Genomic DNA, 144179 nt, shown 5'->3' with positions numbered 1-144179 from the left:
AATTGTCATGTCCTGGTGTAAAGGTGAAACTCAATGCATGATGATTGACAATTACAATCAACCCATGACTGATGAATATGGACTCACCAGTATATGAGTGACAGTAACAACAACCAATGGTTGAAGGTAGCTGACCTTTTGTCCTTTTTTATGTTTCACCAGAATAAGTTCCTGTGAGAGAGCCAAAGGTAAAAAAAGAGTTAGGAGAGAAGAAAAAGAGCATATACAATAAAACAAATATTTACAAACACAATAGTTCTGGCATTTTATATGTTATAGATTTAGGTGGCCGATTGCAAGTCGGGCAGAGTAATATGTCCAAGGTAGATATACCTTATAGCTCCACTTGTGTTTTTACACAGAGCCTTCTCTGGATGAAAGCAGGAGGGATATCTGTGCACAAGCTGGCCCTGAGACAAAACATGCAGAAAAGGGCCTGTTAATTCGGGGACTTGCAGGTTAGTCCTCCATATGGGCCCAGAACAGTGTGGTATTGCAATGCAGCGGTGACAATACTTACAGCCAGATGCATAAACAGATGGAATTGCGATTTCTAAATAGTGATTTTTAAGGAATCGCTATTTAGGAATCGCAAAAGCCAATGCATGTAGGAATCTCTAAAAAAATAGCGATTCCTACACATTCCTTAATTGCGACTTGCAAATTGCGATTCGCAATTAAGGAATACCTCCCCATTCATTCCTATGGGCCTAGAGGCCCATAGGAATGAATGAGAAGACATTCTCAATTTGTGATTCTCAAATAGAGAATCGCAAATTGAGAATGCAATTTCAAGGGTGCCAGGGTGTCAAAAGTTTATAATAGAAAATGGCCAGCAAGGGGTTTTGTTTGTTCTGTAAATTTTCAGCACTGTTAGGACTTGTTTAAGAGCAATCAAAGTACCTAAGCCTGAAATAAATCAGTGGCTGTTCCATTTAATTCAAAAGAAAGAAGTTCCTAGAAAAAGGAACACAAGATGTTACCACACTAACATCATATATACAATGAATGATTAATAAAACATGAAACCAGGATTTTTGTTTGTCTGAAAATTATTATTTAAGTTCAAGGCAAAAGATATATGTTTCTGTACAAAAAAGTGAACATTCACATAGGGTAGGGTGCATACATAGATATAATATGGATATTCAAGGTGTTGGTTGCTTTTCCTTTGACATATCCAAAAATTGAGTCCAGACTGCTGGGTCACAGTAATTAATTGATTTCAACTAAAAATCAGAAGAAAATCAAAAGATGACATGAGACAAAATATTCAGAATTGGACTAAACAAGTCGACGTTTCGGTCTTTTTTGGAATTTTCTTAAGACCATCATCAGGACAACATAGTGGTATATACAATTGATGACCCTTTTTTAAATCAAAAGCACGTCAGTTTGAAATTCTTGACGGCACCAGCACCTTCAATTATGGCGTAGAAATCGGGCAAAGAAATAAATCAATTGTGCGTAGGATACACTCGTAATGAGTACAGTGATGTAGTAGACAGATTCTGGCGGTTAATCCAATTTAAGTCGCTTTTCAAATCGCTCGAAAATGTTTGAAGTCTTTGGCCACGGAACGTCAATTGAGTACGATCGCCAGAATCTGTCTACTCAGTCTCAGGCTGTGCAGGGGTGAGGAAGCCTGAACCCGGTATGGATTGTTTCTTTTACCTCTTAGTCACAGACTGTGCAGGGGCAGGGAAGCCTGCACTCAGTTTAGATTGGTTCTTCTATCTCTCAGTCACAGGCTGTGCATGGGCGGGGAAGCCTGAACCCGGTCTGGATTGGTTCTTCTACCTCAGTCACAGACCGTGCAGGGGCGGGAAAACCTGAACTCAGTTTGGATTGGTTCTTTTACCTCTCAGTCACAGACTGTGCAGGGGCAGGGAAGCCTGAGTTGGTTTGGATTGGTTCTTCGACCTCTAAGTCACAGACTGTGCAGGGGCGGGGAAGCCTGAACCAGATTTGGGTTGGTTATTCTACCTCTCAGTCACAGACTGTGCAGGGCAAGGAAACCTGAGCCCAGTTTGGATTGGTTCTCAATTTTGTTTTAGAGGCGGGACTTGATGGATGAATCTTTAGTTGCACATCTCCCATTTCTCCTCAGATCCTTCTGCTCTTTTACTCTGTCGCTGATCATTAGGCTGGAAACCATAACAGTCTCATCAGCACAAAAAGAGGCAGTTGGGACTGCTGGGAATAAAGAGAACACCTGCTACACAGTGAAGTAAGCACCGCTCACAAGCGAACCTGCACAAAAGAGAGAAATATGCTAGTGAATGAGCTGTAATTAGTTAATCTAAAATCAAATGCCAGTGGATTACCAATGAATTATTCTTTCATATTTATTCTAAGGCAGCAGTATGTGAAGCCTCCTTCATGTGAATTCCACAACTTGGTTTGAGACTTTCATGTTTTTTGGCGAAGACTGCTTATGTTGCTTTAAGAAAGCGGTTCCCCTACACAACTACCAAATTTGGGGGTGATCTTTTGCTCTTCTCATCCTGGAAGGAAATGTGGTCAGTCCTTGGCCAGAGTAAAAATCCAACCATTTGCAGAATGGAAGCGGAAAGAGATTAATTTGTGCATGTCCGCAAATGTACATATTTGTGAGCATTCACCCTTGGCTACCCATACCTTTGAGGACCCATTTACCCTTGAACGCGATTATGGGTGTGAAGTACTCTTCACTCGTGATGGAGATCTCCGCACAAGTAAATAGGTACCGCCTTGCAAAACCTGGCAGGCTTAAAACAGGTACATTCAGCCATAAACCTACATTTACAACCAAATGTATTGTTGTGATTAGACCTCATAGTTTGAGCTATCAATGCTGAAATTGAAACACAAACGCTCCATGTTTGCTGCTCCCTACTTATCCAATGAGGCCAGAGATCCCTGTCTCCCTGTAAGGTTGCAATGTGCTGCCTTAGCCTCTGAGCATACCTCAGTTTCCTCATTGATGATCCTCCATTTCGGTAATGCCTTCCACTGTTACTGAAGTGTTAGCTGAACCTGCATTGTATTCATATATCTGCGGTTAAATTTGCTGTGCATTTCATAAAAAGGTTTTGGAAGCAGCTCCAAGTACAATTAGGCACAATATCAAGAGACCCACTTGGGAGTTTTTTTATTGAGTAGTCTTGTGGTCTTCCCATTTGTACCCTAGATGACTCAAGCCCTTTTTTGTGTCTAAGGTCTCAATTACAAGTTTAGCGGTGCAGGAGCAATCCACCTTGCCGGCGGCCTATTCCCGCACCGCCAAACCAATGGTTGGGCCGCCTGCTAGATTAAGAGTTTCCTCCTGTCTTGCAGGCTGTTTTTTGGTGTTCCCACATGGGTGCCTCAGAAAATGGGCACCACAATGGGAATGACGAAAACAGTTCCTGCAGGAACTGGGGTGCATGTATACAGGGGGGCACATGTTGTGCCCCCCTGCATACATCCACATAGTGTGAGGCATCAGGTGGCCCTGTAGGGCCCCCTTTGTTTCCTCTCCACCATCGCTTTTACTGAGGTGGAACCACCATGAAACTCGTGGCGGAGAAGAAACTCATAAAGTGCTAGGTGGGACTGCGGCGGTGCCTCCAAGCATATTGTGGACTCAAGACCACCGCACCACTGCCAGGGAATGATGGTTCGAATGCCCAACTCTTAATGGGGAGATCGGCCCGCCGGTATGGTGGTGGGGGACTTCCACCACGGTGCAACCTTTTTATACATCTAATAAATTGAACAATCTGGAAATCACATTTTAAAGCTTTACTTGCTAAACTGTGTACATTAAATCATTCCTTTCTTTTTTAGGAAGCATTAAATACACATTAAAACAGGCATCAAGGTCTTGCCGAAAAGGAAAACAAAACAATTTCTAAAACTAATGCAAACGATTCTATACCTAGACACCTTGAGCCTGGGTAGCTTATGTTTGTGTCTTGGCATGTGAGCCTCTGACTGGATAGAATTATTTGCAACTTGATTTTATGTTTTAAAATTCCAACTTGTACAAGAAGTGTAATGCCTCCAGTACCAATTCTATGCTGGACAGCAGACACCCACCTCTGCACCATAGTATTAGGCTACGCATCGTGCAAGGCAGTCTGTTTGTGTGCCAGTAGAGGGGGACAATACCAGTTAGCCTCAGTAGATATGGCTCTGCATGTGTTTCCCACTTGTCCCATTCAGCACACCTTAAATGGATGCTGAGCTGCGTTGCATGAAAATTGAGTACATCTGGAGCCAAAGAACGAGCAGACACTATTCCTAGAGCTGACACCCTGTCTGACAAAGACACAACCTCTGGTCAAGAGAGTGAATGTAACACACGTCTTATCCTTACATACAATGTGCTGAGTCCAACAATATCCAGAGGATAGTAGCCAAAAACTGGAACATCTTCAAATATAATAATATCATTGGGAATGATATTCGGACAGAACCCGTGTGACATACAGGAAAGGCAGGAGCATAAGGGACATGCTGGTCCATAGTGACATCACTACTTATGCGGTAGGATCTGAACATGTCCTCAACGGATTTTTTCCTTGCGGCCATTGTAAAGCCTGCAAGAATAGCTTCTTTACCAATACCATTAGCTACAACGGCATTCAAAAGGAGATTAAACAATTACTTACGTGCAGTACCACTCATGCGATATATGTCATCGAATGCCCTTGCAAGCTCTGGTCCATTAGCAGCACCACCCTGACAGCCAAAAAATGGGTGTTAGAACACTGCCGGGCCATCAGAAACAATGATCAAAAATACCCGGTTGCGCGACACTTCAGAGACCAGCATTTCTCTGGTCCGTCAAAAGTAAGATTTTTCATCCTTGAACAAATTACCAGAAACCCCGGAGGTGGCAACAGGGTGCTTAAACTGAGGCAAAGAGAATCAAAATACATAGTAGATTTCGAGACCAAGGATCCAGGGGGATTGAATCAAGATGAGGAGCTAGCAATATATTAAAGGGAATAATTTTGTTACATCTGTGTTGTATATTTTCACGATTTCTGTGTATAGGCTCCCGCAATACTGTCTGTTCCCTGCAACTACAGCAATAACCCCTGCTGTTCCCCCCCTCCACCCTCGTGTCCCCGTCCCCCCTCCCCTTACCTCCTTGTCTCCTCCAACCAGTGAATTGTACATGAGAATACGTTTTTACTGTAGCTATTTTATTGGTTTATTTAGTACTTGTGTTTCACTACACTCACATCTCGCGATTTTTCTCTTTTTAACAGGAGAAAAGGAAGGGGCCCACACACATAGACCACTGGAGACGGGCATTCCTACCCTATTCACCGGTTTATCACAGAGCACGTTTTCACTGATGAGCATCTCGGCAATGTCTAGCATCAGGCACTATGCATGTCACGTGATCATCAACTGACTCGCTTATCAAGCTCAAGGACTTACAGCCCAGTGAGGAGTTACGCCCATGTGGCATGTTACCAACCAATATGTGTTACCGCATAGTAACATATTTTACGTAGTAACTGTCGCACGTTTGGTCACCTGAACACAGCGTTACGTTGTGGGACTTATTGTGCAGAAGCTATGACTCCGCACATGCTGGGATGCAGTAAGTTTTACTGTGCACTGTTCTAGTCCTGCTATAGTGTTGGCGACGTGCATCTCATGGCACTTTGGTCAGAGATCACCTGGGGCAGGATGTGCATGAATGCAGTTTTGGTTCAGTGACGATAGTGGCACTTTGATATGCGAGCTGAAATTGCAAACTGAACGATTACAGCACGTTCAGCACATGTGACAAACCAGCACAGCACCATGTTTGCACACTACTCACTATTATATATGTTTTGCTTTATCATCAGATGCCGGCAACCTAGGTTTGATTCTCTTGGGTGACTTGATTGTAGTCAGTCGTAGATTAACATCTAATTCTAAATCTAATTTCCAGTATGATTTCAATACATGAAATAGAAACCATGCTTAGATGGCTGCGCTTTTCACAGCCCCTGCACTTCCTGTTTACAGTCCTACGTTCATGTCAACATTTTGTTTGATACTTTGTCAATAGCCGAATGCTTTATTAGTGTGAGTGGAGCACTGTTTCATTAACATGATCAAGGCTTTGAGGAAAGCCGAAACATGTTGTTTTTGAATAAACACCCTTGCAACTAATACTTGGCTGAAGGACGTTTTTACTGAGAGCGCACAACATTTTGGTGAAAGACGAATATATATATACTAGCAGACCGTCCCGACGTTGTTCGGGTGTGAATTGCTGCCAGCCAGTAGTATATTGTTTTGTAGGATTTTGTTTTGATAGCATTTCTTATCTGTGACAGGCCGGTGAAACGCTCCGATTCACAGTGCACTGCTGATGCACTTACCAGTGCGTGTTCAGTAGTGTGTGAACTCAAGTTTCCCTACTTTATTTTTCCTTGCAATATTATAAAGCACAAACTCAACAACATGGCATGAGCACAATTTACATTACAGAAGAGCACATTCATTTGTGGTAGGCACGGGGAGACAAAGCGATTTGCCTGGAATCACAGGAGGTTGAGCTGATGCCAAGATTCGAACGTAGCTCCCCAGCTCTAAAGTTCGCAATTCTAGAACTTGTGGTGGGAGCTGTGTATAAAAGTGTATGTCGGTGCTGGCCATCAATGAGAGAGACCTGTGCATTTTTGAAATGGGTGGTGAAAAAATATGAGTATGTTGCTGGAGATGTGGGCCACCATGCCACCAATGTACCTACCGGGGGAGGGTAAACACCCATTTTTCCGCAACTTTCTTTCCACATACCATCACTCCGCATACTTTCATTACGAAAGTACCATGACTCCGCAATGCCATTATAACGCATGGCATTACATTTTATATGCTTTTACCACGCATACATTTACAGCTAAATTCGTTGTAAATGCATGAATGGTAAAAGCATGTTTTTTTTTAATGTTTGGATAAGGTAAGTATGGGTATAGGGGTATGTGTTTTGGGGTACTGAGGTATATGTTGTGGGGTGTTTTGGCATTTTAAGGGTTCAGATATAGTTTGGGGTTATGGAGCACAGGGGTAGTTTTAGGGTTTAGGGATAGGTATGGGTTTTGGGGTACAGGGGTATTTTAAGGGTTCAGGACTAGGTTTGGGTTTTGGGGTACCGGGGTATTTTTAGGGTTCAGAGCTAGGTTTGGGTTTTGGGGTACAGGGGTATTTTAGGGTTCAGGGGTAGGTATATATAGTTAGGACCTAGTTTCCATAGGAAATCCACAACATTTTATTGGGAATAACTTTGGCTTCGGTTAATGAATCTACGTGAATGTCTCAAAGAAGATGGCCCGTTATGTTCCGCTCCTTCCCTGAAAGTTTGAGGGGGGTTCGTCAAGTGGGGGCTGAGATAAAAGGGGGTCCCAAAACGTGTTTTCCCCATGCAAATTTCCATAGGACCTTTAGACACGGCTACAGCCCGAACGGCTGAACGGATTTATTTGAAATTTGGTCAAATGGAATAGACTGGTTCGCAGATTACACTTTTCTTTAAATGGTGTAAATCCGTCCAGTATTTGCTGAGAAAATTGCATTTAAAATCAATTATATATCTCTCAGGGCGCACCCGTGTGCGCACTGTCCCCCGCCTGCCTGCCTGAAATCGGGCCGCCGCGCTGTCCGCGGCGACCCGGAAGTGCTGGGGCCGGCCGGCCAATCCCAGCGCATCCGGCTGGAAATGCCCGCCCCCGCCGCGAGGGGGAAGAATGAAGATGGCGGCTGACTCTGCAGGGCTCCCGTGATGGGAGGGAGCCCTGCCACCTGGAAGAGAAGCGTCGTCTGCGGCTGGGGCTCCCGTGTGCTGAGGGAGCCCCGAGGAGACAAGGAAGCCACTGGCACCAGGACGAAGAGGAGGCGGGACGGACAGGTGCGGGGCTCCCCTGTGCCGAGGGAGCCCCGTAGACCAAGAGGGAGGCTGGAGCAGTGGCGGAGGGGGCGCGGGGCACATTGTCGGTGTCGGCCCCCGACCAGAGCAGCCGGTGAGTCATAGCTGCCAAGGACGGACAGGTGCGGGGATCCCCTGTGCCGAGGGAGCCCCGGAGACCAAGAGGGAGGCTGGAGCAGTGGCGGAGGGGGCGGGGGCACATTGTCGATGCCCGCCCCCGCCGCAGAGCAGCCGGTGAGTAATGCCGATATCCACTGAAAACAAACAGCTCTGCTAAGCGTAAGTCTTCTGTACACTGAAGTCAATGGCATGTGCAGCCCTGACAACTGCCCATGCAGCATGATTGAAAAGCACTGTTTTACATACAGTCACAAAAGTAGAATGAATGCTGCTTCTTAAGGAAGACATACTCCTAAAACGGTTTTGGGAGATTATCATCACAGGGTGGAAACTGATTTTGGGAGCAGTGGCTGAGCCACATGAAATTTTGGATCCTCTCACTAAGCAATACATAGAAGGAAGCACAATGGACACCTATTTGAGTGACCTAGGTAACGGACTATAATTTCAGGTATGAAGTACACCAGTCTGTCAAAGTAAACACCGGAGCCAAAACAGACCTGTCCTAATACCATTCACAGTAAGGCTAACTGACCCTCCACACACACACACACACACAGTGAGCAAGGGCACGGACGTGCCCGAAACGCGTCTGATGAGATTTCTTTCACCCATGAGGCGTCTCACGTGGCTACGTGATACGTCACGTAATAAAGAATATATTTTACAGCTATAGATATTAGCTTTTAAAAAATCAATGAAATTCACTGAAAAAACCATAGCTTATAGACCATATATAGTTAGGAATTTGCATTTACAAAACCTTGAAAATTCACTGAAAAAACCATAGGTTAGAGACCATATATAGTTAGCTGCACATTTTATTGATATAAAACCAATGAAATTCCACATATAGTTAGTTGCACTAACTATATATTTCGCGCATCCGCAATCCAATGCTGATGATGTCACATATTACATCATTCATGACATAGTCAGTGACATCACTGATGACATCACTGATGACATCACTGATGATATCTCATTTAACATCAATGATCACACCACTGATGATATACTTCATTTGATAATACAATGCACCTCCTTACACTCTAATATAACCTCTGTTACACCTAGTGTAAAATACAGAGTATCATTTTTGAAACCATTGACACACGAATAACATTTACTACATACGCACTCACTGATTCCTACGTGTACCCACACATTCACTCATTCACCCATACAATCACTCGTACATACAGTCACTCATCATTACAACACTATCATATGCACTCATACACCTATGCAGACACTCACACACTGCCACTCATCCATGGAGTTACTCACACACCTAGTCAGTCCTGTAAAGAATCAATCACACTTTGATTTCTTCATCTATACAGTTAAACACAGAACACCTTACATTTTCACACTTATACTAACACATACTTACTCACTGATACAATCAAATCCTTCATCCATACTCTTATACATCCACTCATTCTTCAATATGTAAAACCTATTTAAAATTTTAAAAAACACACAGTCACTGGATGATGTCATCAGTGATGTCCTCAGTGATGTCACTGACCATGTCATGAATGATGTAATATGTGACATCATCAGCATTGGATTGCGGATGCGCTAAATATATAGTTAGTGCAACTAACTATATGTGGAATTTCATTGGTTTTATATCAATAAAATGTGCAGCTAACTATATATGGTCTCTAACCTATGGTTTTTTCAGTGAATTTTCAAGGTTTTGTAAATGCAAATTCCTAACTATATATGGTCTATAACCTATGGTTTTTTCAGTGAATATATATATATGTATATATATATATGTATATATATATATATATATATATATATATATATATATATATATATATATATATATATATATATTCCAAAACACTAGTTCACACATCCAGGGAACTCCTTCACCTTTACCACAATATCGTGCTCCTATACTTATAATGGTAAGTACAAAAATATCATTGACACTAATATTGTCCAAAAATATTGCTTCTTTAATATAAATAATGTTGAAGCTAGCGGCCATCTTATAGAGGTAAAGCGGCAAGTTGAGGACAATGGCTGCGTAAAAGGGACATGATTTAGGTCTAAATTAGCGATTGGTGCCCTAGAGAATGATAGGAATTCTCTGTTATATTTTGTCTGTAGAACATCAGCAGAGAAATGATGTCTTCGCTAGCATGTAAATATGCACCTAATATTTATTTGAGGACAGACGGTAGAATAAGGATATACAAATGTGTAAATGCAAAGTAAACAAGCATTGTTTTGCAGCTGAAACCCCTATAAGATGGCCGCCATGCCTAAGTCCACTGTTTGTTTTGATTAATACCTCAAGCCACTTTCTCAGTTTACAAACTACAAGCACTTCTCTATTTAAACACTGAATGAGTAAAGTTTCAGTTGACACTGACGAAGGCGGAAAAGCTGAAACGCGTTTGTCAACTTTTGCAGAAACAATAAAATAAATATCTTATATGCTACAACACCGTGTATGGCTCTGAGTGCACTCTATTGAAGGAGTTCCCTGGGTGTGTGAACTGGTGTTTTGGAATTTGATGACGCGTTTCACCACACGCTGAGGACGCACCCGTAACAGTGAGGAGCAACGGCTAGTGAATTTGCGTTGTGGAATTCATTTGCCGTTTTGCCCCACCGGAGGTTACCGTGGAAGGATCACAGCATCCAATTGAAGACGAATGAAAGGCTCAAAAGCACTACCCCTGTATATGCAACCAGGACCCTGGAGTCTGTGACCCGAGGAGTCGGGTGGGGCAAATGCGGTGAGTGCATTTATGAACTATTTTATTGAACCGGCAAGTTACGTAGAGCAAACACGGGTGGCACCAGCATTAAAATAAATGTTGTTTCAGTTGAAAATATGATGTTTTCTAACACAGAAAGAGAGGAAGCAGCAGAAAGCCTTTATTCGAAAAGGGGACACAACTGCATATAAAAACGAACCAGGCAGCAAGAGTGCCCGCACCACATTGAAAAGTTTGTATTCGGCATTGGAGAAGGCATACGAAAAGAAAATACATAAGTGGTGGGAAGCCCCAGCTTACAGAAATACGTGGATGTGGGTCGGGTCCCCCGTGGACTCCGCATCTCTACAGTGCCTTTTTTATGAGAATCCTAACCCTGCATTATTACAGGAATGGGCAGAATACACCACAGAGGTGACACAAGCAATGCTCAAAACCCTCATAAAATAGGCGTGGATTGATACAGCCAAATTGCAAGAAGAGATCAAAGAGATCGAAAAGAAGATCAGTAGTGAGAAAGATGCGAAGAAGAGTGAGGAACTGTGCCAATTAATGAAAAAAAAATCCTCCTGGAATACGAAGCCACAATTAAAACAAGGAAACAGACAAAATTCTTACGGGACGAACGGGACTATGCACATGGATGGATTTTGACATTTGCTAAGAAATATTATGTTCCCAGAAAAGAATTCAAATTAAGCAAACAAGGAACACAAACTTCCCCAGCACCTCAGAATCAGAGGTAGAAGTTTCTGAAGGGGAGCAAGTACCCAGTGACACCGAAGACAGAGGGACAGGGCAGACAAGTACTTTTTTTCAAGAGTACGAGCTGATGAGGGGTTTGAGACAGCAACCAGCCCCACGTACTCATCCACCAGAAGAGGAGAAAAACGAGGAGGGGCAAGAAAAACAGAAACAGGACATTCCACCCCAGTGGTAACACGCAGCAAACGAGGGGGGCGATGGACGTAAATGATGATAAACAAATTGTAATTAACCTGTCTGATAGAGTTTTGACAGAGACTGAATTGACTGTTTTACAACCGGGTCTCACTTTTTACCCGACTCCTGCTTTTGACTAAACGCAAATGGGGATTGATCTTTATCAATTCATCCGTAAAATAAAATTGATGAAAATACATAATTTGCGTCCCACTAAGGGGACTGCCCAAACATCAGGAGAGAGGGAACTGTTTGATCAATTGATAGGAACAGACTTACAAACTATCCAAATATTGAACGAGTTGAATGATGACCAAGAGAATTTTGAATCAAATGCAACCCAAATGCTGGAAGAAACTGTCATTATACAAAAGGGATGTAAAAGCAATCTTAAACAGAAATACAAAATAATTCCCAGAGCACCATATGATGCCATTGATACCTTTCAAGAAATCGTCATAGAGGAATTGAAAATTCTCCAGACAGAAAGATTCAATGAGAAAAGGAGAAGTTTAAGGAAAGAACAATGGGAAGCAGTTGGGAAACTTAAGGAGGATGATACGCTAATTATAAAACCCTCGGACAAAGGGGGGAATGTGGTGGACCTTAAGAGAACACAATATGAGGACGAAGCCTTATCCCAGCTTAGCAAAAAAGAACATTACATTCCCATCAATAGGCAAGAATATTTGAAAAGCATTTCGGAATTGCAGGAACTGATAACAAGATGGAGAGATGAGGGAACACTAGACCAGGATGACTGGTGTTTCCTTAAATGTGATCATCCGGAACTGGCGACTTTTTATCACTTACCTAAAGTGCATAAGAGTAAAGTATGTCCACGGGAAGACCCATCGTATCATCAAAGAACAGCATATTGGAAACGACCTCAATTTACATCGGCCACTTTATTTCACCTATGGTTAAAGACCTAAACTTCTATCTGCGCGATACGAAAGACTTTCTGCGTATAATTGAGGGGACTAATTTGGAATCCGACATGCTTTTAATAACCTTGGACATTACAAGCCTGTACACTTCGGTTAACCATGAAAAGGGCCTGCATGCTATGAGTTTCTTTCTAGACAAGAGACCATGGAAATATTGAAAGCATGATCAACTGCTGATAGAACTTACAAAGTTTTGTCTAAATAATAACATCTTTGTTTTTTCAGGCCAATTGTACCTACAGAAACAGGGCACCAGAATGGGCATGTGCTTCGCCCCTAGTTACGCGAATCTTTTTTCTTGGCTGGTGGGAGAAGCACGTGGCCTGGGCGAGTCCAAATGAGAGATGGATGGACAATATCGCTCTTTGGACGCGATACATTGATGATCTTTTCATCTTGTGGCATGGTCCAAAGAGCGAGGCAGAGGAATACATCAGAGGCCTTAATGCTAACGACCTGAATTTACAATTCACCAGCTGTATTAGTGACAAGGAAGTTGTTTACTTAGATTTAAGAGTATACATTGAAAGAAACAACATAGAAACTGCACTTTATCGGAAGTCGACTGCCGGGAATACAATCCTGCATGCAGAAAGCTGTCATCCGAGAAGGGTAGTGAACAACATTCCGGTAGGTGAATCCTTAAGAATGAAACACAATTTTTCTACACCCTTAGAATGTGACAGAGCCATAGCTCAGGCCAAATGCAGATTTCAGAAGAGAGGATACTGTACAGGCATTCTTGATAAAGCCGAACAAAGATGTAAAGAAACAGAGAGTAGTAAATTACTAAGAGATAAAGAAAAAACCCTAGACAAGAGCATAAGGGTTATCACAAATTTCACTGAAAAAATCTACAGACATTTATCAGATTCTCAGAAGAAATTGGAAGATAATCAAATCCGATAGCACAGTGGGTAAACTACTATCAGAACATCCTCTAGTGACCTACAGGAGAGGTAATTCTCTGAAAGATCATCTGGTGCATAGTCACTATGAACTCAGAAAGAGAAGAACTATACCCATCACAGGATTCTTCCCATGTATGAAGTGTAAAGCTTGCAGACAGAGCCACAAGGCAAAAGATTACATGGTACCAGGAAAGAAGGCGAGAGTCCCCATCACCAAACTCCTGAATTGCAATTCAGAATACACTGTTTATTGCCTAGTATGCCCTTGCGGAAAACAGTATGTGGGGAGCACGATACACCCCACGAAAAAAAGAGTCCTTCAACATCTTAGGGCGATAAATAACAAAGATTATAATTATCCATTGCTCGTCACTATGAGAAGGAACATGACAGCAACAGCAGCCTTCTCACATTCTTATGCTTGGACCAGGTTGTGAAATCTGAGAGGGGGGGGGATCATGTGAGAAAGTTACGCACACTAGAATCTAAATATATCATTAAATTGCAAACAAAAGTACCAAAAGGGCTGAACAATGAGGAAGAAATGTGGGTTCATGTTGGCTGAGAAATCGAGACCGCATTATATCAGAAAATATCTGGTGAAAATGAACTTTCATAGTTAAGACTTCGAACTGCATCTTATCGAATAATATGGTTCCTAGATTTGTATTTCCTGCTATGTTATGAATGTTTTCTTTTGGAATAAGGCCTGCTGGTCTTTATATTAGCCCATTTAGGGCGTGATAGAGGTAGAGCATCAAGTTGAGGACAATGGCTGTGTAAAAGGGACAGGATCTAGCTCTAAATTAGCGATTGGTGCCCTAGAGAATGATAGGAATTCTCTGTTATATTTTATCTGTAGAACATCAGCAGACTTATGATGTCTTTGTTAGCATGTAACTATGTACCTATTATTTATTTGAGGTCAGACGGTAGAATAAGGATATACAAATGTGTAATTGCAAAGTAAACATGCATGGTTTTGCAGCCGAAACAACTATAAGATGGCCGCCATACCTAAGTCCACTGTTTGTTTTGATTAATACCACAAGCCACTTTCTCTGTTTACAAACTACGAGCACTTTTTTTTTAAAATACTGAATGAGTAAAGCTTCAGTTGACACTGACGAAGGCGGAAACGCTGAAACGAATATGTCAATTTTTGCAGAACCAATAAAATAAATATCTTATATGCTATGACACCGTGTATGGCTCTGAGTGCCCTCTATTGAAGGAGTTCCCTGGATGTGTGAACTGGTGTTTTGGAATTTGATGACGCGTTTCACCACGCGCTGAGGACGCACCCGTAACAGTGAGGAGCAACGTCTGGTGAACTTTGCGCTGTGGAATTCATTTGCCGTTTTGCCCCACCGGAGGTTACCGTGGAAGGATCACGGCGTCCATATGAAGACGAATGAAAGGCTCAAAAGCGCTACCCCTGTATACGCAACCAGGACCCTGGAGTCTGTGACCCGAGGAGCCGAGCGGCACAAATGCAGTGAGTGCATTTATGAACTATTTCATTGAACCAGCAAGTTACGTAGAGCAACAAGGGTGGCACCAGCATTAAAATAAAAGTTGTTTCTTTGAAAATAAGATGTTTTCTAACACAGAAAGAGAGGAAGCAGCAGAAAGCCTTTTTTCTAAAAAAGGGGACACAACTGCATATAAAAATTAACCAGGCAGCAAGTGTGCCCGCACTACATTAAAAAGTTTGCATGCTGCATTGGAGAAGGCATACGAAAAAGAAATACGTAAGTGGTGGGAAGCCCCAGATTACAGAAATATGAGGATGTGGGTCGGGTCCCCCGTGGACTCCGCATCTCTACAGTACCTTTTTTACGAGAATCCTAACCCTGCATTATTACAGGAATGGGCAGAAAACACCACAGAGGTGACACAAGTAATGCTCAAAACCCTCATACAATATGTGTGGATTGATAGAGCCAAATTGCAAGAAGAGATCAAAGAGATCGAAAAGAAGATCAGTAGTGAGAAAGATACGAAGAAGAGTGAGGAACTGCACCAATTAATTAAAAAACGCCTCCTAGAATACAAAGCCACAATTAAAATGAGGAAATAGACAAAATTCTTACGGGACGAACGTGACTATGCACATGGACGGATTTTGACATTTGCTAAGAAATATGATGTTCCCAGAAAAGAATTAAGATTAAGCAAACAAGAAACACTAACTCCCTCAGCTCCTCGGAATCAGATGCAGAAGTTTCTGAAGGGGAGCAAGTACCCGGTGACACCGAAGACAGAGGGACAGGGCAGACAACTACTTTTTTTCAAGAGTACTAGCTGATGAGGGGTTTGAGACAGCAACCAGCCCCACGTACTAATCCACCAGAAGTAAGAGGAGGAAAACAAGGAGGGGCAAGAAAAACAGAAACAGGATGTTCCACCCCAGTGGTAACATGCAGTAAACGAGGGGGGCGATGGACCTGAATGATAATAAAAAAAGTGTAATTAACCTGTGTGATAGAGTTCTGACAGAGACTGAATTGACTGTTTTACAACCGTGTCTCACTTTTTGCCCGACTCCGGCTTTTGACTACACGCAAATGCGGATTGATCATTATCTATTCATCCGTAAAATAAAATTGATGAAAATACATCAGTTGCATCCCGCTAAGGGGACTGCCCAAACATCAGAAGAGAGGGAACTAGTTGATCATTTGATAGGAACAGACTTACAAACTATCGATATATTGAACAAGTTGGATGATGACCAAGAGAATTTTGAATCAAATGCAACCCAAATGCTGGAAGAAACTGGCATTATACAAATGGGATGTAAAAGCAATCTTAAAAGGAAATCCATAATAATTCCCAGAACACCATATAATGCCATTGATACCTTTCATGAAATCGTCATAGTGGAAATGAAAAATCTCCAGACAGACAGATTCAATGAGAAAAGAAGAAATTCAATGAAAGAACAATGGGAAGCAGTTAGGAAACTTAAGGAGGATGATACGCTAATTATAAAACCCTCAGACCAAGGGGGGAATGTGGTGGTCCTTAAGAGAACACAATATGAGGACGAAGCCTTATCCCAGCTTAACAAAAAAGAACATTACATTCCCATCAATAGGCAAGAATATTTGAAAAGCATTTCAGAATTTCAGGAACTGATAACAAGATGGAGAGATGAGGGAACACTAGACCAGGATGACTGGTGTTTCCTTAAATGTGATCATCGAGAACTGGCGACTTTTTATCACTTACCTAAAGTGCATAAGAGTCAAGTATGGCCATGGGAAGACCCATCGTATCATCAAAGAACAGCCTATTGGAAAGTACGTCAATTTACATCAACCACTTTATTTCACCTATGGTTAAAGACCTAAACTCCTATCTGCGCAATACGAAAGACTTTCTGCGTATAATTGAGGGGACTTATTGGGAATCAGACATGCTTTTAATAATCTTGGACATCACATGCCTGTACACCTCGATTAACCATGAAAAGGGCCTGCATGCTATGAGTGTCTTTCTAGACAAGAGACCATGGAAATATTGAAAGCATAATCAACTGCTTATAGAACCTACAAAGTTTTGTCTAAATAATAACATCTTTGTTTTTTCAGGCCAATTGTACCTGTAGAAATAGGGCTCCGTAATGGGCACATGCTTCACTCCCAGTTACGCAAATCTTTTCGTTGGCTAATGGGAGAAGCACAGGATCTAGCTCTAAATTAGCGATTGGCGCCCTAGAGAATGATAGGAATTCTCTGTTATATTTTATCCGTAGAACATCAGCAGACTTATGATGTCTTTGTTAGCATGTAAATATGCACCTATTATTTATTTGAGGTCAGACGGTAGAATAAGGATATACAAATGTGTAATTGCAAAGTAAGCATGCATGGTTTTGCAGCCGAAACAACTATAAGATGGCCGCCATACCTAAGTCCACTGTTTGTTTTGATTAATACCACAAGCCACTTTCTCTGTTTACAAACTACGAGCACTTTTTTTTTAAAATACTGAATGAGTAAAGCTTCAGTTGACACTGACGAAGGCGGAAACGCTGAAACGAATATGTCAATTTTTGCAGAACCAATAAAATAAATATCTTATATGCTATGACACCGTGTATGGCTCTGAGTGCCCTCTATTGAAGGAGTTCCCTGGATGTGTGAACTGGTGTTTTGGAATTTGATGACGCGTTTCACCACGCGCTGAGGACGCACCCGTAACAGTGAGGAGCAACGTCTGGTGAACTTTGCGCTGTGGAATTCATTTGCCGTTTTGCCCCACCGGAGGTTACCGTGGAAGGATCACGGCGTCCATATGAAGACGAATGAAAGGCTCAAAAGCGCTACCCCTGTATACGCAACCAGGACCCTGGAGTCTGTGACCCGAGGAGCCGAGCGGCGCAAATGCAGTGAGTGCATTTATGAACTATTTCATTGAACCAGCAAGTTACGTAGAGCAACAAGGGTGGCACCAGCATTAAAATAAAAGTTGTTTCTTTGAAAATAAGATGTTTTCTAACACAGAAAGAGAGGAAGCAGCAGAAAGCCTTTTTTCTAAAAAAGGGGACACAACTGCATATAAAAATTAACCAGGCAGCAAGTGTGCCCGCACTACATTAAAAAGTTTGCATGCTGCATTGGAGAAGGCATACGAAAAAGAAATACGTAAGTGGTGGGAAGCCCCAGATTACAGAAATATGAGGATGTGGGTCGGGTCCCCCGTGGACTCCGCATCTCTACAGTACCTTTTTTACGAGAATCCTAACCCTGCATTATTACAGGAATGGGCAGAAAACACCACAGAGGTGACACAAGTAATGCTCAAAACCCTCATACAATATGTGTGGATTGATAGAGCCAAATTGCAAGAAGAGATCAAAGAGATCGAAAAGAAGATCAGTAGTGAGAAAGATACGAAGAAGAGTGAGGAACTGCACCAATTAATTAAAAAACGCCTCCTAGAATACAAAGCCACAATTAAAATGAGGAAATAGACAAAATTCTTACGGGACGAACGTGACTATGCACATGGACGGATTTTGACATTTGCTAAGAAATATGATGTTCCCAGAAAAGAATTAAGATTAAGCAAACAAGAAACACTAACTCCCTCAGCTCCTCGGAATCAGATGCAGAAGTTTCTGAAGGGGAGCAAGTACCCGGTGACACCGAAGACAGAGGGACAGGGCAGACAACTACTTTTTTTCAAGAGTACTAGCTGATGAGGGGTTTGAGACAGCAACCAGCCCCACGTACTAATCCACCAGAAGTAAGAGGAGGAAAACAAGGAGGGGCAAGAAAAACAGAAACAGGATGTTCCACCCCAGTGGTAACATGCAGTAAACGAGGGGGGCGATGGACCTGAATGATAATAAAAAAAGTGTAATTAACCTGTGTGATAGAGTTCTGACAGAGACTGAATTGACTGTTTTACAACCGTGTCTCACTTTTTGCCCGACTCCGGCTTTTGACTACACGCAAATGCGGATTGATCATTATCTATTCATCCGTAAAATAAAATTGATGAAAATACATCAGTTGCATCCCGCTAAGGGGACTGCCCAAACATCAGAAGAGAGGGAACTAGTTGATCATTTGATAGGAACAGACTTACAAACTATCGATATATTGAACAAGTTGGATGATGACCAAGAGAATTTTGAATCAAATGCAACCCAAATGCTGGAAGAAACTGGCATTATACAAATGGGATGTAAAAGCAATCTTAAAAGGAAATCCATAATAATTCCCAGAACACCATATAATGCCATTGATACCTTTCATGAAATCGTCATAGTGGAAATGAAAAATCTCCAGACAGACAGATTCAATGAGAAAAGAAGAAATTCAATGAAAGAACAATGGGAAGCAGTTAGGAAACTTAAGGAGGATGATACGCTAATTATAAAACCCTCAGACCAAGGGGGGAATGTGGTGGTCCTTAAGAGAACACAATATGAGGACGAAGCCTTATCCCAGCTTAACAAAAAAGAACATTACATTCCCATCAATAGGCAAGAATATTTGAAAAGCATTTCAGAATTTCAGGAACTGATAACAAGATGGAGAGATGAGGGAACACTAGACCAGGATGACTGGTGTTTCCTTAAATGTGATCATCGAGAACTGGCGACTTTTTATCACTTACCTAAAGTGCATAAGAGTCAAGTATGGCCATGGGAAGACCCATCGTATCATCAAAGAACAGCCTATTGGAAAGTACGTCAATTTACATCAACCACTTTATTTCACCTATGGTTAAAGACCTAAACTCCTATCTGCGCAATACGAAAGACTTTCTGCGTATAATTGAGGGGACTTATTGGGAATCAGACATGCTTTTAATAATCTTGGACATCACATGCCTGTACACCTCGATTAACCATGAAAAGGGCCTGCATGCTATGAGTGTCTTTCTAGACAAGAGACCATGGAAATATTGAAAGCATAATCAACTGCTTATAGAACCTACAAAGTTTTGTCTAAATAATAACATCTTTGTTTTTTCAGGCCAATTGTACCTGTAGAAATAGGGCTCCGTAATGGGCACATGCTTCACTCCCAGTTACGCAAATCTTTTCGTTGGCTAATGGGAGAAGCACAGGATCTAGCTCTAAATTAGCGATTGGCGCCCTAGAGAATGATAGGAATTCTCTGTTATATTTTATCCGTAGAACATCAGCAGACTTATGATGTCTTTGTTAGCATGTAAATATGCACCTATTATTTATTTGAGGTCAGACGGTAGAATAAGGATATACAAATGTGTAATTGCAAAGTAAGCATGCATTGTTTTGCAGCCGAAACCACTATAAGATGGCCGCCATACCTAAGTCCACTGTTTGTTTTGATTAATACCACAAGCCACTTTCTCTGTTTACAAACTACGAGCACTTTTTTATTTAAACACTGAATGAGTAACGTTTCAGTTGACACTGACGAAGGCGGAAACGCTGAAACGCATATGTCAATTTTTGCAGAAGCAATAATATAAATATCTTATATGCTATGACACCGTGTATGGCTCTGAGTGCACTGTATTGAAGGAGTTCCCTGGATGTGTGAACTGCTGTTTTGGAATTTGATGGCGCGTTTCTCCACGTGCTGAGGACGCACCCATAACAGTGAGGAGCAACGGCTGGTGAACTTTGCGTTGTGGAATATATATATATTATATGTGTGTGTGTTTTCATACTCATATATTTAAACTATAAATAAATATAATGTAAAATAAATATTTTTAATAATTGTTACATTATATATATAGATATGCACAAACACATTTATATGTCTGTTTGAGTGTGTATATCTGTACTACTATTATAAAGAGAGAACTGGGAACCTTTGAGGCGGGTAAACTCGGGAACCACAGCGCCAATCCAAACACCCAATACATCATTGGAATTGTCAGGGTAAGCTGATTGACATAGGCTATATAACAAAAAAATATATATGGTAGAAGGGCAAAGTACGTTCTTTGCCAAAGTAGTCCCTTGGAAGTAGCGCCATGTCTGAGGTGGGCGTGTGCGCTAACGACGTGCGTGCGGAACGTGCTGACATCACGGTCAGACCTTTTGGTAAAGTAATGTAAGCAAACCAGAAGCACGAGGAGGAGTGGCCAGGAGCGCGAGGAGGAGCGGCCAGGACAGCGGGGCTGAGGAGTGGCGGTGCCCACGGTGGGCTAAGGTAGAGGTCCGACATGCCCAGGGGTAGGAGCGGCTAGGAGCGCAGGGAGGAGTGGCCAAGAGCTCGAGGCTAAGGAGCGGCGGCGCCCGCGCTGGGCTAAGGGAGGTGAATGTCACCCGGTCTATGGCCCACGGCTGCACAGGTGGTTGGGGGCTGGGGATTCGGGACGCAGCATGCCTACCACTCAATAAAATCTCAATGAAAATCAGTTGTCCACGGGCCTGGCTTTAAAAAATAGTAACAGAACAACACTGACCATCTGGAACTTTAAAATGGCATTATGTAAAATCGCTGCAACCCATCTGATGCTCGAGCCCACATTCCGTCCAACATTTTTGGGCGCAAGACAACTGCATGAACATTGCCACCCAGTGGTCTGACCAGGAAATACAAAACATAGTCTATCTATGCTATATATATATCTATACTCTATATACTATTTGAGTTATACTGTGAGGATAAGGTGACTGGGCTCAGGAGGTTTAGGGGGGAGGGGCGCAGGTGCATGGCCAGAACAGGTGAAGCAGAGGCTCTCAGAACAGAAGGCCAGGTAGTTTGAGGGGAAGTGGGCAAAAAGGGGTGATTGGTAAAATAGAGAAAGGAGCTGCCCGTGTCCGGGGTGCGCAATGCTGGAGAGTACCTTTCACCTCGCAAAGCATACCCAGACAACGTCGGGACGGGCTGCTAGTATATTATATATATAGTATTCCATGTTAATGGAATTAATTTGTTTTACATTTTGTTCAATTTATATATTTAAATATTTATTACAAGCTTCAACACTATTTACACTAAAGTAGCAATATTTTTGGACAATATTACCGTCAACTATATTTTTTTTGATATTTTTGTACTTACCATTATAAGTATAGGAGCACGATATTGTGGTAAACAATACTTTTACCAATGATATTGTTTACCACAATATTGTGTCAGTGACCCAATTGTGTTCAAGTCCAGGCAGTACAGAGTTTGTATTAGGTGGTGTCTCATGTCTAATTTGTTGACTCGGGTTAGATCACCCTTCTGAGTTTCTGTCCATGGTTTTTGCAGTTTTAATCTGTGCTGCACCTCTTCCTACTGCTACATGTCTTGCATGTGTAAGACTGGTGTTTGTCACAGCAGAACTTGGATATTGTATATGTGTTAAACAATCTAGATCAAAAGTACAATTTTCTGGAACACGCTTCTTCCCATCATCACTAGTGAGCCCAAGCCACTTTTTCAAGAACACCTGCGCACTTTTAGCATACTATTGATACATAGCATGGGCAGGGCTACCATTTTTGAAGTGCCTTTAGGTTTAGATTCTTGGCACCCATCTTATCTCAGGATCACGATGGTAAATGGTTCTGATAACCTTTTTTTGCAGCTCAGGCCCATGGAGGGAGGGCGGGAGGAAAGGAGGAAAGGAAACAGAAGGCAGGGAAAGATTCCTCAGTTACTCTTCTAACTGGTAACCACGGCGGAAGGTGGAAGGTTTCTTACACTCATGCTCTAAGATCCACTTTGTTTTGACCTTCCAGGCATACCCAGAACAGTTGTATGCACAAGGCAGCCTGGTTAGGAGTTCAGCTTCACCCTCTGAGATACCGGCCACCCTGCCAGTACCTCCGTTGGCGATGTTATTTCTTGGAAAATGCACCAACTGTGAAATTTAATAGAAATTAGATGGGAGGCTAGTAAAAGGTTGAACACAATTTAATACCAAAAACAGCACAGTCTGCTATGTGTCTCAGACAAACCAGTGCTCCACAAGTAAACCAATCAATGAAACATATGTGCTAACAAGTATAACTTTCACGCAAATTTTTATAGGTGTCAAAAATGGAGGACGAACCAAAGTGCACAATTTAGATGTGTGTGAGGTGCAGGTTAGAAGCACTTTTACTGCATATTTGGGGAAGTGAAAACATTTATTTTCCATAACGCACCCCATACTTTTTAAGTTTAGCCTAGGCAACGCATGCGCTGTCTCTTTGAGACATGCTGAATTCACTCTGTGGGCTTACAACCTGTCCATTGCATTTTTCTTCGTCCCTTCGATTGGCATTCAAAAATGATTGCTGTTAACATTACCCTTCTGTGTTTATGTGTTCATTTGGGGAACAGTTTTTTCCTTTGCTTCCTTCTTGTGTCACTGTTTGCCCATCTTCGGAGGTTCAGCTTTGTTGCCCGTCTTTTAATCTCCCTGTCCCGTTCAATACCGAGATGAAATGTCAGACACTGTTTTGAAAATCGACTCTTTCCTTTTCTCTGACTTCGAAGTGCAAGGATTTCCCCCAAACGCCTCCCGCTTTGCTGCTTATTGCTTTAGCGATCATGGGTCACTAGACCTTCAGCAGCCCAACCTTGCAGCACAGTTAAGGGTAAGGCTTGGGCAACTACAGTTGCATTTTCTCTGACTCTTGTTTATATCATATAATCAAAAGTGACTCACAGGTGTTGGAGCGCTTTACATAAGCGCTAGTTACATTACACTATGTCAGATTAATTTTGGGGACCATTTTATAGGGCATGAACTCAACTGACTCAAAGGTATTCAAGCACCAGTTACAGTACACCAGGTCAGGTAAATTTTTTTCTTTTTAGGTGTGCAGAGATTAAGAGAGGGCGACACCATGCCTCTTTATTCATTATTTCCCCTCTATCTAACAAATGGGAGCAGCATTCCTCCCTCCCACATCGCTGCATACCCACCCCACTGCCTCTTCCTGTCCTCCTCCTCCTCTCAGAACTCGAATTTCAAAGCACATTCACGGTAGCTCACCAGGGATTGTGAGACAATTTTTATTATGTAATGTGAACTCGAAGGACCCGTAGGTGTTGGAGCGCTTTACATGAGCAATAGTTACATTACACAAGGTCAGATTAATATTTGTGGGCATTTTTATAGAGCGCACACTTGAATGACCCGTAGGTATTGAGCGCTTTACAAAAGCACCAGTTATGTTTAACAAGGTCAGGTTAATTTGTTTGTTTTATTAAGTGATGCCAATGATATTGGATATAAAATCCAACACCTTCCCTGCTGTTGCTCAAACTGGAGTAGGAACAGTAAATAATACTATTCCTATGTCCAGCGCACCCCCTACAGCAACTCGTTGTAATCACTTGCGCTATAAAGATATTGCGTACTAACAAGGCGGTCATTGTAACAACCGTGTTGTAATAATACGAGATGTATTAGCATGCGTTGTAACATGCAATTTCGATTGGATGCATTGAAGGCTTGTGTGATGCCAGTGATGGCAGATCAGGGTATGCACTAGGTTGGGATTCAGAAACATTGGTATGTTTGTGGGCAGACATTGCTGGAATACCAGTCAGACTGCACATCAGGACTGGGGTGCATTTGTACAATTGTGGGCACCCACTACTATAATCGCAGGGTTGCTCTAATCAACTAAGTATTGAGGTGCTTTGGAGCAGCTGCATGGTGAAGTTTCCCGGTATATCATGCTGATATGTCAGATATGTATAGGCGGTGTGGGGACACAATGTGAAATTGAGGTGCATTGCCAATGCTGCTTTTAGCCTCAGTGCTGTGAAGCAAGGGGTTCTACGGGCTAGAATTGGGATACCTTGACATAGCTCGATGATGGGTTAAGTAATGGAACATCTCCAATGCTGCAGATGAGGTTTGAGATACATGAATAGGGCTGCAATAGCATTGACATAATTTTAGCCAAATGAGGCAAAGCAAGGTGGGGCATGAATTAATCGCCACTGTGATATGCCCTGCAGTGTCTTGCAACATTAAGTTGGTGGGGAGGAGAGCTTTTGCTGTAGTAGCTCTGAAATATGAGCCTGGGAGGAGGATGGGGTTGTTGTGCGCCTTTTGCACACTGTATGAAAGGAAGTTGTGCAATAAGTCTTCCTCACTAGGGATATGTAAACATCTTGAAACAACTTTGATTATTGGGTTCCCAGGTTATCCCCATCAGGTATTGGGTGGCAATAGTAAACTGGGATACTTTGGGAAGGCAGTGTGGTTGGCTTTAAAAAACCAATTTGATGCATGCCCTCATTAAAAATTAAACAAATAAAAAGTGTTCTCACGTGAGGCCCCAATTCACTTTGGAAACTCTAAAATTTAATCTGAGTTCTCTTGCTATTGAAAGAATTTACAATATCGGGGCAGTCTGGAGTTCATAAATTGCTTTCTTTGAATGTATTGTGAAAGAAAGGAAGAAAACATGTGCCAGCCACAAACTAACTAGTACCCTAATGAAGGCTCCTTTAAGTGGTAGCCGAAACAACTGTTAAAAACCTAAATTAACTGCATGAAAATATGAATATTTCTCACAAGACCAAGCTCACCCAGCATCTTTGATCTGATTTTAATCAGTTGCTAGGCTTGCAGTCCTTTTCTGTCAAAGTAGTTCAGTAGAAAATATCTATGTATGATTTCTCTTTCACAATCTTAGGGCAATACACATATCTAAGATCCTATGTCAACTTAAGAATGTCAATAAACTTTTATGAAGTGTACCTGTGATTTATGGAAATCACAGATTTATTCCTCTAAGTCAAACATTCGGTGGTATACAATGACAAAATAGGAAAAAAGTCAAATGCTGACAACTGATATGTTAGCATATTATATACAGTACAGTATCCATTTTAGGACATCCTCATTCCTCTTCCCTCATCCCTACTGCTAATCCACCATCCCTACTCCTCATCCATCATTCCTACTCCTCATCCATCATAAATCATCCCTACTCCTCATTCCTCATACATCATCCCTAATCCTCATCCATCTTTCATCATCCTTATCCTCATTCCTCATCCATCATCCAACATCCCTACTCCTCGTCAATCATCCCTACTCCTCATCTATCATCCATCGTCCCTACTCCTCATTCCTCATACATATCCCCTACTCCTCATCCATCATCCCTACTCCTCATTCCTCATCCATCATCCCAACTCCTCATCCATCACTCCTAATCCTCATCCATCATCCCTATTCCTCATCCATCATCCCTACTCCTCATCCATCATCCCTACTCCTCATCCATCATCCCTCCTCCTCCTGCTCATCCATCATCCCTACTTATTATCCATCATCCCTACTCCTCATCCATCATCCCTACTCCTCATTGATCATCCCTACTCCACACACTTCATCCGTCATCCCTACTCCTCATCGATCATCCCTGCTTATCATCCATCAGCCCTACTCCTCATCCGTTACCCCTGCTTCTCATCCATTATTCATCATCCCAACTCCTCCTTCCTTATCCATCATCCATACTCCTCATACCTCATCCATCATCCCTACTCCTCATCCAAAACCCCTCATCCATAATCCCTACTCCGTATCCATAATCACTACTCATCCATCATCCATTGTCCCTACTCCTCATTCCTCATCCATCATCCATCATCCCTACTCCTCATTCATCATTCCTACTCTTCATCCATCACCCATCATCCATAATCCCTACTTCTCCTCCATAATCACTGCTCATCCATCATCCATTGTCCCTACTCCTCTCATTCCTCATCCAGTATCCCTACTCCTCATTCATCATTCCTAATCCTCACCCACCATCCATCATGCCTACTCCTCATCCATCATCCCTACTCCACGTCCATAATCCCTACTCCGTATCCATAATCACTACTCATCCATCATCCATTGTCCCTACTCCTCATTCCTCATCCATCATCCATCATCCCTACTCCTCATTCATCATTCCTACTCTTCATCCATCACCCATCATCCATAATCCCTACTTCTCCTCCATAATCACTGCTCATCCATCATCCATTGTCCCTACTCCTCTCATTCCTCATCCAGTATCCCTACTCCTCATTCATCATTCCTAATCCTCACCCACCATCCATCATGCCTACTCCTCATCCATCATCCCTACTCCACGTCCATCATCCATCATCCCTACTCCTCAACCATCATCCATCATCCCTACTCTCATCCATCATACCTAATCCTCATTCCTCATCCCTCAGACATACCAGCACATTTAATTTTCACTGTTGTGAAACACATCTTCACACTAATTGGTTGGCAACATCCAATCAGAGATGAGAAAGAGGACTGCATTCTATAGTTCTTGCCACTGAAAACAGCCTTCTCATTGCATATGTTGGACAAAGACAGAGGAGGGGAGGAAATACAACTGCATGTTTGTGTCCAGTGAATTCAAGGCTGTACAGCATTTAATTTTTCTTAGGTAAGTGCTTTTCTGTTTACACAGGCATCTGCAGAAAGCTCTGTGAATTGGGAAAACAATGGGGCCTCTGCTTGGGTCACAAATCAGCAATTGGAGAAAGGGTTATACAGTTCATCCGAAAACTTTTCTGGTTTCGGGTTTTATATGTATGAAAGAAAATATTTAAAATGAACACTGGAGATAATGTAATCCAATTCATTGGAACCCTTTTCTGGTTTCCTTTTATTTATGACAAATAAAATACTTTAGTCAAAGGCTGCCTTTAGCTCTGAGAGCTGTTTTTTTGGTCTCACCATGGAAGCGCTTGTGCTTTCTCTTCGAGACCTGCTGTATTCAGGTTATAGGCATTAAGCTCCACCCACTTTCCAGCGCTCTTTTTAATTGGCTACTGTTACCAACCTTTATAAATGGTGACTTTTCATTGGTCAATAGGCTTAGTAGTCCCTCCTTAGTACAGCTTTTTTCTCTTCTTGTAACCTCCCATGAGGACACCCCCTGTTACATGTGTTGCTACTCAGTATGTTTTATTTATAGATGGTGAGCACTATTTTCTTAGTAACTTTTTTCAAGTTGCTGCTGTTGCAGGCACACAGGCTCTCTCGCATAGCAGAGTCCACTTAGTTTCTTAGCTTAGCCAGGCGCTCGATCATTATCTTTTGAAAACTCTCCCTCCCTTCTCCACAGCCGTGTACATGGTATCTCTGTATGTTTGTTTTTTAACAGCGCGGGTACCACATAATTTATTTTTAATAATGGAGGCCAAGCCCTTTATTTTTCTTCTGTGTGCCTACCCAACTACAATTTTTTCAATAGTAAAAGCTTTTCAAACAGCACGGCGTGCTGTGCTCTTCATCTTCAACAATGGCTGCCACTCCCCTTTGTTTACTTTTGCGCAGCCCACCAACTCAGTTTTTTCAAACTTGCATGTTTAAAAATGCAGCAAGCTCTTTAACAATACTGGAACCCGAACCCAGGAGAGTTGGTGCTGGGGGCTCTAGGAAATTGAGTGGAAGGCGAAAGATTTCTGGGGCTGGCAGCCTGCGGGATCAAACTCCCCCCTCCACCCCCGCAACCATGATCAACGCCTCACTCTGTCCCAATTCAGCGATGTGACTGCTTATTCCCCAGTTCATTTCCACTTTCAGTGCCGGGCCTTTCTCTGGAGGAGCGCTCTTAAAAGACAATGTCTCCCCGCCTGGAAATGCTGTGTAAGTGCACTGTTTTCTTATTTCTACTCAGAAGGAATCGAATTTCTGCTGCTCTAAGCAGCAGGAACCTTGTGTTTTCTCTCCCTTTCGATTTATTTTGCAATATATGTGTTTGTTTACGGTTCTCTTTGTTGTGGTGCACCTAAACGTAGGTTTTGTTTTACTGAGGTTTCATATTTAGCCATGCAGTATGGCATGTGTAACATAGTGATTAATGCTTGTATTTATTTGTTCTTATGCTTTTCTACTTATATGTCATACTTGCTAGTGTTTTCTTTTCAGTAGCACCATGGTGATGGAATCTTGTATGTTTGACATGAGTCAGTTGCACCTGGCTCTAGCTGGTTGACGGATGGGACTTTTCATTCTCTGGATTAAACATACTTCTTTTCTACAATGCATTCTTCAATGATTTTATTACTTAATTTTACACTGGCGACGAGGAGCTGAAACCAACCCTGCGTTTCCAGATGAAGCAAGACTAGTCCCAACATCATATTAAAACCAGAAAAAAAAGGATTTCTACTTCTTCTGCATGGACATCTCCTATTTAAAAAAAAAAGACAACAAACTTGTGAATGGAGGGTCCCAGGGAATATTTTATGACCACACGGTTATAGCCCCTGAACAAAAGTACAAATACACAAAAATAACTATGGGTCAGGAGGAATGTGTCTTTTCTAGAGTATGCAATGGTGACTATGTGGTGTTAAGAAATTTGTTAGAACAGCACACAACAGAGTATCGCACTAAGGGGGAAGATATCCATCAGTTTATCGTCCTTTGCCGCCCTGTCATCATTTGAACCCTTCCCAGGGTGTGGAAGCTGAGTTGTTGCCACTTCAACAAGGAAAGGGAAGTGTGCAGTAAAGTGAATGGTAGTTACTCGATAACTGAGGAGCAGTGCAGAAGAAAAGTGAAAAAAGGAGAAAGAGGTGCTCTATATTAAAATTGGATAATGAACGCTGAGGAACTTTATTCTGGTGCCGTTCTTTTCCAAGGTTAAAAAAACAATCAGTGCAGTTGTCTGTGTCTTGATGACGCCTTCCCTGGACCTCCCTTACACTCTCAGGAGGACCACCAGGTTTGATCAGGTGATATCTGTATCTGCATCAAATAACTTATTTTTTTCGCACATTGAGCAGTAGCATATACCTTAGGTCCTAATGAAGCGGGTGATACTTAGGGATCTATAGACTGCAGAAACATGTCGACCATTATGACAACCCAGTGACTATTAGGGTTACTCACTGGTTATACTACACTGATTGTTTTTGTTTAACCTTGGAAATGAACGGCACCAGAATAAAGTTCCTCAGCGTTCATTATCCAATTTTAATATAGAGCACCTCTTTCTCCTTTTTTCACTTTTCTTCTGCACTGCTCCTCAGTTATCGAGTAACTACCATTCACTTTACCGCACACTTCCCTTTCCTTGTTGAAGTGGCAACAACTCAGCTTCCACACCCTGGGAAGGGTTCAAATGATGACAGGGCGGCAAAGGACGATAAACTGATGGATATCTTCCCCCTTAGTGCGATACTCTGTTGTGTGCTGTTCTAACAAATTTCTTAACACACACATAGTCACCATTGCACACTCTAGAAAAGACACATTCCTCCTGACCCATAGTTATTTTTGTGTATTTGTACATCTCCTATTTTAAACAACCTACTTCTCACATGAGTGTTTAATAAATTCCAATTGGGAACCTGAGAATCCGCCACATGCCTCACCTTTAGCGTCTTTTATCCTGGAAGGGTGGAGAGGCTTGGATTTGGGCTCATATTAGTCATTCTCACTTATTCTTGTTTTGAGTACTCCGCCCTGCAACTTACTTGTATGCAGTTAAGGAGACTCACAAGATAGAGATTAACCAAGTTCCTTGTAATTTTAGTCTGTCCTTGACCCTCATGTAAGACTTCCATTTGACTTAAAGAAATAGTAGCCCATCTCAAGTTACATTCCTTGTGAGGCACTATCTACCTTTCTTTTACATGCATCGTTTTCTGCATAAATTTTCCAGCGTTGCCACGATGCACAATATCAATGTGGCTGTTGCCAACGTCACAACCCCTTCAGAAACATCCAACGTTTTTCTGCGTGGATTTCCTGCTTTACCATAATGAATCATCTGAATGTGTTTGTTGCCAACATTACACCGTCTTGAGACTTTCACCTCTACCTCTTCGTACACTGTGCTCTATCTCAATTTTCGAGTTGGCCATTGTGCGGAATGTGAAGTTTTCCTGTGCTAATGATAAGAGTGTGCCTTGTGTTTTAATCCACATTTTGAGGGTTTATTTGTTTTGTTGTACTCTGTCGTGAATTAAATTTGAAGTCTAAATGATCTTACCCTCTTTGAAAATCAATTAAGGGCCTCAACGGGGGAGGAGCCAAGATGGTGACCTGAGCAGACGTGCAGCCTTCGGCTCCGCCGGCCCCGGAATCCCGCACCACAATCCTGACTGCTCCGCTCACCAGATTTCATTCCGAAAGGTGCGAGTAACGGAGCTGATGCCACCGGTGTTCCGCCGGCCTCTCCACCCGCCCGGATTCGGAAGTTACGGACCGACTTGCCCCGGCCCGGGACCCAGCTTGCTCCGCAGTGCACTGCGGACCTCACGTCCCCTGACACAGCCGATCCGCTGCGGGGGTGGTGCGACTGGACGGCGCTTCCTTGTAGGGGCACGGACTGAACGCTGCCTGCCGCTTGGGAACGTTGTGCACGCTCTGGGCTGAACGGGACGGAGGGAAGAGGTGTCTGACCGACGGGTCCTTTGTTCTCGGCCGCCATGCTTTTGCTCCGTTCTACTCGTCCCTCTGGCCGATGACGGCGAGCCCCGCCAGGCTCCGCTTGCCTCATCACACAACTGCTGGCCCTCAGGCTTTATTTCAGATCGGGCGGAATATCGCTAGCCCGGGGATTGCTACCTGCTGCATTATCGCGTCCCGCGAGTTCACCCTTCCCCCCCCCCACAACACCTCGTTGGGTAGAGGACAAGATGGCGATGCCGGTGGCTCGCCACTGTGTGGAAATCAACGCATCCTCCCCACGAAAAAGCGAGCACGTCGATTTGGAGGGGGCCGGAGCACATTCTTCCCACGGGCGTGCAAGAATGGGGACACTACAGCCTGAATTCACCCTTGCAGACGTGTTAGCAACCCTGGGTGAGTTGAGATCGGCGATGAAGAGCAGCTACAGTGCGCTGGGGGCACGACTCGATGTTTGCGCCCAAGCTTTCGGCCAGGAGCAGGGGAATTGTCTCCTACAAAATTCCGAACTGGAGCTGTTGCAGTCTACCGGCGCAACATTGCCTCGAAGGGACACAGTGGACGCTACAGTAACCATCGCTGTGGCGGATAGCGGATTGTTGCCACTTAACAGTTCAGTCGTCGCTACAGTGTTTCCCCCTTGCTCCATGCTTAACTGTGTGCAACTATTTGAGATGACGAGGATTTGGCTACCAGCGTCCTGCCCTCCTGTTTCTTCACCTGCATACTTCTCACGGACTCTAATTGCTCTGATTTGTGACTTTTGTGGCTTGAACACGCCAGAGAGAACTGAGACCGAGGGAGATTCCTTTCCTGGGACCGGACGCCATTCTTTCTTTGTCTATGCACCGCCCCCCTCCTCCGGGCGGCCATTTTCTCTCGTCCTCCTGGATCGCACTGGACTACCAAATAGAAGGGGTGAGAGGCCGAGTCCCAGATCGGGCCAGGGCTAGGAGACTTTCTTTGGTTTGACAGCCGGCGGGTGGGTGGAGGCAGGGTGGCCCTAGAATTAGGCCTGTTTTCTTACGGACTGCGCATTGCCTCTCCCTAACTGTTTGATTACTATTGCTTTACTTGCTGTTGCTATTGGGGAGGGGAATGCTTATTGGGCCGGTGGAGTCCGCATGTATGTATAATTGGCCCTCCTCCCGGATTTTCTCTTGTGGGAGTCCAGGGATGGATTTCTGTTCCTACTCCCTATATCACTGGATTAAAATTTTTTATTTTACACTTTCCCTTTTGCTTTCTCTTCTTCCTCTTTTCTCTTCTCTTGCTATATTTCGGGTTTATGGGGCGACAGACACTCTGCTAGGGGGGGGGGGCAGGTCATAGCCTCTGCATGTGTGTAGGGTGGGGGGTTAACTTTTGGTTCGAGTTTTTTTCTATGGTGCCTTTCTTTGCTCTTTTATAATTTTTTCTTCTTTCTTTGGCCCGTGATAGGCATACTGGGGGATGGGTGGCGGCGCAGATGTAGGGGGGTTGTTGAGGCAGCTTTCTTGTGGTACGACTAATTTGTGGCCATCCTCTGGTCGGGACTTGCATGTTGTGAATCGAACTGCTTGGTACTGATGTTTCTTGTCAAGTCCCACCTACATGGACCTCGTTTTTCTTCTTTTAATTGTTTATGTACGGAGTAACATGACCTGATCTTAATAGTCGCACAAAAATTTAAAATTAACCTGCATTGCTCCTGTGCCTAGGTATCGCGGCGCTTTCCGATCTGTTTTTGCACAGCAACTACTGTTAAGCTGCATTACCTTGTCGCCGTATTGCATGCACTAGTGCTACATAAGAGTTCGTGGCCGGCCGGACGGTTGTGGGCCCGTATTTGTACTGTTTTTTGTGCACAATAAAGGTTTTCAAAAACTTTAAAAAAAAAAAATTAAGGGCCTCAACGACCTCACCTGTTTGGAAATCAACAATTGTACTAATGTTCACTTGGGCTTCTGATTCCTTTCTCGCAATCCCGCTTGGAACTCCCTAGTCTTTCTGCTCCTAAGACACTGCGGTTCAACTTACGTTGTCACGTTACGCTGCACGCTACGTGCGTAACGTGGCGGCCATTTTGGAAATTCTCTAATATTGTTTTTTAGTTCGTTTTCTCTTGAGCGCTCTAGCTTCTACAAATACTTTATTCACAGGGCACCATTAACGCAGGAGCAACATCGTTAATGCCAAACATTTTAAAGAAACACACACATTTATTTATGAGTGTTTTAGTGGGAGAGACTCATGGTAAATAACCGCATATATAATCATATTTACAGTGTTTCTCTACTCTTACATAATTTCATCATTTACTTTTACATCCTTATTTAGGCAAGCGCTATTACAATATCTATTTTCATCATGCAAAATGCTGCTACACCTCCTTTCTTTTTATCTTCACCCAGTGATCCACCCATCAGGTGGCAAAAGTGGAAGAAGATTTTTGAAAGGTATGCGAAAGTATGTGGTACTAACCTTAGTGCAGAAAGAAAGACTGCACTTATCCATCATTGCCTTGGGTCTGAAGGGCAGGATGTTTTTGACCATCTTCCTGACATTGATGATTCTGGTTTAAATGAATATTAGAAATGTATTTCAAAGCTAGATTGACATTACTTACCTAAGGTAAGCACCATTTTAGAGAGATATCATTTTAGCCGCAGAAACCAAAATGATGTTGAAACAGTGGAGAATTATATTACAGCTTTGAGGATATTAGGGTCATCTTGTAAATTTGGTGCTTTGCTTGAAGAAGTTAGGTTCTAACGTACAAAAGGTTAGAGATGATATTTCGCAAAAAGATGAACCTTCTTTAGAAGAGGTCATTACCATTGCCAAACAAATTGAGCATTCGCAGAAGTGTGTAGAAATTATCACAAAACGTGAAAGTAACAGTGAGGTTGAACACAAAGTAAAGATGTCTTCTAAAGGTAATATTGTTAAGAGGTTTTAAATCTAATCCTGAACCTAATTTCTCTTGCTCTACTCAGAGACCTAGTTTCCAAACTAAAAGTTTTCAGTGTGAAAATCTTGGTCACTTGGCAAATGACAAGAAGTGTCCTGCGTTCAAAAGCACATGCACTAATTGTGAACATTTTGGTCATTTCACTTCCGCTTGCCGAGCAAAGAAAACCAAAGCAAAAGTGAATTTGGTTTCTCAAAGCACTTACATGGAGGATAATTCTGATTCAGATTTTGACTGTGGTCAAATAGTTTCACAGATTTCCAATAATAGAAAAAGAGGTCCTTTTGATGAGGTAATGGTTGAAGGTAAAGGCACTTGTGTGCTGTTTGATTCTGGAGCAAAAATAACCATTGTTTCAAGACAGTTTTATTCTCATTGCTTAAAAGATAAAGTCAAAATTTTCAGAGCGGATATCAAGCCCTTTGCTCATGGTGGAGAACCTATTAAACTTATCGGTTATTTTCAAAGTTTGATAGAATATAAAGGGAGGTTCATCTCTGGGAAGGTTTATGTTTCCCACAAAGGCGATAGCATATTGAGTTGGTTTCACCAGAAGGATCTAGGTGTTATGTTAGATCCCAATAGCAATACTCCCATTTTATTAAAAGAAAATTTTATTGTGAATAAAATTGACACCAATGATGGTGATGCTGCTTACACCTCTAATTTCAAGACATCTTTTCCCAGTGTTCAGCAGCGAACTGGGTTGTCTGCGAGATTATGTACATAAAATCAAGTTAGTTTCAGGAGCAGTACCAGTCTCAAGTAAAGTTTGTGGTATTCCTTTTTCTGTGAGGGAAGAAATGAAAACCCAGTTCGAAAAATTGAAGTCTGAAGGTATAATTGAAGAGGTTGAAGGGACGCAATGGTTGGCTCCATTTGTCGCAGCACGCAAATCTGATGGAAGTCTGCGCCAATGCATAGATTTGAGAGCTTTAAATAAATAAGTCATTGTTGATAGGTACCCCTTACAAATATTTCGGACATGCTCATGTTGTTGAAGGATGCAAAGGTATTTTCAACAGTGGTTCTCAAATCTGCTTATCATCAGATTAAATTAGATGATGACTCGAAAGATTACACCACCTTCATTACTTCTTTTGAAACCTTCAGATTTGTCAGGTTGCTGTTTGGATTGGTATCGACGGCGTCAGTCTTCCAAAGAGCGTTAGAGAAAGTGTTGCAAGGTCAACTTGGTGTTAAAATTTATCAAGATGATGATTTTTGGGAGAGATGACAAGGAGCATGATTTAAGGTTAAGACAAGTGTTGGAGAGGTTTAGCCAACACAACCTCACTGTCAGGTAGGACACGTGTGAGTTCAGAAGATCTTCCATTAACTATCTTGGACACACCATTTCTGAGAATGGTGTGGAACCTAAACTTGAGTTAACTGAAGCCATACAAAACTTGGCCGCGTCGACAAATAAAGAAGAGTTAATTAAATTCCTTGGTATGATTGAATACTACAGTAAATTTGTGCAAAGGTTTGCTGAGAAAACTGTTAACATGCAGACCTTGTTGTGCAAAGGAGTTGACTTTAAGTGGTCAGAAGAGTGTGAAGAAGAATTCAATAACTTAAAAGTGCATCTTAAGAAAACTCCAAAACTGAGGAGTTTTGATCCTTCCTTGAATTTTGTGTTAATTACTGATGCCAGTATGAAAGGTCTTGGAGCTGTTTTACAACAAGAAAAAGGTGACATGGTCAATCCGATTTGATTTCTCTCTCGAAGTTTAAAGGGGAAAGAGCTTAGGTATTCGGTAATTGAGAGAGAAGCTCTGGCGGTACACTGGGCCACAAAGAAATTAAACAATTTGCTTTGGGGCACCAAATTTAGTGTGAGAACAGATCACAAACATTTATGTGAAGTCTTTAACAAAAAGGGTATCAATGCTATTTCTAGTAGAATATCTAAATGTGTTGTGGCTCTTCAAACGTATGATTTTAATGTTGAGTATTTGCCCGGAGCACGTAATTGTATTGTTAATACTCTCTCAAGGCTTGTACACTCCAATGAGGACGATGTGAACTATAAAGACCAAGAGATGAATGAATGGGTGTGTAACATTGAACATGATGAAATAAAAGAAGACAAGTGGAGAGAGGAGTGCAAGTCTGATTAGGATCTTAAAGAACTGTGTTCTTTAATCAAAAGGGTTGGAGTGAAAAGCTTCATGGTAATTTAGAATGTTAGACATGAAGTGTCTGAAGTTGATGGTCTCATCTTCAGAGGTTCAAAGTTGATTCCTCCTATGGTGTTTCGTGGGGAGTTAATAGAACTGGCTCACCAAGGCCACCAGAGTATGTCTAAAACCAAAGAAAGACTGAGACTTAATTACTGGTGGCCAGGAATCGACCTTCAAGTTGAGCAGTCAATTAGAGAATGCATACCATGTACTCTAAGTGAAAGTGCCTCAAGCCTATGGTTCAACCCATGGTCATCAGGGAGCGCCCTAAAGGTCCATGCCATGAACCAGCTCTAGACATTTTGGGTCCTGTTACTGGTGATGGTGGTGAAACGTATGTTTTTGTTCTTATAGACATGTACTCCAGGTGGCCTGAAATCAAATTTACAAAATGCATTGACTCTAAACGTGATATTTCTTTTCTTAAATACATTTTTAAGTGTGAAGGCCTTCCTGGGTTTTTATTGACTGATAATAGGGTGCAATTTGTGTCAGCTGAAATGGAGTAGTTTTGACAGTGTTGTTCCATCAGGCACAAACTCTGTTCACTTTATCATCCGGAAACAAATGGTATGGTAGAAAGCTTTATTCGTGTGCTTAAAGAAACTATTTCCATGTCAAAACAAAATGGGTTGGATTGGAAGAAGAAGCAAAAAAAGGTTGAAGTATATAGGTTTACCCCTCATGCAACAACTGAACGTACACCTTTTGATCTACTGAAAGGGAGACATCCTAGTACACTTGTAGCACCTTTTTGGGTCAATGATGTTGAGTCTAAGAGGGATAATGTGTGTTCTCAAGATCTGTGGAAGGACAAAGAAAAAGAAAATGTTGTTGCAAGTAAACAAAGGTATGGTGTCAGGAAAGCTGTCAAAACCACTATTGTTAATGTGGGTGATCTAGTCACGATCAAGGTTCCTAGGGGGCGAAACGCTTCTGGTTTATTTAAAAAACCTCACAAGGTTGTCAAGGTGTTAACAAATGCTATTAAGAATGTAGATTTCCGCATCTGGAACCTTAATAGGGCCATTGTCATCAAAAACACTTCCTTATTGAGCAATGGCTCTGTGGTTAATGCATCCAATTATGCCTTTGGTTCTCGCAGTCGCCCCACCATTCCTCAGAGGAAGAGAAGTGTAAGAACCAGATTAAAACCTTCAAGATTCATGGATTTTGTAATGAACAAATAATGTTTTGGTTTTCATGTCAATTAGGTTCAAGAAACTTTCTTTATTACTTTTTGTGTACTGTTTCTCTGTTTGTTATGGAGGGAAGTTGTGTACCATAGTGCTTAATGCTTGCATTCATTTGTTCTTATGCTTCTCTACTTATATGTCATACTTGCTAGTGTTTTCTTTTCAGTAGCACCATGGTGATGGAATCTTGTATGTTTGACATGAGTCAGTTGCACCTGGCTCCAGCTGGTTGATGGATAGGACTTTTCATTCTCTGGATTAAAAGTACTTATTTTCTATAATGCCTTCTTCAATAATTTTATTACCTAATTTTACAGGGTACTGTGATTTTCAGACTCTGCTTACTTCAGTTCTGCAAAAGCGAAGCTGCAGAGGGCATTAAAGGTGGATGGTGCCATTTTGATACTGATAGATTAATATCGGTCCTGAACTTAGAGGCCTGCACGGCCAATGTTTCAGAAAAGGGGGTGGTGATGAACAGAGTGTCTGAATTAAGCAGACCACTCTTACCCAGTCCAAAGATCAGGGCTTGATCCATCACCGTTTTTTAGCTCACTTCACCATCCCAGCTCAGAACTTGGCTATATGCAAATTAGTCTGACCCTGGCCCAGTGCATCATGGGAACAGGGCAGACCAAACTACCAAGCCAATTCTTATACTGGGAAGGAAACAAGCTACCGGGGACCGGTTTCTGGCATTTCAGCCGTCTTCGGCCCGGCTTGCTTTTTTTTGAATCCTGATGGTGCAATGAGCTAGGGACTCACATCTGAGTATACCCTTCCACGCTTATGGTGGACAATGTAGCGTTGGCCGGGATTTCTCACTGCACGCCTGGTGCCTGAACCCCATACAGCAGCTTAATGTGTTCATGCTTACCTGTATAATCCTAAATTAAATTGGCAAATATGGAACTATTGCTCTATGTACTCTGCGGAGATGCCAAGGATTGAATATGCAGCTTTGTGTTCCACTGGCAGGCACAATAAGAAGGTAACACTGCCTTCCTCCTAAAGTCCAAAATTATTAAACCTTACTCCACCACGAACACTAATACACGCCCTTAACCTCCAGAGCAGGACGTCAATCTCTCTGGAGCTTCCTGCCCGATTCTAAGTCATCCCAACACTTCTCAGCCACTACACCTATCAGGAAAAGCCATGGTTTCGCTAAAAACATGGTGTTGGGGCAGTTTTATTTCTTTACCTGCATGAAAATGGAAGCATTTTTCTCTTGTGTTTCCCTTCTAAGCAGAAGAAAATGGATGCATTTGTTTTTTGCGTTTTTCCTTCCATGCAGAAGAAAATGGATTAAAAAAAATATTTTAGGTTTGGCACTTCAGACGGCATGCTGTTTTGTTTTAGGAGGGTACACAATCCCTTAACTCTACTTACAGCCTGATTTATTGCTGCATTTGTACAAGAGTCGGGGGAGGAGGGGTAACTTACCTTTAAATCCTAGCTCTAAGTTAAGGCATTTTCATACATTATATTTAATGAGTAATGTTTTTGCTTATGGTGAGTCAAAGAATGATGTTTGGAAATCGTTTTATTTCCTGACCTTTTCTTGCATGTACTTTTCATTTGTCTTTATCAAGCTTTAAATGAAAAAAATGCCTTCAGCCTGACATTTTTAATTAAGTGAGATGGTCTCATGTTTGGTTTTTTCTATTTCAAAAGCATGGCGGTTGAGGTATTTTGTTCCTTACATGCACAAAATGGAAGTGTTTGTTACCTCAGATGGCCTGCTGTTTTGTTTTTAGGGAACAAATATTTCCTTAACTCTCCTTGCAGCCCGATTTATTACTGCATTGGTACAAGAATCGGGGAAGGAGAGGAAACATACATATAATTCCTGATTCTAAATTAAGGCATTTTCATACATTATATTTAAGGATTAAAGTTTTTACTTATTTGTTTCTTGTACTGCTGCTAGGATCTTAAGTAGCAAACTAGTTTTCTGCTCCTACCATTCTCTTTTAAAGAAAGGGTGGGGCCCTAATTTGCCTCACACTGCTGTTCTCCTCCTCACTCCTGCGGGGAATGAGATTTTGGTATCAATTTATAATCAATTTAATAATTTATCTCATTCGTAATTTTTGGACCGCTAGTATCTGTCATTGAGTAAAAGACCACCCCCACACAGGTTTAGTTCAACCCCATTAAATGACGCCACTCTGAAGAACCACTTACAACTGATAAAGTTTAAAAGTTTTATATAAAAGTCAAATTTGAATGCAAATTACAATCCTCTCAGGATAAACCTCAAAGTATACAAAGAATACAAATCAGTTCCAAAATCAGCAATTTAAAGTTTCGATGTAAAGTGGTTCCTTTGCGTCATCTATAGAAAGAGAAAAATAATCACGTTAAATCTGTCCCTACTCTATACTAGGTGACTTCCCTTTTTCGCAAGTTTCTTCCCTAAAAAGGTGTCAGCAGTTTGACTTCCAAAGAAGTTCAAACTCTCTTAGCCTCTAAAGGTAACTTAAGTTTAAGAAGCAGTACCCTCTCTGCCTACCCATCCGCTCTTCTAAGGGTCCTCGGCCTACTGCTCCCTTGCTCTCTGATCTCTCTCAGCGCATCTGCTCAAGGCATCTACCCTTGCCTTTGCTCTGAGCAACTCGCCTCGCTGTTCCTAATCTCCAATTGCTCATTGCTACCTCCTCCCCGGGGTGCTGTCCCTAAAATACACAATCACAGTGTGAGTGGAACGCCCCTTGACGCCCACCACGGACTTTCCCCGATGATGTCAGTTTCTGGCTCTTTCCATTGCTTCATCTCTTTGCGTCGTCCGTTAAGTTGACCCTTCTCCTTAGATGTCATCTTCATCTTCTCGTTGGTGACTTTAATCGACACTTTCCAGATCAAAAGTCAAATGAACTTAAACAAGACTTTAACTTACAACTATTTCTTTGACCTTACTAGATCCTGTGAATGGTCATTCAAAACAAAGCTCAAATTCCAATCGCCTCCTCTCATGTTTAGGCAATAAACTTCGTTCGACATTTGTCACCTTAAATCTAACAAATGCTAGACTCTTCGGCTCGCACCTTCAAGTGAAGACTATTCACGACTCCTGCGAGTCCTTAAATTACATACATTGGACTATGCTCCTGCGAACTCTTGGTCAGTCCGGTTATAATCACAAATGACCTAAACTCTTCTAACATTTCTACAAACTTCTTCTACACAGTAAAACCTTTAACATACATTTATATGTGAACGCTTTTAGTATACCTTTCTTCTAAACGAATACAATTTTACATAAAATATATAAAGTTCACACAGAATATAATCTCATACATAGAATATAAAGCTATATTCTCATTGGTTACATCGTTATGTGTATGCTCCTTGCACATTTCTCCATGTTACATTTCTCGCCGTTTCTGCATTTAAAGTTACACACGTATTTGAATTCTACTCTACCCGTTCTACATTTCATAAGCATTTCTACACATTACTACATTAGCCCACTACGTGTACGGCCTTCTAAATCTAATACATTCTAATATGAATACAGTTATACATTTCCTATACCATGTTGTCACTTTCCGTTGACTTTTATACTATAAGCGTCAACTTCACGTTACGATATACATTTCATTCCTACATTACACAATATGCTTGTAAATATGGCCTATACATAATTTTTATTCAAATTTGCGCTCTCTCACTCCCCTTCCTGATGCCTTACCCTGCTCCTCTCCACACTCTCTATCTGTGGGCCTCATGCTCCTCTTCTCCTCACTCTTTGCTTCTGCCTCACGCTCCTTTTCTCCTCACTCTCCTTCCTTGTGCCTCATGCTGCTCTTCTCAATCTCCTTACTTGTGTGATGTTGCTTTTCACCTCCTAACTCTACCTCCTTATGTTTCATGCTGCTCCACAAATAATTCCAATCCACAGCACATAATCCCACCATTTCAGATCTGACTGAGCTTCAGTGTGTAGAGAACCAGGAAAAGCAAGGTCTGAATAGAGGACAGCTCAAGGCAAATGCAGATTTAATAAAAAAACAAAAGCTAGTTTGTCTTTTAAAATGTTTCATTTACAAACCCTTAATGTCAGCAGCATGCACTGTGTGAGTTACATCTATGATTTGCTTATAAATAACATATACTTTTTTTTCTTAATGTATTCAAAGTAAACATTGGGGTCAGGGAGAATATTTGCCAATTAGGGAAACTCCCACCTTCATGTTTTCTTTTTTCATGTCAACACACTGCATCTGAATGGTGTTTTGATTTCTTCTTCCCTAATTGGCACATATTGTTTTGCTTTTTAAGAACGACTTGTTGAGAGACTATTTGTAATGGCATGCAATAAAGTAATAGCAGGCATCACATAGGCAAAGTATAGCCATTTTATAACCTTTTATCTCCAGATTATGAGATATTTTCCCAGCAGATTTCAACTTTTTGCACACGCCAGTTGTAGGGATTTTTTAGTTGCCTGTCTATGGTTTTGTTGAAATGTGATTTTCACATCACAGAAAGATTTAGTTGACTGCTTTTTTTCCATTTGTTTTCTTTTTTCCTTTATTTGTCAGGTTGCAACAATAATTTTGAGGATATTTGAATACAATAATTAAAATGCTTCCAACACACATCTGTTTACATTATCCTGACAATACCGCTAACAAAATCAAATGCTTCTCACTCAAAAGTTGTCCACATGATTATCCCCAGTGCTTATTGTCACTCAGGGAAGCATGGGCAATGCACCCGAATAGTGTACTGAAGACTTTAGTATTGTCACCACCACTCAGTATCAGTGAACCCGAATGCTGAAGTGCACCACATCTTATTATTTCCATACTGTGACCCACATACTGCCTTGCCAATACAACGTGCTCAAGATGTACACTATCTGTTGCTATTCTAGTATTGGGTCCAAGAATTGCAAACTTGCTCCTTTTTTAATAAACTTTAGGGCACCTAAATTAAGCATAATGCTCTTAACAAACACAATCTGTTTTTTTCCTATAGGACTATAGACTACAATTCAGGAGATGGTGCTTAACTATAGACAGGAATATACAGCAGCTCTGTTTGACAGTCTAAATAATCTCGGGATCATACCACCCAGACCAAACTCACACTGCAGTTCCACTCACTCAGCTCTGTTTATATAGTCCTTACAGCAGTAACCAAAGATATTTCTGATTGCCCATGATCTTGGCTATTGCTTTGATATATATGCAGTAGCCCTCAACTATATCAACAAACACAATTGTTCTAAACAGAAATAACAATGCTTTTCCTCTGACAGCAACCAGGAAGATTTTTAAAATGTGGTAGGCACACCGGAGTCGTCAAGCCATCTAGGCCCTGATTTAAGTTTAAGTTTAAGATTAAGATTAAGTGTGATATCGCTCCACCCGAATATAATTGGCCTGGTGCCTGCACACGTTTTTCAGGGTCCAGAAACATTGGACCTGATATTACCAGCAGCCTAAGACCGTCCTGGGACCTGCCTGACCTATTTTTGGGGCACTGGGGAATGTGTAAGGCTTCCCCTGCCGGAACACCTCCTCCCTCTCCCATGCTTCACATCCGCCTCCCTGTACACCCCATCTGTATTTACTTCCAATCTCATTTACCATCTACCAAAAGCTGATTCTAAAAGTAAGTGTTAATCCATGCAATGCGGAATTTCAAACAAAAAAAATAGGTTAAACCATTTATTTTTATTATAGGAGGCACTACGGTGTTTCAATAATATCAGTAGCCTCTACGCACCTGCCTATAACACAATACATCAAAGGATCATTGTCAGACTCCACACAGATTTGGAATTTTACATTTACTATCTTATTTATGCCTCAGTGGGTATCTTGCCATTCTGTTAGGTTGTTGTAGGGTAGTACCTCTGCCACCATGGCATTTGACTGTAAACTATATGTAGACTTCCCTAACTCCCGGACTGTTAACTTTGCCTGCTTGAGGGGGACAGCTCTGCTATAAAAGCCGCCTACATAATGGCTGCTCCCTTCACAGCAGCACAGTTTGCTGAATGGCTCCCATGTTTAAAGTGTCAGCTTGGTAAAGTATTTTTGTTCCAAGAAAAAATTTTCCCAAAGCCAGATTTGTTTTTTCTCCTGACTAAATGCCTCATTCATGTAGGACACTTTTATCCTGCACGTGGTGGCCATTTAACATTTTCCGGGCCCTTGCCTGTCATTTATTGCATGACAGACACTAGTTGGGAAAATGATTGATAGTGTCCAGCGGTCCTGTGATAGGAAAGTCTTCAGATAAGGGGTTACCATTGGTAATGGAGTAGTTCCCCCAAATGTGAATATAGCAGGAAAAATGCAGGATTGGTGCAGTGGAAGGGAGGCTGGTTTTTGCTATTGTTCCCGTCCTGAAAAAGCATAAATATGGCCTTTAGTATTGATTCTAATGGTGAGGATACTAATGGTGTAGATAGCTTAGACCTATGGGAATGTGTAGTCACACAAATAAATGAATTACGTTCAGAAGAGTTAGGTGCTAGTGACGTAAGCAGATTCACTAAGGTCAAGACACAAGGGAAAATGATCCTCAGTGTAGGCTGACTGCAATCCAGACCAGCTAAAGATGTAGGGTAGTCCTCTGAACTATATGGATGCATTCCATGAATAATGAATATTTTATCTCCACAATGATGGCTGAATAGAAATGCAAGCACTTGCATAGGATTGGCTTCTCCAATATATTGGTATAGCTAAGTTTATGATTTACCATTCTATTTTGTGATTCACAAAGCATGAAATACATTTATAAAGGGATGTACTGAGACATAATATTGTATCACCCGCGAACATGCAGTGACCCATGGACGTCATTTGCGACCCCCAGTTTGTCCCTAGCAACCCCTAGTTCTGCCTTTGTAACCCTTGGCCTCAGAGGTGGCAAAATCAGTGGCAAGAACAAAGGGACTGCGCCATCATTCTCTTTAATAAAACAAAACAACAAAAAATTGCCAATACGGATATTGCATCAAACAATTTTTCACTTGTGCATAGAAAACATCTGTAACACCCTCAAGCCATATTTTGCTTATTTTAAAATTTATTTTAGCATTTTTATATCCTTTCAATTCAAAGTAATTACTTTTTGAATATACCACAAAACTTTATCAAAAAGAGACAATATATTTTTTTTAATACAAGCCAATCATGCCGTTATTAAATACAAAATGACCAAACTCAATGCACCATTCCTTCATTCTACTCACATACCCCATCCAAAAAACATTTGTAACCACACTGAACAACAGACGTATGCACACTCCCTCAACCTGGCCAGAAACGTGTTAAATAAATTTGAAAAGCCAGGGGTAATAGCCAAACATCAATTGCTTAACTCAATAATCATAACAGTGCACTACAAAAATGGTAACATAACCTTTTAGAATTTACATCCAATTTACAGTGCACAAAAGCGACCACAAAATACAACCAAAGATTGTTTAGCAGAAAAAATACGCAAGGTCGACACGTTTTGAGCCCGATTCTTTTGAGGGGCTCTCTTCGGGACCAATATAACTGAAACAAGGAGAAATAGCGAAGTCTTATTACCTAAATACACAAGTGCTTATTCAACAATAGTCAGCAAAACACCACAACCAGTGTATGCATGCTTACCTCTAGTATAATGAACATCAATCCACTGTTCAACACAGAAACCTGTGAATATGGTATCTGAAAGAAAAGTAAAATAAATGTGTCCCATATGAAAATTAAATGGATAGTCCTTATTCGCAATATAAATGAAAACACTGAGGTGGCCACTTACGGAAAAACGTGTTTTGTCAGTATCCCGTTTCTCCGCAGCAGATTTGAGAGGGGCATTTGTAAAAAGAAGCTGGAGCAATAATTAAATAAAACAATATGTGTAAATCGCCTGCTGCAAGCGTTATGTAATCTATTAGCTTATACGGTAAATCAATGTTTACCTTAAGTACTATTGAAATTCCATTACGTTACTTTCCAACGACGTTCGTTCAGCGGAAATTGGGGAGCAGAACCGGCGTAGATTGTTCGACGCCCACTGCCTCCGTGAAAGAAGGAACAGCGGGAAGCGTTAATGAGTACTTTCTCGCTGTTTGTAAAAAATACGGTCTACACTTAACGTGTGCTCATATGAAAGGCAACAGAACTCTTCTTGATTGTAGCTGAAAGAAATTCATACCTTAGACCTGGCAGCCTTCACTTGCCAGTACAGCTTGTCTGTAGCGCTTGCTTTGTACAATCAAAGCCCTGCTGGGAAGACGTTTACGGAAGCGCGATCATTTCATGCGGAAGCCAACTGCATTATGGGAGCTCTTAAAGTGATTCTTGGGAATTGTAATTTAACAGCCCTGATTCAGATGAATCTAGTTCTCACATAACCCGCATTTAATTTTACAATTTGTCGTGGATCATTAAATAATATTCCTCGTGGTTCTCCGTTTTTTCTTCTAAGTAATTAACCTCCATATTGGGACATGGACATCACCTGACAATGGAAACAAGGCATCCACACTGTATAATCATAGTTTGTATAGTTCTGAAAATTCGTTTAAGCCATTGATTGTGGTGTTGAATTTCAAGATGAGCATTGCCTCACGTTGGTTTAGTTTCTGATCCAAATTGCTACGTCTAACATTTGATTCCACTATAGCAGTGACAGTCCATTTAAGGTCTCTCTCAGTATGTTCCCTTAATTTCCAATGATTAACTAGGGTCGCTGTTTCCAAGTTTTTTCTAACCCTGGATTTGTGCTCTGTGATTCTCTGACGAATTTCTTGATTTGTTTTGCCCACATACAATTTGGACACAGTATTCCATATACGACAACTTTTGATTTACAGTTGGTAAAAGTGTTGTGTTTCCTTTTTTTTATTGAATTGTTTACCCCATTTTATGCAAGGAAGGCAGGTAGAAAAACATAACATATAACATAAATCAAGATGGGCTGCAAAGCAAAACAGATATAGAAAAATAGACAATTTCCCTTAAATCCAGTCCCTGACTGGGACCCAGATCTTAACACCAATGAACTTCTTCTTTCTACCCTTGGTCCTATATATAGCTTATTCCAAATTGTACATTGCTAACAATCGAGCACGCCAAGAAAAAAAAGAAGGGGGCACATGACTAATCCAGTCATTCGTGATACATGCACGCACTAGCGCCATACATATAAATACAAAGCATTTCCTAAACTCAGAGAATGGATTAGAACGTGTGTCTGAAGTAACACCTATCAAAATCAATTCTCCGGTTATAGTTAACGGTACATCCATTAATAGTCCTAAAAATTGTTCAATAGACAGAAATAAATCAGCTAATTTTGGACAAGCAAAAAACATATGTACAGCGTCAGCAGCAACTTGACCACATCTACTGCATGTATTCCCGACAGTTGTTCCCCATTTAGCTATCTTTCTCGGCGTATAATACAAATCATATAAAACCATGTAATGTTGGGTACGCATCCTTCCTTTCATAAGTACCCTATTTGGTAAGCTTAATGATTCTTCAACATTGACTGTATTAATAGGGGTTCTGCCTTTGGGACGTCGTGAGCGCTGCCTGCCTGTTGCTCAGCCTTTCATCCCTGTTCCAGCGCCTGTAAAAATCTCCACGCCTCGCGGCCCCCGCTTCGCGGGCGCCGCTCGAAGGCAAGACTCTTTGTTCCACTAACCTGCCCAAGGTCACTGCGGAGTGCACAGGAGCACCAACACGACTTCAAAGAGTGAAGATCAACCCTTCTCCTCGAGGCGGGACTGCAAGGACCAGCGTGCAGCGCGGCGCTGATCGGCCGCAGCTGGTCCTCTTCCCGCCCCTTCCACCGATAAAGATCAAGCGGTGTGGTAGGAGTGTGGGTTCTGCCTTTGGGACGTCGTGAGCGCTGCCTGCCTGTTGCTCAGCCTTTCATCCCTGTTCCAGCGCCTGTAAAAATCTCCACGCCTCGCGGCCCCCGCTTCGCGGGCGCCGCTCGAAGGCAAGACTCTTTGTTCCACTAACCTGCCCAAGGTCACTGCGGAGTGCACAGGAGCACCAACGCGACTTCAAAGAGTGAAGATCAACCCTTCTCCTCGAGGCGGGACTGCGAGGACCAGCGTGCAGCGCGGCGCTGATCGGCCGCAGCTGGTCCTCTTCCCGCCCCTTCCACCGATAAAGATCAAGCGGTGTGGTAGGAGTGTGGGTTCTGCCTTTGGGACGTCGTGAGCGCTGCCTGCCTGTTGCTCAGCCTTTCATCCCTGTTCCAGCGCCTGTAAAAATCTCCACGCCTCGCGGCCCCCGCTTCGCGGGCGCCACTCGAAGGCAAGACTCTTTGTTCCACTAACCTGCCCAAGGTCACTGCGGAGTGCACAGGAGCACCAACGCGACTTCAAAGAGTGAAGATCAACCCTTCTCCTCGAGGCGGGACTGCGAGGACCAGCGTGCAGCGCGGCGCTGATCGGCCGCAGCTGGTCCTCTTCCCGCCCCTTCCACCGATAAAGATCAAGCGGTGTGGTAGGAGTGTGGGTTCTGCCTTTGGGACGTCGTGAGCGCTGCCTGCCTGTTGCTCAGCCTTTCATCCCTGTTCCAGCGCCTGTAAAAATCTCCACGCCTCGCGGCCCCCGCTTCGCGGGCGCCGCTCGAAGGCAAGACTCTTTGTTCCACTAACCTGCCCAAGGTCACTGCGGAGTGCACAGGTGCACCAACGCGACTTCAAAGAGTGAAGATCAACCCTTCTCCTCGAGGCGGGACTGCGAGGACCAGCGTGCAGCGCGGCGCTGATCGGCCGCAGCTGGTCCTCTTCCCGCCCCTTCCACCGATAAAGATCAAGCGGTGTGGTAGGAGTGTGGGTTCTGCCTTTGGGACGTCGTGAGCGCTGCCTGCCTGTTGCTCAGCCTTTCATCCCTGTTCCAGCGCCTGTAAAAATCTCCACGCCTCGCGGCCCCCGCTTCGCGGGCGCCGCTCGAAGGCAAGACTCTTTGTTCCACTAACCTGCCCAAGGTCACTGCGGAGTGCACAGGAGCACCAACGCGACTTCAAAGAGTGAAGATCAACCCTTCTCCTCGAGGCGGGACTGCGAGGACCAGCGTGCAGCGCGGCGCTGATCGGCCGCAGCTGGTCCTCTTCCCGCCCCTTCCACCGATAAAGATCAAGCGGTGTGGTAGGAGTGTGGGTTCTGCCTTTGGGACGTCGTGAGCGCTGCCTGCCTGTTGCTCAGCCTTTCATCCCTGTTCCAGCGCCTGTAAAAATCTCCACGCCTCGCGGCCCCCGCTTCGCGGGCGCCGCTCGAAGGCAAGACTCTTTGTTCCACTAACCTGCCCAAGGTCACTGCGGAGTGCACAGGAGCACCAACGCGACTTCAAAGAGTGAAGATCAACCCTTCTCCTCGAGGCGGGACTGCGAGGACCAGCGTGCAGCGCGGCGCTGATCGGCCGCAGCTGGTCCTCTTCCCGCCCCTTCCACCGATAAAGATCAAGCGGTGTGGTAGGAGTGTGGGTTCTGCCTTTGGGACGTCGTGAGCGCTGCCTGCCTGTTGCTCAGCCTTTCATCCCTGTTCCAGCGCCTGTAAAAATCTCCACGCCTCGCGGCCCCCGCTTCGCGGGCGCCACTCGAAGGCAAGACTCTTTGTTCCACTAACCTGCCCAAGGTCACTGCGGAGTGCACAGGAGCACCAACGCGACTTCAAAGAGTGAAGATCAACCCTTCTCCTCGAGGCGGGACTGCGAGGACCAGCGTGCAGCGCGGCGCTGATCGGCCGCAGCTGGTCCTCTTTCCGCCCCTTCCACCGATAAAGATCAAGCGGTGTGGTAGGAGTGTGGGTTCTGCCTTTGGGACGTCGTGAGCGCTGCCTGCCTGTTGCTCAGCCTTTCATCCCTGTTCCAGCGCCTGTAAAAATCTCCACGCCTCGCGGCCCCCGCTTCGCGGGCGCCGCTCGAAGGCAAGACTCTTTGTTCCACTAACCTGCCCAAGGTCACTGCGGAGTGCACAGGAGCACCAACGCGACTTCAAAGAGTGAAGATCAACCCTTCTCCTCGAGGCGGGACTGCGAGGACCAGCGTGCAGCGTGGCGCTGATCGGCCGCAGCTGGTCCTCTTCCCGCCCCTTCCACCGATAAAGATCAAGCGGTGTGGTAGGAGTGTGGGTTCTGCCTTTGGGACGTCGTGAGCGCTGCCTGCCTGTTGCTCAGCCTTTCATCCCTGTTCCAGCGCCTGTAAAAATCTCCACGCCTCGCGGCCCCCGCTTCGCGGGCGCCGCTCGAAGGCAAGACTCTTTGTTCCACTAACCTGCCCAAGGTCACTGCGGAGTGCACAGGAGCACCAACGCGACTTCAAAGAGTGAAGATCAACCCTTCTCCTCGAGGCGGGACTGCGAGGACCAGCGTGCAGCGCGGCGCTGATCGGCCGCAGCTGGTCCTCTTCCCGCCCCTTCCACCGATAAAGATCAAGCGGTGTGGTAGGAGTGTGGGTTCTGCCTTTGGGACGTCGTGAGCGCTGCCTGCCTGTTGCTCAGCCTTTCATCCCTGTTCCAGCGCCTGTAAAAATCTCCACGCCTCGCGGCCCCCGCTTCGCGGGCGCCGCTCGAAGGCAAGACTCTTTGTTCCACTAACCTGCCCAAGGTCACTGCGGAGTGCACAGAAGCACCAACGCGACTTCAAAGAGTGAAGATCAACCCTTCTCCTCGAGGCGGGACTGCGAGGACCAGCGTGCAGCGCGGCGCTGATCGGCCGCAGCTGGTCCTCTTCCCGCCCCTTCCACCTCACCTGCTCCTCCTATAAACTTTGTGCAGTTCTAACGCGCACGCGGGACGCGCGCGGGGCGGCCACCGGGGCGAAGACCGGGCAAAGAGCGGGCCGTTTAAGGCCGTTCAAGGACGGCAGAGGACGGCCCAGGCCCTGAATCCCTGTCTTATTGCCCTGAGACCATCAACCAGGTAGGCCGTTGCTACTCAGCCTTCCTTGAGGCCATAGCCATCCGACATTTGGTATAGCCTGTTCATCGCTAGCGACAACTATGCGGCATAAAACAAGAAGCTGCACTAAAAAAGCTGCAGAGATAGCTCAAGTGACTGGCCCCATTGACCTCTTTATCTCACGGGTAACAGAGACAATTGACAAGAGCATTGTACTTCTAGAGAAAAGAGTCTCTCTCGACCTTATGGAGGCCAAGCGCTCTTCCTTGGGCTCCCTCGTAAATGCGCATTCACCTTCTCAGCAAGTCTTGAATAATTGCTCCTTGTCCTTGCCCTTAACCACTATGGGCACTGTTACAGTACCGAGTGCCGTCGACTTGTCGGTTACCTGTTCAGAGTCGGACCCGTCCTTTGTGGATCTGGAAGCGACCCCAGACCTAGAAGCCTGTCGGACACCCAGAGAGACGGAGCCGGACCTGGATGGGTTAACTGCCAGGTCGACCGCTTATGTGCCCAGCGACTCCAGGGATAAGGCTACTTGTAATCCCTCAAAAGTAATAGCTAAGCCCAAAACCAAGGAGTCTAAATTCAAATCTAAAGAGAAGACTAAAACTAAAGCTAGCAACCATAATCTGGTGACACCTATTCCACACACAACGCCTGGCATTCCATGCTGGGTCGAAAATATGGTCACGGACCTCAAGCATGACCTTGAAACTACAATAGTGGCCCAAATCAAACCCTTGATCTCCAAACTGGATAGATTAACATCTCTCATTAATACTAAATGGCCCAATAAGATCATTGAGTCTGGGACTATTCAGCAACAAGGGCACAGAGAACCACCACCCAATCCCCAACCACCAACTAAGGTCACTAAGTCTACAGCTGATAAAGCGAAAAACCTTCCGCCATCCAAAGAACAATCAGCAATACATCTTCCCCACTCTGTGAAAAATCTTGCTCAACCGTTATCAAAAGTAGTGAGCAGCTCATTACCCGCCCAGCAACCAGCTGCTGGACTAAAATCTCTCACTTCCCAAGTCACGGACCCTAAAGGGAAACCCACGAACATCCCAGCCCCCCATGCTACTAATAATCCTGAAGTCCCTAAGCCAAGGCAGACTCGTTTTAAGTCTATTAGTCTGCCACCAGAAGTTTCCCCTTTTGAGGTTGTGTTGACTGCTGTCCCCCCACTGAAGGAAGGAGTTAGAGAGACTTATGTAGAGCTTAGAAATAAATGTGCCCAGTGGCTTCAAATACATAGACCATTACCCAGTAGTATGAGTGGGGAAATTCTTACTGTGCGTAGAGGTGATTGGGTGGGTAGGAGCAAGAAAACAATATCAGGGGATGTAATCACTGTCAACTTTAGGGATGTGGGGGCTGCGACTTTTATTTGTAATGCCCCGAACAGCGGCCCAGCCACCCAGATCAAACCACTCCCCCTGTCTTACTTCCTCCCCAACTCGACAAGACCCAACTTCCACCGACCAAGTAATCAAGGGCCTGCATGTCCCCCTCAATATGCCTCTAACCATTGGCAACAACCGCCCAATTTTCCATCTTTTGTCCCACATCATGCTGGTCCACAGTGGCAACAACCCTTCCACCCCTTACCTCCTCCTTTTTTCCAATCCACCCAGCAGTGGCAACAACCTCCTCAGCCACTATTTACTAATCAGCAATGGCAACAGCCATGGCAGAATCCGTCTCCATCCCTGTCTTTCAACCCTTCCTATACACAGTTTGCCCATCCAAATAGGTTCTGTGTTCTGGATGAGGTTGATTGACTTTCTCCCAAGGGAGGATTAGATACTAACCTCCCTAGTGTTAACATCAGTATGAAGGATCCTGTGCCAGAGACAATTCTCCCTATTAACTTAGAGGTGCTATCACCCATATTAACTAGGGACAGCGGTGATTCATGTAACCACCAAGGCACTGTGATCCAAGATGGAAACTTAGCACAGGGCAAGTTAAAGATCCTTAGTTGGAACCTTGCTGGGATTTCAAGGAAATTAGGCCTCCCAGAGTGGAATGCCCTGGTCGATGCCCATACAATTTGCATTTTTCAAGAGACATGGGCCATTGAACCATTACATCGGGTGGGCTTTGTCACTATTTTTACCCCAGCAGTAAAATCTAAGGTAGGGAAGGGGCGGCCATCGGGGGGACTTATTATTTGGATAAGTATCCTCCTAAATTGTAGGATAATCACCAAGAAGCCAAGAACCCCGGATATTCTTGGTGTTTCACTATTGGGCCTACGGGGAAGTATGATTATTGACCTTTATAATGTATATATTAGGGGAACCAAAAACGGGTGTATCTCACCTACAATGCTGGAGCTCGAAGCTCAGTTAGGAGAGCAAAATGGACCTGGGCATATCCTAGTAGCAGGGGATTTTAATTGCACATATGAACCACTTCCCCTAGAAGGAGTACCAGATCTAGGAGAGGAGGACAGTAGATGGGGTATTCCTACCCTCTCTATTCCCCCCATCAAACGCTGGACTCGTAGTGCAATCCACCTAAATGCACTCACATTGGAGTTCGGCTTAAGAGCTGCCAACGGTCGCACTCGTTCTGACTTGCAGGGTGCTCCCACATTCAACAGAGTTGGTCAATGCACACGCATCGACTATATTCTGCTGGACAGGGGCCTCTGGAGCCATGTTGACGACATGGTTATCACCAATACTATAGAGAGCGACCACAACCCACTTTCTCTATCTTTAAAAAATCCTTGGCCCACCAAAGTATCGCCAGTCCCCTCGAGCCGCCAACAGGGGATTACTGTTGCCACTTGTGGCAGGCGTCTAAAGTGGAGTAAGATTATGTGCAATGCCGATAAACTATTAGCAATAGATGAAGTGGTTAAAGTCATGCAAGCCGAAATTGGCTCGATTGACCTAACTATAGCAGCAGACATGGCCACCGCTACATTTGAAACTGCTGTAAAAATCATAGGGGACCTCTTTTGGGTCCAATTGCCCCCAGGTAAACAAAATCCTTTACCAAAAGCTAAAGGCAAACACGATTGGTATTCGGCAACGTGCAGGAAGGCCAAATCTCGCCTAATAGAGGCAGTTAAGGGGAAGTCCCCCCCACTAATCCAAATTGCTAGAAGAGACCATAAAAAGGCCTTACAGGTTGCTAAAAGGGAGTGGGAGGATGCCTACTGGCTAACCCTTAAGGAAGCCAGTCTGAAAAAAGACTCCAAATCCTTTTGGGAAACCATAAGGGCACGAAATAGACCGGATTCCGACCTCATAACCTGCAATATCCCGGGGCAGGTATGGGAGGCCCATTTTGCTAAACTTTATTCCTGCCATAATTATTTGAACGGGAGAGGGTCTGCCCAATCCCTCCCTTATATTAATTATATTCTTCTCCCCAGTGATCCTGAATTCACACAGAAGGAAGTAGAATATGCTATTAATTCTATCATTCCACAGAAAGCTGCAGGACCTGATGGCATCCCGGGGGACTTGCTAAAATCTGATGTTGCTACTTGGGGCAAATTAATCCACTCTCTCCTTCTCGCCATTTGTAGGGGTGCCCCCATTCCTGCGTCATGGAAGGGGGCAGAGGTAGTTCCCATTCATAAGAAAGGCCCAAGGGATGACCCGTCCAATTATAGGCCGATCAGCTTGCTAGATGTAAGCCAAAAAGTTGTTGGTAAAGTTATTCTACTCAGGTTACTTAACTGGGTAGATGAAAATAAAATACTTACCGACTTCCAGGCCGGTTTTAGAGTAGGCACTGGTACGATAGAGCAGGCCTTTAGGCTTATGATGATCTACTGGAAGGTGGTAGTGATAGGCAAGGGCAGTCTTTATCTCGCTTTTATCGACCTAAAGACTGCCTTTGACCTTGTCCCCCGGGACCTGCTATGGAGAGTCCTGGCCAATATGGGGCTCCCACAGTATTAACTATCCCTACTAGTCAGGCTCCATCAGGACAGCTTTGCCCAAATTAGGTGGGGTTCTGGAGGGGAGAAAACGGGCTGTATCCCCGTCGAGAGAGGGGTCCGCCAGGGATGCGTTCTGGCTCCCACCCTTTTCTCCTTGTACATCAATGGGGTGGTTGAGCATTTATTGAAATCTCCATCTGACGAACCATCCCTGGCGGGGGTTCGTGTACCGACCCTTCTCTTTGCGGACGACACGCTCCTAATTTCCAAAACACCTATGGGGCTACAGAAACTCTTGGATAATTTCCAATCCTTTTGCACTGATCGGGGCCTGGTTATAAACACTAATAAAACAAAATACCTTGTCCTTAACCCCCCCAAACAGCAAGTGCGTCCCCCTATTTTAAACACTGAGACCCTGGAAAGGGTGAAAGTATTTGACTATTTAGGGATACGCATCTCAGACAAAATGGATTGGACTCCTCATCTAGACAAGATGCTGCTAAATCATAAAAGGATCACAGGTGCCCTATTGAGGGAGCAACGTTCCAGTTCGTTGAAACCAATAGGAACAGTCCTAGAGATCTATGCCGCCAAGGGTGTTAGCTCTGCACTTTACGGAGCTGAACTCTGGGGCTTTGCATCATCATTAGCTCTTCAAAAATCCGAGAATAATTTCTGCAGACAAATAATGTCCCTCCCTCAAAGCACCCCACTTTTACCTTTATTTATGGACTTTGGTTGTACCCAGATTGGCGAAATTGCAAAATTTCGCCCTCTTTTGTTATGGGCCCGTATTTGGCGGGTAGAGGAACTTAGTGCCTATGCCAGAGGCCTGGAAGAAATAATGGCGTCACCACATTGGGCCAGAGTCAAATGGCTAACAGATATGAAATCTTTACTGTCGAACTTGGGCCTTTTGGACTTTTGGTCAAGCAGAACCTCTCCACCAAAACAAGTACTTAAAAATCTTTATCGGGACTGGATCTGCTCCCAAAGGCATTCTAGTACATCTATTGGCAGGCTTACTGAGGACTTCCTGAAGTTTAAAGATATTCCCATGCGAGAACCCTATTTAGATATAATCGGGAAACCATTTGCCCGGTCTTTGTATTTTAAATTCAGAACGGGTACCTTGCCATTGAACACTTTTACTAAAACATGGAATTCCTGTCCTCACAAAACTAACCTGTGCCCTTCATGTCTAGCCCATCCAGAGACATTGGCTCACTTCCTATTTGTCTGTAGCGAATATGCCAATCCAAGAAGGGTTTGGTTGAAGAACCTGTGCCGGCAACTGGGAACCAGGAGTCACGATGTGGCAATCAGGATACTTGTTTCGGACAGTTACGTACCCTATGTCTGTGCCTTAGCCAAATTTCTATTCTGGGCTTGGGCTATTCGAGCCAGAAAGCTTAAAAACCTTGTTTAATGCTTCTTAAACTATATTAACTTTAGCAAATGTTATATTTCTTGTTATTAACTGGAACTGGATATGTCTAAACTAATTTTATTACCTACCAATTCTTTTTAAACTTGCTTTTATGATAATGAAATTTTATCGAAATAAAGCTTTTTGACCTTGACCTTGTATTAATACCCAATTTCATTGCCCATTTATTTTGACAATACTCGAGGTCGTCGGGAAGTAAAAGGATAGGATAAGAATAAAATTGACCTATCGGTGTTTTTCTAGACATACTCTCAATAAGGGGAAATTTCCTCAATTGGAGTTCCACCTGAGGACCTAGAGTATTAAGATAGCTACGGATTTGTAAAAACTTAAAAAAATCGTGTTTTGGCAATCCAAATTCGTTTTGCAGCTCAGAAAAAGAGTCTAAATGTCCATCTTGCAATAATTCACCCAGACACTGGATTCTGTTGGAGCACCGTCTATTAGTTAAATGATCACGAAAAATTAAAGGCAAAATATCTAGTGCTGCAAAGGGTGTGTAAGCATTGATTTTTGAAAGGCCGAGCTGATGCTTGACAAATCTCCATGCAACATATGCTGATTTCAAGATCTTAAATTTAGTTTTTTTGAAGTAGCTGGTAGTTCTATAGTTTTGACCAGGCAACTTCTACACGCCTCCCCCAACCCAAATTCATAAATTGAAGGAGAATGGCACGGCAAGATTCGGGCCCTATCACCTATCACAAGTGGATTAATAAATTGCAAGACGGACGCCAAGTAATAAAACAAAGTGCGGTATACCCCTGCCACCCCGATCTTTAGGCAAAGTCCTCTTTTTATATGCCCTTCTTTGTCGCTTATAGCCCAACAAAAATATTGAGGAGATCCTTTCTAGCTGTTTAAAACAGCTGGCAGGGAACTCAAGCGGGATAGTTCGAAACATATAGAGAAGCTTGGGTAATATTGAGTTGACTTTTTTCAGAACCACATTTATATTTAGATCCGGGATGTTAGAAAGTGGAAGTGAAATTTTGATTCCTAAATAGGTGACCTCTGTAACAGTTCTAATATTGACTGGGGGGTCCTGACCGACATAAAAATTTGAGTCTTAGAGATATTCAACTTGTAATCCGAAAAAGATCCGAACTGAGCTGCTAAATCCTCTATCGCTGGGACCGTCCTGGTGATGTCTGTAGTAACCACAACAATATCACCCGCGTATGCAAAAGCTCTGTAATCCATATGAGAGACTTGTACAGGTTTAATATTCTCAGCCTGATTTAACTTATTCAAATATAAATATATATATATATATATATAAAGCAAATAAAAGCCGGGAACATGGACAACCTTGTCGTGTCCCACGAAGAATAGAAAAAGGAGAAGATTCCTTGCCAGCCAACCGAATAGAAGCAGTTGGAGACTGATAGAGAACCCTCAGAGCAGAAAGCATTTTTGGGCCAAAACCTTTCTGACAAAGAAGATCCCACAAATATGGCCAGGTGACCCTGTTGAATGCCTTTTCGGCATCCAACAGGGTAACCCCCATAGTAGACTCGGTTGCCTGTGCCCAATCTACAAGTGCAATTAGGCGGCAGACATGATCTGTGGTATCACGGGTCGGGATAAATCCATGTTGAAAATTAGACACGATAGATGAAATTATACCAGATATTCTTGAGGCTAAAATCTTTGAATAAATTTTCCTATCTGCATTAATTAATGATGTGGGCCAATATGAGGCAGGCAACAGGGGTGGCTTATCTTTTTAAAAAAAAGCTATAATCATAGAGCTACTCCAAGATGCCGGGGCATTACCCTTCTGTGCTTCCAAAAGGACTAACATCAGATCTTCCTTCAGAAGGTGCCGAAACATCCTGAAGAACTCTAGAGGGATGCCATCCGGACCCACCGCCTTACCTAACGCGAGAGAGAGAATAGCTGCCTCCGCTTCTTCCCAAGTTATATCTTTATCTAGTTCTACAAGCTGATCTGATGTTAATGTGGTCGTTCCAACACTAGCACTGAAATCCAGAAAGGATTCTTAAGTATAGCATGTTGTCTCGTTTTTATATAATTTACTGTAGAATTGACGAAAAACTTCCAAGACTTCTTCCGGTTTATCATGGATTTGCCCTGCCTCGTCCTGAATGCTATCTATCCGATTAACAACCTCATTTTGTTGTATCTTTTTAGCTAATATACGGCCAGTGTTTTCTCCTACCTCTCAGATTTGTGAGCGATAGACTGCAATTTGTGCCGCTAACTTCCTAGCAAAATTCTCGTATAACCTTGACTTTTGAATGGCCAAATCAGTCAGAATTTGCTCAGTATTTTGGTCAGAATTAACAGCCGTCATTTGATTTCGAGTTCTTGCAATTTCTTGGACTCAGCTGCCAGTTCATCTCGCACTTTCAGCTGGTTGTTAATTGAATAGCTCAGCGTCTCCCCCCGTACCCCTGACTTAAAAGCATCCCAAACCATATGTGCAGAAGCAGATCCATGGTTAAAGCCAAAAAATTCAACGATCCATTTCCCCATATGTTCAATATAAATTGTAGCTCTCTCTACCAGGAGAGCTACAATGTATATCTAATTCTAGAATTATAGGGTTATGGTCAGAAATTACATTAGGGAGGATATCATACCTGGAATTCTTTGCATATCCAGCGGTGATGAAAAAATAGTCTAAGCGGACAAATTTCTGATGGGGAACAGAGTAAAAAGTACACCCAGGGGCACCTAGGCCTTTAACATGACCTACATCCAATAAACCAAATTCTTTAATTAGTCCTCTAATGGCATTAAAAACGCTCTTTTTCAATCCTGAATAAATAAGGTCACTAGTTATATCAAACTGCCCATCCAAAGGAAGGTTTAAGTCTCCACATACCATTAGGGGAGAAGGCCACGCTGCGAGTTCAATACTAAGGTGGTTCAACATGTCTGGGTCATCTAGGTTAGAACCATAAATAGAGCAGATGGTCCAGGAAAAACCTTCAAAGCAAATCTCACAAATCCCCCAGCGACCATGGGAATCTACTTTTAACCGTTTACAGATCCCCCTACCCCATCTTTTCAAAATCGCAACACCTCTTATTGTTGGTCCTTGTCGCGTACATCCCACTACTTCCATGCTTAGATCATTAAGCCAATGCGTATTATTCCAAGCTATGTGTGTCCCTTGTAGACACAGTAATTCCACCTTCATAGAATAAAAATTTTGGGCAGCTATCCCTCTTTTCTTTCTGTCATTCAGCCCACAGATATTCCAAGAGCAAACCTTTAATTTACCCATTATCATCAATCATGTAACTTCCAAAAACTAATACATAATATACAAGAACATCTCTTAGCATGACTATAACAACATATGCAGTAAGTAATTATTTAATTAGCAAATTTTTACCTTTTTTTAGTTAAAAAAACTACTCTGCTCTTCCTTGCCCCTGCCCATACCCAACCCCACCACGCCCCGCTCCCCACAAACCACCCTCACCCACCCAGGCACCCATCCAAAAGTGATGAAAAGAGAGGCAGGATGCGTCTCCCCAGTCACACCTAACCCCCTGATAGAAAAAAACCGGAGTGAAAACGCACTTAACAGAAAGACAAAGGTGCTCGATAACTGCATGGTAGTATTATATCACTACTCTATATAGTAGTCGGAAACTCCTTAGCACTAATCTCAGACATGAAATAATGTGTTTTCTCTTTTTATATAATTTTGAGTTTAGAGGGATAGAGTAGATATGCCTGCGCTTTAGCTTGAAACAATGGTATAAGTTGCCATCTCTGCTGTACTGTAGCCTGACAATAATCAGGGCGTACAAAGAATTCCACCCCCTCCCCATTTCTCTTACGATCAGGCCTAGCTAGGTCATACAGAGCTTCACGTGACCGAAAGGTATTTAAGCAGATTAATAATGCTCTAGGCTTAACAACTGTAGTCCCTCTGAGATGCTTCTGCCGAAAAAGGAATCGGTGAGCCCTCTGCAGTTCTAGTTCCCACTGCCACTGGGTCAGTTCGGGGAAAGCTTCTGAGAACAATCCGCTGAGGTACTGGCAAGTATCGCTTCCTTCGCTCCCTTCCGGAATACCCAGAACGCGCAGGTTATTTCTCCTGGATCTATTCTCTAATTCAATTAGCTTCCAGTTGATGTCTTCTCGGAGTGAGGTTAAGGAAGAAATATCAGTTTTCTGCTGCAACATTTCATCTTCAATCAAAGAGATTCTTCCTTCTGCCTCCCCGATCCTAGAGGCCACTTCATTACAGGATTTAGCAACCCGGCGCACCGTGTTTTGAAGCTTACGAACCGCCCCTTGTGTCCGCAGGTTCTCCGCTTTCGTCTCCTCCCGGTGCTGCTTGATAAATAGTAGTTAGCGTAACTTCGGGCTCTATAAGTCCTTCCGCAAGATTCCTAGCCCTAATAGATTCATCAGTGAGTACAACAGAGTTGCCCAATATAGGAGATCCATCGTTCTCAAGTCCGTTTCTGGGAGGGGAATTAGAGTTAACTCTAGAATCAGTCATTTTACGTACGGTACTCCCTTCTTCCCCCCTTAATGGAGTAATATCATCGTCCTCTGGCAGCACTGAACTCGTAAGGCTAGTCGAGCTTCTGTCATCAGGCCAGTCCCCCTCCAGGCTCTCAGTCTCCAAAGCATTGGAGAGATCTGACATTGAATAGAAATTACAGGCTGAGTCGACAGAATCCGCATCACCCAGTAATTCAACAATTTCAATTGCTCCTTCATTTTTTCCCTCCTTAGTTGCTGCCCTCGTACCCCCAACACCTTGGGAGCATTTATCTAATTTGCCTGGTTCTACAAATGGTTTTACAGGTGGAACGGAAATAGCTTTTAGGCCAGCAGGGTGGTGGCCTGTGACCCCCCCCCCCCCGATAAAGTGCTTGCATTAATGTCCTCAGTGATGGAACTTATGCTGTTTAATGCTGGCGCCTCTGGGATCTTAAATTTGTTTACCAATACCAAGGCCATAGAAGTCTCTCTTTCCTTTGGGAGGTCATGGGAATCAGAGGGTTCAACCCATGGGGGAGATGCAGTATGATCAATAGACGCTGCAGCTTCCATAGCAACAATGGGACCAACAGTAGAACTCGCACTAGCGCTCTGCAAAATGTCAGTTTCAACCAAAGGTTGATTCCTACCTTTAGGTTGAGTCTTTTTTTTAAAGATCTCTGGAATTTTGGTGGCCCCCCCAGCCTCGCCCGACTTTCCAGTGATAGGCAAAGGAATGGACGGTGACCCTTGCAGGTGAGTTACCGGATGACAGGCGCTACCACCAGCGCCGGCGCCAAGATCCCCGCAGTGCATATCGGATATGCCTTTGGACAATTTTTAAGATTTCGTTGTAATTGTCATTTTAAGGATGAATATTTCTTGCATGCCAGCAATGTAGTTGGCAGATTGGTTGATCGAGGATATCCCAAGAAATTATTGAAGAACACGATGTGGAGGGCTTGGTGGACACCACAGGAGTCACTATTACAAAAGAAATCACAATCATCTATTGACAAAATGGTATGTATCTCCACATTTTGCCCCAATTCAAATCTTTTCAGAAAAATCATCCACCAAAACTAGCATCTGATTAGAAATTTGGACCAATCGTTCGCAAACGGACCCCTTTTTGCCTTCAAGAAAGAAAAAAGCATTGCTAATCACGTAGTTCGTGCTATGCTACCGAAAACGAGTACAAAAAACACAGGTGATGGACAGAATGCAGAACAATGTCTTACATTCACCCCAGTACAGAGATCTGGGCCTAAATCCATCGTTTTTTTGCACTCCAAACCACCCCAGTTCAGACATGGCCATATGCAAATCAGTCTGACCCTGTGCCTCATGGGAACAGTCCAGCCCGAACTGCCAAGCCATGCCTTCCCTGGACCGGAAACAAGCTTCCGAGGACCGGTTTCTGTCATTCCAGCCGTCTTCAGCCCGGCTTGCTTGAATCCAGTGGTGTGGAGTGCATGGGACTCACGTCTGAGCATACCCATCCCTCTCGGGGTGACAAATGCAAAAACCACAGGTGATGGACAGAATGCAGAACAATGTCATACATTCACCCCAGTACAGAGATCTGGGCCTAAATCCATCGTTTTTTTGCACTCCACACCACCCCAGTTCAGACATGGCCATATGCAAATCAGTCTGACCCTGTGCCTCATGGGAACAGTCCAGCCCCAACTGCCGTAAACGTCTTCCCAGCAGGGCTTCGATTGTACGAAGCAAGCGCTACAGACAAGCTGTACTGGCAAGAGAAGGCTGCCAGGTCTAAGGTATGAATTTCTTTCAGCTACCATCAAGAAGAGTTCTCTCGCCTTTTGTATGAGCACACGTTAAGTGTAGACCGTATTTTTTACAATTAGCGAGAAAGTACCAATTAACGCTTCCCGCTGTTCCTTCTTTCACAGAGGCAGTGGGCGTCGAACAATCTACGTCGGTCCTACTCCCCAATTGCTGCTGAATGAACGTCGTTAGAAAGTAAAATAATGGAATTTCAATAGTACTGAAGGTTAACATCGATTTACCTTATAAGCTAATAGATTACATAACGCTTGCAGCAGGCAATTTACACGTTTTGTTTCAATTATTCTTCCAGCTTCTTTTTGAAAATGGCCCCTCAAATCTGCTGCAGAGAAACGGGATACTGACAAAACTTGATTTTCCGTAAGTGGCCACATCAGTGTTTTCATTTATATTGCGAATAAGGACTATCCTTTTAATTTTTATTTGGGACAAATATATTTTACTTTTCCTTCTGATACCCTATTCACAGATTTCTGTGTTGAACAGTGGATTGATGTTCATTATACTAGAGGTAAGCAAGCATACACTGGTTGTGGTGTTTTGTTGACTATTGTTGAATAAGCACTTTTGTATTTAGGTAATAAGACTTCGCTATTTCTCCTTGTGTTTCAATTATTTAGGTCCTTAAGAGAGCCCCTCAAGCAACGGACTCAAAACGCGTTGACCCTCTGTGTTTTTTCTGCAAAACAATCTTTGGTTGTATTTTGTGGTTGCTTTTGTGCACTGTAAATTGGATGTAAATTCTAAAAGGTTTTGTTACCATTTTTGTAGTGCACTGTAAGGATTATTGAGTGAAGCGATTGATGTTTGGCTGTTACCCCTGGCTTTTCAAATTGATGTAATAGGTTTCTGGCCAGGTTGAGGGAGTGTGTATGTCTGTTGTTCAGTGTGGGTTATAAATGTTTTTTGGATGGGTTATGTGAGTAGAATGTAGGAATGGTACAGTGAGTTTGGTCATTTTGTATTTAATAACGGTATGATTGGCTTATATTAAAATGTTTTTTATTGTCTCTTTTTTATAAAGTTTTGTGGTGTATTTAAAAAGTAATGACTTTGAATTGAAAGGATATAAAAATGCTAAAGTAAATTTTAAATAAGCAAAATATGGCTTAAGGGTGTTACAGATTTTTTCTATGCACCAGTGAAGAAATGTTTGATGCAATATCAGTATTGGCAATTCTTTGCTGTTTTGTTTGTTCTTTGCCACATTTTCTGTTACTCTAACAGTGAATAACTACGCCAATGTACTATATCTAGGGGCATCCAAAAGGGGGCTGGCAAAACTTCAGTCATTGCAGAATGCATCCGCTCGCTTAGTGCTAGGACTTCAGAGAAGAGCTCCAACAAAGAAAGCCTTGGCAGAACTGCACTGGTTGCCAGTTGAGAAAAGAGTTATATTCAAAGCTATTTGTTACTGTCATCGAATTCTGTCTAAGAAAAGCCCACGGTACTTATACCCTCTAATAACTCAATACACCCCGAGCCGGACTTTAAGATCCAAGGATAGCGCGTTGGTCAATGTACCGAGAATTAATAAAGCCAGAATGGGGGCACGTTCTTTCAGATATCTTGCTGCCACAATTTGGAATTCACTACTGGAGGACCTAAAAATGGTGCCATGAGAAACCAGTTTTCGTAGACACCAAAAAAACCTGGTTATTGCCTTTAGCAGTTTAGAGGTCCTCCAGAACTGTGGCACGAGCACTGAACTTTGTTTTCTTGCTGTCAGTGAGTCTGTTTAGCATGGAGACACACCGGTGGTGTAACCATGCGCTCTATAAATGGATTAAATTAAATTAAATTATTAGTGTAATGGAAAACAGAGCATCAGGAGTTGGAATGGAATCTTCTCTGTCAGCTGAAGTAGGTAAAAAAAATTAAAGGTATGTTGTGTACATGCTTCCTGGTGGGAGAGGGTTTGTGGGACAGAGATAGTGTTTAGGTGTAAGTGTGTATGTTTTTTTAATGTGAGCATGTGCGGTGGAGCGAAAGTGTCAATCAATGACAGGTAGTGAATGAGAATAAATAAGATTGAATGTCAGTAAGTGAGTATGAGTGAGTCAGAGTCAATGAAAGGGAGAGGGATTGAGAGTAAGGGGGAGCCAAGTCAGTTTGAGTAAGTACGAGTGAATGAGAGTGTGAATGAGTGAGAACAATGAGTGGTGTTATGCTTGTGAGTCGACCTTTGGCCCGGGCAGACCAAACGTAATTCTTGGCTTGTAGAGGCACCAGTGGCATAATTCTGGGGAGGATATACTTTAGTCAATTCTTAACATAACTGCATACCCCAGGGCTCATCCCTCAGCCCGACTTTGTTCAACATCTACATGGCACTGCTCGCCCACGTCGCCCGACTGCATGACCTCAACATCATCTCCTATGCCAACGACACCCAGCTGTTCCTCTCCTTCACCAAGGACCCCCTCATCGCCAAAACCAACCTCCATGAAGGAATGAAAGCCGTCGCCCAGTGGATGAAGAACAGCCGACTAAAGCTAAACTCGGACAAGACGGAAGTCCTCATCCTCCGCCCCACCCCCTCGGCCTGGGACGTCTCCTGGTGGCAGACCACACTGGGAACAGCTCCAGCACCCACCGACCATGCTCGCAACCTAGGGTTCATCCTAGACTCAACTCTCTCCATGACAAAACAGATCAACGCTGTCTCGTCCTCCTGCTTCAACACCCTATGCATGCTCTGCAAGGTCAACAGGTGGATCCCCACCAAAAGAAGAAGAACGGTCACCCAGGTCCTCGTCAGCAGCAGATTGGACTACGGAAACGCCCTCTACGCAGGAGCCTTGGCCAAACTCCTGAAACGACTCCAACTGATCCAAAACGCCTCTGCACGCTTGATCCTCAACATCCCTCGCCGCAGCCACATCACACCCTACCTGAGAGACCTTCACTGGCTCCCCGTCAGCAATAGGATCACCTTCAAGCTCCTCACCCATGCACACAAGGCACTCCACAACACCAGCCCAGCATACCTCAACAGGCGACTCAGCTTCTAGACCCCCAATCACCAGCTCAGATCCACTGACCTCGCCCTTGCCACAGTCCCCCACATATGAAGAGCGACCTCTGGCAGCAGATCGTTCTCCCACCTCGCCGCCAAGACCTGGAAACCCTCCCCATCCTCCTACAGCAGACCCAGGACCTGCTCACCTTCAGAAAACACCTCAAGACCTGCCTATTCAAGCAGTAGCAGCATCCCCCCCTCCCCCACCCAGCGCCTTGAGACCCTCACGGGTAAGTAGTGTGCTTTACAAATGTTCTGATTGATTGAACTGTGACAAAATACTGTCACTGACATACTAAGGGTAACACCTCTCATATGGGACCTCCATGACAAAAGGTTGGCACTGGCATACTGAGATAATTGTTGCTATGGGACCCTGCTGGACCCAGCCCTCTTTGTAGGGTTATCCCCAAACCTTTTGTCTTCCTCATCCAATTTTTCTGACCTTCTTTTTGTTGCATTTAGGACTCTGGGCACTTTACCTCTGATAATCAGTGCTAAAGAGCATGTACTCTCTCCTTTAAACATGGCATAATTGTCTTACATCTGTAGAAGAGATCAAAACACAATTCAGATGCAGTCTGTTAACATGAAAAAGGAAAACATGAAGGTGAGAGTTTCCCTAATTGACTAACATGCTCCCCGACCCCAATGTTTACTTTAAATACATTAAGAAAAAATATATATATGTTATTTATAAGCCAATGATAGATGTTACACCCACAGTGCATGCTGCTGACATTAAGGGTTTGTAAATGAAACATGGTAAAAGGCAAGCTAGATTTTATTTCTTATTGAATCTGCAATTACCTTGAACTTTCCCTCTGTTCAGGCTTTGCTCTTCCTGGTTTCCTAAACACTGAAGCTCAGCCAGGCCTGAAATCTGCAAATATCAACAGAAGGAAACACAGCTCTCTTATCTGAAGGCAGCCTCAGACTAAAACATTTTATTTGTCACAAATAAAAGGAAACCAGAGAAGGTTACAGATTAATTGGATTGCACTATCTCAAGGGTTCATTTTAAGCACTTTCTTTCCTACATATGAAACATTTGTGGATTGAACTATATAACCCTTTCTCTAACTGCTGATTTACAGCCCAAGCGGAGGTCCCCTTGTATTCCCCAAACCACTGGAGCTTTCTGCAGGTGCCTGTGTAAACAGAAAAGCACTTACTTCAGTAAAATGAAATGCTGTACAACCTTGAAATCACTGGAAACAAACACACAGTTGTATTTCCTCTCCTACTCTGCCTTTTTCCAGCACATGCAAAGAGAAGGCTGTTTGTCAGTGACTAGACCAATAGAATGTAGTCCTCTCTCTTAACTCTGATTGACTGTTGCCCACCCATCACTGTGAAGGTGTGTTTCACAACACTGACAAAAAATGTGCTGGTATGACTGAGGGATGAAGAATGAGGAGTAGTGAGCATGGATGAGGAGTAGGGAGCATGGATAATGGTTGAGGAGTAGTGATGATGGTTGAGGAGTAGGGATGATGGATGAGGAGTAGGGATGATGGATGAGGAATGAAGAGTAGGGATGATGGATGAGGAGTACGGATGATGGGTGAGAAGTATGGATGATGGATGAGGATGAGGAGTAGGAATGTTGGATGATGGATGAGGAGTACGGATGATGGATGAGGAGTACGGATGATGGATGGTGGATGAGGAGTACGGATTATGGATGAGGAGTACGGATGATGGATGATGGATGAGGAGTACGGATGATGGATGAGGAATGAGGAGTAGGGATGATGGATGAGGAATGAGGAGTAGGGATGATGGATGATGGATGAGGAGTAGGGATGATGGATGAGGAGTAGGGATGATGGATGAGGAGTACGGATGATGGATGAGGAGTACGGATGATGGATGATGGATGAGGAGTACGGATGATGGATGAGGAATGAGGAGTAGGGATGATGGATGATGGATGAGGAGTAGGGATGAAGGATGAGGAGTAGGGATGATGGATGAGGAGTACGGATGATGGATGAGGAGTACGAATGATGGATGAGGAATGAGGAGTAGGGATGATGGATGAGGAGTAGGGATGATGGATGAGGAGAAGGGATGATGGATGAGGAGTACGGATGATGGATGAGGAATGAGGAGTAGGAATGATGGATGAGGAGTACGGATGATGGATGAGGAGTGCGGATGATGGATGAGGAATAAGGAGTAGGGAGCATGGATGAGGAATAGTGAGCATGGATAATGGTTGAGGAGTAGGGATGATGGATGAGGAGTAGGGATGATGGATGAGGAGTTGGGATGATGGATGAGGAGTAGGGATGATAGATGAGGAATGAGGAGTAGGGATGATGGATGAGGAGTACGGATGAAGGATGAGGAGTATGGATGATGGATGAGGAGTACGGATGATGGATGAGGAGTATGGATGATGGATGAGGAGTAGGGATGATGGATGAGGAGTAGGGATGATGGATGAGGAGTAGGGATGATAGATGAGGAATGAGGAGTAGGGATGAAGGATGAGGAGTAGGGATGATGGATGAGGAGTACGGATGATGGATGAGGAATGAGGAGTAGGGATGATGGATGATGGATGAGGAGTAGGGATAATGGATGAGGAGTAGGGATGTGGGTAATGGATGAGAAGTAGGGATGATGGATGCGAAATAGGAATGAGAAGTAGGGATGAGGAGTGAGAAATGAGGATTTCCTAAAATGGATGCTGTACAGAATATTGTATGCAGAAATATTGTCAATATATACATTGTATCCTAAATATCATTTACGAAAATGTATTCCATTGGGTGTCGATTTTCTATTATCAATAACACCAATAGGTCAGTATTTATGGAGAGGATTTGGCACTACAGGCAAAGAGAGCTGCCAACTTTGGAACACAGGTTCGACTTTCAGCATTGGCTCAATATCCTGTGATTCTGGGCAAAAAACAACCTCCTCTGTGCCTCCAAAAGCTTCAGATGACCTTGTGGAACGCGAACGGTGCTAATTAATGAATTCCAATACCTATGGATCGAGTTTGCGCTATATTAAGTTGCAAAAAATAAATGAATAAAAATGGTATTTAGGACACAATATGTATTTCAGAAGATATGATGACAACAATATTCATATGTCGCCCCCGTAGTTTCCAATGGGTGCTTAGTGCATGACAGATGTAGATGAACATGGACGTAAAAAACTGATGAGATAAAAATCTAATACCTGAAGTTTATACAGTGATCTCTTCAACTTGCCCATAAACAAACAAAGCTATCTTATCTTTCATCAGAAAATGTTGTTATTTCTTTTAAACGTGAAATTAAATTTCGGTTCTTTGCTATCACAAAGCAGCAAAGCGCTGCAGGAAATGCACTGTCTGCGAAACTATCGGATCCCAAAGGACTTTGCCCACGTTTGAGTGTCAATAGCAAACAAGTATTTTCATCTCTAAATACGTTAAGATGTTCGTGGACTGAACATGTGCTACTCAAACACTCCATTGGGTGGCAGTGTCGCCTTCCAAACTAGATTAGAAGCTCATAGTATATTTTGGACATGAAATATATATATAATAAATACAACAGCGTCGTCTCTCTTCTACGCGGGCGAATAACTTGAGGCAGATCACATTAAATAAGAAAACGGAGTCACATTTTTTCTCAGAGGGGCGTATCTGTTTACACATGTATTTAAACTTGTAATTGTTACAAATACTGAATGTTAGGACTGGGGAGCCAGGAGGCACTCGAGTCCTTACTTTAGGGGTGGAGGTTACAGAGACCCGAAACATCCAGAAAAGGCGCCGCTTTAGTAGAGTGTAATATTCCGGTTTAATTACGCGTGGAGGAGGAATGAGCATATTCCGTCCCTTTCCCCGATTATAAAGTCGTGGTAAAAGTCATCTGATTAACACTGAAAGTTGTAAACGTCCCCCTCTTTTTCATGCTTTCCTCATAAAAGCTACACTCACTGGCAACGACTGGGACAGAAAGAGCTGTAACATTCGAAACATCCTTCAATTGTTCATCATAACAACAAGTCCGGTCCTCTTCAACCGCCCCTCCATCGAGCAAAATATCTCAGCTGAATCCTCTTAAAATGCTGGTTTGTCAAGATTACTTTCCATAGTATGCATAAACCAGGTGGTTCTTCGTTTAACCAAGTGTTGTCGGGACTGCTGGACACAATTCATCAATCAATCAGTCAGAGTGCTTGTAAATCGCGCTACTTACCCGTGAGGGTCTCAAGGCGCTGAGGGGAGGGGGCGTGGGGAGCTGCTGCTACTGCTTGAAGAGCCAGGTCTTGAGGAGTCTTCTGAAGGCGAGTAGGTCTTGGGTCTGCTGTATGTGGGTAAGGAGGGTGTTCCAGGTCTTGGCGGCAAGGTAGGAGAAGGATCTGCCGCCGGAGGTCGTTCGTTGGATGCGGGGGACAGCGGCGAGGGCGAGGCTGGCGGAGTGGAGCTGGCGGGTAGGGGTGTGGAAGCTGAGTCTGCTGTTCAGGTAGGCTAGTCCGGCGTTGTGGTGTGCTTTGTGTGTGTGGGTGAGGAGCTTGAAGGTAATCCTCTTGTCGACGGGGAGCCAGTGTAGGTCTCTCAGGTGGGGGGTGATGTGGCTGCGGCGAGGGACGTTGATGATCAGTCGGACAGAGGCGTTTTGGATGCGTTGTAGTCGTCGTAGGTGTTTGGCTGGGATTCCTGCGTAGTACGTTGCCGTAGTCCAGTCTGCTGCTGACGAGGGCCTGTATCACCGTTCTTCTTGTTTCGGTCGGGATCCAGTTGTAGATCCTGCAGAGGGTGTTGTAGCAGGAGGAGGAGACAGCGTTGACCTGCTTAGACATGGAGAGGAGGATGAATCCTAGATTGCGTGCATGGTCGGTGGGTGTTGGTGCTGTTCCCAATGTGGTCGGCCACCAGGAGTCGTCCCAGGCTGAGGGGGTGCGTCCGAGGATGAGGACCTCCGTCTTGTCAGAGTTCAGCTTCAGACGGCTGCTCCTCATCCAGTCGGCGACGTCCTTCATTCCCTAATGGAGGTTGGTTTTGGTGGTGTGTGGGTCCTTGGTGAAGGAGAGGATGAGCTGGGTGTCGTCAGCGTAGGGATGATGTTGAGGTTGTGATGGCGGGCCACTTGTGCGAGGGGGGCCATGTAGACATTGAACAGCGTTGGGCTGAGGGATGAGCCCTGGGGGACGCCGTAGATGATGTTGGTGGCTTCGGATCGGAAGGGTGGGAGGCGGACGCTCTGGGTTCTGCCAGAGGGGAAGGACGTGGTTCAGTCAAGAGCCTTCTCTTGGATTCCAGCTTCTAGGAGGCATGTCTTTAGAGTGTGATGGCAGACCGTGTCGAAGGCAGCTGACAGGTCCAGGAGGATGAGGGCTGATGATTTGCCGTTGTCTAGTTGGCAGCTGATGTCATCTGTGGCAGCGATGAGGGCTGTCTCGGTGCTGTGGTTTCGTCTGAATCCGGACTGGGACGGGTCCAAGATGTTTTTATCTTCCAGGTGGCGGGCCATTTGCATGTTGACGATTTTCTCGATGACCTTTGCTGGGAACGGGAGCAGGGAGATGGGCCGGAAGTTCTTGAGGTCCTTGGGGGTCTGCTTTGGGCTTCTTGAGGAGGTCGTTGATTTTGGCGTGCTTCCAACTTTCCGGGAATGTTGCTGTTTCGAAGGAGATGTTGATGACCTTCCGTAGTTGGGGTGCGATGGCTGCGTCTGCTTTATTGAATACGTGGTGTGGGCACGGGTCAGACGGAGATCTGGAGTGGATGGAGTTCATGACCTTGCGTGTCTCATCGTTGATGTTGGACCAGGAGGTCAGGTGGTTGGTGCGGGTGGTGTTCACAGGGGAGGTGGAGTCTGGCGTAGTCGGGGCGGTCGTGGTGTTGAAACTGTTGTGGATGTCAGCGATCTTGCAGTGGAAAAAGATGGCTAGTGAGTCTCACAGTTCTTGTGAGGGCGGGATGTCGTTGGCATTGCCGCTGGGGTTGGAGAGTTCCTTTACGATGCTGAAGAGCTCTTTGCTGTCATGTGCGTTGTTATTCAAGTGGTCTTTGAAGGAGGATCTCTTGGCTAATCTGATGAAGTGGTGGTGTCTGCAGGTGGCGTCCTTGTGGGCTGCGTGGTTGTCCAGTGTGCGTTCATGGAGCAATGCCTTCTCCAGTTTCCGGCATGCGCGTTTAGAGGTCTGGAGCTCGACGGTGAACCAGGTGGCTCTCTTGTTGGCGTGGCTGTTGGAGGATTTCTTGAGCGGGGCGAGGGTGTTGGCGCAGTCGTCGATCCACTGTCTGAGATTTCGGGCTGCGGCGTCTGGGTTGGTGGGGTCGTGGGTGGGTTCTTGGCAAGGGAGGTGATCAGTTGGTCTTCGGTGACTTTGCTCCAGCAGCGGCGAGGCAGCTGTTGGGTGCGGTGGTGCGTGGTTGGTTTCTTGAAGGTGAAATGGATGCAGCAGTGGTCGGTCCAGTGGAGTTCGGTGGTGTGGTCGAAGGCGACGTGGGAGCCTGTGGAGAAGACGGGATCCAGCGTGTGGCCGGCGGCGTGGGTGTGGTGACGAGTTGTCTGAGGCCAAAGTTGGCGAGGTTATCTATCAGGGTGGCGGAGTTGGCGTCATTGTTGTTCTCGTGGTGGAAGTTCAGGTCCCCCAGGAGGATGTAGTCCGTGGAGGCGAGTGCGTGGGTGCTGGCGAGGTCGGCGATGGAGTCGCTGAACTGAACCCTGGGTCCGGGGGGTCTGTAGATGAGTGTTCCTCTGAGGGTGGTGTTGGTGTGGATCCGGAAGTGCAGGTGTTCGGCGGTGTTGAGGGTGTTGTCTGCGTGGGTGGCGACCTTGAGGGTGGACTTGTGGACGATGGCTATTCCTCCTTCGATTCCGTTGGCGCGATCCCTGCACGAGATCTTGTAGCCTTCTGGGATTGCTATGGCGATGTCGGGCGCCGAGGAGTCGTTCCACCAGGTCTCGGTCAGGAAGGCCACGTATGGGGGAGAGGTGTCAAGCAGATCCCAGAGCTCGACGGAGTGTTTGCGTGCGGAGCGGGTGTTGAGGAGTATGCAGCAGAGGTGGTTGGGTCCAGTCCTTGGAGGTTTGGTGGTTCTGTCACAGGTGAAGCTGCAAGTGTAGCAGGAGAAGGGTTCGTGGGTCCGTTTCGGGGCGGCCTGGAAGCAGGTGTGATTTCAGCTGGCATTGAGTGCGTGGAGGGTGCTGGCATCGTAGTGGATTCTGGTGTTGTGGCGTTCGCGGGGTCCAGGGGTTCTGGCACTGGGTGCGGTCCGGGCACAGACGGGCTTGCCTTAGGCGCACCAGCGGCGCGGCCGCTTCTCGGCCTGCATATTAGGTGGCTTGGGAGGGAGGAGCAGCTGGGAGGCGGGAACGGGAGGCGAATGGGTGTGCAGGGGGGGCGGAGTCACAGGGAAGCAGCGGCGGGAAATGGCCGGAACGGGAGCGGCGGGGGGGGCAGGGGAGGGGAGGGAAAAACCCAGGAAACAAGGAGGCAGCAGGGAGGCAGGAACCAGGCAGTCAGGTGACGAGCAGCGGTGTGGGGGCGACCTGCCTGCGAGGAGGGTCAACGGTCACAAAAAAAGCGCAGAAAGGTCACAAAAAACGGGAGGAAACGAGTGGCACAGAGGCACAAAGGTCACAAGAAAGGGCAGAAAAGGTCACTAAAAACGGGGAGAAACGAGTGGCAAAGAGGCAGAAAGGTCACATGAAAGGGCAGAAAGGTCACATGAAAGGGCAGAAAGGTCACAAAAAACGGGGGAAATGAGTACCACAGAGGCAGAAAGGTCACAAGAAAGGGCAGAAAGGTTACAAAAGATGGGGGAACGAGTGGCACAGGAGGCAGAAAGGTCCCAAGAAAGGGCAGAAAGGTCACAAAAAAACAGGGGGAATCGAGTGGCACAGGAGGCAGAAAGGTCACAAGAAAGGGCAGGAAGGTCACAAAAAAACAGGGGGAAATGAGTGGCACAGAGGCAGAAAGGTCCCAAGGAAAGGCAGAAAAGTCACAGAAATGTAGGGGCAGCTAAGCAACAGAAGGCAAAACGGGCAGAGAGACACGGGGGCAGCGAGGGAGAGAACGGGCACAGGCGGTGCTGTGTGGAGGGGGAGTGACCTACGTATAACGTATGAAATAGTCCACGTCATACGTTATAAGTAACTAAGGAAAATTGTTCCCCCAAACAAGACCCATCAGTCACCTTACTCTCTGCAAGGATAAGGAATCGTGGCCCTTGGCTTTGACAACTGCTCAGCTCTTCGTGGCTTCCTAGTTCTGTGCACATTACATAAATATCTTTTTTTTTACACACATACATATTCACATAAAGGCATGGCCTACAAAATGGAGTGGCAAACAAAAATAAAGAGTGTCTTTATTCAAAAGACTCCTTCTAAAATATAACACGTTCAAACGAGCAAATCAACTTGTTAAACATATATATTGCATCCTTAGCAGGGCAATACAATTACGATAGGTGCCTCGCAAGTAAAGCTATCTCAGAAAAAGTACAACCACATTTAGATCACTTTTCCCCTCCCCCAGTCATATATTCTGCTATATGTCTCAAAAGTCAAAAGTTGTGTTGTGTTGCCTCTCACACTGCTGGTCAGACTTCATCTGCCCACTGCAGTTACTTAATAGGGCCTGAGTAGCTAGATCCATTAGACGCACAGACCCCTCATTCCAATATGTTTTTTTTCTCTTGAGGACAATTGTTTGCTTGCTTATACACCCATACCAAGAAATGTTATTGATTTTGTAAGGAAATGCCCCTATTTGCATGCTCATCCCCAAGGTTTGGACTGATGCTACTGGTTTTTCGACTCTGTGAGTGCACTGAGGCCTGTTGGCCAGTTCTCAGTAATTATTATTATTTTTTTTCAAGGTTTTATATAGTGCGAACCAGACCCTTGCGGGTATCAGAGCGCTTTAAAGGGTAGGTGACATTGTTACATAAATACAAAGAAAATACCATAGGGTTCAATGCTGCTCCTTGATGTTAGAACCTACTAACAGAGATAGATACATGGGTATTAGGTGCATAACAAAACATTCAGTGCATAACAAGCAAAAATATAGTTACAGTATCCAGGAGACCAGACTGGCCAATATACAATAAAAGGATCTGTGAAGAAGACATGTTATGTAGCAATAAAGTCGTAGCCCATGCTCAAGTGAATTTAGCCATGAGAAGTGATTGCACTTCTTTTTTGAAAGATGCCGTATAAGAATTAAGTCTGGTTTCTGGGGGTAGCGCATTCCATATTCTGGGCTCCAGCCATGAAAAGGTTCAGGTTTATGTTTTCTTCTTGTTGAATTTTCACGGTTTCAGTAGAAGGGTTTTAGCATTTCTTGAGGCTCTAACCCCACATGAGGGCTCTAGTTTCTGTACCAAATAGCTATGTGCATTAGAGTGAATGGCTTTATGTGTCATGACCAGTGTTCCCACGAAGCCGGGCGCCTGCGCGCTCGCGCTCCTCCGTGCCCTGGAGCGCGCACTGTTGTATCTGTGGCGCACACACATCACCAAGAGCAAACGCGCCGCTGCTGCAAGTGCTCCCTCTTGCTAAATGCCGTTTTGTTTTCTAGAGTGCGGCTGTGGGAGCACAAATCTGCCAGCAGCCACGCTTTAGAAAACAACAGAAATGCAGCACCAAACACAGCCTGTGCTTTTAGAATCACTTAAAAGCACACGCTGTGTTTGTAAGCAGTTAGGTAGTGCACACAAACTCATGAATCCCCATAATGGATAGTAAGTACCCAGTTCTCCGGTACTCCTATTACCTATTATATGGAAATTTGTCAACTTCGCTACTCGCTGACAGGGGGCAGTGCTTAGTCTCGCACGTACACAGGGAGAAGTCAGCAACACACAATAAAATACATGTGTAAAATGGCACACAATTTAATTTTTGAAAAAAATACTACCTGGACCATTTCTGTATTACACCCCCAGGTATGTTGGGAAGCGCTTTGTGAAGATCTGCGTGTTAAAATGAGTTCATTTTATGTTCACTTTCTGCACAAATGAGTAGTGGATTCAGAGCTCGGAATTCAGTTTGGCACTGCGACGTGCAGGGCTAGAGTGCATAACCGGGAGCCTTTCTGGTGAAAGCAGATAACTGTCTAAGAAACAATGAAACTGTGTGTCTGTAGACTTTGCCCTCCGACCCAGAGCAGCGAGCTCTATAAACCTTGTGATCAGGGCCGGTTCTAGGATTTGCGAGGCCCTGGACTAAAAGGGAATGTGCGAGGCCCCTCTAATGTAGATAAGTGGCCCCTTGCAAGGAGACCATTCACAGACACTGTGGGAGGCATATTGTCCAGCATTTTGTCGCCCCCCCACAGTTTTAACTTTGAGCCCACAAGCATTTCTCACACCTTCAGTCCGATAGGAGTGAGAATTGCTTGTGGGCTAAAAGTTAAAACTATGGGGGTGCCAAAATGATGGACAATGGGCCTCCCACAGTGTCTGTGAATGGGTCTCCTTTCAATTGAAGGGAGCGTCTCCCGCCCTTATGTATCCAGATACCATCCCTGAGAGGCCAAGGGAGGGGGGCCCCTCCATTTCAAAGAAAGGTGACACCTCTCTTTGAAATGGATCGCCAGGGAACCGACAGGACACATCACCAGTGCGTGGCCCCATGCTGGTGCGAGGCCCTGGGCAGCTGCTCACGCTGCCCATGCCTAGCGCCGGCCCTGCTTGTGATTATCAATAGCCTACCATTAAATCTCAGCTCCGCTCGCACTGTGCGGTTTCTCGGACAGCCTTGAGTCACTTGGCGCGCATCACGCGCTTGTACTGTTAATGAAGATAGCAACAGCGATTCATGACTGGGCGACGCTGAAAGCACCAGGCCAGGGGTTAATTCACATTTCCCCCTTCAACTGGGACCCGAACCTAAAAGGCAGATGATAATTTCTCAGCGGCAGGGGGATGTGGTCCCCACACTAAACCACCCACTGGTGCAGAGCTCAAGGGGGATGCATCCGTACAAGCTGGAGTAGAGTGAGAGGAGGGCCCCGTTGCAGCGCTGACTGAGGACTGTGTGTCACTGTCCCATGCTCAGTAACGGCAAAGAACAAGAACTGCGGCCAAACAAAAGAGAAGAATCCGTAATGTGGAAGGAAGAAAATGCACTGTGAGAGGGAGAAAGAAGATGATGGATAGCACCGGGTATTGAGAAAAGGCAGACCTAAAAGGCATGTAGAGGATGGGGAGACAGATAAGAGGCAAAAAGCAGTGAGGAGTAGAGGAAAGGAGAAAACGGCAGGGTACGTAGATGTGGTGACATAACAAGCATAAGGATAAATCAGCAGGGCGCAAAAATGACCATGCAGGGCACTAAAAGCAACCAGCACCCTAAAGAAAGAAACCATGCAAGAGGGGCCATATTTACATAGCGCCACTATGTACAGTGCCCAAGAGACACAGAGCTTGTGTGCAGTAATCATCTCTGTGCCACCATGACCCATTCAGCACCTATACTCCAAAACATCGATCTACCAGCCCAGGCGACGATCATCCCCCGTACAAAGGATAGCTGGAAGGATCAGCTCTGAAAATGTCTTTGGCAGAACCACATTTATTAAGTGGGACACTGAGTACATTAGACTTCGTAGATGAAGGGCTGCAATTATATTTTTATTGAGCTTTCTTTCAGTATTTAAGGTAATGAGGGGGCTAAGGAGAGCCCCATGTCAAACTCGTGTCCGCTATCCATGATAACTGTGTCTTATAACTGCCCCAAGTGCACCTCTTTTCCTTCCAGAGCAGGGGGTGCACATAGTAACTGTAAATAGAGAACGGGAAGGGGGTAAATCGGAGAAAGGTATGGTCATGAGTGAAATGGAAGGGCATGTGCGTAATGGTGCATGCTTTACATGCCTTTGAGAATGGGAGAGTGTGAAAGGATCTATGCAGATGGAAGACCGAAAGATAGAGTCTGTGGGGTTGGGAGAGAAGTAGTGATGGGGACTGTGGTGACACAGTGCGCGCGTCGAAGAGGGAGCAATAGGGACTTTTAGAATGGAGAGAGAGAAAAAGTATGCGAGGAAGAGAAGAAGTGGAGGGTCTGTGAGGCTGGGAGAAGGTTGCAATACGAGGATAGGAGAGAGCAGGGAGACCTGTGGGGTTTGGAGAGTAGGTGAGGTAGAGGGGTTGAACTTGGGAATGGATTTTGATGGCCAGAAATCACCTGGTAAGCATGGTAAATGAGCACCCCAAAATATTAAACAAGAACACAGCAGCAGTGGAGCATGTCTGCTGTCACTGGTGTAACAGGTGCGGTGGCACACAGGTCCATGAGTATGAGGGGGTTTAGCTTTACGTCCTACCACTTTCAAAGTTCACCAGCCACCACTGGGGGGGGTCTCCAACAAGGACTATCCCTGGCAGTGCTATCATGGGCAAACAAATGCCCCCAAGAAGGAGATCACAACAACAGGGCACCCAAGTCAGCCTCTGAACTCCTGGGGGGGAACAGCACTGATCTGGGATAGACCACGATGGGACCACCCTATCCCATTGGTGCCCCAACGCAGCTTCCCACCAGTGTGCAGTGCAGCTGCCAACAGTAGAATGACTCACCCTACATTTGAATGAGTCTGAAGCCCCCAGGGCCCATCAGGCCCAGCTCGGTCAAACCGCACTGCCCTTCGGTGCAAGGCTCTCTGCCTCTCCCTTCATGGAGGGTGACAGCTCTGAGGGGTGCTCCCGAGGGTCGTTACAATTACTGGCCAGAAGAGGATTTCATGGAATGCCGCCTCGCTTCTGCCGACACGGTCCGTCGCCTCCTCTTTGCTGGGGGGGCGGGGGAGTGGGGGACACGGAGGGAATTCCTGGGAAACTGTTGCTTGTTCGGCTCCTGCTCATCAGAGACCCAGTGCAACTGCAACCACCGAGCGTTGAGGCCATAGCCCTCAGCACACCTTACTTGAGGATTTCCCTGAACTTATGTGATCAGTAGCACTGGACCCCCGCTGTCTGTTGGGGGAAACCAGCAGATCTCCCTGCACGCTAGGTATGCCAAAGAGAAAAGTGTTCCTCATGTTCTAATATGAAATCCAGCTCCTACATGCTTGTTGCACCAATGAAGGGAGAATATAAAGCGCTTGCCTTAAAATGTCTCTGCCCAGGTGACATAAGCTTAAAGGTGGAAGCACAAACCATTTGTCTCCAAGCCATGCAGTTTCTGTCATCAGTACTTCTCCTCCCTTTTTCAACAAGAGCAGTTCAAGCATAAATGGCAAAATATCCTAGTTTGCAAATGTTTTCAATTAGTTCTGGTTCTGCAATATTTACCGCATAATGCATCATATGCTGGATAATTTGATGATTTTAACTAAAAAATTGTTTGTAGCGCAAACTGATTAAAATTACTTAAAGATTTGACTAGTGTTTCTGCGAAATGGAGGCCCTTTGCAAGGGTTGTCTGATCACCTTTGTCACTGCTGGATTTGTATGTTACACTGATTCTAAAAAGGCAAAATTTTTCCAGAGACTGTTACCATCTGGAAAAAAAAAATAATCAGAAAATATACTGCATTACACTGCAGCCTTCTTTTTAGTGCATAATTCAGTCAACACTGTTGTATAATTTGTTCCTCCATTGCTGCATAATTCCTGTGGCCCCAAAGCAGGCAGCACATGTTAAAAGTGCTTGTGCATGAAGCAGAGAGACCGTGAAGTTTGTGAACTTAGTGTGGTGTGCTTGCAAATCCTGCATTGCGGACCCCTGGTGAGTTACAGATACTACTCCTGAAATAAGGCCAATGGAGGAAGCAATGTGTGAGGCGGCCTGGCCTCAAGGGCAGGGCCACCTTTAGCACTGTTGGAGCCCTGTGCGACAATGTTTGTTGGTGCCCCCCAATGACTCCTTCCGCCACCGATTCCCTCACTACCACCCTTTAACAGTGTCCCTCAAGTCTACATAACAATACTCTTGCTCAGATGAATTTAACTTGATTTACAGCACCACTGATACCAGTGTATGGTGTGAGAGCACTTTACATCACACTCATTACACAGAGACAATACTAATCATATATGTATAGAAAATGTTACATAGCAAGGACTATGCTGAAGTATAGCAAGGACTATGCTGAAGTACATCTTAATTCACCTCCCCCGAGATCTAGTTCCCTTTTGAGGGTGAATGCTGAACTAGAAGAGGATAAGTGTACCCTTGTGGTAGCCCCATTCAGTAACCAAGTGGGGACAGCTAAAATAGTTTCCTGAAATATGGCAGGACTAAGGGGTCGTATAGATAGTGAAGATTGGGTTGATTTCATTGACTCCTTTGATATTGTCATTCTACAGGAAAGTTGGGCAGTTACCCCGATTCATAGGGTAGGGTACCTAAACTTTTACAAGCCGGCTTCACAGGGGCCCTAAGGGTAGACCCTCAGGAGGGTTAGTGGTATGGATAAGACAGTCCATGGGGTTCAGCTTACTGGAGATTTCGGTAGATAATCCGGATCTCCTGTGTGTTAAGTGTAGTAGAGGCAACAATAAGGACTTAATTCTCATAAATATTTATGCTAGAGGACGACCTGGAGGTCATAAACAGCCAGTTATAGACAATCTGGACTCACTCTTGAGGAGAATAGGCAGTGACAGTTTGATTCTGGTCGCTGGTGACCTGAACAGTTCATTTGAGCCTCTGAACAGTGTGGGGAGGATCTAGGGGTTGATGAAGATATGGTATGGGACATCCCGCCCTTATCAATAACAAAGGGCGTCAAGGGCACCGAGGCAGCACTTTACTGGCAGGGTTTATGTTTAGAGTGGGGGCTGCGTGCTGCTAATGGACGCACGCCCTCCGATAAATCAGGCCAACCGACCTTTAACAATGGGGTCTGTAAGAGTCGTATCGACTATTTCCTTGGTAAACTTGAGCTCTGGTCCCAGGTTATCGATATGGAGGTTGTGGTACGCCCAGAGAGCGACCATAACCCCCTTTCGTTGAGCCTCAAGCTTTTAGGCGTTGGAGATGGGCCTTCTATTACCACCTGCTCAACGTCAGAGGTTTTACTGTGTAATGACAGAAAAAGAGTAAAATGGTCTAGGGTAGTTGCAGACCCCTCCATAATAAAAGGTATAGAGGAAGAAGTGGCAAAAACCCTGGCCGCTATGGTAGTTGCATCATCCTCCCAGGAGACTATCCCCCAGATTAGCGATCTTCACGACCAGTGCTTCGCGGAATTAAAAACTCTGCTAACAACCCCATTAATACCAAGGAAGGATAAAGTCCAGACACAATGGTACAACAAAAGCTGTAGGGTAGCACACAGTAGTTTGATCTTAGCGATCAAATCTAGAGATATTGCTGTTATCAGAACGGCCCGGCTATTCTATAAAAAAACGCTATGGGCCGCGAAGAAGGAGTGGGAGGACCGCCATTGGTCAGAGCTCCTTTCGGCATGTCTAACTTCAAACCAAATTAAGTTTGGGGAAATCATTAAGTGGGGTGCGAACCAAGATTCTAAAACCCCCGCGAATCATGTCTCAGTGGAAGACTGGATGGATTTCTACTCATTGCAGTTTAGAGCTCCGGATGTGGATCAGGATTTCCACCTTGAGTTGGACGTAGTCTTGCCTTTAATCCTGTTTGTTCACTTGTTTTTAATATCTCTGATACGAAGTACGCTTTGGGTACAGTCCACTCAGGTAGAGCGCCTGGGATGGACGCAATACCCTCTGATCTTTTTAAAATGAATTTAGACATTTGGGTTCCCTACATAACCATGCTTGTGAATGCAATCGCTGCAGGGGAAAGGATTCCGAATTCCTGGAAAGGGGCGGAGATTCTACCAGTATTTAAAAAAGGAGACCGCTCAGCCCCGGGGAATTATCGCCCCATAAACCTGATAGATTCTATCCAAAAAATTGCTGCCAGGATGGTACTTGTGAGAATCCAGGGGTGGATGGAGCAAGAAAATATTTTGTCCCCTATGCAAGCTGGGTTTAGAGCAGGCACCAGCACCCTAGATCAGGTCTTTAGACTTAACATGTTGTTTTGGAAGGTAGTCAAGTTGGGTGGAGGCACTATCTATGCCGCTTTTGTAGACCTTAAATGGGCTTTCGATTTTGTTCCCAGAGAGAAAATGTGGAAGTCCCGTAGACTCATGGGTCTGCCTCCTGAACTTCTTGACTTAGTGATTAGACTTCACGAAGAAAATTTCGCCAAAGTGAGATAGGGTAAACAAGGTCAGGTGACTGACAGCTTCCCAGTTACACGCGGTGTGCGACAGGGATGCGTGTTGGCACCCACCTTATTCCTTTTGTTTATCAATCAGGTTGTAAAATTCTTTTCTGATACCCCGACCGATGCACCATCTTTGGGCGGGTTTAAATACCCGATGTTGATTTTTGCAGATGACACCCTGCTTCTCTCAAAAACTCGTAGGGGGTTGCAAATAGCCCTCAGCAGGTTTGCTGAGTTTTGCAGGGTTAATGATCTGCAGATCAACACTGACAAAACAAAATGTATGGTTTTCAGTAATAAATGCCCCATTAAAACCTCTATTACTTTGAATGGTACCCTGATTGAACAAGTGGATACAATGATGTACTTGGGTGTGACCCTGGACTACCGATTTAGCTGGAAACCCCAGATTGAGGCCCTTTATCTTAAGTTAGTCCGCCTCTCGGCTGCTTATTACAGGAGCAAAAAAAGTCACTGACCAAACGTATGGCCCCGGTGATAAAAATGTATGAAACGAAAATCAATACAGCCATATTATATGGCGCTGATGTGTGGGGGTACAAAGATCTGTCTCTCCTTGTCAAGGCACAAAACAAATTTTTGCGTAAACTGGTGGGTCTACCGCAATCTACACCCACCAAACCATTGTTGTTAGATTTGGGTTGCAAACCCTTCAATGACATGGCTCGGTTCCGCCTGGTGGCCCTATGGCGACGGCTCTGGACCACTCCAGAGCTTAGCCTATTCGCCAAGGAATTGGATGAAGTTAGGTCATTGTGGGGGGCTTCCCAAATCCCTTGGTTAAGGGAAGTAAAATCTGTGCTGGATGAGATGGGTCTCAACCACCTTTGGTCCAACCCGGGGGATTCCCTCTTTCCCTCCAAACAGGACTTCAAGGATTTATACTGGGCCACAATAAAACATCTAGCTGTGGCCCAGTCGGATGCTTCTACCCTAACTGGGCATTTTCTGGTTCTTAAACTGACCCCTTCTCTAGAATCCTACTGGGATGTGATCACTAAAACCCTCGACCGGAAACTATACCACCAGTTCCGTGTCGGATCACTCCCAGTCAATTCCTTTGCCGGGAAATGGCTTGGGAATACAAATCATACTTGTCCTTGGTGCCCTAATCACCCGGAAAGCTTGGGTCACTTTCTTTTTGCATGCCCAGCCTACCGCGTTCCGCGGCTGAAATGGCTTAAACCCATATGTAAAAATCTTGAAATTAAAGGGTTTCTAGAAGCCATGAGGATATTTCGCTCTAATACATCTGAGATGGTGGTGGTTGGTGTGGTCAAGTATCTAGGCTGGGCCTGGATTATTCGAACTAGAAACCCCAATGTCTCTTAATGCCTATTTCTCTTATATACTTTTTATACATTTTAAACAGTGGATTGTTATCATAACTAGAAGTCTTTATTAAACTGTCTATCGATTTGTTTAATATCTTTTTAAAATGAGGTAAACTTTTAGATAATGATTACTATAATGGTTTTACAAAATAATGGTGTTTTTCTATGTATTGTCTTTTATGAATTGATATTCGAAATAAAGACTTTTGAACTGAACTGAAAATGTTACATAAGACAAAGGACTACAAGGTGTAGGAGTCACATGGCATCCATACGAGTAGGCAGTATGGTTTAATAGTGATTGGTCTAGAGAAGCACACTGAATTTAGAACGTAATACCATGATTAGGGGTTCTCTTTAAGAACCAGAATTGATTTCGTACACATGATGGTGCAAAGACACCAGGGCTTCTAAGGTCTAGCAAGGGAATGTGCTCCCTCAGGATAGTGGTCTGGTGGACTGGTCTTGAAGGCTGAACCTGGTTCCCCAGTTCCAAATTCGGCAGCTCTGACATAGTGCCACATCCTCTCGTCCACTGAGCACCATACCGCCCCATTGATAGAAACTTGCACTGCCTTCAGCTACAACCCAATTGTGGCCCACTATAAACTCCTGGATGCGACACAATTCAAATTACGCATTAGACAAGAGTACTATGCTGCTTAAAAAAGTAACAAAATCATGGAAAAAGCACACATAGGAAATGCAAGTTTAAGTAAAGCATGTGAAATATAAGCAGGAACACCATGGTTACCTTGACGCTTTTACATGAATTATTCAGATATCAGTGAGTGCTTTTGCCAGTGGCAGAGCAGAAGTGGACCCTGTCCTTGTCTTCTCTGGGCAAGAAGGAAGAGACAGAGCCCTTTTCCTCTCTACCCTCCCTGCCACGAACGCCGAACCGTATCTGTGGGCCTTGGCCTTGGCTATTTTTGCCATCCTGGGACACATGTTTAAAATAAAAAAAGCAGGGGAACAGAATCTTAGCAAATTTTAGTGTGCTGGTGCTGCCTCATTGGCAGTGTACCTCCATTGCAGTTTTGTCAGAGGGGCGCTAGAATACGTGACTAATGCATTTTAATGCGGTGATGCGGACACTAGCATTAAAATGTGTTAGTCGAAAGCCTGATGCGGCCCTACCTCAACCCAGCCCTGAAACTGCGAAAAGTAAAATTATAATAATGTTATTATATTTTTATTTTTCCTGCTCAAAGAGAGCATTGGTAAAAGATTTCATGTTAATTCCAGCGCCCATCATGAGCTGAAATCAATATGAAAACTTGAAGAAATGCACACAATCACTCCGCAGCCCAGCTCTATTAAGAAAAGGAATGCAGCAACATAGCTGCTAAGGTTTCAAATTGCTATGTGGGATGGTTCCAAACCTGCCTTAACACCGTTCACGTGGATCTGTATGTGAGGAAAAGCACCGTCTTTTCACTTTTTTAAGCAAAAGTTTGGAGTGATATGAAGCACTGCACCCACACACGCGCATGGTTACTGGCGCACACAGCCTTAGTTGCAGCGCACATAGACCTTACACTGCCGCACACAGAGGAAAAAAATTAGAGGGAACATTGGTCATGACTGCTATTTTCAGATGTATTCTAGCTTCAAAAGGTAGCCAAATAAGGGATTTTAGGTCAGGAGATATGTGAGAGCTTCTTTTGGAGCCTGTGATAAGTCTTGCTGCAGCATTGAGTGAGGCTCTTAGAGGGGCTGTAGCAGGTCTGGGGAGGCCGCAGAGAGAGATACTCGCGTAGTCAATTCTTGGGATGACTAGAGCTTATACTGCCAGTTTAAAGTCCTTTTCCGGCAGGAAGGGTTTTTATATTTCTCAGAGTATGTAGCTGAAAATGTGCTCTTTTTGTCGTAGTTGCTAATGTCGTTTTGCATATTGAGGTTTCTGTCCAGTGTGATTCCCAGCGATTTTGCAGAGTCAATGATGAGAGGTTGGCAGTTGAGTGCAGTAAGGTGTTTGATCAATTCTTGTAGTCTGGGTACTTGAGAGGGAGGAGCGATTAGGAGGAATTCGGTTTTGAGGGCATTCAGTTTTGGATGGTTTTCGGCCAGCCAGACCTGAGTTTTTCCAAGAGTTGTGTTGAGAGCTTTGATGTCTTCTAGGGTATGAATCTTAAGTTATAGTTGTGTGTCATCAGGGTACATGTGATATTGCATATTAGACGAATTGAGAAGTGAAGATCCCTGAGGGACTCCTAACGAGACTGGGAAGGGTTTGGACAATGAGAGGTTGACCTTACATCGTTGCAATCTATTTTGGAGGAACAAAACAAACCAATTTAGAACTGATCCAGATAGTCCCATTCTGTGTTTCAGAAGGTCTATCAAGTTTTCGTGTTTGACAGTATCAAAGGCCGAGGAAAGGTCTAGCAAGATGAGTAAGCAGGCTCCATTCTGATCTAGGATTTTTAGAGCATCATCAATTATATGAGTCATGGCTGATTCAGTGCTGTGTCCTGCACGGAAGCCTGATTGGTATTTGTTGAGAAGGTTAAAGTGTTCAATGTGTCTTACCAGCTGGAGGTGTACACATTTTTCTAAGAGTTTTGCCAAGGTAGGGATGTTGGATATAGGGGGGTAATTGCTTAAGTTTGCAGGGTCCGCTGTAGGTTTCTTTAGGATGGGAGATTCCTGCTCAGCTTTGAGGGTGTCACGAATGCACCCTTGCCGTAGGGAGTTATTTATAATCTTGGTCCATAGAGGCAACAGAAACGGGATGAAGTCTTTTACGAGGTTTGGAGGGAGAGGGTCGGTTAAATGATTAGCTGGATTCAGTGCAGCAAGCATTGTGAGAATGGATTCTTCATTGTAGGTATTAAAAGATGACCAAGATGCATCGTTTTTTAAGTCAAACTTTGATGCGTTTGACTGTGGAGCATTTAGAAGGGAGGGTGAGGGGATTGTATGTGAGACAGTGTGAGTGATTAGATCATTGTGCAGGTCTTTCTTTATGGTTTCGGTCTTCTGAGTGAAGAAGGTGGCAAATTCTTCACAGTTTGGTCGTATACCACATTTATCTAGGGGGCAGTGAGGTGTCTCTTTCGATTGAGTTTTGATTAACTCAAAAAGTTTTCTGGGACGATTTTTTGCCTGGTATAATTGGTGTGTGAAGAAGTCTGCTTTAGTGCATTTGATCTTTCTATAGTATGCATTTCTCTTCTTTCTTAGTATCTTGAGATGATTGGTGGATGGAGCAGCTCCCCATCTGCGTTCCGTTATTCTTATGGCTCGACAGTACAAGTGTAGCAACCCTTTACAAAATACATGTTCAATTGGCTGCCCTCAAATGACATAAGTTAGCTAACTTATAAGTCCCTAGAATATGGTACCAAAGGTAACCTGGGCTTGTCAATTAAAGTTTCCACCCAGGACAGCAGCCGTGATTGTACCACCCTGAGTGTGACAAACCACACAATGGCTCCCAGTCTGCCACTGCAGCCTTGAAGAGCAGTTTTACACAGCTAGTTCGATTTTGCCATTGAAACCAATGGCAAACTCCCCATAAGTCGGACATATATTGCTTAAGTCCTAACAGTGAAGAACCCAAACTGTTGTTTTTACTGGGGGAAGGCTTTTAGCCCAATACAGGGTTACAGTCTGACACCAAAGTCCTGCTAACTTCTGACTGGAACTACTAAAAATAGTATTTCAATTTATCAGACTAATAGGGACATTAAACCCAACTGATGCTCAAGTCGAATTTAATGTCACTTTTAAGGAACAACGACTTTTAGAAAGCCGAGACTCAGTTTCCCAGTTTACCCGGTGGCCATTCACAGTTGCTGGTCACCAGAGACTTCTGTCCTCCTAAAGAGCAGTCTGAATGACGCCCAAGAACAATAGAAGCTCGAAGCCACACAGGCTGTTGGCCCAAATGGTAAGCTTCAAAGGAGAAGCCACCTTTGATGGGCAAACAGCACCACACTCGAAAGCACCCTTTTGTTTAGGTAGATGGGCTATCAGTGGGAACAGAGAGGGGAAACCAATTGCCAAATTGTTTTTTCCGTGGGTTTGTAGCCCACAGGTAGCCACATTTCTGTGGTGGGCTACAAAGAGAGGGGTTCAGACATCTTGAGAGTTGGAAGGATAGTGCATTGTGGGATTGCTAAGATCCCAAATATAGCCAGAAGTCATAAGGCAGGAGGGAAACTGGTAGCTGATTACCTGGTGACTGCTACACCCCCTTCCTCCTGACCCCCCCACCCCCACCCACGGGAACTTATTTTGTATAAATATGGCACCCTTGGAAGTAGTGTGGCTCACTGGTTAGAGGCGGCAGACCCGAGAGCAGAGGACGGCCCGGGACCAGGGTTCGATTCCCGACGCGGCAGGTTTCTGGACCAGGGTCAGCGGACTCGATAATTCTCTCGCCTCGGTGCCCACTCTGATCAGCGATCACACTAGGCAACTCTGGGCACTAGCTTGCCTCATCTTCACTAACGGCCCCACCAGACCGCCGGGGATGCCTGGTCTCACCCTGGAGATACCCATAAAGGGACCATCTCTCAGGGAAGCCAGGAAGGGTTTCGCAGCGGTCGAAGCGCGGAGGTACCCCTTCGGGAGTGATTCCAGCGCTATATAAGCACACAATTAATTAATTTAATTGGTGCCCTGAACCTCAACTCATATATCATATCTGGATGGGTGAAAGGACCAAAGAAGGACTTCCCTGCTGACTCCTGGACCTTGCAAGAGAGGCTGCACCAACCCCAGGATTGTACCGGATGTTCCCTGGGATAGAGAAAAGGGGACTGTAGCTGTGGTTCCTGGTTCATGAAAAAGTCACTCCAGAGCCCCAGACAGATATGATGAACTCCAAGAATCAGTTGGGAAACTCCCTGTTCCAGCACCAATGCCATAAAAGATAAAGGAGCTGGTTCTTGCTGGTAGGTAGCCACTTTTATTGAATCACCGCTAAATGCCAACATGCAGCTAAGAAGACAAACTCTGTGATAAAAAGTTGCACCAGAGTCTGCCAGACCTAAGAGAGTTGCCAGAGAACAGATTGGTCACCAAAGACAGGCACTAGCCCTCACTGAAGGAAACCTCTCGACTTGCTGTGATAAGAGACTGGTAGCCCAGCCGTAACTGATCTTCTGCTGGCTCAAAGAGGAAATTGAGGGACCCTGACCCTGTGGTCCAAGTCACCCCACCTCACTCATGAACCGAGTAATAACCTCAGGAAGGCCCCCATAGCATCTTCCATCATCCCCAGCATTCTGTTTCTTCAGCATCAAGATCACTCTATTGAAGTCTATGGCGGTCCTTGTATAAAGTGTAGAACTGGACTTGAGACTGCTTTGGTGACCAAGTAAATGTCCAAATATTCCTTACTGGCCTTGATGGCCTTTTCCCTGTCAGAATTGGCTGCCCAGGACAGGTTAGAGTAGCTAAACACAACTCTTTAAAACTTTTCAAAAGTTTTCACATTTTGTGGTTAACATTGCTTGTTTGCGGTTTAGACAATAAAGCTGCGATTTAAAATCTATATCTCTGGAACACTCCAGTAGAGTTTGTTCATGTTGGTGTTGATGAAGCGAGTTTAAGAAATAAAATGCGTTTTCACTCGCAGAATTAAACTTCCATAATGAATTAATAATATTAATGAGTTTATGCATGATTTGTACTAATTCAACCTAGTTTAAAAATGCATTCACAAACACGAGGGTCTAACATTATGTGCTCTTTGTTGCACTTGCGAGTTTGTTGAAAAATAATAAACTAACTTTGTCTTTTCGTTTCGTCAACATTAATTGCGGCTGTTAAAATAATGGCATGTGCTTATTTTAAATGTGCTTTCATCTATGACTGGCTCATCTATGACTGGCTACTGACTGGCTCAGCAGCGGTCGATCCCTGCACTGGTATCGTAGCGCTCCACTGCGTGTGCTCCACAGACCTCGTAGCGCTTCCCTGCTCCTCAATTGAATTTTAGCCTATCAGTAATTGTAGCCTGGTTTCATCGTAGCGCTTCTCTGCTCGTGCATTTAAATTTGTAATTGTAGCTTGATTTCATCGTAGCGCGTCTCTGCTCGTGCATTTACATTTGTAATTGTAGCTTGATTTCATCGTAGCGCTTCACTGCTCCTAGCTGCCCACTTTGCTTAATTTGATTAGTAACTGCATTTGATCGTAGCGCTGACTGTAAAGCTTTCATTGTTTACTCCTGCATAGCCCTGCTTGTGTTGTTTTCGTGTTCGATTATTTGCTGCCACCATTTTGTTGTTCTGCCTCCCAGCCCCTCTTCCCACCCCGCCCCCACCTCCCAGCTGACCCCACCTCTCCCCTCCCCCTTCTCCATCATCCATACATGTCAAACACCTTAGCGCGCAGCGTTCACACGCAGCGGTCGCGCCCCATGCGCGCTTAAGGTGCGCCAAAGGTAAGCCCGTCTATGCCCGTCTGCGCCTGGACCGCGCCCAGCGCCAGACCCCCTGCCATACCCAGCCCACTAGATTCACATATGATGCCGCAACTCTCCTCGCCCTCAACCCCGGACGCACACCACAATGCTGCGAAGCCACCCCAGGACGTACCCACGGCCCTTTCGCCTGTCACACCTGCAAGTTCACCTGCTTCAGGACCCTCACCAAATCCATCTCCTCCAAACACACCTCCGACTCTAACCACCTGAAGTGCATCCTGCTGAAAACCCGCTCGGTCCACAGACACGCAACTGAACTCTGGGACCTACTCGACACTGTGTCACCGGACATCGCCTTCCTTACAGAAACATGGATGAACACATCATCAGCACCCGGCATCGCTATAGCCATACCGGACGCTTACAAGATCATCCGAAAAGACCGCACCAACCAAACAGGAGGAGGCATCCCCATCATCCACAGGAACACCATCAAAATCACGACCAGCTTCGACGATAATCTTGCAACCGCCGAACATCTCCACACCAACCCTAGGACCACACTTAGAGGCACCCTCATCTACAGACCTCCAGGAACCCACACTCAATTCAGCGATGACATCACGGACTTCGTCAGCCCACATGCCCTTGCCTCCGAGAACTACATTCTATTAGGAGACCTCAACTTCCACCTTGAAAACAAACACAACAGCAACACCAACTCCCTTCTGGACAACCTGGCCAATCTCGGACTCAAACAACTGGTGGATACCCCCACCCATGTAGCCAGGCACACGCTCGACCCTATCTTCACCTCCAGCAAGCACATTTCCTTCGACCGCACCACAGCTCTCCATTGGACAGACCACAGCTGTGTTCACTTCAGCTACAAAACCACCTTGACCCACCACCGCCCACAACCTATTCCTCGCAGAAACTGGAACAAAATCACCTCCGACCAACTCCTCACATCACTCAACCAAAACCCTCCCCCCCTCTCATTGGACCCAAATCAAGCAGCCACCAAACTCAAGCAATGGATCACCCACAGCGCTGACGAATTGGCACCCCTGAAAAAGCACAAGATCAATTCATGCAGCAAAAAAGCTCCCTGGTTCAATGATGACCTTAAAAAATCCAAGAAGCTATGCCGCACCCTAGAGAAAACATGGAGAAAAAACCCAACCACCGACAACATGGCCACCCTCAAGGCGGCCACCCGCATACACCACCAACTGATTCGATCCACCAAGAAATCAGCTTTCAAGGATCGTCTCGACAACAGCGCCCACAACAGCAAGGAACTTTTCAACATCGTCAAAGAATTCACCAACCCCGCCGCAGCATCTAACAACATCACTCCATACCAACACATCCTCCTTCTTCTACAACAAAATTGCCGACATTCACAACAGCTTCGAGAACACTCCCGGCGAACAACCCTCCCCACCCCCCTCAAATCCTACACCACCAACTAACAACCTCAGTGCCTGGAACCCAATCACCACTGAAGACACCATCCGCCTGATGAACTCAATCCACTCTGGATCGCCAACCGGCCCCTGTCCCCACCACATCTTCAACAAAGCAGACTCCATCATCGCACCCCACCTCAGTGATGTCATCAACTGCTCGCTCAACTCTGCCACCTTCCCAGAAAGCTGGAAACATGCCGAACTCAGCGCCCTCTTGAAGAAACCCACAGCCGACCCCTCCGAACTTAAAAACTACCGACCCATATCCCTCCTCCCCTTCCCCGCCAAAGTCATTGAGAAAGCCATCAACAGCCAGCTCGCCGCCTTCCTTGAATCCAACAACTCCCTCGATCCCTCTCAGTCCGGATTTCGAGCCAAACACAGCACCGAAACCGCCCTCATTGCAGCAACAGACGACATCCGAACACTTCTGGATAACGGAGAAACAGCGGCCCTCATTCTTCTCGACCTCTTGGCCGCTTTCGACACAGTCTGCTACAGCACCCTTATACAACGCCTCAGCAACATCGGGATACAAGGGAAAGCCTTGGACTGGATCATCTCATTCCTCGCCGGGAGAACTCAAAGAGTCCGACTTCCCCCATTCACCTCAGAGGCCACTGAAGTCATATGTGGAGTACCACAAGGTTCATCACTCAGTCCCACCCTCTTCAACGTTTACATGAGTCCACTCGCCTCCATTGCGCGTCAACACAACCTCAACATTATCTCTTACGCCGACAACACCCAATTAATCCTTTCCCTCACCAAAGACCCTAACACCGCCAAAACAAACCTTCACGAAGGCATGAAAGAAGTAGCCGAGGATGAAACATAGCCTCCTAAAACTCAACTCAGACAAAACGGAGGTGCTCATCCTAGGATCCTCCCCCTCTGCCTGGGACGACTCTTGGTGGCCTTCCGCTCTGGGCACAGCTCCCACACCCAGAGACCACGCACGCAACCTGGGCTTCATCCTAGACTCCTCTCTCTCGATGTCTAGACAAGTCAACGCAGTCTCATCCTCCTGCTTCAACGTACTTCGTATTCTCATAAAGATCTTCCACTGGATCCCCCTCGAAACAAGAAAGACTGTCACCCACGCACTGGTCACAAGTCGACTGGATTATGGTAACACACTATACGCCGGAATCACAGCAAAATTACAGAAAAAACTCCAACAAATCCAAAACGCATCAGCGAGACTCATATTGGACATCCCTCGCCAAGATCACATCACCGGACACCTAAAGGACCTCCACTGGCTTCCCGTCAACAAGAGAATTACATTCCGTCTTCTCACCCACGCACACAAGGCCCTCTACAAACTAGGACCCGAATGCCTCAACACTCGACTGTCCTTCTACACACCCACCCGCCAACTTAGATCGTCCAATCAAGCCCTCGCAGCAGTCCCGCGCATCCGAAAATCCACCATAGGTGGCAGATCCTTCTCCTACCTGGCGGCCAATACCTGGAATTCACTCCCCACTCACCTCCGCCTTACTCAAAACCACATCTCCTTCAGAAAAGAACTCAAAACCTGGCTATTCGACAAAAATTGAACCCCCCCTTCCCCAAGCGCATTGAGATCCTCTGGGTGAGCAGTGCGCTATACAAATAATTGAACTTGAACTCGAACTTGAACTTGAACTTGAACTATGTTGTGTCTTTTATGTGGCAAAGGCTCGTGGAGAATCCTGAGGCTCGTGTGAAGAAGGTCTTTATAATCGCTGCTTATTCGTGCTTGAAGCTAGTTAACATAAACTAATGGGTTAACATTAGTAAAGGGGGTGGGTAACAGAATGACTTTCATTACTCAAATTAATTAATGTTTTGTGTTTCTTTGCATACTAGTTCTTCGGTAAAGAGGCCTGAGGCCTAGCTTTAAAATGGGTGTTTGGAATCCTGTCGTGATGAGCCGAGCACAGCAAAAGAATGAAAAAAGTTTGTCACATTCATAATCATCAGTAAACAAAATATGAGGAACTGTGCAGGATGTGCTCCGTGTTGAATAAAATTCCAAGGACAGGATGCGGCAGAAAAGCCAAGCTGAGGAAGCAGCGAACTGTTATTTAATAAGTTGTTGCAAAATACCTCGGAAGCTAATGTCACTTGTGGACAATGGACAAAGCCGTTATAGAAAGGCACGATTTTGGAATGAGAAAAGAATGATCTAATGTGGACTGACGGCTGTCAGCCAATGAGAGTGCTGGATGTCTTTTAAAAAGTATTCTTTTAGCTAGTTTTAGATAGAGAAAAGGTATAAAACTTGGCCCCTTGGGAGGAGCTTGGCTGGCTCGTTCCTGAATCCTGAAGGGCGTGAGATGCTGACGGACTTTTGACTCACGTAAGGGAAACCTGAACTAAAGTCTTTTCTTTTAGGTTCTAATAAGTTTAGACAGGGAAATGGGGTTTAGGGAATTAGATTCTTTCTGCTTAAATACTTTTCATTACTGATTCGTTTTGAACTGACAGTCTATTGTGCCTTTACTTAATAAAATGATGCTTATTAAATGCTGAAATAAAAGATTTCTTTATTAAAAATGCTCTTTATTTGGAAATAAAGGTAATAAAATAGATTTTGAAATGACAAGCTGGTCTTGTTTTATTTAGAGTCTAGTTACCATTTGTTAATCCATTGCCTAGGTGACTTAATTAAATGTTTTCATTTATAAACATGATAATGATAAACTGCAGTTGTATATTAATGTAAATAATTTATTGAATAGTTCCGATTAATTAGGTCACATGATTCAGTTGGTCAATTCATGTCTCAGTCATTAATGGGCCTTGTGAAGAGTTTATGATTTATGGTGAGTATCATGGTGTAGGATTGTGCTTATGAGACAGAATTTCTTTAGGCCCACTGGATCAGTGTCTAAACATTCATAAAAATATACTCTGTGTTTTTTTAATTGGTGTCAGATTTCTTTTGTGCTATGTGACTTTCTTATTCTGTTGTTTGGTGAGTTTAAATACTTTACACTAGTTCTTCTGTTTAAGTCTTTCTATTCAAAGCCACAGCTACCCATGGTTGAGCAAGAGGTTTTACAAATGAGCCTGACTGGACCCAAAATGGTTTCTTCGTCAGTGCATTACACGATGAGGTCACACAACCACACCCTATAATACACCACAGTCCACATAGGTGTACACAGCCTTTGGGCCCTTAGGGTTAGTAAGTTATTGACAATAATAAATAAGATCTGGAGGAGACAGTTTATGTCTTTGAACTACGCTGATACAGAGTGTTACCTGGTTGTGGATCAGTGCTTTATTGTAAGCGGTGGTTGAAGGCGGGCCCATCGGCACTCATTTTTGAAGACCTGTATATATTTTTCTTCAATAGAGTTTGATTCAGTCAGAGAGAAAAACACAAAAGAGGGAAAAAAGGAAGAAGAGCACAATGAAAAAACAGTGACAGAGGAAGCAGGAAGGAAAAAGACAAAGGAGCAGGGTGTGACTGTCTGTTAGTGGATTAAAAAAGGCATAAAATGGAATCCAAACTATGCAGCCTTGAGAGCCAGAACCGCAACCTTCAATAGCACCGATTACAGGTTTCTGAGCAACATTTTGGGCCACAGCACTTACTCTTTTACAAATTAACGACTGTTGTGAATTCTGAGAAATAAATACATTCCTCCAGCTGGCTTACGCAGGACGTCGAGGTTGCACTCTCCCTTCGTTCTGAGTTTCTCACGCTGATCATAGTTTGTTGGACATTAGTAGGTCACTTGCAGCTAGGGAGAAGTTAGAGGAGGTGAGGTCCCATTAGTCTCCTTTTTGTCCAGGGAACTCGTACTGTGAACTGAGGTTCCACAAATCATCCAATTGTCTTTGTCTTGCTTTTAATTTTTTATCATTTGGTGCAGACAGGGTCCTCTGATTAGCCATGCAACAGTGAATGAGATTTTGAACGTCAGCTGGTACCATGGCCTGCATGACACTGGGTTCCAAGAGTCCTTGTTCGTCCCGAAGTTTTCTCAAAAAGCTTGAGACTGCTTGAGGAGTTCCTTCTGGAGGGCTCCCATTATGAAATGTGAGAACTAATCCATGTAGAAAGAGTCCTGGCAACATTTACATACTTTTTATCTCGTGAAGGTAAGAAGACATGCCTCTTTAATGCAAACTCAATCCCTCTCCTGCTTATACCACTTAAAACACTGAAGCAGTATTCTGCAAAAAGGAGTATTCCGCAAATGTAGGCCACTTTTTTTGGGGTGCCCGGGCTTATTTTTGATCCCAATCAAACTCTGGTAACAGAATATATACCCCATTTCCATATACTCAGGGCCAGTGCTGGAGATGGAAAAGTGCAGTACTCACTGTAGTGCTGTTAGCACTCTAGTGGACGCACGCTTTCACGCATCCCTACATCCGCAGGCCAGGCGTGGCCTGCGGGGTGAATAAATGGAAGGCGTGCGCTCGGGCACGTCACTTCCGACTGAGACCGAGTGTCCTGGTCACTGGCTGTTGCTGCGCGCTGCCACCCTTGAGCAAGCGACCACCTCACCAGGCAGGCCCTGTACCCTGCCATACAACATTGGCGACGAGCGGAGGGGGCCCAACCCTCGCCCGTTCACCTCGGCCCAAGCGGAGCGGTCTGCTCGCTCCCGCGGTGCACACCGCGTGTGACCCGGCGGCTTCACCGGATCCACAGGAGCCGGCGTGCTCCTCCCTGCTGGCCTCCCGCCTGCCAGAAAGTGCCTGCTTTCACCCCTGCTGCCCTGCGGTGAGGGCGTGTGCCACCGCGCTGCCTACCGCCGCATTGCCGAGCCTCCCGCGGAGAAGATTGCCGTTTGCCACGCATCTCGCGTGGTACGCGAGGCTTACGAACCCTGCCATTCCTCACGCTTCTGGGGTGAGAAGCGGTAATACTGCCAAGCCGACCCCACTAACACTGTGCCCTTCATGTTTCTGGCCTGCTGACGCCTGGGGAGGCCTAGTAGCACCTGGAGGAGACTCAGCAGACGCTGACAGCCCGAATAAGAACTCTCACTGGCCAGCCACTAGGCACGTGGTTTTGGCGGCAAGCACAACGACGGGAGAGCGGACGGAGCGACTGCCGGCTACAGGTACGGGCATTGCCGCATCCCCGCATAAGGACCTCTACCCTGCCCGCTTGTGGGAGTCGCCGCCATGGGGGATGGTGATGCTGTTGCGCCCGTCATTAACATCCCATTTCAGCACGCTGCTGCTGGGGTGCTACCACCATTCAGTGAGGCAAGTGACCCGTCCACGGCCTCGCCCCGATGGAAAATTTGGCTGGAACGATTGGAGAATTACTTTGTGGTCACGAGGGAGACGGATGACGCAGTGAAAAGGTCCCTCCTCCTTCACTACGCGGGGGACGAGGTTTTCAGACTTTTCAAACACCTCCCTAACCCGGGCGCAGCGACCACCTACGCTGCCGCAGTCACAGCCCTCAACAACCATTTTGACCCCCAGCTAAACGTGGACTTCGAAGTCTTCAAGTTAGGGCAAGCCCGCCAGCGGGATGGAGAATCCATGGACCAATTCCACACCCGAGTGAGGGAACTGGCCAGCTCCACCGATGAGGACCAGCCAAGGGCCATACGACGTCAACTGATCCAGGGGTGCCGAGACAAAACGTTAAGGGGTCATATCCTGTGAAAACTGGGGATTTCCCTGGAAGACATCCTCATCCTAGCTAGAGCTCACGAACTCTCGGATGCAAGAGCGACGGCCATGGAACAGGCCCTACACAAAACTCCCGCCAAAACCGACACCGTCAAAGTAGAACGTGCTGACGCAGTGCGGCCTCGGACACCTGGCCAGGCACAAAAGGGATACCGGAGGGACCCGCCCCAAGCCCGCTGCGGATACTGTGGGCATGAACCCCATGCGGCTAAGGACTGCCCGGCTCAAGGACAAACCTGCGGGAACTGCGGAATTCCGAATCATTTCGCGTCAGTCTGTCGCAGGAAGAACCAACACAGAAATCCCAAGAAACCATGGACGCCCACAAAAGCCGTCCGTCAGCTATCGCTAACAGACCCACCCCCGGAGAGGGCTGAAAAACACCTGCCCACAATCTATGACGATTCGGACTCGGAAGACGAGGAAGCATATGTGATCTCTTTTGCCCGGGAACTGAAGCAGAGGCAACGGCCACAACCGACATGTGTGGTACAAATGGGGGAGAATGAGGTAAAAGCTATCATCGACACAGGCGCCACCGTCAACGTCATGGGGCTGCAACAATTTAACAAGCTACGCCCTTGACCTGAGGTCCTGCACTCAAAGACAAGAATCTTCGCCTATGGAGCGGACACACCATTACCTCTAAAAGGGAAAATTGTGATACCCATCCGGGCAGATGAGGCAGAAGTAACAGCGACGGTACACATAATTAACCGGGAAGGCGACACCTTGCTAAGCAGCCACACCGCTGAGGACCTGAAGCTGATCGCATTTGCTAACCGTATCAGAGCCCATCAAGTGGACGAGCTGCTGGAGCGCTTCCCTGAACTGTTCAAAGGACTAGGGTGCATAAAGTGAGACCCCATCAAACTCCACATCGACAAGTCCGTCACTCCCACAGCCCTACGCCACAGGCGGATACCATTCCACCTTCGGCCGTTAGTGGAAAAAGAACTTGAGAAACTCGAGAACCTGGGAGTTATCGAGAAGGTAACAGGACCCACCCCATGGGTCTCCCCCATGGTCATAGTCGAAAAGCCCAAGCAACCAGGTGAGATCCGCCTATGTATCGATATGAGGCTGCCGAACACCGCCATCAGAAGAGAAAGACACTTGACGCCCACTATGGACGACATAGTAGCCGATGTGAATGGCTTGAGATGGTTCTCAAAAATCGATCTCAATGCAGGCTACCATCAACTGCCCCTCGCAGAGGAAAGCCGCTTCATCACTACGTTCAGTACTCACCTTGGCCTCCGGCGATATAAGCGCTTCAATTTCGGAATATCTTCCGCAGCGGAGGTATTCCAGAATACCATCAGAGAGCTCTTGTCAGGTTTGCCGGGGGTAATTAATGTCAGCGACGACATTCTAATCCACTCTGCCACTGCGTCCGAACATTACAAACACCTGCGTGATGTTTTGAAAAGACTGAGCACACATGGAGCAACCCTCCATAGAGACAAATGCCAATTCTTTCAACCCTCAATTGAGTTTTTTGGTTATGTCTTTAACCAAGAAGGAGTGCAAATTGACCCAAGAAAATCCAAGTCAATAAAGGACGCTCCGGCGCCGAAATCACCAACGGAGGTGAGGAGTTTCCTTGGTATGGCTACATACTGTGGCCGGTTCATACCAGGCCTGGCAACCCGCAGCGAACCCCTCCGTGCACTAACGAAAACGGACGCCAAGTGGCATTGGGGCCCGAAAGAAAATGAAGCCTTCCAGGGGATAAAGGATGCCCTCCTTGAAAACGCAACACTATCATATTTTGACCCTGCCAAGCGGACCGAAGTGATTGTTGACGCCAGCCCGGTGGGCCTAGGGGCAGTTCTGACCCAAGAACACGAGCCTGGCCAATGGACAGCCTTGGCCTTTGCCAGTAAAGCGTTAACCCCAACCGAAACCAGATACGCTCAAATCGAGCGGGAGGCCCTGGCAATCAAGTGGGCCTGCAGTCATTTTCACCTCTACCTGTAAGGACATTCATTTGTAATGGTGACCGATCATCAGCCCCTAGTGCCTCTCTTCAAGGGCACCGCCCCCCACCCCCCACCACGCATTGAGAGGTGGGTGATTCAGCTTCAAACGTATGGCATGGAAGTAGTGTACAGACCGGGAGCCAAAAATCTGGCCGACTACCTGTCGCGCCACCCACTACCTCAAGAGCCAGTGCCCGTTGATGATGACTGCGAGGAATATGCCCAGTGGGTAGCGCTCACGTCCTGCCCTCAATGCATGACCATTGAGGAGATCAAGGAGGCGACGGCGGATGACAACCCATACATGAGGTCGCTGCAAGCCGTGCAGGAAGGTTCCTGGACCAACTACCTACACCCCCCCGACACCTGGACAGCTGCGGACAAGGAAGCCCTCACGAAGTTCTGCCACATCCGCCACGAACTCAGCGCCACGGAAGAGGGTGTGCTGCTGAGAGGGACACAAATTTTAACAGGAGGGGGGAGAGAGAGAGAGTCAGTGGATTCAGTCTCCCAAGTCATGTAAATAAACAAAGTGGAATCCACTCGAGTGATAGTGATCCCTAGAGTGATGGGGAACACACAGTGTTGTTTAAATGCCCCTCACACACCAACAGGCCCCTTGGTGTCATGCTTCATCATCGGGGCCTTCGCACCCCTCTACGGGATGCGGCGTGCTACGACTCGCGAATGCGCAGGAGCACTTGAAGTGAACTATGTGTGGGGGTGTGTGTTATATACCAAGATGTGAGTGAGGTGAGGTGAAAAAAGTGGTTAAAAAATACCTGGCACGTGGGAAGAAAAAAACTTTATTAAATCCCCGGCTGGTATTGTTAAAATTAAAGTGCAGGGCGTGGTTATAAAAGATACGTGTTAGGGTATCAAACCACTGTGTTAAAAGTCAACATGTTTCGGAGGTCAAAGCCCCCTTCTTCAGGACAAGGGTGAAAGCACTTATCCTCGCCTTACTCACATGTAAGATGTAAAAGTGAAAAAATAAAAATTACCACAATGTGTAATGTTCCTCACAATGTTTTATATGTAAGTGAGTGTAGTTGCGCCCAGTTGGCGTAAGAACCTGTGAAAACAAAATCATAGATAAACATACAGGTCTCAAAATCACAGTTTTAAAGGAGAAGAATAATGCTTCTCTAAAGAAAACATCAGGTAGCTCCCAAAAAATAATTGGAACCTGAAACAAAAATAAGGAAAAAAGGACACTACAAACATACACACACGCAAACCAACACAGCTCTCTGCTCAGATGGAAAGAGAGCAGAACAGTAAGGACAGAGAGATCTTACTTTAAGTTCCCAAATACAGGACTTCATGAGCCTTTAACGTATATTGGGGAATCCTTCCTTTCTAATCAGAAACCTAAGAGATCAATATCAGGGTTTTAGTAGAGGAACTTAATCAGCAGAGTGCCAAAACTATAATATGGAACTGTTTCTCATGGTGATCTTATAACTCACGGTTACAGCAACAGCAAATCGCCTGCCTTCCCTCAACGCGGCTCCGATGAAGTGAGCTGCTAAAGGGCTAGGGCCTTTTTATATGCTTGCCTGTGGGTAATTAGTGGGAATTGATTGAATAATGCAAGCCGGTATATGCCCAAATACGGAGAGAAATCTCCTTGCGTCCGGTAAAACGCTAGCGCCACACGCTGATCCCCCGCGCATGCGCACAGCAACGCCCGATGGACGCATGCGCGACTGATTCAGCAAACGCGCCTGCGCAGACGGAGACGCTTCGTGAACAACACGAAGCTGACGATGTTATTACAAACGCCTGGGAATGAGTGGCGATCGGGATCGAAATGTCCCGGGGCATGAATCCATGAGCCCAGGAAACACTAATAAGGCACAGAGGTGATTTTAGGTCTAAGCCCCAATAAAAAAATAAAATGAAATAAAATAAAATGGGCGCCCTTAACTGCAGGAGCAAACCAGGTGAATTATGGAGGAGTACTTATGGTTTGACAAGCTACTCTCACGGATGTGTGGAATATATAATAAATCAGAGGGAGCACTAGACCAACTCATGAAGGGGTACAACATATGCCACATTCTGCTGATGAATAGAACCCTATAAGTCCAGTAACAAGCATGTGACCATGCGTATACTGCAAACAAAAAACGTTTTCACCTGAGAAGGTTCCATGGAATGGAATCATTCAGTCCAGTGGTGTCGGTTCCCAACCGAAACACCCACCGTTGTTCTTTTTCAAGGAGAATTTGAGGCGGGCTTAAAACAAAGCAAATTCAACAAACTGAAAAAAGACAAAGACCGCTTTACCCCTGAGAGAGCCTACCCGTATACTCGTGCAGATTATGTCATGAAGGACAATATGAGTGATACAGATAGTGTCAACTCGGATGGCAGTAACTCTAGCAACAAATCGGGAGGCTTTCAACAGAGAAAACAAAGAGGCGGTTTTCGTCAACAAAGAGCCCAATTCCCACGTCAGAGAGGATGGCGTGGTTTCCAAGGCCCACAATACAACCCTTATCAACCTCCTTTTCAATACCCGCAGTATCAGTTTGTCCCACCTCAAATGGGACCAATGTACCCCCAGTGGGTCCCAGAGCAAACCAGTGCACCCCAAAATCAACAACCTTTTTTATCTTGGGGCCAGGGATCCCGCAGAGGGCGGAACAAGAAGGGCAACAATGTGAATTGGCAGCCCGCAGAGGAGGCAGACCCGCGGGTCGTAACCAGGAGCATGGCAGCCAATCAGGCGTCAACAAGCCACAGGGGGACTTAGTCATCAATATAACCCCGTGGCCCCTGACAGATTTGCAAAAAGAGGTACTGAATAAAGGCCTGGGTTATGTTCCCACCAATAGACCAGACATTTTCCTACTACATAAGGAAATGCAGGAGTTCATAAGAACTATAAAACTACGGGCATTCTTTAAAGATAAGGATCTACCAACAGAGACTTCCGATACTGGTCTAAAACCCAAATCTTCATTTACTCCACTGGATAATCAACTTCCTGTGGAAGTATTGGCCTTCGAAAAAGCAATGATGCTGGAATTGAAAGGACTGGAAACCAGACAGAGGGTCTTTCAGAATATGAGCAGAACAGAAAATGAGGCCATTAAGGAACTGAGAATGAACAAAAACCTGATTATAAAGCCAGCAGATAAGGGGGGCGCAGTGGTTATCCAAACAACCGCAGCCTATGACCAAGAATGCAGGCGGCTTCTTTCGGACAATAGGAACTACCAGATCCTGACGGAGGATCCCACTGAATCTCTAAGAGTTCACATAGGTGGTATGGTGGAAGAGGCACTTACACATGACTGGATTACGAAAAAGGAGTCCGAATTTCTGACCCAGAGGAACCCTCGCATCCCTTACTTTTATACCATCCCGAAGGTGCACAAGAACCTGGCGAACCCACCCGGTCGCCCCATTGTTTCGTGAATTTCATCTATCCTGGAACCTTTATCCAAGTTTGCGGATGCTTTCTTGAGACCCCTTGTACAGGCAACTGACACCTATTTACGAGACACTAAAGCAGTATTACAACTGCTGAATGATCAGCCTTTTGACCCAACTTCCCAGATGCTGCTAAGCCTGGACGTGGAGAGCCTCTATACGAGTCTCCCCCATGATGAAACCATCCAAATCATTGAAGAGGTACTGTACTCTACAAACTGGGAATATCACACCCCACGAGATGTAGTGATGGAGTGCATCTCTCTGGCACTCACAAAGAATTTTTTCGAGTATGAGGGCACCCTTTTCTGGCAGAAGCATGGGACCAGTATGGGCAGTACTTTTGCCCCGAGCTTGGCTGGACTGTATGTCCACCATTTGGAATCCACGAAAATCTTGCACCCCAACAATCCCCACAGGGCGAGGATTCGCACGTGGCGAAGGTATATAGATGATATCCTGGTTATCTGGGATGGAGATGCAACCATGATAACTGATTTCATTGACTGGCTCAACAATCAGAATGCCTTTTTGAAATTCACTTTCCAGGCATCCAATACCAACATGGTGTTTTTGGATCTAAATATCTACCACGAAGCCGGCATACTAAAGACGGAAACACACTTCAAACCCACGGCTAAGAATTGTCTCCTTAGATTTGACAGTTTTCACCCTCGTCATCTGAGAGAGAACCTTCCTTATGGGCAGTTCTTACGCCTACGGCGGAACTGTACTGATGTGGCCAGATACAAGACCCAAGCCAAGGATCTGAGTGAAAAACTTAGACAGAGAAAATATCCGGAAACTGTGATCCGCAAAGCCTTTACCAGAGCAAAAAACAATAACCGAGATGCCCTTTTGGAGGACAATCCGCGTAGGGAGGATGCCGCAAACAGGACTGTTTGTGTCACCACATACAGTCCAGTCAGCAACCAAGTGACGAAATTGGTCCACAAACATTGGCGCACTTTAACAAGTGGTGGCTTAACTTTGGAGAAACCTCTCTTTGCACACAGAAGGGGTAGGAATTTGAGGGATATGCTCGTTCATACTCGACCACCTCCTCCTGTCAAGGATCAGACGAGGTTACAAGGCATACATGGGCATTACCCATGTGGTAACTGCAATAACTGCCACCTCACCAAAAAGACACAGACGCTCACTTTTACCAATGGGACTACATGGGAACAGCGTGCTTTTACTAACTGTAATAGTAAAAATGTAGTTTATTTAATCACCTGCCCATGTGGAAAGGAATATGTGGGCATGACCACCAGACCTGTCAGGGTCAGGCTGAACGAACACAAGAGTAACATCAGGTGCAAAAAACAAACTACTAAAATGTCAACCCATTACATTGAAAGTCAACACTGTGTGAATGAGCTACAGTGGACAATAATTGAACAATTACCCTCAGAGATTGGTCTCCTTGAAAAAGAACAACGGTGGGTGTTTCGGTTGGGAACCGACACCACTGGACTGAATGATTCCATTCCATGGAACCTTCTCAGGTGAAAACGTTTTTTGTTTGCAGTATACGCATGGTCACATGCTTGTTACTGGACTTATAGGGTTCTATTCATCAGCAGAATGTGGCATATGTTGTACCCCTTCATGAGTTGGTCTAGTGCTCCCTCTGATTTATTATATATTCCACACATCCGTGAGAGTAGCTTGTCAAACCATAAGTACTCCTCCATAATTCACCTGGTTTGCTCCTGCAGTTAAGGGCGCCCATTTTATTTTATTTCATTTTATTTTTTTATTGGGGCTTAGACCTAAAATCACCTCTGTGCCTTATTAGTGTTTCCTGGGCTCATGGATTCATGCCCCGGGACATTTCGATCCCGATCGCCACTCATTCCCAGGCGTTTGTAATAACATCGTCAGCTTCGTGTTGTTCACGAAGCGTCTCCGTCTGCGCAGGCGCGTTTGCTGAATCAGTCGCGCATGCGTCCATCGGGCGTTGCTGTGCGCATGCGCGGGGGATCAGCGTGTGGCGCTAGCGTTTTACCGGACGCAAGGAGATTTCTCTCCGTATTTGGGCATATACCGGCTTGCATTATTCAATCAATTCCCACTAATTACCCACAGGCAAGCATATAAAAAGGCCCTAGCCCTTTAGCAGCTCACTTCATCGGAGCCGCGTTGAGGGAAGGCAGGCGATTTGCTGTTGCTGTAACCGTGAGTTATAAGATCACCATGAGAAACAGTTCCATATTATAGTTTTGGCACTCTGCTGATTAAGTTCCTCTACTAAAACCCTGATATTGATCTCTTAGGTTTCTGATTAGAAAGGAAGGATTCCCCAATATACGTTAAAGGCTCATGAAGTCCTGTATTTGGGAACTTAAAGTAAGATCTCTCTGTCCTTACTGTTCTGCTCTCTTTCCATCTGAGCAGAGAGCTGTGTTGGTTTGCGTGTGTGTATGTTTGTAGTGTCCTTTTTTCCTTATTTTTGTTTCAGGTTCCAATTATTTTTTGGGAGCTACCTGATGTTTTCTTTAGAGAAGCATTATTCTTCTCCTTTAAAACTGTGATTTTGAGACCTGTATGTTTATCTATGATTTTGTTTTCACAGGTTCTTACGCCAACTGGGCGCAACTACACTCACTTACATATAAAACATTGTGAGGAACATTACACATTGTGGTAATTTTTATTTTTTCACTTTTACATCTTACATGTGAGTAAGGCGAGGATAAGTGCTTTCACCCTTGTCCTGAAGAAGGGGGCTTTGACCTCCGAAACATGTTGACTTTTAACACAGTGGTTTGATACCCTAACACGTATCTTTTATAACCACGCCCTGCACTTTAATTTTAACAATACCAGCCGGGGATTTAATAAAGTTTTTTTCTTCCCACGTGCCAGGTATTTTTTAACCACTTTTTTCACCTCACCTCACTCACATCTTGGTATATAACACACACCCCCACACATAGTTCACTTCAAGTGCTCCTGCGCATTCGCGAGTCGTAGCACGCCGCATCCCGTAGAGGGGTGCGAAGGCCCCGATGATGAAGCATGACACCAAGGGGCCTGTTGGTGGGCTGAGAGGGACACGCCTGGTAATACCAAAACGCCTCAGGTACCGAGCCACCCAACTTGCTCATGGAGGCCACCAGGGCTCCACGAAAATGAATATATATAAAGAAAGTGGTCCTAGAAACAATTTTTAAACACTGCAAATGATGTGAGTATTACTTCTTCACAGTCAACAAATAGTCAGACTTAATCTGAACACACAAACACATGGAGATGTATTATTAGCTAATTCAGCTATAAATGCAAAAACCCAACACAACAGTATCACGACAAATTCTACTGCAGTTTATTTACAATTTCATAAAATTTCGGCAAGAAGAAAAAAGAAAAGTTGGTGCTCAGGTGAAGAAGGGTGTAAGTAAAGGTTTAGAAAGATTCAGTGCAACAAAGAAAATATTTTAACATTGCACATATAAAGCCTACCCATACACAGTATATATACAATATTATACAGGGGGACAGGGAGGGACTGGTGTAGGCTTTGAACAATACAAAATGGGGGATCGTCGACGTTTCGACCCTGGCGCAATAAGGGAAAGTCACGACCTCTGCTGCGGGTCTTCTTCAGGACGGTTGGGGGGGGGGGCTGGGGACGGGGAGGCACCACAAGAAAATGAGACGGTGTAGCAATTCCAGATCAGTTGGGCGATACACCTCTGACTGAGAAGTTCAGCTCTGACTGAGAAGTTCAGTTGAGAAACAGTTGGTACAAAACGAGCACTCGAAATCACTCGTGCCTAGTCCGGTAGCGCAATGGACATTGTACCGGTGGTAGAAGGCGAACCAGGTGGTTTCTCTCGGATGTCAGAGTCGGGAGCTGCTGGATTGAGCTTAGAGTTACCAAGTCTTACTATTCACGGCCTGCCAATTTCCGAACTACTGGGAATAACGAACTAAATTGAGGTCCTCTTGAACTAGACCTAGTTCTTCCTCGCCTTCTACCACCGGCGCCGGTTCTGGACAACATGAGGGAGAGTCAGGAACGTCGACGCCAAAACAATCAGCGGGCGAGCCAGCGGCGTAGAGCAGCACCACGACAACTATGCCGAGGGGATCGGGTAGTCATTAAGAACAGACGCCCAGGAGGAAAGTTCCAGACCTTCTATGAATCAGGTCCGTGGACTGTAACGGCCACAAAAGGAACTATGGTGACTGCTAGAAAAGAGGGGGAGGAAGTATCAAGGAACACATCGTGGTTCAAAGTGGTTCCCCCTGGGCCGAGGGCAGACGCTGAAGATGCGGATGGAGTCAATGAGTCACCCCGAGCTGCCACACAAGATGGAGGAAGCAACTCATCAGCCGAGACCCGAGGGCCAGTGTCGGAGTCTGAAGGTGGACTCTCAACTATATCCACCCCCATCAGAAACCCATCCCGCAACAGAGAGCAAGGACCGGATCACATCCCGCGGTACAACCTGAGGCCCAATCCACCACCCAGCCAGAGACTAAAGGACTATGCCTGTCAGCTGAGACCCTGAAGTCATCATCAAAGGGACACGCAAGTACAGAGCGATTGATTAAAGTTGTTGTTATGTAACGAACATTTATGGTCTGGACATTTTGCAAAAGTTTCCATAGTTGGATAGAGATGTAGTGCTGTTAGCACTCTAGTGGACGCACGCTTTCACGCATCCCTACATCCGCAGGCCAGGCGTGGCCTGCGGGGTGAATAAATGGAAGGCGTGCGCTCGGGCACGTCACTTCCGACTGAGACCGAGTGTCCTGGTCACTGGCTGCGCGCTGCCACCCCTGCGCAAGCGACCACCTCACCAGGCAGGCCCTGTACCCTGCCATACAACACTCACTATCTCAGAGTACCTGTTTGTACTGGGAAGAGCCAGTACTTCCTCATTAAGAACATATTGCGCCTCTGCGGAGTAGTGCAGGTACTAATCCCTTGAAAAATATAAATAGTGCAAGCACTCAGTTTCTGTGGGTACCTATCCATTTAAAGCACTGCTCAGGAGGACTATGTGGACCTATGACATTTAGTGTTTTACACCACTGGCTATTAAGCCAAAAGCACCTAGCTTGCTCTGACTTTTACGCTTGTGTTTAATGTTAAAAGTAAAACAACACATCCCAGGATGTAGCCGTTAGGCTCGAACTAGAGACGTTAGCTGTGGAATTAACAAGCGCCCTATAAACCCAGATATTTACAATAGGCCCAGGGCTTTAAGTGGGCCGGGTCTCAAGGGGTCTGAGCACCAGCAGTTTTTTTCAGGGGGCCTCGAAACGGGTCTCTATCGGGCTCTGTTTTGAGCCCTGACACAGGCAGCCTCGTTTTGGATGTGCGCTGCTCACACTGCTCACTTCTCAGTAGTAGAGAAGTTACAGCATGTCGTCATGCCAGGGGAGCGTTGTGGGGGAAGGGAAATCCTTTAAGAGTCATTTTCTTTCTGGATTTCCCTTCTCTTTCTGAAACTCAGGAGCAGCAACATTGTGGTAGGGTCACCAAGGATTTAATTGGAAGCTTTGCCAATATTATATACAAGTTATAGTTGCAGCTTATTTATCTTCTGCAAGTAATAACCATTGACAAAGCCAATATTACTTACTTATTGTAGGTATGATGTTACTTGTATCAAATATCTGGATGCATTGACGGAACAGCAAAATACAAGTCGGGCGGCACACTATGCTAAGCACAGATTTTTTGCGTAAGTGATTTAAAGCCACGCCCCTAATTACACTGGCCACGCCCCGTTGAGAGACCCCCTAGTTTTTTCATCCCACTTAAAGCCCTGAATAGGCCTATGATGAGGGGGGAAAAAGCTCGCGGTTCGCGTGTGAGTCACATAAAGTGAAAATCCCAGCGGCGGCCGGGCCAATGGCACTATTCCACGTAGTCACGTCTGACTTGAGTTTATCCAATCATCGTTTCAGGGGAAGGAATGTTTGATTGCTGATTAGCGCCAGCAGTGTTTGTTTACGGAAATGGTCTCTCGCTTCCTGACCCCGAGCTGTGGGAAGTGCATAATGAAGAGCACTTGAATTCAGTGTCGCCAGAATTAGAAACGGATGTTGGTGCCAGGCCCAGACACAACCACCAAGAGCTCTCCTCCTCCACGATTTTCCATGCGTTCCCCTATTCGGGCACGAGGAATGCTATTGCTGGCCCAGGGCGCAGCATGTTAGAAACACATTTTCTCTACTGGAAAGAACGACGCTGCTACATTTAGCTGCTCAAAGAAACGCAGATCGTGTTGTGAAAAACAAAGCAAAATGTCAAAGTGCTGTTTGGCACGTGGGCTGTAAAGGTCAGGCATAGCTGCTTACAGATGCTGGCCGGGGGTATAACAGAGCCTCTGCAGCACAGGTGGGGCGGGGTAAACCTTCCGGGGCCCCCCTCAACCCTTTAGAGGGCTCCCATGCAGGTCAAGGAATATCTAAGATATGGGAGGGGCCCCTCATCACATCCTGCAGCGGGGCCCCATCTGTTTGCTTTGAGCCACTGATGGTGTCTGTTTGTTGCAGGTGTTGCCAGCGAAATTATGCCACGTTTCAAAATGCTGGAGCAACACTCATGTCACACTGTCGCCCCCTTGAGCAGTTCACCAATAAGGCAGCAATGCTCCCCCCTGAATCTGGTCTGGTTCCAGGGTTCTGGATCTGGAAAAAGCTTGAGTGGCCAATGAATATATATGGAGGGGGTGGTAAGGTGGTGCAAACATCTGCTGTTTTCAATACGGACTTTTAACATTGTCCATTTAACTTCTAAGAAGAAAAAGTTAAAGTATCCTGTGAAATGTTAAGCATAAAGGGTACTGAGAACAAGGCACTGTGCAGAAGGGGTATGGACGGAAACAGGCGGGCAACTAGAGTCACATTTCGAGGGGGCTGACAAATATTTCCGGGGGGGGCGGGGGGGGGGCTAATTCTTCAAACCAAAGACAGAGGGGCTGTAAAAAGGGGTGAGCACACAACAAAAGCCTAATTTACACGTAAATGGTCTTTAAAGACATGTTAAGTACTCGGGTGCGGCTGCAATTTAGATGCTCGCCATCCTGCGAAGCTGTGTCAGCCCGGGCTGACACACATGACGGGGGGGGGGCCCAATGGGTGTTGCGTGCCTGGACGGAAACGCGTACAGGAGGCCTGGGCTCCACTACAGATGGAAACGTCTCTGGGCGAGCGCCACCTTGGAAACTCCAGGGCGCTGACTTTTGACATTGAGCGTTCTCATCAGTGGCAGTCAGATCTATTCTAAACAAGGCTCTCGCCACTGCTGAAAGAGGCCTTGCACCACCTTTGGATGGAGATGCCAATTCTGATCCTCGAGGCATCTTCAACCAAGTTTGACCACTCTGGTGGTCAGAGAATCCACCAGATGTTGAATCACCAGGGATATGCCTTGCTTTTTCCAGCCATGTCCAGAGATGCAGGGCCTCTTGAGAAAGGGTCCATGACCCCACACAAGTCTGCTTGATGCAGTACGACATTGCGATGGTGTTGTCAGTGAACACTTGCACCAGCCTTCCCTGGATGGAGGATAGAAAAGCTATCAATACCAGTCACATCACTCAGAGGTCCAACAGATCGATGTGGAATCTGGATGCCGCCGAGACCAGAGTTCTCCGATCCCCACCTCTCCCCGATAGCCGATAGCCACCCCATCCCATGTGTCACTACTATGAGATGTGGTTTGGGAAGTGAACGGGGTCTGCTGCTGACCCAATTTCATCGTTAACCAATACTGCAGAACTTTCGCATATCCCTCCAAGATCTGGGCCAGATCAGTGATATTCCTGTGGTGCTGTGCCCACTGGAAATTAAGCCATTAGAGTCAGTGGGGTAACCCAAACAAAAAGTCCAAGAACCTGGGTGTCAATATGATACAAAAATCAATGGTACTAAAATAATACTGAAATCTTTTCTTAGTGGCTAGACATTTTTACAACCAATATTTTAGAAGTAACAATATACGTTCATTTTGTTTATACAAAACTCAATTTCAGAAACTGATAGATTCAGAAAAAGAAAAAGTCTTCTTGACCTGGCCAGACATACAATACGTACACTTGATTCATATGATACTCGAGAAAGGAAGGTCAAGGAGATTTGTCCCTTGACCTTCCCCTCTTGAGTATCATATGAATCAAGTGTACGTATTGTATGTCTGGCCAGGTTAAGAAGACTGTTTATCTGTTATCAGTCCTACGCAGAGTTTTGTAAATATATGCCCCTTGACCTGCCTTGGGAATTCTTCCCTTTTTCAACTCCTTACCCTCTTGAGCACTTTTCCCGCATGTTCCCCTGTGGGAGCAACCCCTTTCCCTTTTTCTGAGCCTATCAGTTTCTCAAATTGATTTTTGTATAAACTAAATAAAAGTATATTGTTACTTATGAAATATTGGTTGTTTCACATCTTATATTACCCAACAACATTTGTTTTTTTGTAACCATGAGCTAAATTTCTATATGCTCTAAAATGTCTAGCCACTAAGAAAATAATTCAGTATTATTCTTAACTGTTGAGATATTGGTTTAGGACCATTGTTTTTTGTATCACAGTGGAAATTCAGGTTCCACAACAGAGTCAGCATATGCTAACGGCCATGTGTCACCAGCAGGGTACAGGAGTCCCTTAGGTCCGCAGCCTCGGAGTCTGCCTCATCAAAATCCATGACAGAAGCTGAAACATCAGTATCATAGCTTAACTATCCTGGACTTGCTGTTTGGGATGTTAGGCTAAAAACGGCACTGTGTCTAGAACAGCTAAGATGAAAGAGAGCATCTGAAAGGGAGTGAGGTGTGACTTGAGCACGTTGATAGTGAACCCCAGCAAATGTAAGAGGTCTGCTGTAGTCTGGAGGTGGGACACAACAGCCTTGAGCGAGACAGCTTTGAACAGCCAGTCATCGAGCTAGGAGAAGACTGGCTCCCCTGATCTCCGCAGAAAAACTTCAACCACCTTGATGAACACCCGAGGGGCACTGGTGAGTGCTTGTGACCCACAGTGAACCGAAGGGAACGGCTGTGGGCAGGCAGGAAGGGAATATGAAAATAAGCCTCCTGCAAGTCCAACGTTACCATCCAGTCTCCAGGGCAGATAGGACCTCAGCAAGACTGAGCATTTTGAACTTCTCCTTCTTGAGGAAAAAGTTGAGAGTGCTTATGTCTATGATAGGAAGAAGGCCTCCGTCCGTTTGGGTACCAGAAAGTAGCAGGAATTACAACCACAACCCTCTTCTGGCATCAGCATTCTCTCTATGGCTCCTTTGCCCAAAAGAGCAGTCACTTCCTGGTGAAGAAGAGATAAATGGTCCTCCATCAACCAGTGGGTGACATTGAGGGAAATGTAGTATCGACACTCTGTAAAACCCACCTATCCCATGTTATGAACTGCCAATGGTGCAGGTGATGGTGAATCCTGCTGCCCATTGGGTCCTCATGATAGTAAACATGTAGAATAGTAGGGTTTGGAGGCTACAGCTGCTGGGGGGTGGACTGACCTGACCCCTGGCCACCCAACACACCGCCGGTAGGTACTTGGTCCACAAGGCAGAGAGGCTAGGTAGAGGCTAAAAAGCTTGCATGCTGCGGTGGATAGGGGTGTAAGGACATGGCTATATGCCCCTTCTACGGCCGCAAAAGGCAGATTGAGGGTGGCAAGGGGCCATGGAAAGGCCCAAGGACCTGACCGTAGTCCTTCTGTCCTTAAAGCGCTTCAGCACTGAATCCATCTGAAGAGACAGGAGCCATCACAGAGCATGTCCATAAATTATGTTTGGACATCCCTAGAAAAGCAAGTAATCCTCAACCAGGTGTGGCATCGATAAGGCCACTGTCAATGAAACTGCTCTGCCTAGTGAGTCAGTGGTGTCTAGTACACATCTAATGGTAAACTTAGCTGCATCCCTCTTGTTGGAAACAACCTCAGAAAGCAAGGCCCAGGCCTCCTCCAGGACCGTTGGCAGCACTTGCGCTACAGTATCCCACAGGGCATGGGAATTACAGCTTAAAAGGCATTCAGTGTTCACCGAATGCAATGTCAGGCTGGTGGAAGAAGACATTTTCTTGCCTAGCTTGTCTAGCCTCTTGGATTCCCAATGCGGCAGATCTGCTTGGAATGCGTCAGGCTGAGACAGTCCGGCAGGCAGAAAGCAAGATGGCGGCAGCGTAGAGCTCCATGGCAGTGCCTTTACCCCTGATACCCTGTAAGAAATCCGTAAGAAACCCAAAGTAGGTTTCTATGGTTTGCTGATTTACCTGCGGGTGGAGGAGGACGAGTGGATTTTGCCCGGACACTTTAGGACCCTTCTTGATTGCTGGCAATCCTCTGGACGGTGTATCCTGCTCCAAGGCGGCATCAGTGATGCGCCTCACTATCCAGGAGGCGGGTGCAAGGTAGCATAATACGGCCACAAGGAGCTTCACATCCCGGCAGCTTATTGATTCACTGCGCTGCTTGCTGTGTGTTTGTGCTGGCTTGGGTTCAGCTGCCTGCGGGGGAGTCGTAAAGAGAGTACATGGTGTGCTTTCCAGTGGGTTTTCAGTGGCAGCTAGCAGGAGAATGCTTACTAAATCCACGAGGCAGCAGAAGGAGACGGTGGGGAACAATTCCATTCAGTCATATGGGCTGAGGCAAGAACTTTCTCTTGTGAACAGGGAGGCTTGTGCAGGTAAGCCCCACGAGATTTGTACTATTAAGAACCAGCCTGATAATACGGGGTGTGAAGAGAGGAACCTCCAGGTAAAAGGCCATGCCGGGGGCAAAAACGGCAGTACAAAAGGGGGTGGTGATGGACAGAGCATCTGAATCAATCAAACACTCACACCCAGTCAAAAGATCTGGGTTTAATCCATCACCGTTCTTAAGCCCACTCTGCCACCCCAGTTCAGACATGGCTATATGCAAATCAGTCTGACCCTGTGCCCCATGGGAACAGTCCAGCCCGAACTGCCAAGCCATGTCTTCCCTGGACCGGAAACAAGCTTCCGAGGACCGGTTTCTGGCAAAAGGGGGCAAAAACGGCAACGTAACAAAGGCTTTAGAAGAAGCAGGTGCAGTTTCTGATGGCGGCAATATAAATGTCACTTCAACTCTTTCTCAGCCGGCTAGAACGGCCTTTTTTAATGCCAGGGATGGACTTGGAGACCAGGATGAGGTTACTGTACCAGTTGAAGAAGGGATTAAGACTGCTGAAATAATTCCTAATGCTGGATCACAGGACGACTCCCAGGATAGTAGGGAGGATCAGGTGGCACAGGTGGATAATGAAACACCACACGACCAGACGGCAGAGGTTGCGGTCTCAGTACATAAATCTAACTAAACAACTGCCAATACTGTTACTTCATTTATACTCTCATTTGAACAAATATGTAAAAATTAAAACATGGGCCATGGACTTCTAGTTCTGTCTTGAATAAATCTTTTTTTTTTATTATTAAATTTCAACATTTCCACAAATGTTCAATTTTTGACATCACAACTGAAAAAAATTATTACATAAAAAAATTCACAAACTCATATTCCTAATTCTCCCATTCGATCACTCGCTCAACCGTTTCAGACGCTCTAGCATTCATTCACCACATTCACAGCTGTCACCTTCTATTTACAATTTAATTTTGTTTGATCTCTTTTTTTGTCCTTAATTCAGAAAAACGCCATAGTAAACAATATCATCACATTGTATTTTTTCATATACACAACTCAGAATTTGTTGTGCATTCTTATGGCTGAAAAATAACTGGTCTACGCGTTTCGAACTCTTGACGAATGTAGAGTTCTCCTCCGGATCAAATAGCTGCAAACCCAAAAAAATTCTTCTTACGCTCACTCTTAAATTCCGAATGCTCTCCACTTTAAACCTCTTATCTAGCTCTTACCTTCTCTTAATCAAGCTGTTCAAATAAGACAACCCGACGCTGGGAACTATATCAAAAAGAAACTGAACACAACAAAAGCCAGTTGTAACATCCGACTAGAAACGACTCTTACATGAAATGCTTTTTCAACTGATAAATAAAAGGATAGCACTTACACTCATCTCTTTTTTAAAAAACACTGTCTGACTCGGACCCGTCAAATTCAGCAAGCGGCACCTGAAGAAACACACGACCACAGATCAAAACTTTGCTCTTACTCAGTGAGGGAAGGTGTTTTCGAAATTGTATTGTTGGACTTACTTGTAATGGAGTTGTGTACTCCCAGGGGTCCTATTCTCTTATTTTCAGGGTTGGCAATGGGAGAAAACCTATTGTTAGGAAATGGAAGAGAAAAGGGGCTTATTTAGCTGATCAACGATCTTGGAATCCTACATTAACGCTAGTCGTAACGGTCGAAATTGGGCGCATAGGGTTCATCTGCATGTTCTTCAGTCTGCTCCAAACTACGAGTCGTGGTGCAATCGACTTCCGCAATCAAGTGGTAAGTGCGTGTCACGTTGAAGCTTTAATTTGATGTCCTGGACTTCCGGGAGCGAAGGTGGTTGGGATTTGTAGTATCCCTATTGATTGCAGCAGCGTTTGCCGAGACGTATTTTAGGGATTTTGCGACATAGGATTCCAATGTTTCAACAAATGAACTTTGCCTACAACAAAATGCTTACATAAATATATAATTTCGCAACGCATGCATTTACTCGTCCCGTATTATTTTTTCATTTTGACGTTCCAAAGTTTTATTGACCTTTTTGTTTTGGTCCTTTTATTTTATACGGCATCATTAACCCATTCCATTCGGGCTCGTATTAGATCGTATAGTACACTCTTGGCTAGCCATGTTGCTGGTTTTTGACAGTCTGTATGATCGTGTGTGTCTCCTGTGATGTGGTGGTTCACAAACCCTGGTTTGACAAAAGTGTTAGATGTTGTCAGGCCATGTGGGACTGTGTCCTATTGGTTCCCTAGAGGCAATGTATGGACTAAGGAAAAACTATTTGAACTTTAATGGTGATTTTAATGACCAAGTAAGAGGAGTTGCAATGGGGTGCCCTTTTGCACCGGAGTTAGCCGTATTGTTTATGGAAAAGTACGAAGAGATGTACGTCTATCAGAATAACCCATTTGCTGAATTTATCGGAAATTGGAGTCGTTACATCGACAACCTTTTCATGGTGTGGACCGGAAATCAGGAGAATCTGATTAAATTCCACGAATGGCTAAACAACCGAACCCAGGAGATAGAGTTTAGTGTAAACTACTCAAAAATCAAAATGTCTTTCTCAGTCGTGGAGGTTTATCCAGCAGAAGGAGGGCTGGTGACAACTCTTTTTAAAAAACAAACAGGTCGCAATAAGGCCCTTCACTTCTCAAGCAACCATCCCCGGAACGTCAAAGAAAATCTGCTTTTGGGCAATACCTTTGAATCAGAAGGAATTGCTACTTCAAAGATGAATATCAGTTGCACGCCAAGAAATTGACAGAAAATTTAAGAGATTGTGGTTATCCAAAGAAACTACTCAAAAGAACCATGAAGCGCGCTTGGTGGGCACCGAGGGAAACCCTTCTAGAAAAAAGAACAAAAGTAGAAATGGATAGAACCGTATGTGTATCTACATTTTGTCCAAATTCGAATCTTCTGAAGAAAGTGATAAATCAGAATTGCCACCTGGTGAGAAATTTGAATGAGACACTGCATAATACACCGTTGTTTGCTTTTAAATAAGACCGCAGTATTGCAAACCAAATAGTGCGTGCAGCACTACCTCCAAAAAATCAAATTTCTGTAAGAACCTTTGTGGGTCTACTGCCTATACAAGGGCACCATAAATGCGAGACTTGTATGTGTTGTGCCACTGCAGTAGAAGGAAGCCTGTTTAATCACAACAGCATATATTGGAAACACAAGGCGTTCACGAATTGCAAATTACAATATGTTGTGTAAGGAATAAAATGCCCGTGCAACATGTTGTACATAGGCAAAACCAATCAAGAGATAAGTATGCGAATTACACAACACAAATCGAGAATCAAAAGGAACATCCAGACTGCCCCGTTGGTGAACCATTGGAGGTTAAATACCCATACAGATAAAGACCTAATATAGACAATCATTTCAAAAGTGGAGCAGGATTTGAGAGGTGGTGACCTTAACGTATAATTGTCCAGGAGAGAAGCGATGCTTATTGTTAAATTCAATACTGCAGTAGACGGACTTAACGAACTGTCAGAAATCTATAAACTGAGTTGAAGTCCACTTGTTAAATGCCATAGAGTCCATACGACGCCTCTAGGGAACCAATAGGACACAGTCCCACCCAGCCTGACAACATCTAACTCTTTTGTCGAACCAGGGTTTGTGAACCACCAGATCGAAGGAGACACACACAATCATACAGACTGTCAAAAACCAGCGACATGGCTAGCCAAGAGTGTACTATACAATCTAATACGAGACAGAATGGAATGGGTTAAGAACTAACGATGCCATATAAAATAAAAGGACCACAAGAAAAAGGTCAATAAAGCTTGGGCACGTCAAAATGAAAAAATAATACAGGACGAGTAAATGCATGCGTTGCATAACTATATATTTATGTAAGCATTTTGTTGTAGGCAAAGTTCATTTGTTGTATTGCTGACACGTCTGTGCCCCCCTACACGCCCAGATCTATTCATATAAAATGGACAAAGGTTCCTAGAGACGAGAAACGATCCAGAATTGGCACATGCTACTGCGACGGTCTGTGGGGCTGAAAGGTTCTCGAACGTCAGGGTACGAGACTAGCAGCTGTGCTATTGACTGATGCGGAGAGGTGAAGCTGCAGATAGACCTAGTCATTTACGAGTTGCGGCACCGTCCGTAAAAGGTCTCCTGAAGAAGTGCGGGTGGTTGCGCCCGCATTTGGACTAACTCGACTGCTGTTTCAGCGGAGGCCTAGAGGGGAGACACAGGCCGTGCACACTGTTATCTACAGGTAATCCATAATAGATTTGACTATTGTGCGGGCCGGGGACACGATGGGGAAAACAGATGCCAGGCAGCCTAAAATAACATTTGAAAATAAGCGAAATACCAGGCAAGCGGAGCAGGAACTAGAGACTGCTGACGGTGCAGGCCAAGAGGAGAGCACAGGGGACAAAGGGGGACCTATGGTCCCTAATGTTGGAGATGAGATCTAGTTTGAAAAATATTGATGCAAAGCTGGATAGCTTGACCTCCCAACTTGACTCAGTTAAAACTCAGGTGTCTACACATGAAACCAGGTTGGACAGCTTAGAAAATAGACATACTGAGTTTTATGAGTTCAAAGCTGACACGAAAGAACACATTTTTCAGATGGATAAACTACTGGCAGTGATAAGGGCGAAGAATGATGATTTAGAGGCACGCTCGAGAAGGAATAACCTCTGCGTCACTGGAATCCCTGAGACGGCGGCTATCCCCAAAATGGAGACTTACGTAGCGGACTTGTTGCACAAGCTCTTTGATCCACACTTATCCCAGGTGTTCGTGGTCGAGCGGGCTCACAGAGCGCTGGGCCCAAAAACACCGGTAGGAGGCACGCCGAGGCCCATCCTGGCCAAATTATTAAACTATCAAGATAGAGACCAGATACTGCGACTGGCGAGAGAAAAGGGGCAGATCACCCATAAAGGCAATAACTTATCCCTCTACCCTGACTTTACTCCAGCGGTGCAGGCTGCAAGGAGAGAGTTTCTTCCAGCTAAGCGCCTTTTGCGACAGGCTGAAATTCCCTACTCTCTTCTGTACCCAGCGAAACGTTATGTCTCCCATGATGGATCGGCCCATTTCTTTGCAGACGCTGTCAGCCCTTAAATTTGCCAAACATGTGTGTAGATCCAAACCGGTCTCGGCGACAGCGCGCACAAATGGAGCGAGGGGCAGTGATAATTTAAGTGATAACGACTGAAGTACCGTATTTCCAATTTCTATCCAACATGCTAGCTAATTTACAGACTGTGTTGTTTATCAATCACCTGCGCTCATTATCTGTCATATGTCCCTTTTACAATGATATGTTGCCCGATAATTAGGTATAACACTTGCACTCTGGGGCAGTGCCACCCATTTCAGGTCTGATTAGGCGTGCAGTTTTCGCCTCTTTATTGGCTGACAGGCACCTCCACGGGGACGCTTAAGTAGCTCCCTAGCCACCCTGTACCAACGAGGGTGTACGCCAGCGGCACCATGCCTCCACTGGAAGTTTCCCTATGTTTGCTATAGTTTGTTTTGGCATTGGGGATGGGAGAGTTTTGACACAACCTGATGGGGGGGTTGGAGTGGGTGGGGGTGGGGAGGGAAATGTTGTTTGGTTGGTACGTACTGATCTGCATGCACTCTGCATTTTATTGGGCAACACTAGGAGGTATCACATGCTTGGGTGTGGAATTTACATGCCTTCAAACTCACAACTCTTCTTGAGGTGCGCAAGGTAGCATTTAACATCCCTAAGTGGAATATCAGAGGACTCAATGATGGCAGGAAAGCTAGGCTAGTTTATGCTTACTTGACGAGGCATAATATAGATATATGCTTTATACAAGAAACACACTTGAATGTCAAACCATCCCCGAAACTAAGACATACCAGATGGGCGGAGGTTCACTCTGCAGTATATTCCAATTGTGCAAGAGGGGTAGCTATACTTATCCGGAGGGGGCTGGACTGGAAAGAAACCACATTATCCACTGACCCAGAGGGGAGATATGTTGTTTTACAGGGTCAATTGGGAGGTAAACCGGTAGTGTTGGCGGCTGTGTATGGTCCATATGTAGATTCCCCAGATTTTTTCTGGAGTTCTGGGCAAGGATAGCCTCCACTCAGTGTCAAACGGTACTGGGGGGGGGATTTTAATGCAGTGCTCAATGATACTCTGGACAGGCAAGGCTCGTCACGTCCGTTGCACCCACACTCCAGTTTGGCGCTACGCGTCCTTATATCTGAAGGTGCCCTGGTTGACATTTGGAGAGATAGACAACCCCAGTTGAGGGAGGGAACATGTATCTCAACTCAACACGCAGCTTTGTCAAGGTTAGACTATTGGTTGGTATCATCCAATGTAGCCCCCTGGACGCTAGAGGTGACACACCTTGCACGTTCTCTGTCAGATCATGCCCCTTGCTTACTTAAACTGTCCATCCCAGATTCACCAACACGTGCCTTTAGCTGGAGATTACCCCCGCATGCCTTACTAGCTGAAGCATTTAAAGAAGAGATTAGAAATGATATAGTCGAGTACTTTGAATTAAACTCTGGCTCGGTTCCTTCTGAAGCAACGTTATGGGATGCTTTCAAGGTGGTTATACGAGGAAAGTGCATGGCCAGGCAAGCGGGAGTTTTGAAAGCCATCAGGGGTTCTATAGCACAGATAGAAAGTCAGATCAGAGACCTGGAACAGCGATTTTGCACTGGGGCTTGACAAGAACTAGCAGCGAAGCTAAAAAGTAAACTATTAGAATTTGCGGAAGAGGCGCAAAGGGAGCTTAAGTTTTTGGGGAAGCATGCTGAGGCACGGCGCTATGGGGAAGGAGATAGGCCAGGCCGAACACTTGCAGGCATGATCCGTAAAGCTAACTCCACCACATTCGTACACACAATAATAAGACCCGACGGCACTACTGTTACGGGTCAGGAGGGAGTCTTACGGGAGTTTGCGTCATTTTATTCTTCCTTATACACAGCAACTCAATCAACGCCATCAGAAGGTCTTCAGGACTTCCTAGATTCAATAGGATTGGTTTGGTTCAACGATACACATAGGCGATATATGGATCTCCCCATATCAGTAGAAGACATCAAGCAAGTAATAAAAAGTTTGCCACTCAACAAGGCCCCGGCCAGATGGCCTAACAACAGCGTTTTACTAGGCATATGGTGATGAACTATCTCCGAAGCTATTAGCAGTATATACAGAGGCTTTGGAAACCGGGGCCCTTCCGGAATCCATGCATGAGGCTCTAATTAAGACATTGTTAAAACTTGATAAGGAGGAAAAGGAACTGGACTCTTATCGTCCGCTCTCCTTAATTAATGTAGATGTTAAAATCTACGCTAAATTGCTGGTGAACTGTCTGCAGCCGCTTCTACCGATGGTGGCACTCCTAGACCAGTCAGGGTTCATTCCGGGGCGTGCCACGTCCCATAATCTTTTAATACTTTTTCAGTCCTGCACTATCTTCACCCCAGCGTTCAGGCAGTTGTCGTCTTTTTAGACGCGACGAAAGCATTCAACTCACTGGAATGGCCCTACCTCTTTCGGATTTTGATGCATATGGGCTTCAGTCCCCCTTTTATAAGTCACATCCAGCTGCTCTATAACAAGCCAAGGGCCCGCGTCCGTGTGAATGGCTTGATATCTGAAAGTTTTGAAGTCACCCGGGGCACGAGACAGGGCTGTCCACTTTCACCGTTATTGTTTGCCATCGCCATGGAACCGCTCACAGCCAGAATACGTCAACACTACACAGCTAGAGGGATAGGTCTAAGCACTAGGAGCCTTTTAATATCCATGTATGCTGATGATGTCACCCTGTACATCCTAAATCCCACATTGAACTTAGATCCAGTGCTCCGGGAATTTATTAGATTTGGCGGGTTATCCGGTATTACCATAAACTGGAAGAAGTCTGTCGTATTTTCATTGACAGATGGGACCCCTGAGGTGCGGTCGGAATACCCGCTGCGTTGGGCAGCAGAAGAGGTCAAATACTTGGGTGTGTGGCTCAGCCGCAGTTTACAAGAACTCTGGAACCTAAATTTTGGGCGGGCTGTGAATTGGCTGGAATCTAAAGTGGCAATTTGGTCTAAGTTGCCATTATCAATTGCAGTAAAAGTAGCACTGACGAAAATGGTCATTCTGCCGAAATTTCTGTATTTATTTACAAATGTACCTATTCCCCTCGCACAACATTTCTTTTTGTGTCCCCGTTCCCAATTGCTGTCCTTGGTGTGGGCGGGTGGACAGGCGAGAGTGTCTTGGGACCTCCTGACTCTTCCATTAAGCCAGAGTGGCTTTGGGGCTCCAGATATGCGACTTTATGCGGTATGTGCGCAAGCTCAGTTTCTTCACTTCTGGGTTTACCCGACACCATACCAACCACATGTTGCGGTTGAGATCGACGCAGTTGCGCCGTCCCCACTAAAAGTAGCAATCTATAAAAAGGCACTGCGCCCACGGTAAGATGTCGACACCGCTGACATGCTAAGGTGGACTTGGTGGGAACTCCAGAAACGTGCTAATCTCCCAGTACTCTACGCGCCGTCTATGCCTTTACGCAGTAACCCACTTTTGCCCTGCTTGGAGCATGGAGGAGGGGTGTTAGAAATAGGAGGCACACAATTACTGACATTTGCTGATCTGTACCCCGAAGGCACTTTTAGGCCCCATCCTACCGGGGAAGATGAACAGGGTGTGCCATTTGCAGAACAATTTACTTATTATAAACTAAAAGCAGCGGGGGTGTGGCTAAGCAAGCAATGGTGGCGGACGCGCTAGGGTAGAGCTCCAAACCGAGCTCCCCTCCTGCAGGCCATAACTCCGCCACAGTTATCCTGAGTCGGCCTAAATTGTCAGCGAAGCTGCGAGGAGCGGACATCTACTGCTCTGCTGAGTTTGATGCCGAGGGGCCAGTTCCAGCTGCACCGAGGGCACCGCATGGGGTGCTGTCTCCTCTGCTGTTTCCCGACCAGCGGCCATAGCTACGCGGGGCCGGGGATCGGCTTTGTCTGCAAGGCCTCGGAACCGCGGCCTACATTCAGGGAGCGGAGGAGCGTCGGTGGTGACGTCGGCATGGGCCCACCAAGTTTGCGCTGCGGAGCGGAGGAGTGTTGATGCCAGAATATCCCTGCACGTGTTGCCTACCATGGGCACTCCCCTGATCGGTAGCGTTGTGTCCCTGGTGAGGGTGCCCAGGTGATGAGAACGGCTGCTGCCACGGTGAGACCCGCATGAGAGCAGCAGCGCTCGCAATCGCCCATAGTGGTGGCACTGCCAGGTGGAAAAGACGGTGCCTGCCAATTACCACCCTGTTCCAGTTGCTGGCTGCTGGGGGCCTACACAGTGGCGCAAGCGGAGGTGCCCGCTCGATGCTGCGAGAGGTGCGGGCCGTACTGAATAGCGATGTCCATTCTCCCCATCCCATCCGCCACATTTCCATCGCTTGGCCGCCCACGAGGTGTGACTCATCTGCCCCGCCTGGCGGTGGCGCTGCTCCACACCTCCTCGTATCCTGGAGCCCACTACCATTGCTGACCACAAGGGCTGACCGGACCCTCATAGACCCGAGGCACATACTACGCGCAACGCCAACACAATATCTGCTGCGCTGCTCATGTCTGGGGGTACCAGGGCAAAGACTGGCGCTGGTGGTACGCAGACGAAGGGGAGAATGGACAAGGCGGCGAAACCGGCTGACTCGGACCAGACAGCCTCCTAACTTGACACGATGCTGGCAGCCATGGAGCGACTAGAGGACTCGGTGCAGCTGACCCGCACCTCCCTGGAAACTAAGACGGCGTTGCTATCGATCTTACGCACTTGCGAGCCGACCACAAAAAATTGGAGGAACGCACCACCACCCTGGAGGCCACCATAACGGATCTCACTCCCCAAGTCGCACAGACGGATAAACAGGTGCGGGACCTCCTCAATCGAGTAGAGTTTTTGGAAGATCACGCTGAGGATCCAGAAGGGAGGGCACGAAGGAACAACGTGCGCATTTTAGGAGTGTCGGAGCGCTGGGAAGGCAGGGAACGCACATGGAAGACTGGCTGCGAATTCTGCTACCACGTGACGCACTATCACCGCATTTTGTTGTGGAACGGGTGCATCAGGTGCCGACTCAACCTCCTCCAGCGGGATCTAGGCCCCGACCGATGCTCCTCCGGATCCTGAATTATCCCGATTGCAATACCATCTTGCGAGAAACCAGGAAGATGCAGGAGGTCCGGGTTGAAAATGCTAAGATCATGTTCTTCCCTGATTACACAATTCAGGTACAGCGCCAGAGGCACTCTTTCCTAGCAGTCAAGCAACGACTCCGTCAACTAAATTTGAAGTATTCCCTTCTTTTCCCTGCATGTTTAGTGGCATAGGACAAGAGCCATTTCTTTGCCACTCCGGAGAAGGTTGAGACCTGGTTGGATGCCGGAATGGCCACGGACTCCCGGACGGCGTTGGCGGCGTCGCCTTTGCCGCGCTTCCGAGGACCCCGGCGTCGCCGCAGGAACAGATCATCACCGATGCAGAGGACGCGCACGGCGAGAGAGGTTAGTCCTCCGGCAGAACTTATTCACAGTAAACAGCAGGAGGCCCTTCAGATGGTGGCGGAGCTTAGCGGCTCCCCGGACACAGATGCAGCCCTGGATGCCAGTCCACGTGCATTGCCTAGCGACGATGAAAATATATATGGATTGCCGGACTCACAAATGTCTTTGGAACCACCTGATGTCACCCCGCAGACAGCTGATTTGATCCACTGACTGTGAGACTGGCTACCTGCGGGGCTTTGTTTGTCTAAGGGCCTGTCTGGGCCTGGTATTTGATGGGCATTCACACGTGGTGGTGGCCGGAGCTTAGTCTCGCCTTGAACCCTGTCCCCAGTCTGTGTCGCGCAGTAAGTACTGTCGCGGTTGCTGAGGAGGTTCATTATGGAGTTGTCCTGTGGCTGTGCGGGTCTGGTGGTGGTGGCTCCCCCATTTTTTTTCTTCATTTTTTTTGTGTGTCCTCATTAGCCACTTAATCGTTCCAGGGATGCTCTGGCTGCTGAAAGACAATCGCCTCTGTGCCATCAAGAAACCTGAAGTTGGTTTCATAACCTCCACAAGGGCAGGCCTGATGTCTTGGCGAGAAAGAGCCCCACACGAACTATCTCCATTCGAGCCCTTTATCGGCCGATAGGCCAGTAACGTTATGGCATGGGGTGCCTCCATTGGACATGGAAACTTAGGCTTAATCATCGGACCCGGGGAAAAAAAAAACCCCGGGTACTCTAGTTGTCCCATCTCCACTCAACTAAGAAGTTCCAAAATCTCAAAGTACGAGGGCTACAGGCTCTGGCTAAGTCTACTTTCGATGTTGTATAAAGTGAAGACAACCACTCTGCATGGGTCGGCAAATTGATGTTAACCCAATTTTTACATATTTCTCTTCTTGCTAATAGAATAGCATAATATAGAAATTCTCTTTCTAGCCCCTTAATGTTGTTATTAAACCCAAAAATGACTAAAGACCAAGAGAAAGGAATGGAAATTCTAAGAATTGATTCAAGTGATGTCTTAATTTCATGCCAGTATGTAGTGATGTTCGGACACTCCCAAAACATGTGTTAATCTGAGGCAGCTGGGAGAAAGCATTTACTGCAGCACTTTCCTGGTTGGAACTTAGAGAGCTTTTTAGGGGAATAGTAAGCTCGATGTAATGTAAATAGTTGGTTGTGCCTCAACCAGACAGGTTTAATAATTTTGTACAGAAGGCTAAAAGATTCTATCCATTTCTCTTCTGCCTGGGTTTCTCCCTCTCCTCCCCATAGTTTTAACGGAAGGTTAAATTCGCCCTCAGCTTCTTCGATGATATTTCAATAGTAAAAAGCTACTGTTTTACCTCCATAGGGTTTCTCAACAAGGTTTTTTTCCAGAGTACTATATCCTCAGAATTTAGCCTTTTTCTTTATTTGAGTTCGCAACCAGCTGGACAGTTGTAAATAAATAAACCAGGATAATGGTGAGGTTACCTAGTCTGAAAATATTTCCCATTCCATTAAGGATTCTTCTGCCACTAACTCTCCCCATCGTGTTATTCCTGCTTCCAATAACACGGTTTTGACAGTCTCAGTATGTTGCGTGGAGAGACCAGTAAAGTCCCAGATCGGTGCGTGATTGGAGAAGTACGCTATCCCAGCCTTAGATTTAATTTAAGGGAGCTGTATAATGTCTTTAGCCTAACTTTTTAAAAAAATCTCTGATGTCCAAACTTAAATAAGAATCCGTCCAATGGAAGATCGGAGCCCAGTATCATTGCTTTGAACATACGACCATTTGAATTATCTAGCGGGGTCTTTAATAACATCCTAGAGTGGGTCAGATGAAAAGCCCATGCATAGTATTCTAGGTCTGGCAAGGCAAGACCTCCCTTTTCTCTCCTCCTTCTTAACTTCTTCCATGCCAGCCTAGTTGACTTATAGCACCAAATAAATGAATTGATGTTTTGTTGGCATTTAGAGAGTTGCTTGGTATCGAATATTAGTGGAATAGAATTAAAGGTAAATGTATATTTGGGGACGATGGTCATTTTCAGTAAGCTAGTTCTCCCGTAGATGGTGAGGGGGAGAAAAGACCAAGACTTCATGAGTGCTTTGGATTCGCGGGAAATCCGGTCCAGATTAGTCTGGGTCAAAAGATTTAAGTCATTTGTGATTTTGATCCCCAGATAGCGGATTGAAGGTTTCACCGGGAGCTGAAGATTTATGATGTTCCAAGCCATTATATCTGTTTTTCCGGCATTTATTTCGTAACCGGAAAATTTTCCAAATTCCTCAGCTCTTTTAATTACTATAGGGAATGCCTGGGCCGGGTCCGTTGAATAGATGAGAATGTCATCGGCATATAATCCGACTTTCTTCTCCCATCCAGAAAAAGAAAAAGGCAGAATATTAGTGTCCTCTCTTATGATCTGAGCAAATGGTTCAACATAAATGTTGAATAAAAGAGGGGAGAGAGGACACCCCTGTCTTGTCCCTCTGCTTATTTCAAAGGAGTTTGTATGAGTACCGTTAATTAACAGGCTAGCTCTCTGGTTTTTATATAATAAACCTACAGCTCTACAGAATTTAGGACCAAATTGAAACTTTTCCATGACAGCAGTTAGATAGGACCAGTTGACCCTATTGAATGCTTTTGTTGCATCGAGTGTCATAACAGCGAGAGGCAAAGCAAAGGTTGAAGCAATATCTATTGCTCCGACTAGATCGTAAGTTAAGTCAGCCAATTGTCGGCCTCTGATAAACCCCTTTTGATCCTGATGGATAATTGTTCCAATCTCGCTTCCGAAACGTGCAGCCAACACTGTTGAAAAGATCTTATAGTCGTTGTTGAGAAGCGAGATTGGACGGTATGATCCACAGTCAGCAGGGTCCTTACCTGTTTTTAAAATTAAGGTAATATTTGCCTCTCCCCAAGAGCTGGGTGGTGTCTCCCCCATAATTAAGATGTTATTGAAAAGATTCGTTAGGATCGGGGTGAGAGTTGAATTAAGCACTCGGTATAGTTCACCCGGAATACCATCCGGTCCTGCAGCCTTTCCCAGTTTTAGTTGTTTAATGACTTTTTCAACCTCCGCCTCGGTTATTTCTTTATCTAGGTTTTCACTCTGTAACATGGGCAGCTTTGGAAGATTCAGCTTTTCCAGCCACTCCGTTCTTTCCCCGATGTTAGCATTAGTCTTGGCTGTATATATGTTTTGGAAAAAGGCACTGAAGGCTTCTCCTATTTTGCGATCTGTCTTCCTACTATCGGCTTCCCCTACTAGCCTCACTTCTTTTATATGATTCCTAGTCTGGTCCGCTTTTATTTTCCAAGCCAGCAGCTTCCCTGCCGACTCACCGTATTCAAAATGAGAAAGCTTACTGGCCTGCCATCGTTTATTCAGTCTCTCTTGCAGTAGTGTATCTAATTTATCTCTTAGCTCCCTTTTCTTTTATAGATTTACCGATGACCCTGGATCTACCGACTCTAAGAGGGCCAGATCTTGCTCTATTTTTAATATCTCCTCTCTGTATTTCTTTTTTCTGTAGGACGCCCGATTAGTGATACATCCCCTTATATATGCTTTCCATGACCCCCACACACTGACCATGGAGGCAGACTCTATATTCCACTCCAGAAAGGAGGCGGTTTCAAATATAAGATGTTCTCTTTCCTCTTCCTCTAATAAAATGGAGCGGTCAAAAGACCAAGAAGCATGGGTGGGTCCCTGATCTAACATTATCGAGAAGAGAATAGCTGAATGATCGGATATGTGCTGAGGTAAATATGTTAAGTTCTTTATGGAATCTTTTATGGTGAAGCTAAATAGAGCATAGTCGATACGCGATTTATGTTTATATTTATGATTGTGAAACGAGACCCCCAAAGTTTTCCCGGCTCTTTGTCTCCACAGGTCTTCCAACCCCAAGTTAGACATACAGTGTAAAAGTGTATCTCTCATTTTGTTATGAACTACAGCTCTAGAACTAGGGGATTTATCTAATTTCGGATCCATCACTAGATTGAAATCACCCATCCATATTATTGGGTCTGTGATGGTTATCAAGTGATGTTGTAGTGTATTTAAATAAGAAGGATCGTCCTGATTGGGACCATAGTAACCCACTAGGGTAAATCGCCTTACATCAAGCTGAACATTGGCTATCAACCATCTACCACTCGGATCTGTCCTCCAATCCGCTACCTGAGCCCTGGCTCCCTTTTTAAAGATAATAGCTATTCCACGAATATTGGCATTATGATCTGTGCTTATGAATGTATCCACCCATTTCAGTTTTTTCATTATGTCAGTGATCTCTTGTTTATTTAGATGAGTCTCCTAAATTGTTGTGACCTGCGCGGGCGAGTCTCTGAGATACTGCATGATTTTATGTCTCCTTCCTCGTACCCGCAGGCCATTTACATTCCAGGACAAGAATTTAATGTCCCTCATTTAAATTTATCATCCAAATGCCCCGCTTTTCCCATGATATTTTCTCTGCTGTTATCTGTCTATTTTGATTTGTTTCGACCAGCCGTTTTAAATAACTCTCCCTGGAATCGGCAACATTTAATGGTTTGGCATTTTGCTCATGAGGACTTTTTTGTGCTTTCGCCCCCCCCCCCACCTCCCCCCTCCCTCCCCTAGAAAACCCCCCCTACTTACTCTGGCCAGATGACTTGCCAGGTTATCGTCATCGACATTGCCCCACCTGACGCCCGATCTAATTCGTTGGTTGGTCGAATATTTATTGAAATAGGTGACATAGTTGTTATTTTAGGAGGTGGACCCAGTATCTTCTAACGAAAAATAAAGGTAAAGGAAAGGCTAGAGGGGGAAAAGAGAAGAACACTTAAAATTGTAATCCTATAACCCTGTGTTCTCCAATTGTTACACCACCACTTTTTTTTTTTGTTCATATCCCCCCCTTTTTTTTCTTTTCCTTCCTCTTTTTGTGTGATTTTGAATCAGTCCTTCTTTTTAAAATGTTTTTTTTCTATTTCTTTATTTTGTTAATTATATATGTTTTCTTTCCCTTTTGTCTGTATTTCGACCTACAGCTCAGTTAGATACCTTGCGCTATCGTCCCGATTAAGGAGGCTTTATAGAGCCAAACGTCTCTTATCCCCCCTTTTTTATTTTTCCCATCCTAGATGGCATCCTGTATCAAGGGGTTTGAGAGAATTCGCTGATTGAAACTAGTAGTTCGTCTGCCTCAAGAGGGGTCTTGATATTGTACATTTTATTACTAAACATGATCTTCAAAAACGCGGGGAATCGCATCTGTACGGTGGCTCCCAGAGCTCTGAACTTTTCCATTCTTGTCCTAGCACCCATTGTCTTTCCAATGTGGTCTTAGATAGGTCTGATCTCACTTCGAAGGAAAAGTCAGAAGCCTTCAATGTCTTAGCTTTTAATGCTAGATTGAGTATCTTTTCCTTCATCGCATATGTTAGGAAATTTACGAGGATCTTTCTGGGTTTAGTCCTGCCTGGGTTAAGTCGCAAGGGGTCGCGGTGTATCCTCTGTATGTCTGATTCTAGCTCTGTTGTTGACTCCTCTAAGTTAAGAGCTTCCTTGAGCAGAGACACAATGTATTTCTTGATTTCGCTTCCTTCTTTGCCTTCTGGAATTTTTAGAATCCTAAGATTGTTCCTCCTTGAATAATTTTCTAGGGACTCAACTCTCTCTTTTACAGCATCTCCCTCTCTGCGCAGAGACTGGATTTTTATTTCTGCATGATCTAATTTAGCTTTGAGTTTGCATACAGTATTCTCTAAGCTCCCATTCCTCTCGAAAAGCCCATCCACTTTAGTCTCTAAGTTTTCGCACATAGCCCGAATCTCCGATTGATTTTGCCTTGATTCAGCAAAGCTCTTTTTAGACTCAGCAAAACCAGATTTGATCTCGTCTCTCATATTGAGAAGTATATATTGGAGAGTGCTTTCGCTGTCTTCATTGTTACCGCCAGAGCATAATTCCAAATCTTTTGCTACACTTGTAGTTTCTGAGCCCTCTAGATTAGCCGCCAGGGGATCTAATGGGGTCTTTGTGGCTGTGCTCAATTCAGTGCTCAATTCTACGGTATCGTCATCCGTGGTTAACTTGTTTACCTGTTCCATTTCGTCCACTTCTGGAAACTTGGTGCTGCTATATATGGCTGGCGGGCTTAGTGTGGCAGGGGGTTCAATTGGAGTAGGCATATTTTGTTCGGCAGTCGAGTTTTGAGGGCCCTGAGATTCTTGGTTAATGTTTAAAATCTGAGGGAGGGTCTTGAAATAAGACCTCAAGGAAGGTGTAATCAGTGTGGCATTGGTCTTTTTAGATTTACTTTTCTTCTGAAATGACTTCTAAGGCGACTCTTTTACACTATTACCCAGTTGCTCGCCAACTGCGCTGCAAGGCCTCCGGGTAGCTATGCGCTATACAAGTGCAATTTTTCATTTCATTTCATTTCAACTGGTTTAGTAGTACGTGATAACAAGTGGCCCCTTACCCTGGTCGGCGCTTTATCATGCAATGTTTGTAATGAGTCTGATTCGGGCTCCGTCTCGGTCTCTGTTTCTATTCCTCTCTCAGGGGTCTCTTCAAGCAGGTATTCCAGCTCTAGTTCTGAGTCTGGGTCCGCAATTTTAACTCCAAGAGCTGTGCCCTTCTTTTTACCCTTCCCCTTCCCCTTTCGCTTCCCCAGATTGTCGCTGGTGGGTCCCTTCTTCACTTCTGATCCCCTCCTCTTAGTCTGTGTCTTACTGTTTTCATGACTTAAGACTGCACTAGAAAGGGCGTGCAATTTACTCTTAATACTGGTCAGGTTCGGGACAGGGGCTGGTATGGGGCAGAAATCCTTTGCGGGTATTAGCACATCGCTTGTTTCTTGATTTACAAGTGTCAGGGATCTCCTATCAGCTTCTGTATCTGTTTCTGTGTGCTTATAGTCCCATTTAACACTGGCAATCACTATTTTTGGGTTTATATTTAATTTTCCGTATTTATCTGTACAGAGAGCTTCTGACAAAACATCCTCCCGAAAAAAACCCTTACCGCACCGTTTTGCTGAGCTCCCACCTCTGGCAAAGGAGCTGTGTGTAGCCGCCCTTCGGCTTTTCCGCAGCTCCATGGCAGCCTCGTACCAGCAGAAGGGCGCGGGGAGAGAGGCCCGCCCCCAACACATCGGCTGCTCCGCTCGCGGTGTCCAGGGTAGCCTGGAAGCCGCTGAACCATTGCGAGACGACGCCGAGGAGAGGCGCGGACCTCGAGCTTCAATCACACAGAGTCCAAAATCAAAAACCAATCCTTCGTCGCCACGCTGCTACACTGGCTTGAGTCCATCCTGGAAAAACGCCATGATTGACATAGTCGACCGAAACAGGAGGTATTCTATCTCGAATGGGGCATCAGTGCTGGAGTCGGTGTCGGGACGTGCGCGCCGCTCTAGCTAGTGGCCGCCATGTTTTCCCCGCCATTAGTCTTCTCTATTAATGTGTTCTCCAATTACACTACAAGGCAAAGTCGGAAATCTCGGTGGTGGCTCCCCCATTGGCGACTGGGGTGGGGTGGGAGATGGTCTGCCTTCCGGCGATGCCCAGACACTGAGTACTGTGCCTTGCGGGTTATGAGCCTTCTGGCCGGGGAAAAAAGACTTATTCCAACTGTGTTGGCTGACACAGACTACCTGTGGGGAGGGACGCTTTCCTCTGCTTGTGTAGTGGACATACCAGCAATAGTCGTGTTGAGTGCACAGCAACCTCCCTGAAGTGTTTGTTGCCTCATTTGAGTGTTTGGACGATGGGATGTTCCGCTGTCGACCTTTTGGCATTGACCATTTGTTTCTTTTGTTCCAAGTGTTGGTTGAATTGTATTTTAATTCTTTTTATTTTATGTAAACCCTGAGAGTGCTCGCTAATTAATTCACTGTGACTTTATGTGTGTGGCCTGTGGGGGCATTGAACCGGCTGCCTGTTGTGGGCGGGTGGGGGTGGGGGGGTGGGGAGATTACATGGAATCGTCATGTCGGCGGTTAAGATATGCACGTGGAATGTGCGTGGCATGCATACACCATCACGTCGATACCAAATTTACTCTTACCTTAAGAGGCACCACATCCACATAGCCCTCTTACAAGAAACACATTTGGCTGGAACAGAAATACAGAAATTACATCGTAGGTGGCGGGGGCAGTTGTATGCTACTGGTTTTTCGGTGTATGCCCGTGGGGCGTTACTTTGGGTACGGCCCGGGACTCCAGTTGCAATTTCCCAACCCCAGGTGGACCCGGAGAGCAGATATGTAGTTGTACAAGGCAAGCTAGATGGCCAATTGGTTGTCCCCGCATCACTGTATGCCCCTAACACCGAGCAGGGAGGCTTCTTCACAAAATTGTCTGCGATATTGGCACCATGGCACCGCATTCCTTTAGTGCTAGGAGGTGACTATAATTGTATCCTGGACATTGCCCTTGATCGCTCTTTCCTACCCCTGGCTGGTGCACCGGTGCATAGGGCCATAAAAGCACTGAAGACCTGGGCCTCGCAGTGGGACCTACACGATGCGTGGCAGAGTCGCAACCCACACACTAAGATATACTCTTATTATTCGGGTGCACACTCATTACATGTTAGGTTGGATAGGTACATGTTAGGTTGGATAGGTACATGTTGTCGAGTGACCTGCTCCCCCACGTTACTGACATATACTATATGGGTCGCACTCACTCCGACCATAACCCTCATGTCCTAGAACTAGCATGGTAGCGCCCACACCCACCGATACCCACCTGGAGGCTCCAACCCGATCTACTGCTTGATGCCCCATTTGGCTATTCACTGTCGGTGAGTCTTGTGCAATATTTCGAAGAGAACACTCGCACTGCGTCATCCCCTCAAATTGAATGGGACGCTTTCAAGGTTGTCATTAGGGGCCACTGTCTGGATACAAAGCAGGCATGCAGAAACACATAGATGGGGAACTGATACGCATTGAAACTGATTTGCTTCAAAAGGAGCGGTAAGCGGAGGAGGGCGACGGGGAGTTACTGTCAGAAGCTCGCGAGGACCATGCGCGGCTACTAGATAGGCTACGGCACTTAAATTATGCAGCCCATTCAGCGCGCACCCATCAGCTTGGGGACAAACCAGGCAAATTGCTGGAGTGGTTGATCAAACAAGATGCCCAGACCACACCGGAGACAATGATACACACTAAACAGGGAAATGTTGTATATACACAGGGTGCCATACGTGGTTCCTTTGCGGACCATTATGCGGACCTATACCGCTCTCGATTGCGAGTTTCTGCTACTAGAATAGCTGAATATCTTTCTGATATTTCCTTGCCCGGGTTGGACGGCGCACAACGTGATGAGCTAGGTCCCCACTGATGCCTGACGAACTGCGCACAGTCATTTTTTCCCTCTCTAACGGCAAGTCCCCGGGCCCGGACGGGCTACCTGCCAAATTCTATAAAGCTTACTATACTATTTTGATCCCGGAGCTCCTACGGATGTATGCGGCGGCCATCGCCCACTCTACCCTCCCGCCCACACTAAAAAAAGCCAACTTAATCTTCCTCCCGAAGCCCGGCAGGGACAGCGCGCAATTAGGATCATATCGCCCACTGGCCCTCCTAAATACTGATGACAAAATCCTGGCTTCAGCACTAGCCCAGCGCTTAGCCCCCTTGGTGCCCAGTCTTGTCCACAACTACCAGAACGGTTTTGTACCTGCTCGTAGCACCTCACTTAACATCCGGTGTTTGTTTAGGGTACAGAGTTTTGCCACAAAACAATGGCCCCACTCGGGATGCTTGGCACTTGACCTAGAAAAGGCTTTTGACTCTGTGGAGTCCTGGTAGCAGTGTTGCAGAAATATGATCTCGGGACGACTATATTCAAATGGTGGCGCTGTTGTATCAGAAGCCCATGGTGCGGGTTTGCACCGGCAAGCTGCTGTCTGATACCATTTGTGTATGTAGGGGAACCTGACAGGGGTGCCCCCTGTCCCCCTTACTCTTTTCATTGGTAATGGAGCCCCTAGCAGCGCAGTTGAGAGCCTCTGGTGTAGACTGGGGGATCCCCCTAGCGGATGGTCTGCATACGATATTGTTGCACGCTGATGACCTATTACTATATGTCAGAGACCTGACCCGTTTACCATTAGCTCTGACTGATATATTCCGTACCTTTGAGTCGATGTCGGGGCTTAAAGTCAATTCTGGGGAATATTCCTTCGATGCAGGTACGCCAGAATGTGCAATCACCATTCATGGTGAACGGCTCAACTGGTACTCTACTATGTTCTGCTATCTCAGAGTGTATATTTATAGGACCTTCACGGATGTGTTGGAGGGTAATTTAGTGCGAGCGATCTCCTCCTTGTAAGCGCAAATGGCCTTTTGGAAGACCCTCCCCCTGAATGTACCCAGTCGGGTCACGTTAACAAAGATGATAGTGTTGCCTAGGTTATTGTACTAATATGCCAATCTCCCGGTATACGTCCCCACACGTACATTCCGAGAATTAGAAACTACAGTTAGGAATCTCATCTGGAATACAGGGCGACCCCGGTTGGCATTGAGGACTCTCTATGCCTCCCCAGATGCAGGGGGCCTGGCGGTTCCCAATCAGGAGCACAATTATTTAGCAGCACAGCTGCAGTGGGTTGCCGGCTGGCTGAGTTGGAAGAATTTGGGGGATACTGCTACAAACACCACAATCCTGACGCTCACGCAAGTCCATACATTGTTTCACCCTCTGACTAGAACCCATTGCCCACTACAGTTACATTTAGCAGTTGCGCGCAGGTGCTATATCAGAAGCTTGAAACTCACTAGCGCAATAAATCTGTATGCACCAATCCTTCCTCTGTTGGGGACACCCAGGGAACGCGGTGTAGTCACGGAGGCGGCGTTGGAGAGCTGGGCGCAGGCTGGGGTGGATACTGTGGGAGATTTGTATGCGGAGAGGGTGCTGGTCTCCTTTGAGACGCTGGCTGTTGACACGGGCCTCCCAGCAGGACAGTTTCTCCTACATGCAGCACTCATACACACTCCGACACGGGCTTGGGGAGACCTCTCCGGAGAGCTGCCGACTCATTTGCTGGTGCAATATTTGCACGTGATGGGGAATGGCTCCCATGTGATACACTGGCTTGCGCAGGCACTCCTTACCCATACACAATTTTCTTCCCAGCGTTTACGAGATAAAAGAACGGACAAGGAGTGGGCGGTGGTGCTGGCTGGCGCCATGAACATCCCGTGCAAATCCCGCTTCAGACTCATCCAGTTTTATATTATACACCGTACATATTTGTCCCCCGTCAAAATCACAACGTCTGCATGCCCGAGATGTGCGCTTGCAGCTGCAGATCTTTTGCACATGTTCTGTGCAGTGACAGCCTCCCTAGCGGTCAGTGTAGGTGGAGAGCTACAACACACATGGGAAGCGTGCATCTTGGGCCTCTACACAAGGACAAAACAGACAAGGGTTCCCTCTAGGTTTTGGGACCTTGGGCTAATCATTAAACGCTGGAAATGCCGCGAGCCTCCCCAAGCAGCACACTGGCACAGTTCTTTTGACAACTGGGCTAAGGCAGAAAGCACGACCTTGCATAGGGAGGAGACAGTGGGATTACGTAAATACCTCATAGCACAGTCCTGGGATGACACCCTGAATGCCTTTCACCGTGCATGCCTTCGGCGTGGAATTTCATAGATGCACTCTCTTTGACCCAGCCCGGGACAGAGACGCTACCACAGGTGATGACCCAGTGCGATCAGTCCGTGCCTTGCCTTCACTTGCAAAACACCTTTGTGGCGCCGCGTTGGCGAGCTGATATCCTGAATTCCGATGGCCCTGCTCCCACCGCGCTGTAACCCTGCCGCTGGCGCTGTGAACACTGTTGGCCCTTGCGCCTCCCCGCCGGCCCCCAAACACACCACCTGCATATTTCCTGGTCCCCACACAGGACATACCTCGCATCAGATGTTTTACATTAGCAGTAGTACATCATGGAAAAGCTGACTCTCTTATCTTTCTTTTTGATTTCTTTTATTCTCATTTTTCTTATCATGTATTTCGTTATTGTTGTAGTTTTGAAGATTGTTTTTTTAAATTTACGAATATCAAACTGTACAAGTGCTGCTTTGTGCCTCGTCCCAATGGCTAATCCTGCGGGTTCCAGACAATCAGTCCTGTGACTGGTTAATGATATAGATTAATAGAGACACATGGGTGAGGCCGTACCCTTAGAGTTAAATCACCAGACACTATGGCGAATAGCTAGTTTTATTATGATGCCATGCACTCTTAGACGTTTATTTTGCTTCACATACCCCCTTAATTATTCAACACCTTGGACATTATTATGGCATACTGTTTTCAATTGTATTTTTCCTCTCCTACGTGGATTTACCACTTTTCAGGAGCATGATTTTTTCAGTGGATGTGACCTCGGCTGCATATTTGATGTGTAAGATATGGAGCATGAGTATCAACATAGTAGCAAACTGTTGTTTCTATTGCATATTTCTATATGGCTACAAACTGTTATGACACATTTTGACATTTGATATTATGATATGTGCTGTGAACCACATAAGAAAAGTAATAAAAGATATTCAAACAAAAAAATAAACTAAAAGCAGCATTTCGCACACTATGGGAGGGTTTCCCTGAGGCGCCTCCGACATTTCAAGCACTAGAAAACATTTTAGCCAGGGCTTCCCCACGTAAGTTGGTAACCCGTCTGTACACTACTATGCAATGTCAGGCCCCAATCACGCAGCCCAGATCCTTGCAGTTGTGGAACACTGAGTTGGACCCCCCCCATGCTGGAAGAACAATGGGAATATTGTTGTAGGCAAATGCTAGAACTATCCCCAAACTATAAATTACGCCTAATACACTTTAAATTCCTACATCGATACTATAGAACTCCAGTCAGTCTACATAAAATGCGGCTGAGAGAGGATGCGAGATGTTGGAGGTGTGGTTTCGAACCTGCATCGTTCTTGCTCATGGCATGGGACTGCTCTAAGCTATCAGAGTATTGGCGACACATCTTCACGGCAGTGAACAAGATAGTTGGGAGAACAGACATACCCTCCCCACTCTCAGGTCTTCTTGGCCTGGTTAAGGATACCATGCCCCAGAGACGCAAGCTACATGCCCTGCTGTTGCTGTACACTCGAGGGCAGATTGCTCTGAGATGGGGCAGGAGGAAGGTACCTACTCTTGCCAAGTGGCTATCTGATGTCACATATGGGCATACACAATTGGGTGTTTACTGGGAATTGATGCCCCCTGCCTCCAGACCAAAAAACATAAGGGAGGCGTTTTTGCAATGGGCCCAAACCAGGGACAGCTCCACCACCCGAAGTAATACTCCGGACATTACTTGCTAACCATAATTTTTGTACGGCAAACGTTGTGGGGGATGTGGATTACATATTGAGCTGCATAGATTGACTATATGAAGTTAGTTGAAATCTCTGACAGAGGGAAAGAAGGGATGGTAACGGCATATGATAAGTTGGGTACGTTTTTACCAATGTTTAGTATGTATAATGCAGGATTTATTTTACAGTACAGGCACACCCTTGCTTATTGAATATTTCTGGATGTTATGCTATAACCAATGTGTGAACACAGCAGAGTGTAAGTATGCAGAATTTTAGTAGCGGTACCTTTAAGGTTGTTTTGTTTTCTTCTCCAATGTTTTTCTTCTGTAACATTGTGGAATATGTTGCTAATGAGAAGATATATGTTAATTTGTTTTGCAAAAAATCAATAAACAAATATAAAAAAAAAGTTCATTTGTTGAAACATTGGAATCCTATGTCGCAAAATCCCTAAAATACGTCTCGGCAAACGCTGCTGCGAGCAATAGGGATACTACAAATCCCAACCACCTTCGCTCCCGGAAGTCCGGGACATTAAATTAAAGCTTCAACGTGACACGCACTTATCGCGTGATTGTAGAAGTCGATCGCACCACGACTCGTAGTTTGGAGCCGACAGAAGAACATACAGGTGAACCATATGCGCCCGATTTCGACCGTTACGACTAGCGTTAATGTAGGATTCCAAGATCGTTGATCAGTGAAATAAGCCCCTTTTCTCTTCCATTTCCTAACAATAGGTTTTCTCCCATTGCCAACCCTGAAAATAAGAGACTAGGACCCCTGTGTGTACACAACTCCATTACAAGTAAGTCCAACAACGCAATTTCTAAAACACCTTCCCGCACCTTCCCGCACTGAAAGTAAGAGCAGAGTTTTGATCTGTAGTCGACTGTTACTTCAGGTGCCGCTTGCTAAATTTGACGGGTCCAAGTCAGACAGTGTTTTTAAAAAAGAGATGAGTGTAAGTGCTGTCCTTTTATTTATCAGTTGAAAAAGCATTTTATTTAAGAGTCGTTTCTAGTCTGATGTTACAACTGGCTTTTGTTGTGTTCACTTTCATTTTGATATAGTTCCCAGGGTCGGGTTGTCTTATTTGAACAGCTTGATTAAGAGAAGGTAAGAGCTAGATAAGAGGCTTAAAGTGGAGAGCATTCGGAATTTAAGAGTGAGTGTAAGAAGAATTTTGATTTGTTTTGCAGCTATTTGGTCCTGAGGAGAACTCTACATTCATCAAGACTTCGAAATGCGTAGACAAATTATTTTTCAGCCATAAGAATGCACAACAAAGTCTGAATGTGTATATGAAAAAATAAAACGTGATGATATTATTTACTACTAGCAGCCCGTCCCGACCTAGTCTGGGAGCAATCAGAATTCCCCGACGCCCGCCTGCCCCGACATTGGCCATCAGCCCGGGCCCCTGTCCGCCCCGTCCCCCGGCTGCCCCGTCCCCTGGCTGCCCCGACCCCGCCTGCCCTGACATTGTCCTCCGGAGGCTTACCTCACACAATTATGCCAGAGGCCCAGTGTTGCACTGGGGAGCTTTTTGGGTAAGTGTGGCTCTGGCGCTCTGTTTGCAGGGAGGCGAGGATGAGCAGCGGTTGCAGGGATAAGAGTAGGAGTTCACAGAGTATGGAGCGGCCGGCGGGAGTCGGGAGCTTGAGCACAATTATGCCAGAGGGTCCCCCGCCTGTCCCGACCTTGTCCCCCGGAGCCTTTTTGTTGTAACGCCCCGTCCCCCACGTGCCAAGACCCCCGCCTGCCCCGACATTGTCCCCCGGAGCCTTACCTCAGCTGCCGCTCCTCAGTTCAGTGCACCTCGCCGCTCTGCCGTTCGGCTGCTGCTCACCGCCTGTGTGCCGCTCGTCAGTGCTCCTCCCCCGCGCCATGTCCGCCGCTCAGCGGCCGCTCCTTAGTTCAGTGCTCCTCGCCGCTTCGCCGTTCTACTGCTGCTCACCGCCTGTGTGCCGCTTGTCAGTGCTCCTCCCCCGCGCCATGTCCGCTGCTCCTCCTCGCGTTCCTCACGCTCCTGGGCGACGTCAGCACGCAGGTCGCGGCCGGCGCTACTTCGAGGGGACTACTTTTTTTTAAAAGTAAATTTTTTAAATATAACGTATTTTTTTAATTTATATAGCCTATGTCCATCTGCACACCCTGAGGATTCCAACGATGTATTGGGTGTGTGGATTGGCGCTGTGGTTCCCGAGTTTACCCGCCTCAAAGTTCTTCCTTTATAATAGTAGTATAGATGGCGTTTTTCTGAATTAAGGAGAAAAAAGATCAAACAAAATTAAATTGTAAATAGAAGGTGACGGCAGTGAATGTGGTGAATGAATGCTAGAGCGTCTGAAAAGGTTGAGTGAGTGATCGAATGGGAGAATTAGGAATATGAGTTTGTGAATTTTTTTATGTAATAATTGTTTTCAGTTGTGATGTCAAAAATTGAACATTTGTGGAAATGTTGAAATTTTGATATGAAAAATAATAATAAAAAGAAAAAGATTTATTCAAGACAGAACTAGAAGTCCATGGCACATGTTGTTTGAATTTCTACATGTTCGTTTAAATGAGAGTATAAATGAAGTAACAGTATTGGCAGTTGTTTAGTTAGATACAGGTCAGTGGCTTGGCCTTACTGTTGGGAGCCCAAACCCTGTAGTGTTTTTAGGTCTCAGTACATAAAGTATTAGATACAATGCCAACACCAATACCACCTTTGGGGGGGAAGCGGTGTCAGGAAGCTCTGATTGTGATAAAAATGAGAGGGCTCATGAAGACATCACGAATATACATGGCAAGGTATTGGACATCCAAATCCTTAATGAAAGTCCATTTGAAAGGCTACCTGGGGTGCCACTTGCAATATTGATGTTGGTAGGCCATTACCAGTTGATGCTATTTCTGATGGGGTGGATAATTTTTTCTCTTTGACAGAAGACTCTCATTCAGCGGCCTCCGACTCTGATTTAGATCATATTGCCACTACTTCAGGCTCCAGTACATTGGAAGCCCCGGAATTGCCCGTAAGTTAAAAAAAAACTCTTAGAGCTTCTAAAAGATCTAAGGGACATAGGGAGTTTTGGAAAAAGAAAGGTAGTGGCACCTCTGGACCGGGGCTGAAGTGGGACTATTCGGATACAAGGATTATCGGCTCTTTTGAGCGACCTTCAGCCTCGATGGGCAATCCCTCTTCTGAACACCAAGGGGAGTCAGCAACAAATGTAAATTTGTCGGCAAGTCTGATCCTTGAGTCTACTAAACAACATCAGGCAGAAACCAGAGCCGATGGGAAATAGACAAGACAGGTCACAAAGAAATTGAAAGGTGCAGTACGGAAAGTTGGGCGCACTTGTGTTGAAATCTGTGAAAGACTGGACACGATGGCAGCGAGATCTGCAGCAGTGGAAAAGGATTTGGATGCTGTGAGAGCAAACAAAAGCACACGAAGCTCAACTGACGGACGTAATGTGGAAACTGGAAGATTTAGAAAATCGCCAGAGATGGAATAATCTCCGATTTCTTGGGATTAAAGAAGGCCTGGAAGGCGATGACATTCGGGGCTTTATGTTAGATCTTCTTAAATAGTCCTTTCCGGAGCTCATTGGGTGGGACTGGGAACACGAGATTCAGAGGTCTCATAGTTTTCCTTTTGCCCGCCATAAAGCACCTAGCAGAGATTTAGATCAACCGAGGGCAATCTTGTTTTTTTTGGTAATTTTTCACTTAGGCAGGCCATTTTTGAGAACGCCCGCCCGGAGGCTAGAAGGCAGTTCAAGGGTGCCCTTTTTTTTTGTCCGCCCAGATTTCTGCCGCATAACTGTGGAGCGCAGATGGCGATTGCGGCAGTTAATTAAGCAGTATCAAGATGCTGGCTTTGAGGAGTTTCTGTTGACTCCGGCGAGGCTAAAAAAGATTGTGAAAGAGTCTGTAAAATGTTTTACCTCGGAAATTCAGGCTAGAGAATATTTGGGACAAGCTCAGGGGGAGAAAAGAAAAGTATGAAGAGTATGCTATTACGGGATGGCGATATGTATTGGGGGCAATATTTATATAGATATTATATTATCTGTATTAGGGATCTTTCTGGGGTGGGTTTTTGGGTACAGAATTTAACAAAGGGGAATGTTGTGAGGGGGTTTGAGGTGGAGGTGCTGTGTGCTTTCTCTATCCTACAGACCTGGTGGGTCTGGCTGCTTTCATGGGGTGGTGGAGGGGGAGGTAGAGGAGATGGAGGGGTTTGGGGGGTCTTGGGTTGTGTGGTTTTGGGGTGTTAAAGCTGAAAGCAAATTGCAGCTAAAGAATGTTATGTTTTACTTTTTGGTTTTCCGGGCATTAGTAAAAATTGATAAACAGTGTTTTGTATAAAACGTTGACAGAGAGTTTCTGTAGTTATGATGGGACTTGCGTTAATATGAAGAGAAGAAATGTGTGGAGAAAAGATGATCTAATGTATGATGGCTAAGTTACGTATTGCCACTATAAATATCTGTGGCCTTAACGATGGTGCTAAAAGAAGAAGGATCCACGAAGACCTTAAAGTTTTACAAGCAGATCTGCTGTGTCTTCAAGACACTCATATAGCCTGCAACGATTATAAGTTACTTGATACTTTAGGCTTTAAGTTACTTGCATACACTACGCAAGATGTAAGGACCAAGGGGGTGGCTATCTTGATGAAAAGTAGAGTTCTAACATGTGAGAGAAAGGTTGTGGATAAACACGGTAGGTGGATCATTTTGTAAGTTAGAGGGGGGCTGGTATATTTACTTCATGCTCAATATATGCCCTTGTCTCAGACAACCCTGTGGTATTGAATTTTTTAGCTATGGAGCTACCGTATTGGCCTGCACCATATCTAGTTTGTGGGGATTTAAATATTAATGGATCTAGAGGTGCGTCGGAGAGAGATGAGGTATCAAACAATGGCCATAAACCTCAATCGATTAGGGCGTTAAAAAATTTGCTTAGGGATGTTGGGTTGATGGATGCGTGGTATAGCCTGATGGGTAAGGAGCCAGGATAAACGTATTACTCTGCTCCTCATCGTAAATTTGCTAGGCTAGATTTTTTTTTATCCTCACCATCCCTTTTGAAGGAACCTCTGGTGGAGTTATTTCCTAGAGAAATGTCGGATCACAATTCCCTAATTTTTTTATTTTCTTTGTCAGAACTAAGGAGGGAATATAATATATGGACTTTTGAAAGAGCACTTGTCTCCGATCAGGAGTATGTTAACTACATGAGGGGTTGGATTAGTGATTTTATTAGCTATAATAAGGGTAGTGTTTCCCCAGGAAGTATCTGGGTTGTTTTTAAACATCAGTGAGAGGTGAGACCCTGCGATATAGCTTGACAAAACAAAAAAAGCGCAGGACAAATTAAAAGCTATCAGAAATTAGCTCTTCTGGAGACCAAATTCATTTGTGTGGTAAATAATGGTGGGGATCCCTCCATAACTATGGATTGAATTATGGGTACTAAAGCCGCTCTGAATGATTTCAATAGGGGAAAAATGGCTGGCAGGCATCTTGCCAAGAATCAACAATGTTATGAATATAGTGAGACAGTTGGCCGATTATTAGCAGTTAGGGCGAGGCAGCAGTTAGGGTGAGGCAACAGGTAGTGTCAGGACATATAAAGCAGATAAAGAATATGCAGGGAGATGTAGTGTCTGATGCAGTGAAGCTCTTTTATCAGGTCAGGCCACTGGTACTGATTGTATACCATTCGAATTTTATAAAACGTTTTTGAACGAGATCAGTCAGGAATTTATGGGTTTAAGGAGCTTAGAAATGGGCCGCACCACCAGCTTCATGGGAGACTGCTAATATTATTATATTTTTAAAGAAATGGAAGGATGCTATCAATATGGCTCTAATAGACCAATTATGTTATTAAATAGTGTTACAAAGTTGTACTCAAAGATATTTGCATCTCGTTTTAATAAGGTAATGCAGCAGTTAGTAACAGTCGGGCAACATGGCTTTATTCAGGTGAGGGGGACGGATGATCATGTCAGATGCTTATTTCACTATTTGATGCCACAGATGTTCTTAGGAAATCTGTGAGTATGGCCTTTTTTAGATGCCGAGAAGGCCTTTGACTGGGTGTCATGGAGCTATCTATGGAGATGTTTGGAAGCTAGGAGAGAAAGAGATTTCTAGAGCGCATAGCTGCCCGCAAGCGTCCCAGCGTAAAGCTAATGGTTTAGGAGCTGGGATATTAGAGCTATGCAGGTTTTATACACCAAACCTATAGCTCATTTGCAGATCATGGGAGGAGAGTCTGGGGCGTTTTCAATAGGGAGGGGAACTAGACAAGGTTGCCCTTCTTCCCCCCTGTTGTTTGCGCTATATATAGATCCTTTTCTTAGGCATCTTGAGGCATCCTCGAATATATCTCCAATAAAGCTACAGGGCTGGGACTCAAAGCTATTGTCTTATGCCGATGACGTTGCGATCATTACCTCTGATCCTAATAGAGCGATGGCCGAAGTTGAAATAGTGGCCGAGTATTTTGGTATACAATCGGGCTATTTGCTGAATAGAGCAATAACTCAGATTTTAATAAACAGGCATACCTTAGCTTCCAACAGCAGGATTGTTGAGGAAGCTATATACTCAGGTATACGTGTATGGGCAAAGGTGGAAGATATTGTAGACATAAATCTCACCCACATAATGGGCAACATTAAGAATGATATGCAGCGATGGGACAATTTAAAATGGTCTATAATTGGTAGATGTAATCCGATTAAAATGACAATTTTGCCTAAACTACTATATATATTTCACACAATTCCTCTCGAAATACACAATGATTGGTTTAGGCAATTCGAGAGGGAGGTTGCTAGATTTATTTGGTCTTATAAATGGACTCGAAGATCTAATGCATTTTTATATCTTCCAAGGGACAGGGGAAGTCTTGGAATACCTAATTTTAAACTAGATTATCTAACAGCCCCTTTACAAAATTACTGGCCTCATTTCGGTATTAGGAAAAAGGAAGCCACCAATCACAATTATGGTCCGTCAAGATTTGAGAATCTTATTGGTTTACGGGCCAACTAAAATATATGAACCAAACTCCTTTAAAAAGACTGGTTTTAAGGCTTTAAAAGCAGCATTTCGAAATTGGTCAGGGATTAGGAAAAAACTTTGGCTTGGCAGGTATAGTACATATACACCGCTGATTGGTAATGATCAGTTACCTAAGGCTCTGTCAGATGAGTGTTTGGTAAGGTGGGAGAAAGCAGGTGTTTACAGGGTAGGAAATCTTTTGACGGGGGATCATATTGCTTCCTTTGAAGTAGTTAGGGCCAGGTTTAACATTGGGCATCTGGACTTTAAGTTCTTACAAATAAGGGATTTTCTTCTTAGAAAAGCTGGTGGGGAAGCAGGCTTTGTCCGGTTCTTTTGATGGAAGCATTAATTAGGACATCCGTTTTTTCAATATCACTACTGTACATTTTGCTGTTGGATGGAGTTACTGATGATTTAGAAAAGCAGAGGCTGAAAGGGCAGACCAGGCTAGATGTCTCTGATTCCTGTTTTATGAAGTCAATAGAGATGGGTAACTCTGTGTTATGTTCTGCAAATTTGCGGGCACAACATTTAAAAACTGTTTGACTTGTATATCACGCCTGCCAAAATTGTTAAGTGGGGTGGAACAGAAGGGACCCAATGTTTTAGGTGTAAGGCATACAGGGCAGATGCGATTCATATCTTTTCTACATGTCCCA

This window comes from Lissotriton vulgaris, chromosome 10, assembly GCF_964263255.1.
Source record: "Lissotriton vulgaris chromosome 10, aLisVul1.2, whole genome shotgun sequence".
Classification (NCBI taxonomy): Eukaryota; Metazoa; Chordata; class Amphibia; order Caudata; family Salamandridae; genus Lissotriton; species Lissotriton vulgaris.
Note: the sequence above shows the minus strand (reverse complement) of the source record.